Here is a 129,041-nt window from a genome sequence, read left to right as displayed (position 1 = left end):
TATAAATAAAGGGGTTGATTTTTTTTAAAATTTGGAAAATTCCTTATGGATATTTTAAGGTTCTTTTATACTTCATGCAAGTGTGGGTGGGAAAGGAAAATAAGTACAAAGCAAAAGGGGAGGCAACTTTTGGTACTTGCAAAATATGAGGCACACATATCTGCAACTTTTCCTCTGACCTAATCACAAAAATTCTGCCACATCTGCCCACTGATAAATGATAACTAAGGTGATAAATGATAACTTTATTCTTGTGGCTCTTTCCCACTAATCTTGCACCACACCAAGTGTCCCACCAGGCCACCAGCTGCCCCTGAAAGGGTCCAGGTTTTCCATAGCCCTTGAATCACATAAACCCACTTGGATCAGGGCAAAACTCACTTTACCACTTTCCCTTCTTATTTCAGGCCAGTAAAAATAATTTTCTCCACAAGACTGCAATTCTAGATAAAGACACAAGAGGGTGAGCCATACCCAGACATGAACCTGCATTCCTTTTTCATTTTTCTATCTGTATAAATAATATCCCCTTTTATTAGATATAAATGTTCTGTGCCTAGTCTGGCCTGGATATCTCCTTTTATTAAAGTTCTGGGCTTAGTCTTTCTTGCACAAAGTTTCTTAGTTTATATTGGCTCAATAAATAATTAAAACATATAGAAACTGTCTGGCAGTGGTTTCCTCCCCTCTATCATCTTTTTTCTGCTGGTCAAATTACCATCATATTCAATTGAGAGTGTCAAATTAGGGAAATTTATGGTTTCCAGGACATAAATTAATTATTGTAACCTTGATTTTGTACCTTCCTGAAGTTCAGTTTCACCTTCATGACCACTGCCACTGTGCAAGGCTCCAAAGAAGCTGGAGAGAGACATTTTCCAATGACATGGGACAGTAGGACAAAGGCAAATGGCTTCAAACTGAGAGGGCAGGGTTAGGTTGGATATTAGGAAGAAATTCTCTGCTTTGAGGGTGCTGAGGCCCTGGCACAGGTTGCCCAGAGAATCTGTGGTTGCCCCATCCCTGGCAGTGTCCAAGGCCACGTTGGATGGAGCTTAGAGCACCCTGGGATAGTGGAAGTTGTCCCTGCCCATGGCAGGGCGTGGAACAAGATGATCTTTTGTCTCCCTTCCAACCTCAACCTTGACTAAAAATATGATTTTAGGGAGTGTAATGCTGGCGAAAATTTCCTAAAACACTAAACTGTAAAGCCCCAGTACTCTTATGGGTGGATGCATAATTTTGGCAAAACTCTCAGGTGTTTTCTGGGTTATTTTCCAAGTTTTTTCTCTTTCCTCCCCCTTTATCTGGTTCAATGAATATTTAAAAATGAATTTGTTTATTATCAGAAATTTATAATGGAGCTCCCTCCCCAGAGAGCCAAGTTTCATGCTCTGGATATCCGGCTATGATGTTTGAGCACAGCAGCAGCAGGAGCTGGAAAGGATCTCCTACAACTTGAAGTGCCACCTGGAGCACCGGACACTCTTCTGGGTTACTGCAGGGTACTCAGACACAACCTTTGTGCTTTTGTAGGAGATTTCAAAAGATTCTGCTTCCCTAGTTATGTGGAATAGAACAAATAGGACATGAGATGAAACGCTGGAAATGCTGCCTGGGTGTTCCTGTTTCTCAGAGCTGACATCAAGGAGTGCTTGGGATACTTCACTTTGTTGTACATGTCCCTGTGCAAGCTGAGAGGCTGCTGAATATGTGTTTATCACACACAGATGGGGTAAAAGCAATATGACTTTTGCTGAGATCCAGCATGTCAAATGATTTTTCCCTCCGTTACTTGCCTGTATTTTCACAAAGTTATTTTTCATACTAATATATTGACAGTGGCTTCATTTTTGACACTTCTAAGATGTGCTTTTTGGTTTGTGCTGAATTGTGCTACCTTTTAGGTGTTAGTCCAGGCAAGAAGCATGTAACACCAGGAATTTCTTATTATTTCTATTCTGGTTCACAAGAAGCACACATGTGCTGAGAGATGATAAGAGCCACTACTACAGAACAAGTCTAAGCCTTATCTGTGGAGAGGGGTGTAAGAGCTCTTCAGCTGTTAACTCACATAACAGGCCTTAAACACAGTTTTGAACAAAGGTTATGAAGTAACTCAACAGTGTGACAGTTTCTGAAGAAATAATATTTTTTATATTTAAAATGCCCCTACGGTAGCAGTTCCATTACCAAATTTGGCCTCTGGGCTAAACCAAAGGGAAGGTCATCACTTTCAATATCCCAATGTCTTGCTGTGTGTCATGGGCCAGTATCTCCCCTCTTTTTATCCATCTATTGCTGTGTTAGAACAAATCTTCCACAAAACTACCCTCACTCTTGTTCTTGACAAATATCACCAGCAGGCTAACATGAAATTACAGAATCATTAAGGTTGGAAAAGACCTTCACCATTAAACCATGACCTCAAGTGCCACTTCCACATGCCATTTAAACACCTCCTGGGCTGGTGACTTCACCATTTCCCAGAACAACTCCTTCCATGGAGAAATTTTCCCTAATACCCTATATAAATCTTCCCTGGCACAACTTGAGGCTACTCCCTCAACACCTCATACTAAATAGAAAGCAAGGGTTGGAAACCTTCACATGACATTTGAAATTTTTATTGTCAGAACATCCAATTTATTCCCATAAAATAAATTCATGGCAAGATGTTTGAGCAAGCCCAAGCAGAAAAGGTCCACTAGAGCAGGGACAGGAAAGGATGTTCCCCACCCCTGGGCTGCTCCCATCATTCCAGGAGAAGATGCCAAAAATGGGATTCCTCTAATGTAAAGGCCATGGTTAAACTGTGAAAAACAGGAGATGCGCTGTCTAATTAAAAATTTTCTTGACAGATCCTGTCTCCACTCTAGGCTGTGTGCAAGACTTTTAACCCCCAAGCAAGACATTTGACCTGCGAGCTTCAGCCTCACTGACTGCAAGGCAGAGATAAACTAACAGTCAGGGCAAGGAAGATTAATTAGTGAACGCTGAGAAAGAGCCCACACTGGGAGATAGAAGCAAGGATATGACACTCCCTCCCAACCCACCAGTGACATCTGAGGTTCATGGGCTGGTCACTGGGCTCAACCCTCTGCCCTGGGGTCCCCAGACTCTCCCCAGGACTGACAGATACTCTGACACCAGCATCAATAACAAAGCTGGAAGAAAGGCAAATGTTACGAAAAGATGAGGTAGTAAACTGGCATGGAAAAGAGCCATGTTAAATATTAATTCGGTCACTGATGGAAAGGCTCAACACATGTAACTGGAAATTATTATTTTAAAATAATTATTGTCATATTCTTGGGATTTTCTCCACAGAAATGACCACCTGAAATCAAATTATGCTTTTCACTTGATGTTTTGCATCATTAACACTCCTCTGGTTTCTTCTCTTTTCCCACTGCTCCATGAAGTGCTGAAAGAAAAAGAGGAAAGCCCTGGATGCCACATGAAAATTAAATTATGGCTTTTATTTATTTTGTTGAATGAACCAGAAGATTTTTTATTTCAAGCACTGACTTTAAACCACCCGGGGCTTTTAGGGCACTCAAAACCATTTATCTATCTTCTTTAGAAAGTCTTTTCCCAATGCAAACAAATTCCAGAAAACTACATTAAAGATAACAAAGGAAGTGTTATATTCTCTTAAACATGTTATTTTTATTTAGTGATATACAGTATTCTTTCTGCAGGCACATATGATAAGTTTCCCACCAAGTGATTGCTGAAGGGTCAAAAGAGGCTTATTTTGGCAAAAATAGAACTGTAGTCCTTGTGATTTTTGCACAGGACTGACACATTGAGGGGCATTTTCTGAGCACTACTGCTTCTGAAGCACAGAAATTACAAAATTTCAGTAAATTGAAAGCAAAAATGGATTCACCTCTTATGTAAATGTGGCTGTGCAACTCCAGTCAGATGATGGAAGTGATTTTCCACACTCACCCAAAAACGTACCAGAAAATGTTTCCTAAAAGAGACTTAATTTGATGCTTTTTTCTAGGAGTGACTCTTGTGCAGATGCTACTATTTCTTATGGCAGGAGATACCTCTCAATATCTTGCATTTTATTATTTATTTTCAGCAAAAAACCAAGATATATATATATACACACATATACATACTTCATTAAGAAATTCAGTGAAGAAAATAAATTTCTAAGGATTAAAACTGGAAAGGTCAGAAGCAGTCTTCCATCTGAATGAAGGACATAAAAATTTTACAGAGAGCAAAATATTTCTTGAAGGAATTATAGGGTAACCTACCTACAATTGCAGGAAAAGTCCTCAATGACCTAAAAATTCCATGCTCCTGAAGAGACAAATGCTGGATGATTGAAGAGGTAAAAAATGTCAGTCAATAAATTAGGTGTTGGAAGCAGTGCTTATGCTTCTTCCATGAATAGCAGTGGTTCAGTGTTAATGAGGAAATCAACTTATAAATGAGAAAGGAGAAAAATGGCAAAGGGAAAGAAATGTGTAAAGAATCTGGAGGGGAAAGGCAAAATGAAAACAAGTTGTAGAGTGTGAATGCAGGGAGAGAAACCTTGTGATAAGGGAGAAGCCAGTCAAAGATGTGGAAATTTGCTGGGCAGGTAAAAATAGCCAGAAATATCAACAATCACCAAGCCTAGTATTTAATAGTGAGCATTAAGGATGTTTTAGCCTCCTTGAAGCCTCTCCCACCACCTGCCCATGGCATCATTTTGGCTCAGTCTGTTTCTGGTCTTGCTTTTTGTCCTACCTCCTAGAGGAGCTTTGGACCATCCTTTCTGTAATCAATAAACATAAGGATGGGTGCATTGGAAACAGAAAACCACTCCAGACCATTTTGACAATATATTAATCATAACATGTCATAAACCAAGCTTAAATCTTTGGATCCTAGGTTATTCCAGTAGCCTTGCACTAAGAGTTTTTGCAGGCCTAGACAGATCAGTATAAAGATTTTTATCCAGCTTTGTATGAGTTATTTAACACTCTGTGCATGCTTTAGAGGTAAATGAGACATATCTAAGGAGAATGTAGCATCTAATGAGATATAGCACAAAAACTTGTACCTTTCACAGCTTGGTATGAACATTTCAGAGACTGGATTTTTCCACCAAGGCAATTTTTCCTTCCATACTCATATTTATTTGCTCCCAATTCATTGTAGTACCTCCTGTGTTGGCTTGCCCCAGAAGGGGCATTGTATTTTAGATAGTAATTTGAGCTGTAGTTGTTCATTGAATTTGTCCTTGGCCCATTGTGAGGAAATAATAAATTCATCTTGTCAGTTCAATAGCACAGGACTACTTTGGGATATTCAGTGATTTAGCACCTACTTCCTGAGAATTAAAAAACAGTCATGTAAATTAATTATGAAGGTGACCAATCATGTCTTCCATCAGGTCAGCATTCAAGCTGCAAAGAAGTCCCCACTTGCCTAACATCCTCAGCCAGCTGGAGGAGATGTTAGTTGCATATAGAAAATACAAACAATATGGGAGTTTTTTACAGGAATTTGTTATGTACTAATTGTACTACCCACATTTGCAATTTGCCAAGGTCAAAATTATTAGAATTTGCTGGTCAGTGTGAAAATATGTACAAAATGCATGGTTTATACTGGGGTTTAAATTGTGCTGTGGCTCAGAGTTTACAGCACTCACTGAGTCATAGAAATTTTATATTTACTGTCTCCTTCTGGCTTGACAAATCCTTGTGTGATCAGACCAGCTGTTTCATGGTATCACTAAACCACACCCAGACGCTGTACCACTGAGAACATCCCAGCTCAGCCTCCAGAGGCTAATGGTTGTATAAATGGTGGAAGAGGCACACTTAGCAGGAGGTTTTCTGGGATTGCTCAGATTGACCTGTGCTGATTTAAGTAAGGAATGTATCATGAAAGGTCACTGAGGAAGAAAACACTTATGGAAGCCCAGAATCACAGAATGGTGTCGATTGGGAGTGACCTAAAATAACATCCTTTTCCAACCCCTTCCCATGGACAGGGACACCTTCCACAATCCCAGGTTGCTCCAAGCCCCATCCAACCTGGCCTTGGACACTTCCAGGAATGTGGCAGCCACAGCTTCTCTGGGTAACCTGTGCCAGGGCCTCGCCACCCCCATAGGGAAGAATTTCTTCCTAATATCCAAGACTCAATGCAATTGTCTTCACCTTCCTTTACAAGTATCCTTTTCTAGTGCTCTTCTGACATGATGCAAAGAGTGAACACAAATCCTGGTGTACTCACAGCTACGGAGTGGATTTTGAAGCCTAGAGGCAGATAGTCCTCTGTAAGGAAAGTCAAATGAGGTGATTCACTGTCATGTCTGAAGCCATCTCCTTGTTCTTTTTCAGAAGATTAAGACCTTCTTGTCTCTAGAACCAGACTCTGTACAGGATTTCACATAGGCAGGAACAGCCACATCAAGTGCCCTGTAACAAGTAAGCACAGGGGACTGACGGGGAGCAAGAAAAACACATTAACATAAGAAAAGTCAATAAAAATACATGATTAGCCACTGACACCATCTGAGACTGAAACATAGACATCTAATTGCTATTATTTCTTACTGCTTTCATAAAATAATAGGTAGAGCTCCTAGGTGTTATGCAAAGCATCCATCTTAGCTGAGGTTCCTTTTTATCACAAGAGAAGTTAAGACAGGCCCACTGGCCCTTGCAGAAGGGAGCAGAACCCTGTTATCTCAGTAAACAGTAGTAAACAGCTTTCCTGCAACTTTGGGATACACCTCCACCAAAAGTTTCTGTTTCAGCATTTAACTCCTGCTTTGCAACATGCATGCAATGAAAGAGTGAAGTTTTTAAGTGAAACATGCTCCTTTCAGCAAGTCATGTTTTAGCTGAACATCACCTAACAGGATGTAATAATTTGGCCTATTCTATTAAGAGGTAGGAAAAAAAGCTCATTCCTTCTACGGTTACTGATATTGTTACTGTTATTGATGTTCTTTGCATACTAGAAAGATTAAAAATACTGTCTTGTAATCAAGTAAGATCTTAGAGAACAAAGTCTTTGATATTTCAAATGGAAAAATAAAGCACATTCATTTTAGAAAGAGACACTGCAATATCAACCTACATTTACAATAAATCAGCTAAGAGGCTGGTAGGGGTGATTTGGATCCTGTCAAGACAAAGGGGCAACGGGCAGGAACTGATGCACAGAATGTTCCACCTGAACAGGAAACAGAACTTCTTTCTTGTGCAGTGATCGAGACTGGAATGGATTGTCCAGAGAGGCCATGGAGTCTCCATCACTGGGGATATTCCAGAACTGTCTGGACACAATCCTGTGCCCTGTGCTCTGGGATGACCCTGCTTGAGCAGGGAGGAAGGACCAGCCTGAACCATTCTGTGATTTTATTGTTGCTATCTAAGGATCAGAAAATCCACTGAAGTTACTTCTCTCTTTAATGTGAAGTAGTATATTTAAGGACTGCATGGATAAACTGCATTTTCTTGGCTGAGCTTTCAACTTGAGGGGTCTGCAGACTCGAAGAATTGAGGTTAATGTTTAATGAAAAAAATGTTTCTTCTCCAACACTGCAGAAATGGGATAAATGTCAATGTTCTCAAAAAAACATAGCTCAAAGTTCAGGAGATCTAAGAAATATTTTTGTTCCAATGTGGAGGCAAGATGAACCTTATTCCACCTCCCTGGTCTCCACAGTTGTGTCCACGAGAAGAGCACACACCAAGGAAGAAAATTGAAGATTAATGTGCACCCAAATCATGCTTTGTAAATCCACATTGACTGAGGAATCCTTGTAGCTCAGACTTCAGTGAACTGAGCTCAGAGTCTTAAATAACATCAGCCTCTTCTAGGAGACATCCTGGATCTGATTTGAATCTGTGTCAGCCATCAAACATGACCAAAAAGGGTGCTTCCATTCACCTGGCCTATTTAGCCAGGTATTTTAGGTAACTTCCTTTACCATGACAACAATTGCTCTTTGAAGTTTTTATTTCTTCTGGAAAATAAATAGAAAACACTTGCAGATGTGGTGCTGAGGGAGTATAGTTGGTGGTGCTGGTCTAGTGGCGAACCTGGCAGTGCTGGGTTAATGGTAGGACTTCGTAATCTTAGAGGTCTTTTCAAACCTTAATCATTCCATGGGTCTATGATTTAAAAGGAAAACATTGCAGGTTAGACCAGGTACAGAAATGCACAGAGTGTGTCTGGTCAGTTGGATGCCACTCCTAATGATGCTTGAGGGCATTCTCTAAGAAGATTATTAAATGCACATTCTTTCTCATTCTTTAGGTGAGACACTGCCCAAGCAACCCCTTTATTTCTTATTTTTATAATTCCAGAAGCTCAAAACTCTGCCATAACTGTTCATATTTATTTACATGAAGTTTGTGATATATTACCAATGTCCTATTTAGATTTTCTCCTCCATTTGTGAGAAAGTTTACAAAGTTTACAAAGTAAGCTTTTTAAACCATGTAGTAGATTTGGTCTCTGGCCTATTTCCATTGTCTGAGCTATGGAGTATGTTAAAAAAAATGCAATCATTAAAAATGAAAAATGGAGTTGCTCTTTTCAAATTCCTCTTTTTAGTAATTGCAGCTTTCCTTTTTAACAACTATGAATATCCTTTTTGCATTTAAAGGAGTACAATAATTTTCTTTTTAAATCAAAGTTTACAATGAGAACTTGTGCTCTGAGAATGAGTACTTCACTGTAAAATAATAAAAATACATCTTCAGGTTGTTGAAAGAGATTCTCTTTGCTCATCACAGCCTATATGAAGAGAGGTGATTTTCCATGTTTTATTTGCAATGCAAACTTATTTACTTTATGGAAGAAGAGCTACAGCTTGAAAATATTATTGACTACAGGGAACACAATTGAGGGTCACTGCTCCTTACTATGTTCAGCAAACCAGGCTCTGTGAGATTATCTTGAAAACTATTTCCTTTTTAAAATACATATAGGCAGTGAGAAGTACAACTGTGGCTGAATGAGATGGTTTTTATTACAAACTGGAAAAAAAAAAAAACCATACAAGCCAACATTTCACAGACAGAAGTACCCTGGGAAATCGAAATCACTATAGTGACCTGTACTTTTTCCCTCCCATAGTAGGTGGGGCAGTGTGGTTTTTTTTTTTTTTACTATACCACCCAGATCCACAGAATTAGCCCGCTCCTCTAAAGGCAAACACCCATTATCAAGCTCTCACAGCCACCTGCTCTCCAGCAATGCCTCCAGACTTTGACACCAACATGAAGTTCAAGTTCTCGATCCTGGCACTTTTTCTGGAAGTGATTGTCATTGTTTTGTATGGGATATTTGTGGATTATGACCCAGATCCTTCTTCAATGTTATATCCACGTAAGTACTTCTGTCTAAGATTTATAGAAGCTGAAATTTCTTTAAACTGATCCTAAGCAAGATTTCTGAATAACTTGTGAGACCTACTGATAAAGCTGGAAAAGAAAGTTGTGTTTTGGGGCAAACACATTTTTCTGACATGTGAAAGTAACAGGCTTCAAAGACAAATCCAAATTGAGCAGACACAAAATTCTGCAAGCACCTCACTGCTGAGAAGTTTACTTTTCTGGGAAAGAAGAGCCTGAGAAATAGTTCTAGTGTTTGCACAACAGGTTAAGACTTGGAGAACTGTGTATTGCTTTGAAAGAGTCCAGCATTTTCCAGAGACAGATGGGGGTGTTTCTTACCAGATCTTTTATCCTGATTAATGTATTAAATAATTAAAATTAATAGAACATTTCATTACTACCATCTAGGTTTGAAAGAGGTGTCTTATGAGAACAGGCAAATTGAGCTGTATATGCATCATTGCTATAAAATGTTGGTGAAATCTGGACTCCAAAAAGGGCCATAGTTTTGGTGAAAAAGTGGTCACTTTCTATCCTTCCCCTGCTATCTTCCAAAGAAGTGGCTCCATTAGGCAGTAATGGCTTAGCCTGAAAATATTTCTTTTGATTTGTTGCTCTGAAAATACTTGGTGAAGATCACAAAAAGCTCTTGGCCTGAGAAGTAGTTACTCACTTCCCTCATGCAAAAACAAGACTACTGTGAATTAATAGAAAACAGAGTTTGCAGCACTGCAAACTGTTTTCTTGGCTGCATTGAAGGTTTGTTGTTCAGTTTTTTGGCTCTGAGGCCTCAATGATTTGAAGTCCTGATTGAAATGTGCTTGATGAAGATCCCAGAGTACAGAACTCCCTGCCTGCAGGTAGCACCTGTGTAATTTTGAATGTAATTTTGAACCCTCTTTTTCTCTCATCCTAACTGTCCTTTCAGTGGCTGTTACAGGGGCATGTGATCTCAGGTTGGAGTAATCTTATATTGTGTATTCTCCCAGAGAGCATTGTCTGGGTCAGAGAACAGCTAATGAAGGCATATTCAGCTCCAGATGCAAGTCTGCTGATGGACATCAGGGGCTAATTACTCACAGTTAGGTGAGCTCCACTGAGATGTGGCCGTGTCCCTGAGCTTTGCTGCCTTGGGCTGTGCCAGAGCCCACTCTCCATGGCACAGTTTGGCCATGTCAATGATGTTCATAGAGCCAAAGGAAAGTTTGAGTTAGAATGGACCTTAAAAATCATCTCATTCCCACCCCCTGCCATGGGCAGGGGCACCTTCCACTATCCCAGGCTGCTCCAAGCCCTGTCCCACTTGGCCTTGGACACTTCCAGGGATGGTGCAGCCACAGCTTCTCTGGACAACCTGTGCCAGGGCCTCAGCACCCTCACGGGAAGAATTTCTTCCTAATACCCAATATAAATTTCTCCTCTTTTAATTTAAAACTGTTCCCTCTTCTCTATCTTTATCTGCCCATTTAAGAAGTCACTCCCCCACTTTTTTATAAGCCCCATTTAAGTACTAGAAGATGCTTTAAGGTCTCCCCAGAGCCTTCTGTTCTCCAGGCTGAGTAAATGCTGCTCTCTTAGCTGGTGTCATATTAAACTATCCCAATTGTATTGAACTCTCCAAGTTCCTAAATGAGGTGGCCTTGTCAAGACAATGTATTGGGAATTACTCTTGGTCCAGTCTCACTCAGGAGGTGATTGTTGGCCTAAGCAAAAGTGATGCCAAAACCCACATGAGTAATTTGACAGCACAGGTAGTTGTACTAACACTATAGTATAGATCTTCAGATGTAACCTACCCAGTCAGAGATCACCCATGCTTATTTCTTCATTAATATCAGTGTCTAAAAAGTGTGGGATGAATTTCCTGCTGTGTCCCACGTCTCCCTGCACAGGCAGTGTATGAGTGTGTTATTCCTGCACACTTGTCCCTCAGCTGCCCACACTGTTGACCTGTGAGCAGCCTTCTGGAATGCTTTGGGCTCCTGCAAACTGTCCCCTTGACCTCCTGCCAGGCATGGCTTTAGGCACAGCATGGATAAGGGACTACTCTTAAGGTGGGAACAGTGTTTTAGGAGAGAAGAACATATATTTCTTTTTGCCAGGCTGTTCAGATTACCAGTAGAGACATAAACCAAGCAAACAACACTGATACCATGTTGAATTTTTAGATGCTGGCCTCACAGACATCATTCACAATAAGGAATGGGAATAAAAGTAGATTTTAACAATACCTGTATTTTCACTTTTAGGACCTCTTGTTCTCAAATTTACCTGCATAAAGTGGAGACAAAAGTGCAGTTTGCCTGAGGACTTGGCAGAAATATAATGCTATGGTTATATAGGTCTGTTAGGAAGTATCTTGAGCCAGGACTTCCCTTGAGTCCCTAAAATGATGGGATCAAACTGCTTCCCATGCTATGCCTTAGGATGTTAACCCATCTGTACCTCAGAGATTTAGTTCCTTCATCCAGGAGGTAATTTGTATTCTCAGGACTGCAGTGCAAGGCCTGTTCTGTATGCCTTATACACCTCAGCACCATGAATTCAAGATATTTCAGTGGTTTTGGACAGAAGAAAAATGAAAAACATAGTGAAGGATCAGCATAGCTTTTTACTCAGGTAAGGAGGGCTATGCTGAGATCATTCCCAAAGCCTAGCTTTGCAATTTATGTGCTTCTAGTGGATACAAGTACAGGCATGGCAAATTGGATGGACAGTTTCAGGTGTGTTGTATCACTGGAATGGGAGAACAAGAGGGTGTGATGGTTCTTAGAGCACTGAAAGAGGATTTTTTTTTTTATTGGCAGTATTGGCATCGTTTGCATTGTCCTGTGAGCATCCATGACTCGTGGCTTAGGAAAACTTATGCATCCCTCTTGTTCAGAATTCTATGGTTTACAACTTTAGGTCAAGCAAGATCAGCTCCAGAATATGTCAGAAGCATCCCTGTGTTGAGATTGACCGCCTTGCAGTGGAGTTAATATGCTGGTCTTGGACAGCCTTGCAGAATTCTGTGTAGTGGCTTTGTTAGGATCTGCTGGAGTGTTTTTCTCAATCTTTATTTTCCTCTCTCCCAGAAGTGCTGTGCTTTGTAAACTCAACTAGTTACTGAAGCAGTTCGGTTCAAATCATGCTGTCTTCATCATTTAAAGTCACTTGAGACCTACTCTTTAAAATCATGCATAAAAGATAGTTAAAGTTCAAGGTACAGGCTAAACTAGAAGGAATTTGTCCTCAACACACATAAATTAACCTAGTTTTAACCAGGTCTTTAACTATTCACCATTTGTGTGAATAAGATTAGACAGCCTGAAGAGGAAGCAAAAGGGTTGGAGGTGTTTGTGAACCACCTGCATTTCTACAGAATCACATAATGGCCTGGGTTGGAAGGGACCTTAAAGTTTATCAGCTAATCCCAAGCCAACCAACGATGCTTTTTCTTAAATGCAAAGCAAAGACTCTTACTGCTTATTTCAGCACAAGGGCAGGGCTGGAGTATGACACTGCAAATATAAAAGAGTTTATTCAGAACCCAGTAACTTCTTATACTTCTGGGCCCTCTTTTGGCTAGGTTTGGTAATGCAAAACTGTGGAATGCAAGTAGTGGGAATTGCAACTTCAAGCCAAATTTACACTAACCAGCTCAAGTTTTTAATGTTTTTTGGCATGCAAGAGCAATAAAATATTTTTTTTTAAAATGGTCTCTCTATGCTGGAGGTTCTTACTAACAGTAAAATCAGAAAAAAATTGCAATTACAGGACTCAAACCTATCTGGTTTAGAGTCAAATCATATAAAGCTTAAAAGTAAAAAAAAATATTTTAAAATATAAAGTATCCATGTTGTGGTAATAGACTCAGTTTGTATTAAAACCATAAAAAGAAAATTAAAGTAATATCTCTAAAAAGTAGAAAAATAACTAACCATATTTAAACAAAATTCATATTTCAAAAAATCCCCAAATATTTGAAGGAAGACTAATGGTATGCTGATTAACTATACTAATTTTTAAGTTTAAACTTTGCCTTAAAATTAAGTTTTCTTTTATTCATGTAAAAAGATCAATGTCTTGGACAGTAATTTTTAGGGATCTCAAGCATTCCTTTGCACTGGGACACGTAGCACTCACCCAAACAAATCCCATGTATCATTTTGGACTCAGTTAGAGCGCACTGGCTCTGACCACCTTGATTGGAAGGGGAACATAACTTTTCCATAAGGACATGAAGCTGTTATGATGTTCCAGGTAGCTTCACAAAGAGAGAACAGTGCCAGACACAAGTAAATTTGCAAGTATAAAGATCCAGTGGCTTTCCATAATGATTTAGGAATAGATATAATGAATAATTAGGTGTGGCATTTTCCAGACATTCAATTTTCAGCTGGTAGACTGGTCATGAAGTGGGAAAAATGGATCACATGCATGACCATTTGTCTCCAGATTTTTACCCTTCTTAGTCACTCTTCACAGTCTCTACATAGATGTGTTTTCCCTTCAGACTTTCAGGATGTCCATGTGATGATATTTGTTGGATTTGGTTTCCTGATGACCTTTCTGAAGAAATATGGATTCAGCAGTGTTGGTTTCAACATGCTCATTGCCGCCTTCGGTCTCCAGTGGGGAATTCTGGTACAAGGATTTTGGCATATGGAAAGAGGGAAAATTTCTGTTAACATCAAAAGGTATATGTGAATTCACAAAAATTGATATTTCTATCCCTAAAGCTAACAGGAGAAGCCATAAACCACAATATCTATGGGGTCAGACTTAACCTAAATTTCAGTAAGCCTTACTGTCCACCTCTCCACATCATTCTGTCCTTCATTTATTAGGAGGGGCACTCCTGGTTCACTGGGAAAGGTGACCAAAGTTTGTGAACAAATTTGGGGTGGTACATTATATGTGGGAGGTGTGGGTCCTGTAGAGAGATTTTATTTGAATCTCTGAAACTGTGGAAGCTGGAAGATTTCCAGCAGTAGCACAGCACATCCTGCACCCAACAGGCATGCAAGGATCTGTCTTTCCATGACACATGGGGTCACAGAAGAAAGCCTGGAGCTGCATGTCTGTGCACTCATTAAGTTTTCTCTTACTTCTCAAGGAATGATTTCTATGAGCATCATACTCCAGCAGGGTCTGAACACCAATCACAGAATAAGAGACCCCATGGGCAACGTCTCTAAGCACATTTAACACCCCTCCTCTTCATCTGTCCTGCCTCTGCCAAGGTCTCAGAGTGTTTTCCACATCTGCAGTTCTTTTTCCTGAGACAACTTGTAAACAATTATCAGCATCAGAACATTACTGAGAGGAAAGCAGGAATGATAAAAGTAGCTCCTGAATGCTTACAGTCAGGCATCTTTAGAGGGACCCATAGGTTAGTGCCTCTCTGTGCTCTAAGATTCTGATCAATTTCTGGCTTTATTTACCTTTGCCAATCCCCAGAACATATTAACACTGGTCCTGCCTGACAGCTCATGCAAAGATGGTGCACAGAGACAGACAGGTGTGCCAGGCTTCCAGGATTATATAAATCATATGACCAAAAACCCCACTGTCATCTTTGAAGTCTAGGTGGCAGTCAGGGCTGCAAATTGAGACCCTGGAGCCTGTCCAGAGAAGGACAAAGGAGCTGAGAAAGGATCTGGAGTGTGAGTCTGAGGAGGAGCAGCTGAGAGAGCTGGAGGGGCCAGACTGGAGAAAAGGAGGCTCAGGGGGAATATTCTGGCTCTGCACAACTCCTGACAGGAGGGGACAGCCAGGGGAGGCTTGGGCTCTGCTCCCAGGGAATGAGTGACAGGACAAGAAGAAATGGCCTGAAGTGACAAGAAGAAACACAAGGGAAGTTTAGTTGGATATTAGGAAAAATCTCTTCACAGGAAGGGTGATCAGGCATTGGAACAAGCTTCCCAGGGAAGCTGTGGAGTCAACATCCCTGGAAGTGTTTTAAAAACCTCCAGATGCAGCACTGAGGGACATGGTTTAGTGGTGGACTTGGCAGTACTAAAAATGGTCTAAGAGACCTTTTCCAATCTAAATTATTCTGCAATTTCATGACATCCCTGCACATCCCCATACACTTTTCATCTGCCTTTTCATCATAAATCCAACCAGCAAAGCACATGTATGGTGTAAGCAGGAGGAAAGCTTCTACACTTACTCTTCACTAGCTGGTAAGATCCTTACAAATACATCTGGAAAATTTTTATTTCATTTTCATCCATTAAGATGAACTTGTTAATTTTGTATCTGAAGAGTTAAGGCTCTATAATTTTAATTATGTCATTTAATGGCATGCTGGATATTACAGCTTTTAAACTAGTTTTCTCTTTTTTTTAATGTGTTTTGGGGTTTTTTTTTTTTTTGGTTTTTTTTTTCTTCTTAACTTCAGCATGATAAATGCAGACTTCAGTACAGCAACTGCTTTGATTTCATTTGGGGCACTCCTGGGAAAAACAAGTCCCATTCAGATGCTGATCCTGACTCTCCTGGAGATCACCATGTTTGCATGCAATGAACACCTAGTTACCCAAGTATTCAAGGTACAACTGTTTAGCAATCATTATTTTCTCTTTATAACAAACACTTTCACTTTGTAATACTTCCAGTTTGCTTATGTTAGGCTTTTGTTTCCACCACAGAATTAAACCATTAAGTCCTCCAGACTTCTTGTTCATCAGACCCTTGTCTTTATGCTGTATAAAATATGTGGCATTATTCTGGGTCCCTGTTACAGGCTACAGATGTTGGAGCTTCGATGACTATCCATGCTTTTGGAGCTTATTTTGGTTTGGCTGCAGCTTTCGTCTTGTACCGTCCTGGTCTGACAAACAAACATGAAAATGATGAATCCACCTATCACTCAGACATGTTTGCCATGATTGGTAAGTGAAGTAATATCGAGAGCTGATAAGCTGTTCATCCCTCTCCCATCCCTTTTTTTTCCTCATTACCTATTATTATGATACATTCATTTTCCCAAATACACTTCTGGAGGCAAATTCCTTTTAGTCTCATGCATGCACTGCATTCTGTAGTACACATATTTTTACAGCTTTTCCTTGCTTCCAAGGATGGAAAAATCAAATAGAATGTGTTTTCACTGTGCATTAGTGGTGATTTCCTTTCTGTTAAATCTTGTGCTTTTCAGCAGTATTGCCAAGCAATTGTCCATAATTAAAAGGATTGAGTTGTGCCTGTCATGGTAATGAATGTCAGAAACCATATATCTAAACCATATACCTATCTGTCCATGAGAACTGTTCATAGACCAATGTACCAGCTAAAACTTTCAGTTTTATTGATAGAAGATAAAGGATTTGTATGTGAATTGTGTTGCTTGTGACTCCTGTTCTAGCTGGGGTTTCACAGTGGTGGTGAGCTCTGACAATGAGTGGGACATGACAAGGGGTCATTAAAGCCTTCCAGTAATATTTGACAAGAGACTATGTGTCAAAATCCCAGCTGCCAATGTCAAAAGCTTCTGCATATTCTATTACTTCTTCCAGAATTTTGGCCATCCCACGTTTCTCACTAATTATTGTCCTAATTTCCTGTTGCTCACTCTGTTGTATTGACCCTTGTGACTAAACATCTTTTGCTTTGTTTTGACTTCTATTCATGCAGGTACCCTGTTTCTTTGGCTTTTTTGGCCCAGTTTTAACTCTGCCATTGCAGATGCCCAGGTAACAGCCATTATCAACACTTACTACTCCTTGGCTGCCTGTACCGTCGTAACATTTGCCCTCTCCAGCTTGGTGGACAAAAGAGGCAAATTCAGTATGGTAAGAATCACATCATAACCCTTGCTAAATCGAGTCAACCCTATCCAGCAAGGATGAGAGAGCAGATTCCCAGTGTCCATCTATCTGTCCAGGCTATCTGGAGCCTTTCCCCACATTATGGTCAGAATTAGAGCTATTACACTTGTAAAACCTATAAAGTCTGATGAGAAGTGGCTGAGGGAGCTGGTGCGGGTGGCTCAGTCTGGAGAAAAGGAGGCTCAGGGAGGATCTTCTCACTCTCTACAACTCTCTGAGGAAGAAAGGTTCAGCCAGGTGGGGCTTGGTCTCTTCTTCAAACACCAAGTGACCGGAAGAAAGAAAACAGCCTCAAGTGCATCAGGGCAGGTTTAGACTGGATATTAGGAGAAATTTCTTCACAGAAAAGGGTGGAAAGCAGTGTAGTAGACCGGGGGTATGGTTGTTGTACTGGTTTGATGGTTGGATTTATTAATCTCAAAGGTCTCTTCCAGCCTTAATGATTCTGTGATGATTCTGTCTCGTTCACAGAACCTGCTGGACCATAGAGACATTAGTCCAGTGCTCAGGTGGACTTTTGAATCTTATTCCAGAGAAGTTCCTACTTGAATTTTCTTATTACAACAGCCAAAAGGTCTCTCAAGGAAATGACCCATTTCCTGGAAACCCCATTGCATCTGCACAACAGACAAAATCAAACCAGCTTCTATGTCCTTGCCCTGAAATCCAGCTCAGTTTTCACCCACTCCTTTCCAACAGCTGCAGTTACTTGTCTGAGCCCAGCATGTGCAAGGGAGCCTTCAGAGGCACTCAGCCCTAAAACAAGCCACTGCTCCTCATGTGTCACCTCTGCCTCGCTCTGTGTCCCCTCTGCAGGTTCTCATTCAAAATGCCACCCTGGCAGGAGGAGTAGCAGTGGGTACCTGTGCTGACCTGGAAATCCATCCTTTTTCTGCCATGTTCATTGGGGTCATTGCTGGAATGGTCTCTGTCCTTGGGTTCCAGTTCCTGACTGTAAGTATTGAGGACCCAGCTCTGCTCCCATTTTTTAATTATCTTTGGCTTTCCTGGAGCTCCCTGGGTTTGCTACAAAGGGAGGATAGATACAGTAAATCCAGGTAATGATGACTTTTAATAATGATTTGATTATTGTACTTCTGCTCTTCCTTTTGCATCTAGAGATCGTGGAAAACTATAAACTCACTCTAAGCTTCCTATTTCCCCTCATTTCAGCCTGTGATGGCATCCAAGCTGAAAATTCAAGACACTTGTGGAGTTCATAACTTACATGGTTTACCTGGAATTCTGGGGGGTATTGCTGGCATCATAGTGACTGCAGTAAAAACAGAAATTAGGTGAGTTACAGAGAGAAGAGAGAAAGAAGTTTTTTGATTTTTGAAGGTCTATTCTAATATGCTACCTTCTTTGGATTTAATTATGATTTTTTTCAGAAACGCATCATTGATTTGATGTCAGGCATTGTATTCTCATTTAATTTGGGTTCTTCTTGATCTCCTGCCTTTAACACACTGTTTAAATGCCAGGCTTGTTACAGATTAAAAGTTCAAATAAAAATAAATAAATTAAAACATCATAAACAAACAGCGCATTGAAGTATAACATAGAATTTTTTTTATTATGACTCTCCAATTACACTTCCAGTATTTGTAAGTTTTCAAAAAAAAAAAAAAAAAAGGCAAAATGGCTTTTTTCCACTATCTCATAAGACTCCAAAAAGATTAAATGCTGGTCGTTTTGACAGTAGGGAGTATTCTCTAATGACTTACAGGACATTAATAATATTCTCAAAGAACTTGTTTTCATCTGTAGCCTAAAACAAGTTAAATTAAAGTCATGAATTCTGTCTTGTGTACAGCAATGGCAGGATTTGTTGGACTCAATGTTCTTGAGTCTTCTCAAGAATCTTTATGGTCTTCAACCATAAAGATTCTGGGATATTTTTCTATCAGTTACCTTGTCCAGCATGCAGTAAGTTGCAAGACTTATCATCAGTCTCAAAGTGTAACAATTTTTTGATGGGCAATGATTTGGCTTTCTACCCTTCTCAGGAATGGTCACATGCTTACTCCTGCCCTGCAGGCTGCTGCCCTGGGAAGTACACTTGGAATTGCAATTGTGGGAGGAGCACTCACAGGTTAGTGTGATGCTTATACTGACTAAAAATACATGTGAATTTAGAGGTTTTTCCATAGAAAACTTAAATGTATCAATAATTTTGTGTGAATAATACAAAATTTAAATAATGGGTCCTGATGCCAGAAACTCAAATACGGAAAAGCAGTTTTCCAGTGTTTTTTTTCTTCAAATGAAGTTCAGGTTTGTCAGGAAGAATTTCTTCACTGAAAGGGTGGTCAGGCATTGGAAGGGGCTTGCCTGGGAGGTGATGCAGTCCCCATCCCTGGAGGTGTCCAAGGAGTGACTGGATGTGGCACTCAGAGCTCTGGTCTGGCTGACAAGATGGTGTTTGGTCTAAGATTGGACCTGATGATCTTGGAAGTTTTCCCAACCTTAATGTTTCTTGATATTGTGAGTCTATATATCTTGCTGAATACATGCTCCAAAGATACTGAGTTTTATATCTATAGGATTAATAAAGTGTTGTTCTGGAAGGAATTCTTCTCCAGATTCAGACACTTTAAATTCTGAACAGAAATTAGTTTGCGATCAAGACCTACTCAATGAGGTGTCATGCACTTCCATGTGTTTGTGAATACTTCCAAACAAACAAACAGAATTAGAAAATTTTGGTTTGATATCTGGTCAATTAAAAGCAAGCTGTTATTTATGCTCTTATTTATGTTTGTATAATGAAATCTGCATCACCCCTCAGAATAATTGACCTGATGTCCCAGGATGGTTAGGCACTCCTGTAGATGAGGAAATCAGTCAGAAAATGTAGCTGGCTGCCTAGAGCAGAGCTGAGGAACATTTATTTGGTCATTTTCTTCATTTTTTAAACCTCTGATGCTGGTTTTCCTGCAGGTGCTATTCTAAAACTCCCCTTCTTGGGACAAGTATCTGACCAGAACTGCTTTGATGACTCTGCTTATTGGGAGGTAAGACACAACCTCCTTTAATTTTTATTATGTTGGAGGATGTATAATCACTGCAACCCCACTTTCCTGGGCTTTGTGGTTTGCACACATGAATCAGAAAGGCTGCCCCTTCAAAATTAAAAAATCCTGCACTGCCTCAGGCTATGAATTTATCAAGGCCAGGCCACCTTCAGGATAATTTTTGGCCATCTTAGGTAATCATGCCTTTTTCATTGGACTCACCTTGAACAAAAAGCAGAAAGAGAGACAACAAATGGATATCACAGTGGAGGCCTTTATCTCTCTCTTGCATGCTCACTGTATCAGGTATCCTCTTCCTTAACAGAGGTTGATGACATATTCTTAATTTAGGCAATCTGAACTTTATCGTTTTATGCCAGGACAAACCCAAAAAGGCAAGGCAAGAATATATAAATATACATTCCTTGTAAATAAAATGTGTAGTTAAAGGAAATTTTATTAGTTTTTCAATAAATGAAACTCCTTCTATGAAGAAAACCCTGAGTTTATCCCTCAGTATCCAGAACTGATGGCTCATGTCAGGCTGTATCAATGTTAATAAACACATATATATAATATATATACTAACAGAATTACGTTCTCAGCACATTTTAGTCTTCTTTTATGACAAAAGCAAATCTATATATCCTAAACTGAGCTCTTTTTTTTTTTCATGGCAGGTTCCAGAGGAGGAGACAATACCTGAAATTTACTCCAGGCACCATGAGGAGCACAGCAGATTTGAAGCTGCCATGTAGAAAAATAATTAATCTGCAGTATTTGTCCTAATGGTGCTCTTTTCTGTTTCAAATGCTAAGAAATAATGAAACAACATCCAAGTATTGTCCCAACCACACCAGGTTTTTAAGAAAATGCTGAAGATAGCTCTATTTTTGTAAAAGAAAACAAGCTTGATTTTAGATTACTTAGTCATTTTGCCAAGCTCAGGTGAATAAATTAGGTCCTTCTAATATATTTGTTCATCAGAAAAAGACACCACAAATTGCTCTTTAAAATTATCTATATTTTACCTTTTGTTGTCACTGATAACAATATAGCTCTTGTAATAAACTCTGGGTTTCAAGATTATTACAGGACAATATATTTAATTGTGAAACTTCTGAGTTACATCCTTCAACTCTATAGGGGTAATCAAGAAGAAATTAATTTCTATTTTTTATATGGATTCAAACAAACTTTTCACCAGAGTATCCCAGCTTAAATTTTTAAGAAAGTGTGTTGTCCTGTTTTCCAATGGAGGAGAAAACATGCTGTATTTTGAAGTTTGATTATGACAGGAAGCAAAATGTTGAAATAATTCTTACGGCAAAACACAGAATACAGTAATTGATAAGGCAATATGACTATCAAGATTCCTTATTAATATGCTTATTGTAAGGGAAAAGAAAGTGAAATTGTAAAAAATTAATTATTGTCATAGATCTATTTATTTATTGTCATAGATTTAGTTAGTTTCAAGGACATAATAAGGGAACTAAGAAGGAGCTATGAAAACCAAGTGATTGCATAATAGGTCTTATTCTATTCAACAGTAATAAGTGGATTGTAGCAGTGTTAATGGTAATAAATATAAGCTGAAAACAGCTCCAGAAAAACATTAATTGTTTGAAACTGATTGGAAAGAAATTATGTTCAACCTATAGAAGATTCCACAGAGAACTTCCATGGGACAAGTTACTGACTCTGAAGTCACTGCATCCTAAAAAAGCAAAAGTAAAAAGAAGAAAACTGAAGCTAAATTAAGGAAAATTAACTTCATCAGAGCAGTGATGACAGTGGCTGCTCAGTTCAGAGACAAAAATTGAGGTAGATGAAGGAACTCCATGAGGTGCCTTCATGCATGGGATAATCCATTGAGAGACAATGGATGAGAAGTGGAAATCAAGCAGAAGGAACACAGTGCCTCAACTCATCAGTCATGGAAATCTACTGCTGATGTCTGAATAACCAGCTGTCACGGTTTGATGCTGACGCAATGCCAGCACCCCCCATGAAAATGCACCTTCCCAAATAAATGTTGTGAGATGGCATCTAGAACAGACCAAAGTGGGCCCAAGCTTAATAACAAAGGGGAAAAAAAACTTTATTAAACTACAACTATGATAAAAGGAAAAAGAAAAAACAAAAACCACACACTAAATCCAAAATGAAAACCTTCTAAAACATTCCTCTTACCCCCACCCAACTCCAACAAATCACAGTGAGACACAACTTGGACCCTTAATCAAGTTATCACCCTTCAATATAATCAATACTTAGTCCATCAAGGGAGAGAGGAGCCCCAGGAAACACAATTGCCACTTCGTGTGTTGCCATGTCACACATGGCAGTGCCCAGAGAAAAGCTGCCAGTGTGACACTCTTCTTCCCATGCACGGTGCTCTCACCACCGTGCATGGACAGACTGCTCACAGGGCTCCTTTAAGGATACTTTGACAAGGACCAACAGGAACAACAGTCCAGTGTCTCATTTTGGGACCACAGTCACCCCCATTTTCCTCCTCCCCTGGGGCCGAGGGTGAAAACAGAGATCTTCATCTTCCTGAAGACAGAGGGCATCATCACACCCTCCTTAGCTTTTCTCTGTTCACTCCATTCCTGCACTGGTAGTTGCTGAAGGAGTCTCTTGGCTCACCGTGCATTCCCCTAAAATGCAGTCTCTCTCAGAGGAGAAATTGATTCAGTCTATGGCTAACAAGAAAAGTCCAGAAGTCCAGCCTAAAGCCACTCCATCATCTCCCCACAGCCTTCTTTCCCTAACATCTCAGGTCCCAGGCTGTCTCTCTTTCCTTCAAATCGAGGAGGAGTAATATTTCACAAAGCCTTCATTCCCCAGGAAAGGGTTAAAAGTCCCAGCTGAAATCTTGGCCCAGGACTCCACATCCTATGATGGGCACCTCCCCTCCCACTTCTCCTTCTCCTCTGCCAGCAAATTTCCAGGTGTGTTCAGGCTGGGGTGTGGGGAGGATGGGGGGAACGAAGAAATCTCAGACTTCCTCCTCCACCCTTCCATCCGCAGGAGCTGGCTCTGTTCCAGACCCTTGTCTCCCAGGCACATGGCTTCCTCTCCCCAGCCCCGCCTGAGGCTGGGCAGGCGAGGTCTGCACCCTCTGATGACCAGAACCAAAGAGTTCTCCTGGCAGTTCTTGCTTTTAACCCCCTGTGTTCTCAGAGGCGTGCCCAGCCTTCAGTGGTCACTCCAGGTGCCAATATCCAAACGTGACACTGAGTGGTTTGACTACCAGCTTCCTGAGAAAATGCTCTTCTGTGTCAAACCATGTAAACAATGTAAATATTGCATTTGTAAAAAATTTAGAAGTATTTTCTGCATAACTTATGAAGTGTTGAAGTATTTGAAAAAGATTCCATCTCTGGACAGCCTGTAAAAATCTTATCTTCAGTACATGAATTTCACCCCTCAAATTCCTGCTTGGGAGTTCAGAGGGTCTTTCACTCACCTTAAAGAGAGTGAGGAAATTTCACTAGTTTTGAGTCCTGACCACAGAGGAATACCTGGGTGAGGAAGCACCACCCACTGGCAGTAAATTAATAATTTGAATTATAGTAATTAATAATTTGAATTATAGAATCCTTAAGGTTGGAAAATACTTCCAAGATCATCTAGTCCAACCTTGGATGGATTATCATCATGGCCAGTAAACCACATTGAGAATGCCATGTCTACTCAGTTCTTGAACACTTCTAGGGATGGTGACTCCCCTGCTTCCCTGGGGAGGCTGTTCCAGTGTTTAACCACTCTTCCAGCAAATATTTTTTTCTAATATCCAACCTAAAACTTCCCTGGTGATTGATGCCCTCAATAACAATATTTAGGTTTTTTTTTTTTTTAACCCAAAAGGGGAAAAATGAACGATACATTTTTGTTCTCCAGTTCTCCTTATAATCTTTCCATAGTAATCCATACCCTCATCCTCTCAGTACTCATTGTCCCCAAACTTCTTTTTCAGAAGATTCCTTCCTTAGAGAAATCAGTCCCTTAGGGTCTCTCAAAAAATAGAGTAGGGACATGAATCCCTTTGTCTTACCAGAGCTTTAAATGTTATTTTCTTTTCCATGTGACTGCGCTCTTGAAGTATATAACTTGTTTCTCCAAAGATTTTTTACTCTAATTGCTCACATCCACATTGCAGATGCCAGTGGCATTTGGTTGTGTGGCTTAGGGTATTTTCTTTGGTTAGTTATTTCCCAATTAATCAGAGCTTTGAATAATTTGAATCAGCAGAGCTTCATTAATAATCAATTACAATTTCTGTGTAATACATGACTGGGGCTTCAAAGACAGAAGCTGAAAATATTTTACTAAAAACCCTTTTGTTCTTCCTTGAGGGAGCTTTACATTGGCAGGAAAAGAAAGTAAGGAGTTAAATAAGACATGGAGTGGAGGATGAGCTTAAAGGATGGGACTGAAAATTAAACAAAAGTTTAAGTACAACTACACTAAATTTGAGGTTTCTTTTCTTTCTCAAAAAGACTGGCAATGTTTTATCCCTTCCAACAGCCTCTCAATACTCTTCCTGTCCTACCTTTGTTCTCAGTTTGACATTTTTTTATATTAAGAGAGCTTAAGGCATTGTGGGGTGGGTTTTTTTTTGTTTGTTTTTTTTTTGTTTGTTTGATTGTTTTTGGGGTTTTTTAAATGAGTAAAACTTCATTGATATCCTCTTTAAACTATATAAAGGTCATACTAAAGATCATTAAACATACTAAAGGCCATTTAAACATACAGAGGTTATTAAAGCTTACTTTAAACTAACTAAAGGTCAAGCTTACATGACAGCTTTTTTCAGAATACCAGTGGGTGACTATAGCTTTGAAGGCAGTTGTATAGTTCTCCGTTCCTACCTCTGTCAGAGCAGTATCTTTGTATTTCACTACTGAAAAGAAAATTTATTTGAAAGCCATTGGCTGAATATTTGCTTACAAAATTTATTTTAACATTTGTGCTCAAATCTGCTGCTGGGTAAATGCACTAATGGAATGTTCATATGACCAGCTGTATTTGTTTGACATTTCCTGGTGATGTTTTCTTTCTCTCTTACTGGGATTAACTTTTTCTCAAAATACATTAAAAAAATATGTCTCCTCTTGCCAAAGGAGAGCTCTTCCTGTTCTTCTCAAGCCTCCTGCAAAATGTTCATGTTTCAGCCTCCTCTCAGTTCCTTGATCTTTTTTAAATTCCAGATATATGTGGAAAACTGAACATTTTCAGTGCCCTTTTACCCACTCTGGAGAGGTGAAATAGAATCAGGCAAACTGGAGCACAGCTGGACTCTGGGCCTGGACTTTTCTCAAGACATCGTCCAGGTAGGTGAAATGTCCTGGTCTCTCCTCTGGAGCCCCTGGGGTCAGCAGCAGGCTCAGGGTGAGCCAGGCCAAGAGTAGGCTTGCTGAAGCCCCTCTCCCAGGCTCCCAGCCATGTGCCTGGGCTCTTTTCCTCTAGGTCTCTGCACCCCCATTCCTCGGGGAATTCCCCCATTCCCTCCTCTCCTCTGCCTCTGGCCATGTCTCTGAAGGGACCCTGACACTTTTGGGAGAGAAGAACAAGGGGCTTAGCCTTGAGGCACTTCACACAACCTTCAGGCTCCGGTCTCAAGGCCACATGCAATTTAGTGTTCAAGATTTCTGCTAGAAAACTCTTCCAAACACTGTTCTGTGGGCTGTGACTCAAGTTTCCTGTCCAGGTTTCCCCTTGGCTTGTTCTTTCAACACCTCCTTCTCTGCTGTTCACTCTCTTAGACTCTGAGACACCTGAGTTAGACTGTACCTCAGCCAACAGAGGACATCCTTTCCCAGTGCTGTGTCCAGTTCTGGGATCCCCAGTACCAAAGAGATTTGGACAGACTGGAGAGAGGCCGCAAAGATGCTGTAGTGGTTGCAACATCTCTTATATGAGGAAACACAGAGAGGTGGAGTTCAGCCTAGGGGAGAGAAGGCTCAGCCAGATCTTACCAGCATAAACACCTGGGGGAAGGATCAAATAAGTCAAGAGCCAGATTCTCCAAAGTGTGTGCCCCGTGCCAGGACCAGAGGCCATGGGCACACACTGAAACACATGAGATTCCCTCTGAACATCTGGAAACACCTTTATATTGTGAGAGTGACTAAGCACTGGCACAGGTTGCCCAGGAGATGCAGAGTCTCCCTCCTTAGGATCATATAATTTTTTAGGTCCTTGGAGATGTTAAAAACCTGTCTGGACATAGGTTGGGGCAAGTGACTTGTGGTGGCCCAGCTTGAAAGGGGCATTGAACCAGACAAATTCCAGAATGCCCTCCAACCTCAATAATTCTGTGATTCTGTGATTTCAAAATCCCAATTAATTAAATGGAATCAAAGTTATGCTACCCTGTCGTGGTTTAACATGGAAGTAAATTTTCTTAGGAAGTTAAAGTCAAACCAATCAGTAATCAAGTTTAGATACTAACACTTAGAGTGACTACTAAAAGCATGGGACACACTTCTGAGAACACAAAGAGTTAAAAGCAGAGAGCTCTCAGGAGAACCTTTTTTTCCACTTTTGGTAGTGAAGAGTGCAGACCTCTCTTGCCCAGCGACAGGCAGGGTGGGAGAGGGGAAGCCATGCAGCCTGTAGCTAAAGTAGGCTGGGGCCCCAAAGACAAAAAAGAGAGTAAAGAGAAGAGAACCAGGCCAGCCCTGTCACAGGATGAAGGGTGGAGAAACACTGAGGTGTCCCAGGCAGCCCCCTCAAGAGAGAGAGAGAAGAGAGAGTCCGTTCCACCTGGAAATTTGATGTCATGTGTGGCAGGACGCTGCAGAGAAGACAGAGGTGGTGGGGGGAGCAGGTACCCAGCCGTGGCAGTTTAGCAACCCACTGTGAAATCTCAGCTGTCCTAAGAGCCCAAGACTTTTAACCCTTTCCTAAGAAAAAAAAAAACTTTGCAAAACACTACTCCTCATTAATCTAAAAGAGAAGAGAGACAGCCTAAGACCTGAGATGTCAGAAGATGATAGAAAAAAAAAAAAAATCCTAAGTAAAAAGAGATAATAGAGTAGCTTTAGCTAAACTTTTCTTACATAACCAGACAGCAAACCCCCATGGCCACTCCCTGCCAACCTGGTTCGGGAAGAATTTCCTTGGAGGAAGAAACCTATTTATTTAACAGACAAAAGCACTCCCTGGCACAAAAACACCACCAGAAGACAAAAACTCTTTCACCACTCTGAAGAGATAACAAATTTAGAAAGTCTCTCCTGGAGTGCTTACCCAGTCATCGGTCTCTGGCGCTGGGGATGGCTGCTCCAGGTCACAAGATGCAGGCTCTCGGTGTTTCTCGGTGTTTCCCAGGTCCCAGTACGGAGCAGGTTCAAATGGAAAGGGAAAGAAAAACAGTGCAGGAAAAAAAATTTGGTCTGCCTAGCTAAACTAAGTAATAAGCAAAAGCAAGAAGCAGGAGCAAGAGCAAAGGGAAAGGAAGGAATTGGTGTGTAGAGACTGCGTCCCGTCAAACACCGCAGCCATGGCTTCGATGGTGTTGTGGATGACATTGTCGAAGGATGTTTTTCCTTTGTTTTTAAGGTCAAGCCTGGTCTACTTTGTTCCTAACCACATCTCACACCACTCATTTAGAAAAAGGGCATTTTCATTAAGAGTCACTGGCATTGAGCCAGCATCAAACCATGATGACACACCCATAAACAGTTTTGTGAGAAAACAGCAGTGAAAAGGCTTGGGAAGCATGGGAGAAAGAAATTATACACAGTCTGGAAACAGCAAAGGAAGCCTGTTTCCTCAAAGTCCGGAAACTTTGAGACTTTGAGAAAAATAACAGACTGATAGGCTGATGGATTTATTAGAGGCCTGAATTTATTAGAGGGTTGTGTGAAAAGTGAACAGTGTACATCTATTACCAAGAGCATGTCTACTGTCACGTGTAGGAATGAGTTAGATTGTGAGTTTGCGGGCCTCAAATTGAGCAACTCCCAGGGGCCTCTCCTGGCAGGAGAGACCTTCCTGGAACAGTTCTGTGTCCGGAACGAGAGACGCATCAGATTTTTTTGGTCTTCAGCTTCTGTTTATTGTTATCTTATCAAAACTTCAACACACTGTCTGCACCAGACTCTGCATGAAGGAAAAAGAGCACAAAAATGGCCAACAACCTCGTGCTGCAAGGTCTTTTTACGTCTAATGAAAAACTACACTACCCAATTAAGAAGTGACACCTAAATTATTTTCCTTTCTAACCCAATAACTGACCCCTAAAGATATGCAATGCAGATTTTTCTACTCAATTACAAGATACCACCTAAACCCAAGAAGAAAGAGGAAGAAAAAGAGAGAAGAAAGGAATTCGAGATCACACGCTATATCCTCCATCTTGAACCCATCTATAACATACTAAAAATCCTAAAACCTAAATTTCTCACCCATGTAACATACTACACTACTATGTACAATCTCTACAATCTATTTCACACTTTTGTGGTTTCTGGTTTACCTTGAGGCTTTGGAAGTTTTCTCCATGAATGAGGGTCCAAGTCAGTGTTTTCCTGGGAGTCAGAGCACCCCAGGGCAGACAGGGGGATATTCCCCTTGCCCTGGATTCCCACATTAGCCTGTGAGCATTTACACACTAAAATACACTTAATGTGTCTTACATACACTTAGTGAATGCAGATGGTGTCTTAACCGCAAAACAAAAACAGAAACATCTCAGCTTGTAAGCATTCTTGCATTCACGCACCACATACTAAAAATAATACCTCTTTCCGCCACACCCCTGGGCCATGGAATTTTGACTTTAAAAGCAAAAAGATAATGAGTAACCTGGACAGTGTGCAGAATTTATGCCTTCTAGAGCAAATGTCAGGTTGATGACCTGCAGTTATCCGTGTTTTTGGACTTTCACACTTAGCCAGTGACCCATACTCTCAACCAGTCACATGGGTTAGAAAAAAAAAATATATATATGCCCCCATACCCTTCCAAGGATTCATTAGGAAGCACATGGGAAGAGAACAAGTCATCAGCCATGATTAAAACATACTCTTCAGTGGAAAATAAGTTTATGGACTAACACAAGAGCCTCTCAAGCTAAATTATTCCAGGAAGACAGAGATCCAGAGTCCACATTTTCTCTTTTCTGTGGCAAATACTTGGCTGAATAGAGATGGACTGGAACAGCAACACGTCCATTGGTTTTGTGTTCATCCTGGCTTTTCTATCCATTTTGAAAATATCAGGATTCTGGAACAGCAGCACTTCTATTGTTTTAGTGTTGATCCTGGTTTTTCTGTCCATTTTGAAAACAGCAGGTTCCTGGAACAACAGACAAAGACAGAACTTTCCTCCAGGTCCAAGACCATTACCTATAATTGGAAACCTTCTTTTGTTTGACTTGAAGAGACCCTACAGAACTTACCTACAGGTACTCATTTTCATTTTTGTTGGTCCTATCAATCAAACCCCATAGACCAGATGTCAGAGAGTCTCTCCTATTGCACCCAATGTACTGCACCCATGCATGAGCCTTTAGCAAGGGACCCAGAGTGGGTTATTTGAGCAGAAAATATTGAATGAAGCATGGTTTCTTTACTGTAATATTTTATCCAGGTTTCAGCCTTCAACAACTTTCAATTTAATAGCAAGCATCCACCCTATTTTTGCGGTAATTTTGAGAAAAAGACAACAGAATAAGGAATGATTTTGAATGTGGTGTAAGCCTGTCTGCCTTAAGTGAGATCAGCTCTTGAGATCAGCTCTTTGGTGAATTCAGCTCTTTAGTGATTTCAGCTCTTTGCTTGCTAAGTGCCTCAGCAGACACATGGGGATAGAGACATGAGAAGGCTGTATGAGGTTCCATGGCGGTGTCTTTATTGGCAACTCCTGTGAAGGATTTCAGTGGCAGGCAGCTCTTCCGCCGAACTGGACAGAAATGGGGTTTTATATAGGGTACAGGGGTGTTGGAAATTGTCCAGTAGAAAGGGTCGAGGTGAATATGACCTATGGTCTTACAGCGAGATAATGAGGGTCCGAAGTGGGAAGTGGGGTTATTTTGGTAAAGTCATCGTGACTCGGCATTCCTTATCTCGGGCACGTGACCGCCTGCAAGGCCTTGCAGGGCCTCGGGCTGCTACAAAATCTACTACAAAATGAGCGCAGTCAGGAAACCACCCTCCAGCTGTCAGAAGAATCAAGAGTCACACAAAAAAAAATCTGCCTGTTCCGGATAAAAAGCTGTACATTGTCTCTGAGACAGATTCATGGTGCATGCAATCATGTGTAATAAGTTTGAATGTATCTAATGCTAAATCCTGGCCCAGAAACAAACTGACTTATTTTAATAATAATTAAATTTATTTTTAATAAATGTTACCAAATATTTGAACAGGTTGTTTAGGTGTAGCCTGTGCACAAAAGAAATACAAATAAGAAATAAGTCTGAAAACATGAGTCAAAAATTCAATTTACAAGGGTTTCTGAGGGACGACAGAACTCTCAGTGCAATCCTTTTCTGACTTGGGGTTTCAGCTCTTGACACTTCTGCTCAGTTTAGCACAACAGAACTCTTCTCCTAACTGTTCCATTTTGTCATTATCCACCACAATGGCACATTCCCATCATTTAAATCAAGTGTCTTTCCCTGTAGTCAGGAAAATACCTACCATGTGAGTAACCTCGAGGCAGGACTAGAAAATAAGCAGCACTGGAAGAGTGATAAATCTCTTTGTAGGCTGTAGAAGTTGTAAATCACTGTTCTTTTCTCCTGACAGTTGTCCAAAATATATGGTCCAGTCTTCAGTGTTCAGATGGGGCACAGGAAAGTTGTAGTGATTTCTGGCTATGAGACAGTGAAGGAAGCTCTCGTAAACCAGGCAGATGCATTTGCAGAGAGACCGAAAATTCCAGTCTTTGAAGATTTGACCAAAGGAAATGGTAAGCTGGTCTTATTCTTCCTTATCAGCTTGACCTACTCATTTTTTTTTCCCCTATGGACAAAGCAGGAGCTGGGACAACGCTTTGGATCAGAGATCACAAAAGGCATTGGAAATAGGAAGCAATTTCATTGACTTTAGCACACTTATTCAACTTTGAAACTACTGACAGTGGCAACAAAACAACCATAACTCTAAAAATAACGACAGCAATAGAAAATAGCTAGTGACACAATTTCAGGATCTAGAACTGGGCATCTTTGGCAGAGAAGAGTTTTTATCTCTCATGATATGGCTCTGAACTTTTGGAGTTTGGGGCTTACCATAAAATCACCTTTTCTAAAATTAGTATTCTACTGTTTTTTGTCATTTCAGTGGTAGATATGTTTTTAAATTCAGAATGTGACAATAGATAGCATGTAGCACATAGAGAACTGTAGATTTATTTTAAAAAGGGGAATACTGTATGCTGAGCTGGGTTTCAAAATACACCCAAACTTCATAAGAATTTCATATTTATATCTCTAAAGATCCTTGCAGAAATTCAGGAATAATTCTGTGAACATTTTAACAGCTGCATCTTTTGTTCATATTATTGCATAGAAGCTTACTTTTCACTCTATTTTTTAATTTGAAAAATAAAACCATAGTTGAGGTCATCAGTTAAATTTTGTAACAACTTCAGTGAATAAAAATGATGGTGGAGGTTTTAAGACATTACCTAATTTTTAAAGACATTTGTTCCTACATAATTTTTTTCCTGCAGTCATCAGAGATCTTCCAAATCACTGCTCAATTCCACTTCCAAACTATGATGACCAGCAGTTTGAACTTGAATTTCCAATGTCCACTTTCTTTCAGTGACAAGTGTCTTTGAGGATATATATTTTTCTTAAGATTTGATGAAATAAACCTTAAGTATTTATCTTTTGCTTGTATAATGAACCTATTGCTGAGGATTGAAAATACTTAAGGCACAGTTGTGTGTTTCCTCATCTGGATGCAATTTAACTTGTTTTAAAAGTGACTGCTACTAAACAGCTCTATTTTATGCCTACAAAATGATTTAAAATCTTCTGCCACCTTGAAATGTTCTCTTGGTCTCAGGGGTTGTTTTTGCCCATGGTGAAAACTGGAAGGTGATGCGAAGGTTTACCCTCACAGCCTTACGAGACTTTGGGATGGGTAAAAAAGCCATTGAGGATCGAATTGTGGAGGAGTACGGGCACCTGGCTGACTCCATCGCCTCACACGATGGTGAGTGGATTGTTCGTTCTGCAAACACATAGAATCACAGAGTCACAGAATGGTTTGGGTTCAAAGGGACCTTAAAGCTCATCCAGCTCCACCCCCTGCCATGGGCAGGGACACCTTCCGCTATCCCAGACTGCTCCAAGCTTGTCCAACCTGGCCTGGAACATTTCCAGGAGTGGGCAGCCACAGCTTCTCTGGGCAGTCTGTACCTGGGCCTCACTACCTCTAAGGTTTTGTCCAAGTATGAAGATGCTTTTTGAGCCTTCTCAAGTTCAGACCTTTTTATTAAATGTACACTGATTTGATGAATTTGGCTCCTCTGGCATTTTTGTGTCTTGATATGGTATTCTGACATTGGATAACAATCAATGATAGCAATCAATCGTAACAAATAAATAGCAAGATTAAATCATAAATTTACATTTACAAATTACATATCATTACAATGTAGTAAATTCTCTTGTTCCTTGTCTAGGAACTCCGTTTGATGCCAGCAAAATAATTAATGCAGCAGTTGCAAATATAATTGTGTCAATATTGCTTGGAAAACGATTTGACTACAAAGACTCCAGATTTGTGAGACTTATAAATCTGACCAATGAAAACATGAGGCTTGCTGGGAAACCTTTGGTCACGGTAACAATTCACATGTTTAAGTTGTTGTTCCACTGCATGCCAATAAAAATACTGGTGATCAGTTTCTTCTATTAAATAGGAAAATCTGAGACTTTGAGAAACAATTAGTTTACAAAGCACTTTCTTGAACAAAAATACCTTGAGAGACAGTTTGGGAATCATGAAGTCAACAATCAAGCCCCCAGTCCCTCAAAAACATTTTTAAAATATAGTTTGAAGAGTGATAGTGAGTGAAAAGTACCTTCAGATACTTGCATGCAATGCTGCCACACCCTGGATTGATTTATGTTTATCTAGGTTTTGAAAAAGAAAAAAAAAATGCTAGTGGAAAGGCTGACCAAAACAATAAAAAAAGTTGCTCGCCAACTTTTCCGTCTGTCTGGTGGCAGCTGGAAGCTGTTTCAGCCTGACACCTACACTACTCCTGAAAAATAGTAATTTGGGGCAAGATTTTTACATCTATTTGGTGGTTCTTGATGTATTTTCTCCCACAAATTCATCCAGTCACTTTTTCATGTTCTAAAAAAAATTTATATATATTAATCTTGAGTTTTTGACTTTGTATCTGCAAGGAAGGCCATATGTTGCTAATTTGTTTTTATAGTGTTTTCAGAGCTCTGGCTGATAAACTCTAACAACTTCCACTCTCCTAGATGTACAATATCTTCCCATATCTTGGATTCCTCATAAGGGCTAACAAGGCTCTCCTTCGAAACAGAGATGAATTCCATGATTTTGTACGAGTTACTTTTGTAGAGCACCTCAAAGACCTGGACAAAAATGATCAAAGAAGTTTTATTGATGCCTTCCTTGTTAAACAGCAAGAGGTAACAGAATTTTCTTGCTGATTCCATCTTTTACAGCTCTATGGAGACATTTATAATTTTCTTTCAGTCCTTACAATTTCAGCTGAATTTCTTTAGGGAAGCTGTCTTTGAGAAAATACATATGAAAAAGTGGTAGAGTTGAACAGATACTTCAAGCTGTTGAAATTCCAACCTCTTTTAATCAGTGAACATTCATCCTTATTTATTTTCTTCAGACTGTATGAATATATTTACTACAGTTTCATCTTTTTATCTGCCCTTTTTGTTGTCCCAGATCTTCTTGTTCTTTTGAAAACATAACACATTATAGAATGGAATAACTACCTGGCCTTTAGTGGGACTTATCTGGGGTCTCTGATGTGGCTGGGTCACCTTCCCCATGGGGAAGGCAGCTCCCTTTGGAGATGGTCCCAGTAAATACAAAGATATGTCAGCACTCTCTTCCAGGCACAAGCCCAAAGCTCTTCCTTGTCTTTCACACTTCTTTAAAATACAGGATTTATATCTTAGCAAATGTTTATCTACATAAACTGCATTTTCACATGGAAAGCTTTGAGTTTTCATCCTTTTATCTCAACTACTTTTTTCAGGAGAAATCCACTACCAATGGGTATTTCCATAGTGGCAACTTGCTAAGCTTGGTGAGCAATTTATTCACTGCTGGTGTTGAGACCATTTCCACCACACTAAACTGGGGCTTTCTGCTGATGCTAAAGTACCCTGAAATCCAGAGTAAGTGGTTTAATTATAGAAACTGTTAGACTCAGGGTATTAGTGACCAAACAGGAACCTGGAGGATCAACACATCTGTTAATTGGCCAAGCTACAAAAAGCTGAGTTTTTCAGCCAATTATTGTCTCTGTGCCCTGTGGTTCAGACCCAGTGAGGGTCACACTGGTCAGCAGAACAGAGTTCATACAGGCCAGGCCCTCTGCTTAGGAAAATCTCATTCATTATTAAGTAAAGGGCTGATCTCTGTTAGTCAATGATTCTGATCCAGGTTTCCCTCAGAAACTGTCAATAAACCAAAGGCCTGTGCAGATGTTAAATGGACTGTACTGAGGCTTTAGGGACCTGAGAATATTTGTGGAATTGCCCTTTCTGGCAGCTTCATTCCAGCTGATGGTACAGGGTTGTTTGGAGTCAAATGAGGGTTTCAAGACAACCTTTGGGCAGAACAGATCTTTAGACAGAAGAGATGGCATAAAAAAAGTCTTTTCTTGTTGGTGAAGAATCAATCAAACACTGTAGTCCTGTTCACCTTGCATTATTTCTCAAAGGAAGAAAAGATTTTTGGAGAATTTATGGTTTGTACTCCAGATCTATTATATTTTACATCAGTAAAGCACACTGTGTCTCAGGAGTGAATGAGCTGTTGTATCTTAGAGTTGACTCTTTCTTCAGAAAAGGTCCAAGAAGAGATAGAGCAAGTGATAGGGTCCAACCCACCACGGATCGAGCACCGAGCTCAGATGCCATACACAGATGCGGTCATCCATGAAATTCAGAGATTTGCCAATATCCTGCCACTGGATTTGCCTCATGAGACTGCTGCAGATGTCACCCTCCAAGGCTATTTCATCCCCAAGGTGAGATGCCTACAGGATTGCTTCTTCTAACATTTCTTCTTTCTAAATTTGTCCAGGAATTCATTCCTCTGTCCTATTTTGCAGGGAACCTACATCATCCCTTTACTGACCTCAGTTCTGAAAGACCAGTCACAGTGGGAGAAGCCAGACATGTTCTACCCTGAGCACTTCCTTGATGCCAATGGGAAATTTGTGAAGAAAGATGCTTTCATGCCTTTCTCAGCAGGTGCTTTCTCTTTTACATTTACAGAGAACACACAGTAAAGATGCTTCTGTGCATTTCCTGCTTCATTTTCCCATATCCCTTTTAAAAGTCACAAAAAATATTAGGTGGATCAAGATTTCATATAGTGTGACAAGAAGAAACTCCCAAATTCTGTGTAAAATGAAAGGACAGCCAGAGGGGACTGGCCCTTTGAGGCTTCCCCAGAGGGTGACATTCACCTGGATTTACACACCTGCGACATTTGCCAAATCGTGGGGGATTCCAACCCTGCTCCTCTGGCATTTCTCCTGCTTTGCAGGCTCTGTAATTTCTTTTTTTAAGTTCCCATACATCAGTTTCTTGCTAATTTATCTGTCATATACACAACAGTCTCTATATTTTAACCAATGCCATATTTTCAACTCTGTATGATCTTTGAATAAAATTTTTTCTTCTCATACTCATCACCCTGTACACTGTAATGTTTTTGTCTTTTTTTTTTTTTCCTTTCTTTTTAGAAGAACTTATGACACTTGCAGTTCCCAGATCTTCTTTTCCAGACTTAAGTCTAGATGTCCCAGCTGAAAGCACATCCAGGGAGTGTCAGGTCTGGGCAGTCCCTGGAGGCCTCATTTCGTATCACAGCCATGCAATAGCTCTCCATTTTTGGTCACACAGGGGTGTTAACACCAAATTTTAGTTCAGGTTTTTGTTAGTTCTGGGCTTAAATCATCATATTAATAAGGCAGTTTACTAGCTACTGGATTTGATAGAACTTACATTTACAGCACTTTTGAATATTCATAGAATATCCCCTCCACCCTGCTTCTCACTCTGGCCACTATTTGTGAATTTGTGAATCTTTAAGGAATTTGCTGACAAATTTTAGTATAAAAAAATAGATCTGAAGTCTAGACTAAACCAGTTGGTTTGGGATACAAAACTTGAGCCAAGCTGAGGAAAAATATGAAGCAAAAATTCAGATTTTATTGAAAACTGGAGTTGAGGAATTCAAAGTACATTTCCATACATTTTTCTCTGAATGCAAGCATTTAGACAATGGAAAATAAAAAACCATCACTAGCTGGCTTTGGTATGATACCTTTAAAGATCAAAACTCCTCTCTCTCTGTTAACTTGTACCCAAGAGTTTTAAAATCTACTGTGTTCTTTATTCATATCTAGGATATAACATTCAAATGTTCTGGATTCCCATTAACCATTTTCAGGTCAAGAGCTGATAAAAGGGGTTTTTTTTTCTTCCAATACTGAAGAAGCAGCTCTCACTGATTTTCTTGTCCTTTTGCCTTTTGTTCTAGGGCGGAGGATCTGTGCTGGGGAAACTCTTGCCAAAATGGAGCTCTTCCTCTTCTTCACCAGTCTCCTGCAGAGGTTCAACTTCCACCCTCCACCTGGAGCTTCCAGCTCAGACCTGGACCTCAGCCCTGCCATTTCATTTAATGTCATCCCCAAACCCTACAAAATGTGTGCTGTAGCACGTTCCTAGAGCTCTAATTGACATTCAATGTGTTTCTAAACTGCTGAAACCATTTTTCCATGACATCTGTCTTATTCTTTGACCAAAACAATCCATATTTCAATGAGGGTTTCCAGTACTTCTAAACTAGTGTTCTTTTATTTTTTGGGAGAGGGAAGAAATGGACCAGAAGTGTGAAGTAATGGATGGTTTATGGATTAATCTCAGATCACCTAATCTTGGCTACATAATACAGGTCCTTCAGCTTTCCTATTCTTGCTGCCATGTTCTCTGTTTGTTGAAAACATATCCCAAAAAAACACTCCCTAGTCCAGGTTTTTCCCAAAAGATATAGGGGCTATGAAGCTCTGCTTAGGTTGTACAAGGAGACAACAAATGTGGGATGTTCAGAGTTTCAGGCTGTCAGAACAGAAGGCCTGTTTGACCTTGGCTGTCAGCTGGGTTTGAAGCTGGGCTGGATATCCTGATGTTCCCCAGTGCAGCTTCTTCCCTTGACTCTTCTCCCTACTCCATTTCCACATGCAAAGAGATCAGTTCTGTACTTGCTGTAGATCACTTCTAAGGAAAAAACCTCAAGCCAAGTTGATCTGAATCCAGCAGTTCTTCAAGATTTTCCCTGAGTATTCCTTAAATAGATAAACTCAGTACATAAAGCATACACACAGAGGAAATTACCTTACCTACTTAAAGCCAAGGTTTGTGAAACTGAAATTTCAGGTGCTCCCTTGTCAAATCACAGAGCTGTGGTCACAGCTGCACACACATATCAATAGTGAACCTACTGAAAGAGGCCTCAAATCCCATCAAAACCAACAATCTGATCATTCTGCAACTCTGTCCAAGAGTATAGACCGTCGAGATAAGACCACCTCCTAAATGACTGGATTTATGTTCTGTGGTTCATGTTACCCTGTTTGTGTGTGCATGACAACCCCAAAGTAACAACATCCACAGCCAACCTATCATAAATCACCCACGGAAAAAAATTAAAGTAATTATGACTTGCCTCTGTATCTATCCAGCACTGTAATGCAGAAGCTCATTCTTCAGTTACTATTTCAATTTCCTTGTGTAGAAGCTGAATCTGACTCCTACTCACTGCCCTTCTCCACAAGTTCTTTTCAAAATAAAAAAACTTTCAAAAAGGCAAAGGTCTCTATGTGGTTCAGGAAGTTCAAAACCCACACAGTAAATCACCCTTAATGAAAGGAAAGGAGTATATTTTTACTTAACCTCTTTATGGTATGCAGTAAAATCTTTAACCCATGCTCTGGATTAAATTATTTTCTGGTATTGGTAATACCAGTAACTGCTTCCCTTGCCAAGTGATAACAAATTTGAGAAATACTTCTAAATAATTATATTCCTTTTCCTGTGATTCAGTATAAAGCAAGTATTTAGCCTGGTTTTCCTGATCCTACATGGGTTAGGTAATCCTATGAGGAGTAGAGAGCTGAAATCAGGTTACAGGTTTGTTCCAACTTGATATATTCCATTATTCTAACTCCAGAGAGACTTTCAAGCCGTCATAGAAGAGAGATAATTAGCTTTTGTCTCATTAAGGGTAGCAAAGAGTTTATGAAGCAAGTCAGTGTAAAGAGCACTGCTATCTTTCAGCAGGTAATTTAACTTGAGAAAGCACTTTATGTTGTTCGATTTTGGTTTTTGTATTAAGTAATGAAAATGTAAAAGCTATTTTCTACATGCTATAAAAACTATTCAATTTTCTTCAATCAAGGGTTTTTGGTAAAAAATAGTAAGAAAGTTGAACAGGGGATTTACAACTGAATATTAGATAAGCTTATTTTTATTACCTGTTTCAGGTTTAAACTCCCAAATAAAAACTACTTTTGTAGAAGACACGGTCTTCAGTGATTTAGAGATAAAGAAGTGCAAATAGAATGGAATAGTTCCCTTATTCTGTAAAAATACCCAAATAATCCAGGACCATTTCCCTCTCTTCTAAGACTGGATATATCATCATTGGAAGTCATCACAGGTCAAAAAAAAAATTATAAAACCTTGACAGATGACTTAAATCACTTGAGTTCCAAAATGTATCTACACATTTATATACCAATGTTAATAGAAAATGTTTTAACAGAAATTCAGCAGTCACAAGAGGAAGGCCATTAGGAACACAACATGGAGACTCCACACATTTTGGCTTCTCAAAGCAAATCCACCTTCTCATAGGTCTTTTCAATAAGGGTTAACAAGTTCTTCAAGTCAGCTGACTGCTGAATAGTATTCATATCCTTTAAAAGGCCCTTCTGATTCTTTACCTTCAAAATTTCCTCCTAAAGAAGGAAAGAATCATAGACAACAAATAAAAAAACACTTTTGTTGAGTGCAAGAGGAATTTCACTTTCATGCAGCCCAGCTACAGTTCAAACAAAAACAGATACAAAGTCACAGAATGAGTCTTCCCTCTATCAATTATCGATATATTTCAGAAATTACACAAAGTCACAGAATGAGTCTTCCCTCTAAGTTCCCTAGGGCCACAGGGTTTCTAGGAAAAGACAGACGATGTTTTAAATCATAAGAGCACAGAATTGTTCGGGTTGGAAGGGACATTAAAGATCAGCTTGCTTCAACCCCCTGCCACAAGGTTCCATTATCCCAGGCTGCTCAGAGCCCCATCCAACCTGGCTTTGAACACTTCCAGAGATGAGAAGGGTTTTTAGGGTTTTGTCCTTTTTCTAAAGCATAAGCATGTAGTTCTCAAGAAAAAGAACAAAAATATAACATGAAAATCTATTCAAATTTTCTGAATTTTCAGAATTGTCCCCTCTGGCAGAAGTTAAGGGATAAAAGCACATTCTCTTGCCTTCTTCCTCATAACCAAAGTCCCTCTGAAAAGATAAACAGAAATTCCACACTCACCTGCAAAGTAGGTGCCTGCAAACTGCACTTGGGGAGTTCTGGAAGTTGGAGTGCACCACTGCCATTTTCCTGAAATACCTAGAAAAAGAAGAGAATGAAAAAAAACAATCCAAACTGCCAAATATCAGGCAGACAAGTATGAAAATAACCTGTCATTATCCAACTTCTGAAAACAAGCTCAATTATGCAACTGAAATTGGAAAGATTAAGATCCATTCCCAAAAGCAAATGAGGCCTTTCTTAAATGACACTGCCTGAGAAACAGCTTGCTTGAGAAAGCTCTGGAAGTCAGCCCATTCCTCTAGGTTACAGGAGTACACACGTTTTTATGAGAAATACCTTCCTGGCATTTTCTTCATCTTTCTGTAACTGGCTCTTGAGCACCTGGATTTTGTACTGCAGTTGCTGTATATTTTCCTCAATGCGCTCTGCTGATCTCTCTGCTTCGGTTATTTCTTCCTAAAACAAACAATCACAAAACTGGAAGAAAATTTACTTTAGAAATGGTGAATGCTTCCCACAGAACACACTGAGTGACTGAAAAACATCCAAAAAGAGACAGTGCTTTGCAGCAAAGGTGACTGACAATGAACACTGGACACCCCTCCACAACAGCACAAGCATAGCAAGCAGTGTGATAAGGTATTTCTTTCCCTTCCTTGCTTTTCCTACCTGCAGTTGTACCAAAGACTCCTCATTTGTATTAAGCATTTGTTTCTCTGCCATTTGAAGGCCCAGGATATTCTTCAGGTTGCCCAGCTTCCCTGGAGGCACCTTTAAAGTCTTGAAACTTGCCAGCACCCTTCAATTACAGAAAAAGGAAAGCATGACTTGTTTGGAGTTCTTTGCAAAGCAAAAAGAAAATTCTGGGGGAAAACTAATCTCACTATAGTTTTAAACTTAATTGCTGTCAGTGAAGTAAATGACTGCAGAGGGAAAGAAAAACTGCCTTGAATTGTTTTCCAAAATCATGTGGGGCAGGTGTCCAAGGAAAGAACCAGGAACAAGAAATTCCAAAATTCTCATGTTTGCTATTGCACTGACCTTGTGTGGCTTATATTCCACTGGCCTCTACACTCCCTGACTATAAACCAACATTCATTAATATTTTCCTAATATTTTCCCAGTTCTGACCTTTCTGCTTCTCAAATTAAGTTCTAAAAGAAGACCACAACTGCTTCCAAATTTTAATAAAACCTGGAAATGCTTTTATGAAACATGATACATAGCTTTATATATATATCTAAATATATATATCTGTCAGAGAGAATATTTTAGCTCACCCTCAAAGTATGGTACAAAACAACTGGGTAGAAGGAACCTTTTCTCTCCCTCTTTTCTTTTACTTTATAATTTATTACCTGGTTTTCAGTACATTGAGGTGCTTCTGAACATCATCTTTTTCCTCTCTCTGTTGGGACAAAACAGATCTGGAAAGATAACACAGGCAGAATTTCCATCACAAAGGTCTCTTCCAACACAAAGTGTGCAAGCACAGAGAACGCATCAAAAAACACATTTACTTCCCAGAAGTAATACTATGATTTTTACTTTGTTGCTTGAGGAAATAAAGAAGAACCACTAGGATATTTGGCACTTACAGTACTACTGAATCCACTATATTTTCCAGGAATAGCCTACTGTTCTCTGAGAGGGGCTGCCAAGATCTTATTGTAGCACTGGACAGCTTCACCTTTTTTGAAGAACCATTTTCTCCTGTTATCACAAAGGAAAAAAGGGAAAGGGATGACTTGTCAAACGTGGACAGACAGCTTTGTGACTCAATTCAGTCAAACTGGAGTCAAAGGTGTAAAACAGTTCAGATTTAACAGGAAAAAACAGGACCCTACCTGCAGGGGAATAGTCCTTCAGATCCTTAACTTTCCTTTTGCCTGTCTGAGGTTCCTGCTGAAGGGAAAAAAATACCACAAATGTGGCAATTTTGAGACATCCTCTGCTGTGAAATCATTAATCTACTTCTATGAACTCACTATACCAGTGTCTGACAAGTCTTTGACCACAAAAAAAAAAAAAAAAGCTTTACTGATGACTGCTCAAAAGAGCTCTTCACACTGGTCTAATTTTAAAAGTCAAAAAAAAAAAAAATACCCCAGTAACTTTTCTACATGTTTGATCCAAATTAATGAATACCTGTCTTTTTTTACTTTGTTTTCTTCCTTGTTCATCTGCTCCCTTTTTTTTGCTGGAAGGCCCTTGCTGATTTTGTGATTTTAAAGGATTTTTTGCTGATCTGCCACCACTTGGTTTCCCCATTTTATTGGAAGATGTGTGGCGGGGTTTCATTAGCTGTAAACCTATGGGAACAGGAGGAAACAATGAAAAAATTAAAATCCAGCAATTATAACCCATAAAGTGCAAACCATACTTTAAAAAAGCCATGGAAATTAGGCTCAACCCAAATAAACCCCAAATGAACCTAAATGAGATGATATGTTTGAATATTTGCTAACCTAGAGCCCAAATCTTGTAAATTTACCTAAAAGTAGGACCACAAAAAAGCATCCCCATTTGAAAGATATCTCTGCCCGCAGCAGAGTGTTGGAAATAGATTATATTTAAGGTCTCTTCCAACCCAAACTATTCAGTAATTCATCTTTCTAACTTTCAGTGCAGCCATCCAATTACCAGAACTTTTTACCTTAGCACATAAGCACATCGGTGTCTGACACAGTTTAAACCAACAGATTTTTTTTTTCTTACTCTAGAGACAGAGGGAAAAGCCATCACACAGAAGGGAATAGCCACAAACCCCACCACCCTTCTCGCCTCTAAAGCACCACGATTCAGATTTATTCAGCTTTTCACTCACCCCCTCAGGCCACTCCCTCACTCAGGTCCTGTCACTTCTCACCAGGCAAGAGTTAAAATTGATAGCGATAAGTAAGCCCCGGCCGGGTTAATGAGGCCTAAAACAGGTAAAGAAACCATATGCCAGGCAAACAAACTCCACACCAGCTAAATAAGCCCTAAAACAAGTGAATAAATCCTGTATGTCCCCCTCTCCTTAACTATCCGTTGTGGGACAGCTTTCACAACGGACCGCAAATAAGCGATGGACTACAACTCCCGGCATGCATCGCTCCCCACCGCCACGCAAAATACACACTCCTCGACTGCAGCGCATGCTGGGAGTTGTAGTCATTCCCCACCCATACGATCGTACATCCCCAAATGCCCGCTCCCCGGCGCTTCTGAAGAGCAGCGCGGATAACAACTCCACAAAATTCTTCCTCTCCTCCCGTTTCATGTCTCCCCACTCCTCACCTTCCCGGCGCTGCCTCCCCCGCCTCAGCCCGCCGGGACGTTACAAAACAAACCCGCGCTTCCCGCGGCGCACGCGCATCGCCGCTCCCGCCCACCGCGCGTGCGCGGGGGCGGCGCGCTGACGGAGGGGCCGGTGAGAGGTAACGGGGGGATCCCATCCCTGACCCCAGCCCGATCCCTTTCCTTGTCCCCGTCCATGTCCGGAGCCCCGAGCCCTGCCCCTGTCCTTGTCCTTATCCCCTCTCCCAGCTCCCGGCTGGCCCCATTGGCTGCCCGAGGGGCGTGGTGGGGGCGGGCGCGGTCCCGGCTCGGAGGGCGGAGCGTCCCTGTCCGGCTGTGGGTGCTGAGGAGAGAGGGGTGCGGAGAGGGGGTGACAGGCGGGCATGGGCGATGGGCAGAGGGGAATTGTCTGAAAGTGAACAAGGGTAAGTGCAGCGTCCAGCTCCGCGGCAGGAATAAGCCCGGCGTGCAGTAGGAAGAGCATTGCCAGGAGGAAGGTGATCCTACCCTCTGCTCTGCCCTGCTGAGGCACATCTGGGCTGCTGTGTCCAGTTCTTGGCTCCTCAGGACAAGAGAGACATGGAGCTCCTGGAGTGGGTCCAGTGGAGGGTGGCGAAGATGATGAAGGGACTGGAGCATCTCCCTGACAAGGAAAGGCTGAGGGATTCAGTTACAGTTCAGCCCCGGGTGTCCCTGTGTGCAGCAATGGCACCAGAGAAACGGGCAGGAACTGATGCCGAGGAAGTTCCACATGGACACAAGGAAGAACTTCTGTAATCTGCAGTGACAGAGCACTGAAGAGGCAGCCTCCACCAACAGGCTGTGGAGTCTCCCTTTCTGGAGATATTCCAGAACTGTCTGGACACACTCCTGTGCCCTGTGCTCTGGGATGACCCTGCTTGAGCAGGGAGGTTGGATCAGATGAGCCACTGTGGTCCCTTCCAGCCTGACCCATCCTGTGACCCATGCAGGGGTGTGGGCACAGGTTGCCTCAGGAGCTCCTCTGTGTTCCTCAGGTTACAGGCATACCACACTTAGCATATATATTATTAAAGCACATGTTTGGAGGGTGTTGCTGCAGTGATACAGGTGCTCTCCAGTTTTATGAAGGATTTCTCATATAGGTGTCATGTTTCTTGGGAGTTGTGAAAAAGATGAGAGTGAGGAAGTGACTGACCCTTGAAGCCAAGCTGTAAAGGTTTTATTTTTGTAAGGAACTGCAAGGATATGGTATGGAGAGCAGAAACAGAGGAGCTTACAGCTTTTAAGAGTTACTGAACTCACAGACTGGTTTGAATTGGAAAGGACATGAAAGATCATCTCATTCCAACCCCTGCCATGGGCAGGGACGTCTTCCACTAGACCAGGTTGCTCCAAGTTTCATCCAGCCTAACCTTGGACACTTCCAGGGATTGGGCAGTCACAGCTTCTGTAGAAAATTTGTGCCAGGGCCTCACCACCCTCACAGGGGATTGTTCACATTGTTGCCCCTATCAGTTTCATGCATGGTGGGACGAGCTCTGCAGCTTGTATTGTCCCTGTGTTCTCACATACCACATTTTTTTTCTTCTTTTTTTTTTTCAATGTCTCACTAGTTTCCATCCAGCCCAAGCCATCTTTTCCAAAGTGTGTGATTATATCAGCAATTTTCTGACAGCTCACTTCTTGCAGAGTGCCTCCTTGATGCTGGAGACTGGGAAGAAATTCTGTGAGGGTGGTGAGGCACTGGCACAGGTTGCCAAGAGAAGTTGTAGCTGCCCCAGCCCTGGAAAAGCATCACTCTTTGACATGAAGGAATTCCTAGATGAGAGAGATGTGAAGCTAAGAGGGTAGCTGGCCATGCCATCTTCATGTCTCACACTGGCTTTTCAGTGACTAATTAATGTCAGTGATTCTGGGGGACTGAAATAAGTACACATCTCAGACGTGGATATTGATAAGTTGAGGGAATGTTTTCCTTGGTTAGAGGAAGATGCCGGATTTTTCCTGAACTCTGTTCCTGGTTGAAAGGCAAGAGGAAGGGCTGTCTGTCAAATCAGTGCGTGAACAACGCGTTTTGTTTTTCTCCTGAGGGATTGCTTTGGATTCAGCAAACTGCATGACCTCTCTATCCTCACAACTGCTATGTTAGGTGCATATGATAATGCAAAATGGATGTTTTTATTTTGTCCAGCTTGCCCCACCCTGTGAGGAGAGCCATGCTGAGGGCCGGGGATGCTGTCCTGCGGCTGCGCCGCTGTGCGCCCCTGGCCTGGCGCGCCCTGCACAGGCAGCCGCTGCACCCTGAGTGGGCTGTCCTGGCTCAGAAGCAGCTGAAAGGCAAGAACCCAAAGGATTTAATTTGGCACACCCCAGAGGGAATCGACATCAAGCCTTTATACTCCAAAAGGGACACGGAGGACTTCCCTGAGGAGCTGCCAGGGGTGAAGCCTTTCACTCGAGGGCCCTACCCCACCATGTACACATACAGGCCGTGGACCATCCGCCAGTATGCTGGATTCAGTACAGTGGAGGAGAGCAACAAGTTCTACAAAGACAACATCAAAGGTGGGGCAGCTGGTCTGGGGAAACAACACTGCTTTGTGAAGCAATGGGGGACAGGAATTCAGTCAGTTACATGGAAAATGTGATTATTCTATGCTGTGCGTTTGGATTTCTGATCCCAGTGGCACTGTCTTATTACTGGGAAATTGGATCATTTCTGGAGGTGCCTTTGTGTCATTTTGCTGTGGAGAATGAATGTGTTAAATGCTGCTTTTAGTTATTGCACCTTATATATTGCACCTATTATGGACATAATTTGCATCCATCCCAGGGTTCAAGCATCTGAGATCAAGGAGCTGAGGCAGAAGTTAGCTGGTAGCACAGCCCAGTCACTGGTCAGAGGGGGGAATGCCTGGGGACAGCTGAGTTTTGGGTTCTGCTTACAGGTTGCAGCAGCAAGAGCTCTGGCTGTCCTGTTCCCTGCTTTATATGAATAATTCTCTCTTACTGCAGATTAACAAATAACAGTGTGTGTCAGTAGAGCCAGGGAACAGTCTGTGGTGTTTAGTTTGTGATAAAGAGAAGGTAATGTGGCAGAGTTTGACACTTCTGTTCCCAGCAAAGCCAAGCTAAGTTATGTGTATAAGCACTTATACTGCCTGTCTAGGTGTATCTATAACTTGTGGGTTAGCTGTTATCCAGCAATTTTTAAAGCACAGTAAGGACTACCTTTTTGGCTTTTTTTTCCCAGATAAAATCTTCTTTATTTGAAGCTAAGACTACTAGACCTCAGACAGGTTTGGGGAGGGAACAGTGTGTAGCATCAAAATTTAGTTTGCCATCCAAGCCTGAGTCATGTAAGATAGAGTGAATATATTTAGATCCCATCCTAATGGAAGTCTGTTCAACACTTCTAACTATATCTCTTTTATGGTTTTTGTTTTTTTCCTTTCTTTTTCATATAGCTGGCCAGCAGGGATTATCAGTTGCTTTTGATTTAGCCACCCACCGTGGTTATGATTCGGATAATCCCCGAGTTCGAGGAGATGTTGGAATGGCTGGAGTTGCCATCGACACAGTGGAAGACACCAAAATCCTTTTTGATGGAATTCCTTTGGAGAAAATGTCAGTTTCCATGACAATGAACGGGGCAGTCATTCCTGTGCTGGCTACATTCATTGTGACTGGGGAAGAACAGGGAGTGCCTCAGGCCAAGCTGACAGGGACAATCCAAAATGACATCCTGAAGGAGTTCATGGTCAGAAATACCTACATTTTCCCCCCAGAACCATCCATGCGGATCATTGCTGACATCTTCCAGTACACCTCAAAGGTATTCATGGTTTAAATGTGTAACTTCTATTACTAGGTTAGGTGTTTATGAGACACTTCGGAGAACAACGAAAAGATGTCATAGAGAAGGTTGTGGAAAGGGCCAGTAGGAGAAGTTAAGATCCAACACCAATTATAATATAAATCTGAAGTTTGAGTCAGACCAGATCTGCAAACACATCTTTGTAGAGACGGGTTGTATTTGCAGTCAGCAAGGAGTTCAGAAAATGGACTGGAGACAGGCTGAGAGAGCTGGGGATGTTCAGCCTGGAGAAGGCTCCAGGAAAACCTCATTGCAGCCTTTCAGTACCTAAGGGGGGGTTTATAAAATAGATTGAGAGCAACCTTTTACACCAATAGAGACAACTTTTTACACAGATAGTAACAGGACAAGGAGGATTTAGATTAGATGTTAGAAGAAATTCTCCCCTGTGAGGGTGTTGAGGCTCTGGCAGAGGTTTCCCAGAGAAGCTGTGGCTGCCCCATCCCTGGAAGTGTCCAAGGCCAGGTTGGAGGGGCCTGGGGCAATCAGGGTTAGTGGAAGGTTTCCCTGCCCATGGCAAGGGGTGTTGAAACTAGATGACGTTTAACTTCCTTCCAACTCAAGCCATTCTGTGATTCCATGTTGAAGTTAATAGAACAAGTATTTGGTACTCTCTTCTGCTGTTGTATCCTGTTGTATCTTTTTTTTTTTTTTTCAGTATATGCCAAAATTTAATTCCATTTCCATCAGTGGGTACCACATGCAAGAGGCAGGAGCTGACACCATCCTGGAATTAGCTTATACCATAGCAGATGGCTTGGAGTACTGCAGAACTGGGCTTAAAGCTGGCCTCACTATTGATGAATTTGCACCTAGGTGAGCTCCAGAAATTTGCAAGTATAAAACTCACTTTTGGTAAAACCTCTATAGAGTTTAATATCAAATTCAGTATTTTTACACATACAAGCAAATAGAAACATTTCCATCATCTGTGAAAGTACATTAATCAGAGAACTTGCTGTAGGGCTTCTACATTACTGATCCAGAGTTCTCTGAAAGATTCAATGTTATCTTCTGTTCATGTTCTCCTATCACAGGCTCTCTTTCTTCTGGGGAATTGGCATGAACTTCTATATGGAAATAGCAAAGCTGAGAGCTGGGAGGCGGCTGTGGGCTCACTTGATTGAGAAAATGTTTAAGCCCAAGGATTCCAAATCTCTTCTGCTGAGAGCTCATTGTCAGACTTCGGGCTGGTCACTCACTGAGCAGGTTAGAAATTAGACTCTCATCAATCTCCTTGCTTAAAGGTGTTCCCATGGTGTGTGTCTTAAAGGGTGGTGCTACTGCTGGTGCTATTCACAAAGGTGCAGCAGCTGTCCTCTCACTCTGACAAATGCACACCACATTGGCATTGGATGCACCTTTATGTCAATTCAGGACTCAGGATGAAGCTCTCTCTTGGATTTGTCCTGTGAGTTATCCTTCCAAAATGCAGTGCAGTCAGCAGATAGAGGCACTTTTTTCTCAGGATCACTGGCTTGAGAATTATTTAAGCAGCCAAGGGAGTCTTTCACACACCTGATGCTCAGGGCTGAAGACAGAAGTAATGGTTACAGCTCATCTGCTCCTTTGAAACTGGGAGCACGCTCTGCTCTTCCTGCTGATTTACCTTACAGCAAGGAGATAAACCATTAGAGTGCATACTGTTTCCCAGGTGAGATCAGAGCCTGCTGCTCAATCAAAGTCATGTAATAGGAGTTATTTTTAGGTTGTGACTGTAAGCCTTATTGACTTCTGTGCATTGTTTTTTTTTCCTTTTTTTTTTTTCTTTTTTCAAATAAATATAATGTTTACTTACATTACAACAACACAAAACTAAAACAGTGGAATTTTCTGAACAGTGGCCTCTGTGGGTCCTCCAATTAAAAGTATGGTGGGAGTGCAAGAATGTTACTATTACCAAAATTATATTCAGTTGTCTTCCAGTGTAAATATATTTCTGGCTAGATCATAACTCTTTCTTTTTGTCTAAACATTGCGGTTTATCTTAGTATAGCTTCTCAGTGTGCAATATTTTCTCCTTATAGGTTTCAGAGGGCAAATATACTTAACATGCCTTTAGATAGGTATCTACTCATAAATTATGTTTTACATTCTTACCTATCCAAATCACAGTTTTCTATAATTACCTTATGTGATGCTGTCATAAATGAAAATATTTAAGCACATTTAGTTCCAAAACACATCTTGACTAGTAATTTGTCTGACACATGTACTGTTCACTGCTCCAAGAATTCTGGATTTGGAGGATAAAAGACATCAGGCATACTGTTCCATCCTCTCTAATTTGGATTCACTCAGTTCTTTGAAACATCACTAAGCATAAATTAGTCTTTTATTTGTTGCTGTGAGCAGCTTTCTTTATGGATTAATCTCTTTGTTAAGATATCGACAAGTGATAAATCAGTTAGATTTGGGCTTTTTTCAGCTTTTGTTTTGATTACACTGTTTCAGTGGGCAATTTTGCATTTGTTTCTTTGCAATAATGACTAACCTGCCTCAGCCCCGTGCCAGAACCACTGAGCTTCAGAGCTCCCCTTTTCCTTCCAGGATCCCTTCAACAACGTCATCCGCACCACCATCGAAGCCATGGCTGCGGTGTTCGGGGGGACGCAGTCTCTGCACACCAACTCCTTTGATGAAGCCTTGGGGCTGCCCACAGTGAAGAGTGCTCGCATTGCCCGCAACACACAGATCATAATCCAGGAGGAATCAGGGATTCCCAAGGTGGCAGATCCCTGGGGGGGATCTTACCTCATGGAGTGCCTCACCAACAATGTCTATGAAGCTGCTTTAAAGGTCAGTTTGCAAAACTTTCTCTGGGAAAATTTTAGGGATAGGAGTTTTGAGAAGCGTCTTCTAAGGACTGTATGATAAATTGGTAACTTCTAATCAAGGAATTATTTTACACTTCTGCTTCAGTGATGTCTTTGTAAATAAACTTTACAAAACACAGTTTAGCACACAAACCATATAAAAAAGGTTTAATCAAAATGTGGGTGGTAGGACAGGTACAAAGCTCAATTTTTAACCCTTGCTACTACTCACTATCTCGATCCTCTTAATTTCTCAGCTTATTGAGGAGATAGAAGAAATGGGTGGAATGGCCAAAGCTGTTGCTGAGGGGATCCCCAAACTTCGTATTGAAGAGTGTGCAGCCCGGAGACAAGCCAGGATTGACTCTGGTAAGAGCTGGGGGATGAAAGAAAGGAAAGTTGCCAATAGCATACTTCAGTATAAAGGTTTTTTACAGACATGTTCATTGTGATTTTTTTATTTCTCAGTTTAGGAGTAGCAGATTGTGAGTGCTAGAACAAATGGTGATGGTTTTATGTCAGTGAAAGCTCTGGAAAGAGACAGAGTGTACGAAATACAGCACCAGTGTGAAAAGTCTTGTTTGACATGTTCAAGATTAGATTAGACAAAGCAGCAGAAACATCATTTTAAAGGAGTGTTTGTAGCCTTCAGTAGGGAATGGCTTGATTTCTGATAGGAGCTCTAAGATGTGATTCCTGCGTTTAAAAGCAGAAATGCCACCAGATGGCGATACTCACCGTAGCTGGCAAAATTCCTGGGTTTTTCTGGAAAACTGCCCGTGTTTCCTGAATGGTCAGATCATAGCAGGGGATGATACAGCTCCCTATTTGCTATACATATGTGTATATACTCAAGGACTAAGTATTTGTGCAGATATTTATACATGTGTGCTTAAAACACTATTCCACTCTTTGTAATCTGCATTCCAGTAGTAATCCAGGAACAGAAACTAGAGATAACTCAAACATGAAAGAAGTTATATGGACTTCTTTGTATGGAGGATAAATTTGAAGCAGGTCTTAATTAAGGCCAATAAAGAATAATCAGTAAAGTTCTGTGTTTTCTCTTGTAGGGTAAATGATTTAACGTTGCTTCAAAGAGTGTATTAATGTTATCAGGCACTGCAAATAAAAATATCTGATAAGTCCATAATGACTGAAACCTAAAATATAGTTTTCCAACATGATAAATTAATTTTTATGCACATGGAGTAGTTTTAGGTAGGAACTTCACTTTCTTATCTATCTGTTAAATCAGAAAAGTAAATGCAAAGCAGGAGATCAGCACTTCTGCATAGTTCTGTCAGATACACTTACGTAAATTTAAAAAGAGAAAAATAGCCAATGTATTTTAGGGACTCATTACTAAATCAGTTTGCAAGATAAATATTGTTCTATTTCATATTTCATTTTCTGCTGGAGTATTCACTGAGTTGAATGTTCATGCATTTAATCTCTCATCATAAAATCTGGGAAATACAGACTTAAATCCGTTCTATAAGAGCAGATTTTACATATTTGAAATGTGTATGGTTATATAAGCAAAGCAATGTCTAATTATGCTCAAAATCTTCTTGTCCTGTTAACATGTCTTTTCACAGTAGTTTGCAAATGTGTTCTGAGTTTCTGGTGTTTCCACTGGAAATAGGGTCTGAAGTAATTGTTGGAGTGAACAAGTACCAGCTAGAGAAAGAGGAGACAGTGGAAGTTCTGGCCATTGATAACTCTGCAGTCCGTGCCAAGCAGATCGAGAAAATCAACAAGGTGAGAACAACTTTCTTAAAAATGAAACTTATTCTAATTGCAGACAGAGATTAAGTAAAGGCAGCTTGCCAGAAGTTTGACCTTCCAATTTATGAGAGTCCATTCTGGTCATTAGTGCAGAAACTGGAATATATGTTGAAACTGGAATATAGATGTTTAAAAATATGTTCAACCTTTAAAAATTGAGAGCTTTACATGTTCTGAAAATAAGATGGAAACCATCTATGCAATGTTTTGCTCTAAAAGCCTGTAACGTTGCTTAATCACTCACTGTTGGGTCCTTCTTGTCAAATGCTACTGAGGGTTACAGAACCAGAAATCAACATACACTTTCATAATCAGTGAAAACACAGATAAAATTGGTTTAGTGTTATCTTATGGATTTGTACACATTGTAAGGTCCAAGATGTCTTTTGACTTCTAATCTCATTGAAATAGGAAGTGGATATTGACAATTCCACATCCAGAATTAATATTTGAAATTAGTCTTCCACACTCAACTTCCCATTTCACTTTGTGGTTTCTTTGAACTGAGTGTCTCTCTCCTGCACTTTAGGTGAAAGCCAGCAGAGACCAAGCAGCAGCCCAGCGGTCCCTGGCTGCTCTCACACAATGTGCTGCCACTGGGGAAGGCAACTTGCTTGCTCTGGCAGTGGAAGCAGCACGTGCCAGGTACTGGGGTTGAGCAGCCAATTCTTACTTAAAAACTGATGGTTCATTTCACCTTTTAACTTTTCTTGGGTGTGGTGTCAGCAAGATTGGAATTTTGGGGTTTTTCATTAGAGGTGGAAGTAAATAATGCCTGCAGTTTCTCCTTGTAAGACAAACTATTATTATATTACAACTTCTTAAGGCAATGCTTTGATTTCTCACAAGGAACACTATGGATATAAAGAATCTGATATGAAATTAGGTTGTTTGTACACATTCTACTGTTTACAACTCATATTCTTAACAGTTCCAGGATGTAATTGAGTTTCTCTGTCACTCAGCTGTTTCATGGGTGAAGGAGTTTAAGAAGTGTCTGAGATGTGAAAATGGATATTCACAGTCTTATCATGCTCTGTTGCTTCATCCTTCCTTGCACCACAGATTGGTGTGAAAACATTTTTTGGCTGAAGGAGAAATCAGTTTGCTTAGTCAGGCAAAGTTGTAAGAAATGTTCTTGAGCAGTGTTAGGCATCCTTAAAGTCCAGGGAAACAGTTCTTTTTTTCACCCAAGGTGCTTTTGAGGCTGTTTTCTTTCCTGTTTCAAGGTCAGCATCAGTCTCTAGAATAGATTCTGTCTGTCTGTTCCTTAATTAACTAAATGGCCCAAATATGGGCAAACCAAATACACTCCTTATTGGAGTGCTGCCCTGTTTTTACTGTCAGGTCTCAAATTCCTTCATTCCCATTCCTAGAATACTTAATAACTGTATTTTAAATCCATTTAACCACAACCTGTCAGGAATCTCCAGCAATATGTCTACATTTGTCTTGGAAATGGGAAGGTCACAGGAGGGCAGTGTTGGATTTACAAGGAATTTGTATCCTCTATATCAAAATTGATCAGTTAACTCCTAATTTCTCTCCTTGGTGACTTTGTTTTTGTTAACTGTAAAAGCTTTAATAGACTGAAGATGCACTTCGTAAGTTCCAACCACAGAACTTAATTCTGCCCCAAAACTATATATGGGATGTGACCACAGAAAGAAACTGTCGTGGCATCTGATACAGAGTGTTTGAAGCAGGATTGTGAACTCTGGGAACATGTACAGGGAGCCTTCTTGTTGGGTGCAACATGGGAAAAGGTTTCAAACTTAACACATTCACCCTTCACAAGCAGTAAACAAGTGGGCCAGATGTTACCTGTATGAGAGGGACAGCTGCCTCTTTCCTGGCCAATGGAAAATGATGGATTGTGAGTATGGTGTATTATAACTCACTTGGAATAAAATGAGTAGCACAGAATTATCAGTGCTGAGCTATGGAAAAGATTCTGTAGACTAGTACAGAGATTTCATTGCTGACAAACACAAGTAGAAAAGTTGATGTTGATATTCTAACACGAGAAATAAGGCAGATCTGAAGTTACAGACAATGAGAGCAGTACCTCCCTTCTGTGCTTCATGTCTCTTGAGAAACCCCATTACAGGAAAGTGGGACAGGTTACACAAAGTTCTTTCTCCCACACCTGCTGTGTTGCTTTTGTGTTCCTTTTCAGACTTGCAGTTTAGTGATGGAAAGGGAAGGCAGAAATGCAGTGTAGCAGCTTGTGCTTCTCCTTTTTCTGCCCAGTCTGTGTCCTCATGGTACTTCCTCACCTGATTTCACACTGCTGCCTCTGCTTACTGAGGAAATGCAGAGAGGAGCAGCAGCAGCTGAGACTGAGCAGACCCTAATAGGCACATTGTGGTCATTGACTTTCTCCAAACTGGTGTTTAGGCTCTGCAGCTGGTTGTGAACCACTGGGAGAGAGTCACACGCAAATACAGACTGATAAAAATGGTTCTGTATTTGTGGCTCCAGAGACAGCTATTCCATTGTGGATGGATGTGTGGCAGAGATTTTAAAAAGAAAAAGTTTATTGGTTAACAGCAGGAAAGTACTCATGAGTAGTTTAAAAGCAAAACTCCTGTTATTACTTAAAAGCTTTAGATTTAAAGGGTTGCAGAGATTTGGGACACAGTTTTCAAAATACAGGGGTTTCAGAAGCAATGTCTATAAAAGAAAGAAGTGTGTTTAATTTTTGTACAGTACACAAAAACAATTTCATCCCAGGCACCAGGTTATACCTCATTTATTTTTCATTTGTAACATGAAAATTTCTTTCACACTTTTTCATAATAAGAGCACATCACAGCCATGCTGGGCTTTATTTAATACTGAGGTATACTCAGATACTGCTTCTGCAAAAGTTGAGGAGAAAGATTTATCTAAGCTTAATTTTCTCTAGAAAAAAGATGTGCTTTATGCCACTGTAGCCCTTCACCACACTGCCAGGAGTAAGCCCTCAGTGTTTGTGCATAGAGTGTATTTATTTTGGGCTGCAATCTGTGATGTCTGGCACTCTGAAAGGGAGTCAGTATTTATAGACACTGTTTTTAAGTCTGCTGCAAACTTGCTTTTTAACCTTGGGGAAGCCACCTTCCCTAACATACTTTTGCAGTTTACTTTTCATTCTTTGTTAGAAGGTATAGAAAGCAATAATATTAATAAGATTATTTTGATATCCTGAAAATGTAAACCTGATGGCACAGTGATTAACAGTGAGTCGAACAGAATTCCAGAAAGCCAGGGAAGGAGAAATGACAAAAATGGCCAAAACAGTATCAATGACATGAGTTAAAAATGTGTGTTCCAGAGTGATGCTGTCTTTAGGCAAAGCTGGCCAACTGTGAAAAGTGATGCCAGAGATAAGAGGCTATTTCAGATATCTGAGCTATATAGATCTTGATATGTGATCACAAATGGATTTCTGACATTTTACCTTTGCATAGTTTACATTTGTAACTAAGTTTGCTGAGTATGAGCCAGCAAAAGAACAAATTAGTTGGGGGGAGCAGAGGAAGTACAACATCTCTCTGAAATTTACTGAAAGATTCAGTGAATGCAGCAGAAATCCATGATTTGTTACTTTAGGGGCATGTGTGGCAGGTTGCACATGGTCAGTACCTGCTGAAACTGCAGTAGAGGTGTGTGGACAGCAAGGTGCATCTTCTCCAGTCTTTCCTGAGCATTTTATATAAAAGCTTTAGAGAATGCTTAAGTTAATTTTGCCCCAGAGTAGCTTGTAGTTGAATCATAGAATCACTTAGGTTGGAAAATTCCTTTAAGATCATTGAGTCTAACCACTCACCCAGCACTGCTAATCCACTACTAACCCATGTCCTCAAGGGCCACATCTACAAGTTTTTAAATCCCTCCAGGGATGGGAACTCCACCACTGCCCTGGCCAGCCTTTGCTACTGCCTGACACCCATTTCAGTGAAGGAATTTTTCTGAATTTCCAACCTAAACCTCCCCTGGTGCAACTTAGGGCCATTTCCTTTTGTCGTGTCATTTGTTACATGGGAGAAGAGACCAACCTCTGCCTGACTCCACCCTCCTTTCAGGGAGTTGTATAGAATAAATATAATGTGGCAGGAGAAAATATGAATTCCAGAGGTTTGAAATGTGGTAGCTTAATTAGTTAGATACTTATTACTGCTTTGGTGTCTGTATTTGTAAGCACAGTTTTGAAGTGGTTTAGAAGAGTAGTATTTTTATTTCCTTCCTTTGACAAAGTTTGCAGCAAGTTGTATTCACCACCAATTTTTCAATTGCTTTGGGATAGAGGCTGTTATTGCTGATGTTTGAAGACAGCACAGCCTAGTTTGCCTCTCTCACTTGTGCTACAGCAGAAGTATTATTTCAAACATGTACAGTGTGTCCAGTAGCAAACAAAACTTGTAACTTGCACGTAAATTTCCCAGATCCTTCTACATCTAGTGGGTAAAGGAGCTGTGTCAGGAGTAGAGAAGAATAAACACTAAAATAAAATTATCAATGGAAAGACAAATAAATTCCTGTTAAAATGTTAGGTTTCAGTCTCTTCTATATATTCCTATTTTTTTGTCCCCTCTTGATTTATATTTTATATTTTAGCATGAGTCCAAATGCAGGATCTTTCAGTCTGAGCCCCCCCAAAAAAAACATTCAGAAAATCTGATTTAATCTAATTTTCTGAAGCATTTTGCCATTTTCCATTGCCTTGCCAGTTGTAAATCAATTCTCACATGAGCAGTAAAATATTTTCTTAAAAATGCCTGTGCATGTTTTGACAGTGGGTGGCAGTGGGGTGAGCTGGATTTTCACAGTTGCAGCGCTGAAAGGGAAACCAATGTAAGTAAATTCGTTCAGCAGCAAGGCAAATGGTTGGGCCAGTGCCAGTGATGTCTGTGTTCTGTTTGCATTTCAGCCTGCTGATAATAGGAATGGTTTTTGTCTGTGCCTCAGGTGCACTGTGGGGGAGATAACAGATGCCATGAAGAAGGTGTTCGGGGAGCACAAAGCCAGCGACCGCATGGTGAGCGGGGCTTATCGCCAGGAGTTTGGGGAGAGTGATGAAATCCTCCATGCCATCAAGAGGTGAGAACTCTTCCCAGATAGCCAAACATGAAATAGCCTCATGTTTGATCCAGGAGGTACATGTGCTACTGACTATGCCCTAAAAAAACATTTCCCAAACCTGGGTGACATCCCTGAGGAAAAAAATGACCTGCAAAAGCACTTTCCTAAGCAGGAAAGTAGAATGGCAAGGATTAAGTACAATAAGACAAAGTCAAAACTTAATAAAACTTGTATTTGCTCTCAAATAAAATTCACTGAGGTGAAGTTAAGATTTGAGGGTTTTGTTCAAATAGCCTAAGCTGCTGCAGGATTAAGAAGCTGAGAAACATTGCCTGAAATCCCTGTCCATTGGGTTGCTTCTTTTAAAGGCTGTGTAATAGTCATCTTTAAAATATTTCCAGCAGTTCATGCTACAAAAGCTTGTTTTGATCTACCCATAAATTGTTCCTGCAATTTCACTCTTACTGATGCTAAAATCTGTCTGGATATTCACATACAGCCTCCAATCTTTGGTTATTACTCATACCCTGAAGGAGAAGGCATCCCAAGATGTTGGTATGTGTGAAAACAGTTGCCTTGTGGGTCTTTTCTCAGCTTCTGCCTTTACTGCTGCCCTCAGGGGTACAGAGCCTGAAATGCTGCTGTGGGAAATGATGCAGCACAAATCAATCCCTGCTGTGTTGGGGCTTACTCATTAAAGAGTTCAGGCTCTTCTGAAAGGGAATTGCTGATGGCTTTGCAGTGGTGATGATTAGATTGACTTGAAAGTAGTTGTGCTAGGAAATGTTACCATTGCTCTTTTATTTGAACTATTTAAATTTAACTATTTTTAATTATGCTTTTACGTGAAAGAGAACTGAACTAATCTTGATTTTCACCCTTGAAAATCAGGATGTAGCTCCCTTTCTTACATAGAATCACAGAACCATTTAGATTGGAAAGGAGTTCTAAGATCAGCAAGTCCAACCTGTAACCACAGAGAGATGCTGGTGGTACTTGAATAATGAGCAGTATGATGACAGGTTAATATCTGAGTCTGTGATTACACAGTAACATCAATACAACAGAAATATGAACTGCCACGATCCCAAAAAAAGAGGGGCAGTGGAACGAGTGCACAGAATAGAAGATACAATGATCCTTCCATGTACAGATTTTTACTCAGTGGAATGATAATGCACAATGTGACATCCAGGACCCATCTCTGTGCAAGTACTTTTGAAATAATAGGTCATAATTATTCTTAAAAACTAAAAAATGTGTTTTGGTGAGTTGTAATTTAGCTCATTAAACCCTCAGAGAATTCAGTATTTTACCTGTTAGAAAGCAAAAGAATAAGGGAAGATTTTTTTAAAATAAAGAATATTTTCTTGTTGAGGCTGCTAAGTACAAGAAGTGAGTTAGTAATAACATAACATGAATATTAACATTGTGTGCAGATTGCACAGCCGAACCATGACTTAGAAGATCTTTTTATTTGCTGAAATTTTGCTACACTTGCAGAAAGTGATGGGTTTTTTTGTGTGGGATTGCACTGTGACTTGCAGTGACAGAATGCATGTTTTCAACCAGAGTTAACAAGTTCATGGACCGTGAGGGCCGCAGGCCTCGTATCCTCGTTGCCAAGATGGGCCAGGATGGCCACGACAGAGGGGCCAAAGTCATCGCTACCGGCTTCGCAGACATCGGCTTTGACGTGGACATAGGCCCCCTGTTCCAGGTAGGACTGAGCAGCAGCCAGAGCATTCCCTTTGCATCCCCTGTCCCCGGGGCCGTGCCCAGCCCCGGGCTGGGCCCTGCCCTGTCCCCTGTCCCCTGTCCCCTGTCCCCTGTCCCCTGTCCCCTGTCTGCCCGCAGACCCCGCGGGAGGTGGCGCAGCAGGCCGTGGACGCAGACGTGCACTGTGTCGGGGTGAGCACGCTCGCCGCGGGACACAAAACCCTGGTGCCTGAACTCATCAAGGAGCTCAATGCCCTGGGCCGGCCCGACATCCTGGTCATGTGTGGAGGAGTCATCCCCCCTCAGGTACGGGCAGCATCATTTCCATCGAGCTAAGAGACTGATTTATCTCTGAGCTGTTGGGCTGTTTCCCCTGTTCCGGAATGTCAGAGCACTGAAGGTTTCTCTATACAGTCACCAGGGCCAGCACAGGTCTGTAAGGTGGGATCCCCCTGATCTGATTTTCTGTGCACCATGCCCTGGTTTAACTTTGAGTGTTTGTGGGATGGACTATACAGTTATGTTGTGAAAAGATGATCTTCAGGGAGATGTTCTTTATGCTCTTTTGTTTCACATCATCAGTCCTTGCATATCGTTGGTACAAGCTGGCTTCTTTCTTAAGAGGTCTTTTGACTTCCAGTGATGATTGGGAATAGCCACAGCCAGTGACTAAGGCCCCTGTCAGGTCCCATCACCCATAAGCTGCATGTCTCACTCACTTTTCAGCCTCTCCTCACCTTCCCCATCATCAGGCAGGTGTTGCCTCTCATTCCCTCTGCTTTCTCCTAAACTGTTGAGCAGTTTGTTGAATTCTCTTGCAATCAGATCTGTGCTTTCATCTTTAAATTTTCCTTAGCTAATGCACAATCTGCCTGTCTCCATCACCTTACAGCCATCCTCTGTCTATAGTGATCAAAAAACTGATTTTGCACATAAACCTCCTGTTATTCCCTTTTTCCACACCTCTCCCTTTTCTAGGCAGTTAAGTAAGTTCTCAGGAATGATAGAATTCTAAACTGAACAAACAAAACTCATAGTATTTTTCTAGGAGACAATTTGTGTTTTCTCCAGTATCTCTCAATGGGATGCTAATACCCTGTGGTTGGTGAAGTATAATATATCCTATATAGAAGAAAGAGAGAATACAGAACTGCTTCCCAAGTATTTTTGAAATTTCAGGACAGTCATAAAATTAGATTAATTCTAGCTTGCAAGAGACCACTGGCAGTCATCTGCTGCAAGCCCTTGTTTAAAGTAGTATTTTCAAATTGGAAGTTAGATCAAATTTAGGTTAGGTTATTCAGACTCGTATACAGTTAACTTTTGAATACTTTCCAAGGATTGTCATTAGTCTGACTCTAAAGAAATAAACCCTTTCCTATGGATATTTTTTTCTTTTTTTTTTTCTACTTTCTAACTTCCACCCTTTTCCCATTTCCTTGAAACTGTGCTGCCTCTCTCTGGGACTTGTTGCTTTCTCAGGCCCAGCATAGAGGACAGAGCACGAACCAGTTAAATCAATTACCAATTGTCTGTTTCACTATTAACTACAGACCTTAAATCTCTTTTCCAACAGGATTATGACTTTCTGTATGAAGCTGGCGTTGCCAATGTGTTTGGTCCAGGCACTCGTATTCCAAAAGCAGCTGTGCAGGTGTTGGATGACATTGAGAAGTGCCTGGAGAAGAGGCAGCAATCCATGTGACGCTGAAATGTCACAACTCAGCAGCCTTACACTGACCACATGATTGTCAGCAAGGGATGGCCAACCACAAACCTCTGCTCCCACTGCCCCTGGCCTCATGTTTTGTGCTTTCTAAGAAAGTTCTAAACTCTCTGCTTGTTCTATTTGAGGATTGTTTATATAGGTACCCACAAGAAAATTTTATCTTGAGAACTATGATTTCAGGAAGTGAAGGGAATTGAAATAAGTGTGTTTGGGTTTTTTTCTCCAGATATACTGATAAATAAAATAACTGCTGCAGCTCTTTGGTTGGTCTCTTTTGCATGCAGAGAACTTTTTTTGAATTTTTTTGATAGTTATAGTAGACCTAGAACTCTTCTGACAGTATCACTCATCAGCAGAGATGGGATTGAATCCAGCAGCACTTTGATTTGAGAAATGGTGGCTTCTCAGGGAAGGGCAGTGATGGGGACAGAGCACAGTGCACAGCTGCTCCTATACAGGCTACTGCCATATACAGCATTTGTATCTTATTAAGCCATGAAATTCAAAAATTATCTAACTATAGTTTTATAAAGAGAGTTATGTTGTGACTGCCCCATCCCTGGAAGTGTTCAAGGCCAGTTTGAATTGGGCTTGGAGCAACCTGGGATAGTGGAAGGGGTTTGGAACAAGATGATCTTTCAGGTCCCTTCCAACCCAAACCACTCTATGATGCTGTGTTTCTCTGATTCTGTGAAGTTGTTCATCAAACAGCTTGTGTTTTACATTAATGAGCACCAAAACTGTTATGTGGGTGAAAGAAGAACCCAAGACAAAGTTTAAGTTGCACAGTATTACTGGCAAAGTAATGGGGTGGAATCCAAGCCTTTGTAATGTTATCCTTGTGCTCTAACTTCTGGAATAATGACCTCTCTCAAATTTGATCTTTGTTCTTAAGTGAATCACATTTAATTTTGCAGATGGAGAATTGACCATTAACAGAAGTTTTCTATAAAAAAATCTGTAAATTATTCCTGTGCCTTAATAGCCAGAGACTGCCTAGAAGCTTTTTCAAAATAAGGCATTGAAATTAAACTTATTTCAATACATATCAGAGTTTTAGTTTGTTATCCAACTTTATACGTCATCATCTTTATATGATGGCATAAAAAGTGTCATATCTTATGATTCTTGATATGTCATAAATGGAGTAGGGAGCTCCATTGATCCTCAGTGGAAAGAAAGAAGCCGAAGGTGGCTGGCTCAGGTTGAGTGTCTGCAATGTAAACCTCCTAAGAGTGGTGAGAAAACTCCTAATATGTGAGAGGTCTGATCTGTTTGAGATTTTAGATTAAATATTTGTTTGTGTTGAGGTGGTTGCACTGGTGATTGCAAACGTGAGGTTCCCAGACTCACTCCTGAACTCAGTGCTTGCATCCTGAAAAGACAGCACAGTCCAGGGCTGGGTAGGAAATAGCCATGGAATTATAATTTGAACATAAATTACCTTCTCAAAGCTTAAAAAAACAACCAAACAAACCTGGTGTTATGGTTCTACTGAATCAGCAAACTCTGTTCTCAGTTGCAGTCATGTCAGTGCTCTAGCCAGGGGGGAATTTGGGATCTCAGGAGCTCCCATGGAAGCCATGAGAGCCAGGACTGCATCTGCAGGGTGACACTGCTAGGAAGGTCCCCTGGGGAATGCCTTGTGTCATCCTGTACAGAAAACAGCTGCAGAGAAAGGGTGGTAAAACACTGGAACAGGCTGCCCAGGGAAGTGATAGAGTCACAATCCCTGCAAGTGTCCCAAAAATATGTGGATGTGGCACTGAATGACGTGGTTTAGTGGTGAACACGGTGGTGATGGGTTGATGTTTGGACATGATTTTAAAGGTATTTTCCAACCTTAACTTTTCAAATCCCAAAGTGTTCCAACAGCTTCTGTGGCAGAAGAGTTGTACCTCAGCCAGCAACAGCTGAAGGACACAGTTCCTGCTGAGAGCTTCCTTCCCTTCCCACTGTGCCATTTGGGACACAGAAGGCATCCTTCACTGACTGCCACCTTCCCACCAAACCTCGTCCGACCAAGGCTGCTCAGCTCCGTGGACTTGTGCTTGGAGGAGTTGGAACTGCACCTCTGAGAGAGCAAGGAACCAGAGAGCTCTAATTTTGAGAGAAGCCACATTCTCACCTTTTCCTGGCAGTGAACATTTCTTGCTCCCCATATGGTTTTCAGTCTGAATTGCTGAAAAAATACACACTTAGCGGTGTTTATTTGGTAACAGTGTGTGCAACCTTTGGTTTTCTCTCGTGGCTGTTTTACTGGTAGGGCCAACAGTTGGCAGATAGATTGCATTAAATAAAATCAAAAGTATAGGAAAAAAAAATCAACAAAAATAATAAATCTCTTTTTACCTGAAAATAAGTTTAATTTACATGATTTTATATTTGGCACATAAATCTATTTCCCCTAAGGTGAAATTTCTTGGGGAAAAAGTAGATTCTTAATTTTTTTTTCTCTGTGAGGCCTAAAGACAATATTTGAGAGTTGCTTAAAAATATATACTTAAATCTCTGTATTGACCTAAGATAGGCAGTGACAACCTCATTTCCTGCATCCCTGCCCCTTTGGACCTGGGAGTGAGGCCAGGCTGACCCCATGGCTGCACTTCAGGGAGCTGCAGCTCCCGGGTCCTGCACCTGCGGCGCCGCAGACAGACGGACGTTGTCCCTCCCGCTCCACATGGTGGACACGGGATTCTCCACGGAGTTGTCGGAGCTGAAGTAGTGAACCCGCCAGGCACAGCAGCACTGCAGCCTCTTGACCTCGCAGCGGAAGGTCTTGCTGAAGACATAGTAAATGAAAGGGTTGTAGGCCGTGGAGGACTTGGCAAACAGGCAGGGCAGCAGCGTCACCACGGGCTGCAGGGAGTGGCTGGAGTTAAAGATGGACCAGAAGCTGGTGGCTGCATAGGGAGTCCAGGAGCTCAGGAATCCCACTGAGATGAGCACGGCCATCTGCAAGGGAACAGAGCTGTTTGCAGCTGGCACAGACAGGGTTGGATGCCCTGGCACACGAGGTGTGCGTGGGGCCACACCTGAACTGCAACAGCCGAAGCTGTGCTTGCTGGGCCCTTGTGACAAGAGAGACATTGAGGGGCTGGAGAAGGGAACTGAGCTGGGAAAGGGCCTGGATCACAGGTCTGATGAGGAGCAGCTGGAGGAGCTCAGCCTGGAGAAAAGGAGACTCTGGAGAACCTTATCACTCTCTACGACTCCCTGGAGCATAGAGCCAGATGGGCGTCAGGCTGTGCTCCCAGGTAAAAATGAAAGGACAAGAGGAAATGCCCTCAGGTTACACCAGCGGATGTTTAGATTGGATATTAGGAAGCATTTCTTCACAGGAAGGGTTGTCAGTCATTGGGACAGACTGCCCAGGGCAGTGGTAGTGTCACTGTCATTAGCAATATTTAAAAAAATGTGTTGCTGTGGTGCTTAGGGGCATGGTTAAGTGGTGGGCCTCTCAGTGCTCAATTAATGGTTGGACCTGATGATCTTAGAGACTTTCCCAGCCTGAATGATTCTGTGATTGTATGACTGGCCTCTAGAAAGCTTGGATCAATTCTGCTTTTCCACCATAGAAATGCACTACTGAAGTCCATATTTGGAAAAAAAAAAATACTATTTAATATTAATATATTAAAATACTGTTTCCACACAGAATTTCTGTGTAGGTGTCTGTAATTCCATGATTCTGTGAGCTGTGTAGGAGCAGAGCCAGCTCTCTGCCAGCTCCTGATTACTGCATGCTCTTCCCATCACAGGGATAACTCACCAGGGTCAGCTTCTTCTCCAGTTTGGCTGCGTTGGGGATCCTGTCAATATTCTGGATCTCCTGGTACGCTTTATGAACCTTCCAGGCAATCCCCAAGTAACAGGCAACGATGGTCAGCGCAGGCAGGACCGTGCACAGGAGGAACATGCTCAGGATGAAGGAGAAACCATTGGAGGAGTTGTGGAATTTGCTCCAGGCTATTGTACAAGAGATGCCAAAGGGCTCAGGGCCGTAGTAGCCCCAGCCCACCAAGGGCAGGATGGCCCAGAGCAAGGAGTAGAGCCAGATAAAAGCAATCAGGATGCAGACAGTGTTCTTGGTGATTTTGTTATCTGCAAGAAAGAGGAAGGGCAAGCATATATGGATCCCATCCCAGCCACGTGGGGGTTTGCCATAACTTCTCCTTAGACAGAAGGATGGTGGCTCCAGGCATGCCTGGGCTGTTGCTGCAGGTCCCTAACCTTTGGGCTTCTAGAGAAACAGAGTGTCAGAGGATTGGATGAGACCTGAACACAGCCTTCAGTGCTCACCTAGAGCTCAGTAAGGCAGGGAGATTTACAAGATCAATTTCACCTTGAATGTGCAGTGCCCCCAGCCCAGGAATGCCAGAAGAATATTCCTTCCTTTTAAATTCCAGTGCACCTGTTTGGATACAAATAGGAAGGGAAGGCAGTGTGGTCCAGGAAAACATTTGTGCTCTCCATTTTCAGGTAGTTTCACTTGGTAAAACTGAGAAGTGACAAGCCTCACTGTTTCATACAGATCCCTCTGGGAACACCGGGATTTGATACTGCACTAAAAGTTGAGGTTTATGCTGCTGTTACTGACCTGATAATCCACGCCACATTCCACAAAGCACCTCCCAGAGCAGCCCAGCCCAAGCACAGCAGCACCAGGTGAGCAGACGGGCGATTTACTCACTGTTGGATTTGGATGAGTTGGTGACGAGGAATCGAATCACGGCCATGGCACACAGGGTCATCATGCTGCAGACCCCCAAGAGGAAACCCATCAGGGCATAGTACACACAGGAGGCGTCTCCCCCCAGCCAGGCGTGGCTCCAGGCGGAGGCGATGGCCAGCGGGTACATGCTGAGGGCCATGCCAATGTCTGCCACCGCCAGGTTCACTGTCAGCAGCTCTGGGGGCTTCAGCAGGGACGAGCGTTTCAGAGCTGTGGCAAGGACGGCTGAATTGCCAAGGATTGTCAGGATGGCTGAAAGGGAAGGACGAAAACCAACAGGAATATCACATGGTTAACACACCTGGAAAATCCACTGGAAGCATGTGAAGTGCCTGAGAGGGGCTACAACAGAGCTGAGGAGGGACTTCTTACAAGAATACGTAGTGATAAGGGGAATGGCTTTAAACTGAAAGAGAGCAGGTCTAGGTTTGGTATTGGGTGTGAGGGTGAGGAGGACCTGGCACAGGTTACACAGAGAAGCTGTGGCTGCCCCATCCCTGGAAGTGTCCAAGGCCAGGTTGGATGGGGCTTGCAACAACTTGGGCTAGTGGAAGGTGTCCCTGCCCATGGCAGGGTTTGGATTGTCCTTCACTGCCTGCCAATGTGAAAGGTCACTTTCTGTCTTTTTTATAAGCCCCCTTTAAGTGCTGGAAGGCCACAATGAATTCTCCCTGTAGCTTTTTCCAGAGAGCACCCCCCAGCTCTCCCAGCTTTCTCCAGAGCAAAGGCGCTCCAGCCCTCAGAGCACCTTTGTGGCCTCCTCTGGACCCACTCCAGCAGGTCCATGTATTTCTTGCACTGAGAAAGAATATCCTCACTTCTCCTTCCTGCTGAAACACTCCAGCCCTCCCAGCCACCTGCCCCCTGCAATTCCCAAAGCCTTCCCTCTCTGTGACCTCCCTCATCTTCAACAGGAGCCCCAGCACTGGGCTCTGAGCTGCCTGGGTGGTGGGCATGGGCTGATCCTGAGAATTAGCATGACTGCTCTGGTGGTCTCTGAGAGCAGTGGGACCATGGGAGTTGTTTAGCCAGGGGTGTGCAACAGACCCAGAGCTTGCTTTGCAAAAGGAGCTGTCAGACATACATTATTCAGGTGTGCTACAGGGCTTCAAAGTCCTGGTGACAGCAGTGTCAGGAGTACATGCACTAAACAACTAATTTTCTCTCTTCTTTCAAGTGAACATGGTGCTGTAACAACATTTTGATAAAAGTTTTTTTCTGAGAAGATGTCCTCTAAAGTCAGATGTGAAAGGGGGAGACAGAAAAAGATTCTGTCATGTTCCCTCGAGGCTGTGAGTGCAGGAAGGCTGCATTTGCTCACAGGTACCACTTAAAGTTCCCACAGAGGACTTAATAGAGGCACACACAATAAAATGGAATAAATATATTGGCATAAGTACGTAATCCTCCAAGTTATCAAGAGAAAGGCTTAACTGAAATGGGGACACAAATCTGAGACCCCATGTCCCTCCTTAATTCACTTTCTGACCACACACATTCACTTGCCACCTCTGGCTGCCCCTGAAGGGTTCCCTAAGCTCTCAGGATCTCTGGGGCTGCACTCATGGGCTGATGCCCACGGGGGCTTGGCCACTTGCTGGCAGAGCAACCTGAGGCTCAGTGGGCAGAGCACTCTCCAGAGGCTGGGACATGGAACCATGGAATCATAGAATCCTTTGGATTGGAAAACACCTCTAAGACCATCAGCCCCAACCATTCCCCAGCACTGACCAGGACACCTCTAAAGCATGTCCCCAGATGCCACATCCACACAGCTTTTAAATCCTCCCAGGGATGGTGACTCCACCACTGCCCTGGGCAGCATATTCCTGTGCTTCACAGTCCTTTCCATGAAGAAATCTTTCCTAATATCTAATCTAAACCTGCCCTGGTGCAACTTGAGGCAATTCCTTCTTGTCCTGTTGTTATCCAGGAGCAGAGGCTGAGCCCCCTGGCTGTCCCCTCCTGTCAGGAGTTGTGCAGAGCCAGAAGGTCCCTCCTGAGCCTCCTTTTCTCCAGGCTGAGCCCCTTTCCAGCTCCCTCAGCCCCTCCTGGTGCCCCAGCCCCTTCCTTAGCTCCGTTCCCTTCCCTAGTCACTCCAGCACTCTGGAGTCATTCTGTTTCTCACAGTGAGGGTCCCAAAACAGAACATGCTCAGGCTTCAGGAGGAAAAATGAACCCAGTTCACCTTCTTCTGTAAGAGCCCAACCTTACACAAGATGCAGGAAGCAGCTCTGGCATCAGAGGTGACACCCAGGCCCAGCCTCTCCTTCCCCTTGACAGAAGCTCTTCCCCTCCATCCCACAGCTGTGGGCAGCTGCCTGGCACAGGACAGGACTGTAACTGTGGGACAGTAACCAAACAGCTGCTGGTGAATGCTGCTGCCCATGCCCTGGCCTTGTTCCTAATAAAAAATATAATTTCAGGGCACAAACGTGCAGCCCAGTGAGGTGGCAAAGCTATGGAGAAATAAATATGGATAAAAAAACCTGATTCCAGCTCAGCTCACTGCTTTGTTTCTGAGAGTCCCTGCAGGATGCAGAACCTGGCTGCCACACACAGCTCTGGATCTGATGCTGGGAGCTGTGCCTGGAGTTTCAGTGCCTCAGAGTTCTTCAGGAGAGGTGTGAGACTGCAGCATGGTGGGACACTAGCACGGGAGCTCCAGCCTCCAGCCCCTTTTTGCTGCCCCTTCCCATTATGCCTTAACTGCATCTATGTGGTTTCACTTCTGAGAGATGGGAGCTGACATCCTGACTTGAAAAACCCTTCATTTTTTATAAACAGGGATTTTCTTACCCTGAGTTGTGCTCTGCTGTGCAGAAAAAGAGGAAATACAAAATGCTAAAGTCCAGCACTTTTGCCCACAGCTTAAGTATTAAAGCACCTGAAAATATAGGCTTGCCTTTCTTATGTCAGCCAGACTTTTCAGGAGAGCTGAAGGAAATAATCTTAAGAAAAATTCAGGTGGAAAGTCTGCCTAAACAAGTTCCACTCCTCTCCAAATCTACGAGGGTAGAAAAATAATGCCTGTGTACATGCAAGAAGCAGACAAGGAAGAAAACACTTAACTGAAGCTATGGGCTGGTAGCTATCCCCACTTTTTTTTCATTTTCAATCTGCCTGCAGCAGGACAAACAGGCTGCTGCAAACCCCAGAACTGCTATTTGGAAACACTTTGCTGCTCTGTAGCAGTGCATCCTACCCAGCCACAGCAGAATGACACCACCAAGGGTCAGCCACAGCTGCTTTCCCCTGACCAGTCCCATGGACTGAGCTGCCCTGGCTCAGTTCTCAGGGCTGAGATGCCACAGAAAGTGACACACAACTTATTTCAAGTACCTGTGATGCCACAGAGGCAGACTTGTGCTAGCCATTCTTCAGCATCAAAACAAAATATCCCAAATCCAAGAGTGGAGATTAATCCTAGCTGCCAACCAATTCTAAGGCACTAAGCAGAGGAAATATTTGCTGCCATTTCCCTCCAGGTTCTTCTGCCTGACCATAGCACAGACAGGGAATCCCTGTATCCTCTTCCCTGGCTCCAAACTAAAGAGCAGGCTGTGAACTCACCTATGATTAGAAGAAAGACCCCAGCTCCATAATCCACTACTGGGTGGAGTTTGGAAATGTACTGCTCCTCCATGGTCCCTTGTGGAGATGGGTGAAGGTTTTCAGTCAAAGGTGAAGATGCTGCAGGAGCAAAGAGCTCGTCCTCATGGTTTGCCTGCTGCAGGTGGGAGCTGGTGTTGGGTGCTGGCAGCGCAGGGACCCTTCTGCTGCCTCCTTGTCCTGCCTGTGGTGTGGCAGGGCAGAAGCCTGGAGTGAGAGGAAGGATTTTCCCCTGGGAGGCAGAGTGAAAGCCAGGCAGAGCTGCTGCCAGAGCGATCCCGCCTGCCTGGCTGGCAGAGCATCTCTCCTCCCACCCCTCCTCTCCCACCCTTTTGCTCCTTGGCTTGTTGGGAAGATTCACAATGCAAACCCCCTCAGATGAGCAAAAAACAATTGTTCTTTAGCCATCAGCAACCCTGGGAAATAAAGCCAGGCTGAGGGGCAAGCAAGGGAAGGAAGGTTGGGAGTTTTGCTTTCCAGCTTTATGGCTGATATGGGAGACACGAGGTTGGGGCAGGAGTCTCTGAGTTGAAGTGTTAGAGGAAAGGTGTTTGCTGCAGGGGCTTAGCAGGGTCAAAGCCACACCAGTGGAGACAGGACTGTCTGAGCTGCTCCCGTGCAGAACTAGAGGATGCTCTGTCCCATGCAGTGTACCAGAAGAGAACAAACCTCTGAGGTCACTCTGTGACACTCCAAAGTTCTGACTTGGCAAGCAGCCACAGGAACATCTCACCTCTGTGTTTTCCTTCTCCTTATAACATCTGAGCCTAAAATCACCATAATGAGCAGCCTGGTTTAGTGGGTGGCATCCCTGCCCATGGCAGGGGGCTGGAACTAGATGGTCTTTAAGGTCCTTTCCAGCCCAAACCATTCTGTGATTCTGTGACAAGGAATGTTAAAATTCACAGGAGCATGGAGGCATCTCAGGTGTGATTTAGGTGGAATTTAGGTGCTCAGGTATAGCAGGAACAGCCTAAACTTAGGAATCTGGGAGACTTTAAAATCCTTTTGTTTCCTCAGGGTTTTGTATATCTCCAAGCATGGAGACTCCACAACAGTTGTTTTAGTGCCTTTTTGTTCTAAGTCTCACACAGTTCAGGAACAAAGACACCACCCAACTCATGAAATCAGCAGCTGCTCACCGGCTGCTCAGTGCAGGTGTCCTTCCCTGAACATTCCTCAGGAGAGGAGATTCAGCTGAAAGAATGTGGGTGGTGGTTGCAATGCTCTCGAGCCATGGGTGTATAAGCAAGACTCAATTTAGCATACAAAAGTAGGATATATACAGTGTTAATCATAACAGAAAGTTCTTCTATCAGAATTGAATAAGAAAGGGAAAAGGTGCTGTCTCAAAAACATGCCCAGTACAGAGAGTTTCAAGCAGCTTGGTCAATTCAGTGTAGTCTGTGCAAGGAAGAGAGGTTATTACCACTTGATAGGATTTTGAGGAAGTGTCCTGGTTCTGACCAGGACAGGGTTAATTTTACAGCAGCCAGGAGGGGCATGGCCAGGACCTGGAGGTGATTCTATAGCACCTGGGCAGAACCAGAACAGGGAGAAATCTCTGCTAGTGTAGCAAAAGACACAAATCCTATGGCAGAAAGCAGAAAATTGACACATTCTGTCACTTAATCCAGTTCATAAACCCATTGCATTGTAAATTAAACAATGCCAGATCACCATAAAGAGGCTGGAATCTGACTGCTCACCTTGCTAAACTCACAGAACAGTTCCTGGCACTGATTTGGGCTGGGTCAGCTGGCACTGATCTGGCATTCCCAGGCACAGGTTGGCTAAAACAAGCACAGGATTGCTCCCCACAAGCAGTAACATAATCAGCTTTGAAAGCAAAGTGTTTTGTTCCCTGGAACAGATGTTGCCTGTGGGTTTTGCTCTTATCCTGAGTGCAAACATTTAGATTCTCAAGGTGCAGCCATTGGATGAGGATTGACTGTTTTAAAGTTCTCAAATAGAGCTTTTAATTCTCATAAAAGCCTTTTTTGATAAAATTCCTGGCCTGTATTATGCAGTCATCTCACCTAATGTTTCTTTTTGGCCTTTCTCAGTGAAAGCATGGCAGAGGGCTCAGTTCAAGGAGCCTGATGTCACCCAGTCCCAGCCAGATCTCCTGCTTTCCCACTTGTGGCATGGTCCATCCTCTCTCTACTGAAAAAAACACTGCCTTTCATCAGGCAAGCAAGGAGACTAAGGGCAAGATTAAAATGTTTTGCTGATAATTTAATTGCTAATATTACTTAATTACTGGAGACTCCACTGGCTACATTAGGAGCCCAGTCCTCTGCCAGCTTTTGTGGGCACCTTAGATTACACTGTGTGGCTCTGTCACGCTGGTTTAGATGGCATTTCATTTATTGTGAAACCCTCAACATAGCATTCACATGGGGTAGCATTACATCAACAGCCCAGTTACGAAATGGAAGAAAAGAAAATGAATGATTAAAACCAGAAGAGCTGACGGGTCCCAAACCCAGTGCATTATTCATGTGGAGTTTAACAATAGCAAGTTGTGCTCATCACCATCTTCCTGCACATCAGATCAAGCCATATGATCTGTTCACAACAGCCCAAGTTTATACATCTTGACAGACCCAGATTTGGGACAGATCATATTTTAGAACTGTTTTGTGAAACTTATTTTTGGTTTAATAAAGTAATCATGAAATGAGGCAGATGGAAGGACGAAGTTGATACCTACTGATTTCTGAAAGGTTATGTGAAACTTCAAGCAAAAAATGAACTCACCATGAAACTATTATACATCCTTTATGTAAATATGGACATACAGGGTACAGGATGTAGTATTGAGATAAGCAATATCCCAAAGCAGAATTGGCCTCGGGACAAAGAAAGTTAAGATGACTCCCAAAGCAGGAAGAAAGCCTTGGGATTAATAAAGTTGGGATGATTCCAGAGACGGAATCTAAAGTAGTACTCTTATCTATGAAATAATGCAGCTTAATTGGAAAATAATGCTTACTTACATAAAACAAAGCTTAATGCACATGCACAACCTGCCAGGTTATTCAGAGGGCAGCAAGAAAGGTGGTGAGCCTTCCTCTAAAAGGCCACCAAAAAGCCAAAAGACCAGCAACAAGTGGAGCACACGCCATGCAGTATAGTGATGTAGATTTCAAGAAATGAAGATAGGAGATTTACAGAGAATTATTGATGAATATGTATTAGCATGCAGCATATAAGTTGTGTTTGGATTACTTTGTCTTTTGTATGTGAGGTAGGGTGAGAAGCCCTCCCTATATCCTGGTCGGTTTCTCTCATGCTTTATCTGAATTACTGCCATATTTCATTTTTATCTGTTTAATTGTATTTGATTGTATTATTTTATATAAAATTACTGCTCAATTAAAATTGCTGCTAAATTCAATTTTGTTGTTTATTAAATTAGACATGTAGAACTTCATAACACTACCAAGTGAGAATGTCCTACAACTTTATATTTACCTTCCACAAGAAGAACATAAAGAGTATTCTGAATCTGTAGGAACAAGGGAATTGCTCTGAAATATCAGTTTGCCACTAGGTAGTGGTTCATTTTGAGAGAAAATGTCTCAATGTGTGGAGTTGTTTGGGACATGAATACTGGGATGTATTTGGTACCATATATTAAAAGCACTGATATTTCCTGATATATGAGGAGGGCTATGAATCTGGGTCCTTATCAGAAATGTCAATGAAAAATAGTCATATATTATTTAGAGGAGGACATGACTTTGTTATTCCTGTTTATCTCTGGCTGCTGTGTCCAGATCTTCTCTTTGCAAAGACTGTGAGATCTCAAGTGAGCAGAGTGTGCAAACAGTCTGTGGGGACAGGCCCTTTTGAGTGCCCTCTCCTTGCTGCAAAACACATCAGCCATGATGCACAGCTCAAGCTTTTTGATTAAAAAATGCCACCTTTTCCAAACTCCTTGGAGGAGACAACTTTGTCGCATTCTCCAGGAATTCTTACAACTTCCTTCCTTTGAAACATTCATTTACTTCTGCAGTTTTACTTCTGAAGCTCATCTTTGAGCTGAGACCTCTAGCTGAGCTTCTCTAGCTTTCACCTCTATTTATGAAAATCAGAACCAGCATTCTCAGAGTCTCCTCATGGAGTTGTATGTTTCCAACAACTAAATCTTGTTAAAGCTGGTATTTGCAACCTCAAGCATAGTAATTTTTAAATTGTTTTCTTCTGGCTGCCTGCACTGACTTGCATGTTACTGCCTGAGGGGTTATGAACAAAGTCTAAATTCAGTCTAGGGACACTAAATTCCCTGACTTCCCTTGGCAGGAACTGAAGAATCCACTTTGATTGATACATTTTGCTCTTCCACTACAACCAGTTTAATGCATAATACTTGCGTGTTGGTAAACCCAGTCCAAGTGAGTAACTTGGGTCACAACAACTCCTGCAGTGCTGCAGGCAGGGAAAGAGTGTCTGGAAAGGACTGGGGAGTGCTGGGGACAGCAGCTGAACATGAGCCAGGTGTGCCCAGGTGGGCAGGAAGGACAAAGGCTCCTGGGCTGTGCCAGCCATGGTGTGGCAGCAGGACCAGGCAGGGACTGTCCCCTGTGCTGGGCACTGCTGGGGTCACCTCGAGGGCTGTGTCCAGTTCTGGGCCCCTCAGGGCAAAAAAGACATCAAGATGCTGGAGTGTGTCCAGGGAAGAGCAACAGAGCTGGGGAAAGGTGGTGGAACTTAAGCCAGAAGCTCACATTTATTAAACAAAGTCATTATTTGTTGTAACCATGATATTCATGCTGCACTGGTGAAAAAAATACCAGGTATGCAGAGAGGAAAGTCACACACAGGGTAAAGATGTCCCTGACATGAGAAACCGGCTTTTTCCAACTGGGCAATAGGCTGGCCTCTCAGGGAAAACTTTTTTTTTCCCCCAGCATTCTCAAATTTCCAATGAAAGGTTCTAATCTGAATAAACAAGGCAAAGGAGAAATAAAGCAGGAGGTGAGAAAGGGGAGATTGGAACTTAAATCAACATTTGAGTATGAAGCATACTACAGCTATTTCAGGGGTGTGAGAAGACACTAACACATTAAGAGTGGAAAGGAAAGGGCATCCAAGATGCTAAAATAAAATGAAAGCTACTATTGTGACAAAAAAAATAGAAGAATAAAATGTATTGTCCATGTTATGGAATTTGACTTTGCCAACCTGCTCATATTTAATATGATGACCATTTTCCCAGACCTAATTTTAACAGTGGCATGAACAGCAATAACTCTCTCATTTTCAAGGGCTCAAATACAAACCCATGCTCTGTTATGCTATATATTGCACAAATAATCACACAGGGACACTTTCTTACAGTTTTTTTTTCAACCATTTATTGACATGTAGATTTTGGTAACAAGCTCCACTGACTTTTACTTTGCATTTTGGTCCTGCACTCCCATTTATTCATGATTTCTTTGTGTCATTCAAACAATGGAAAAAAATAACCCAATTTGTAGAATGGAGCACTCTACCCTCTAAAAAGACACATTCAACAGATTGGATCATTTAAGACTCTCCAGTTTTGTTTTACTGTAGCATGATGGCAACAAGGACCTGATTGTCTCTGATCCTAAGATCAGAAGTGTTCTGGAAGCAACAAAACAGCAAATATGACTGGGAGACAAGGGATCACAGTGTGTAGGGCTGGGACCAAACCTGCCCAGATTCTTCCAGCAGCTCTGCAGGAGTCTGCTCTGCTTCAGGACTAGTCCCATCTCTACTCCTTTGTATTTTTTTCATTTGACCTAGTGCTGATTTGGGCTCACCTCTTCCTCTTTTGAATAACAGAACTCAATCCTCTCCTTTTTGCTAGGAAATCCAGAACCATGCTGAGAGGGATCATCCCTCCAGCAGCACAGGTGAAACTGGTCCTTCTCTTTGTTCCTTAACTTTGATAGCAGGACTAGGATCTGGCAGAACGTAGATGGGACAAAGCAGGCTGTGGTGGCAAGTTTGGGATGCAGGGTCATATGGGACAGCAAACACGGCAGGGCCCTCCTGGACACTGGCATGACAACAGTGAAATCCTCCCAGTGCTGCCTCCAAAGAGTTCACTAGTTGCAGCTGGTGCTGTTGTTCCTTGCATCACTGAAGAGGGGAAAGGGGATTTATTTTGAGGGAATGTTTTTACATTTATTTAAAGGTAGTCAGAGAAAAGGTTACCAGAGTGAAAGACAAGATCAGGTTGTATAAATATAACCTTTGGAGACAAAGCTGATTATATACTGATAATCTTTACCCAAATGGTGTAACCCAGTTGTGTTGACACCATGGGTTCTCTGAACAGTATTTGGGTGTACCCACCTCTGTTCCCTGTTCCAGTTTCTCCACCAAGACAGAGCAGCCCAGGGATGTGATCCCAGAGCAGGCATGGCTGTGTATCCCACACAGACAGAGGGGATGTTCAAGGGTGCAAACCTATGGCACTTAGATGAACTCGATGGCACTGCCCTGGCTCTGATGCTGCCTACTGTGTGCCACTCCTCAAGTCACTTCCTTCCTCTTGCTTCCTCTGATTGACCCGCTGAAATTGTACATTTTCCAAGGTCTGACTGATCTCCAGCTATTTCTGCCTAGTGCCTGGTAACAAAGCAGCGCCGATGCTGGTTTGTGCCTCTCAGCACCATTATGACACAACAATAGCTTAAAAAGGCCAATTTTGTTTCATATTGGAATTACTCTTACTAATTTCTAAATAGACCCATGCTGGGAATTCAAAAATGCAGGATTATAACTTATTATTTAGAGAAAAGAAAAATAGCTGAGACTGAATCCTGTAAAATATAGAGGCAGATAAGAATGGAAAATCATGAGATGCTTCTCTTGGATGGAAAAGAGCAGGTTTCCTTGTTCAGTCTGGAACACAAAATGTAATGGAGAAAGAAAATGATCGGGAAACAAGGGCACAACAGAGGCGAGATGATAACAAGCCTCTTATTAGGTAGAATGGGGAAGACAAAACTTCTGCTCTGCAATAAACTGTGGTGGCATCAGCAGCTCTTTGACAATGACCCTGTTGAGGACAGCATTGAGGAGAGCTGCCTGACTGACAACTATCACAGCAAACTACTGCTAAGGCAACTTCCCGGGATTTTAACTTCCAGTGAAAGACATTGCTTGGAATTTAAGGGTCCCCAGCAGCAGGGAGAGCACCAGAAGCCTCATGTCAAGACCCTCAGTAATTTTCTTAATCAAATCATGTTCAGGTCTCTTTTCCAGCGTTCAGGTTATAATCATATGAGTGAGATAAGTCACAGCTAGCCTGTCTTGACTTCCTTTCCGAGGTCTTTTGACCCTTTAAGCCAAGTAGAGGTTAATTCCTCCTGTACAAAACTGCCAGCTCAAGACGGCTGTAAATATGGCACAGTGCAGGACTGTGAGTGAAAGAAGAAAAACTAATTTCTCAAAATTATTATCTCTTAGTGACTACCATTTTAATTGCTTGAGTTTTCAAGGTTAACTGAACTGCAGTAACACATTGCTTTCAGAGAGCATTTTCTACACCTTGTAAAGTGCTTTAGGTTTTACTTCTTTGTACTTCGCTCTTTTGCAAGGATATAAGTGATCATCAAACTTGCAAAAAATTAATCCCACAGGTGTTATTGACTTGCAGCCAGAACTTCTGCTCATTGCTCTTAATACCTGACAGGAAAAAAAATTGGGAGTAAGTTACATATTTAGTGGATATTCCCTGTATTCACACAGAAAAACTTCCAGCTCTTTCCCCCATGTTTACACAGTGCTCAGTTTGTTTTGCTAATATTTAGTTATCCCTCTGCTTGCCTTCCCAGGGCCACTCTACAGTGAAAACCTCATAAGACAAGGAAGGGCCTCAGAAAAGTATGACTGCAGCCTACTTCATCTCAGGTAGACATGACATCAATTCCTTTGCTGTTCATGTTATCTTATGTACATCAGAAAAGTATTGTCTTGTTTCTAAGAGGCTGGTTCAGATTATTCTCTAATAGACCATGCTCAAAAACAGCAGCAACAACTGTTAATACTTCCTGCACTCAATTACACTGAAAAAATGGAGATGAACATACCCTCAGAAAAAAATAAAGGCTTGTGGTGAGGGCCCTGGGGCATTCTGGGTTTGGATCCTTGCCTTGCCACAGTCTTCCTGTCACTGCTTTTTGGCCAGAGATTCAATCTTTCTGTACTTTAATACCCCAGAAATTAACTAAGGATGCAAATAAAAGCTTTCTTCTTATATCCTCTAAACCACTGTCATACATTCATGGGAACAGAATGGTTTGAGTTGGATGGAACCTTGAAGCTCATCTCATTTCAGCCCCTGCCATGGATAGGAACACCTTCCACTAGCCCAGGTTGCTCCAAGCCCCGTCAAATGTGGCCTTGGACACTTCCAGGAATGGGGCAGCCACAGCTTCTCTGGGCAACCTGTGCTAGGGCCTCACCACCCTCACAGGGAAGAATTTCTTCCTCATATTTAACCCACATATATACCCTGTCAGTTTGAAGCCATTGTCCCCTGTCCTGTCACTAAATACCCTTGTAAAAAAAATCACATATTGGTTTTCTTGGAAGCCCCCTTTAGGCATTGGAAGGGGCTCTGAGCTCTCCCTGGATCCTTCTCTTCTGCAGGTGAACATCCCCAGCTCTCCCAGCCTGGCTCCAGAGCAGAGGGGCCCCAGCCTGTGGAGCACCTTTGTGTCCTATGGACCTGCTCCAACATGTCCCTGTCTTTTCTGTGTCGGTGCTCCCAGGGCTGGGTGCAGCACTCCAGGTGAAATATCACAAGAGCAAAGCAGAGAGAGAGAATCACCTCCCTTTACCCACTGCCCAGGCTGGTTCTGATGCAGCCCAGGACACAGCTGACTTTTTGGGCTGCAAGTGCAAGTCGTGGTTGAGTCGTGCCCAGCTTTTCATTGACCAGCACCCTCAAGTCCTCTTTGGCAGGGCTGTTCTCAATCCATTCTCTGGGTTGATACCAGGGGTTTTCCTGACCCAGGTACAGCATCTTGCACTTGGCCTCATTGAATTTCATGGGGTTTGGTGCTGGGGGCTTATTGAACCTGGATAAGGACATGGGGAAAAAGATCCCCTGGCTCACTTGTGCTTATCTGGAAGTAGAGCTGCATTTTCCATTCAGTCTGCATTGCACACATTTTTGTTTGTTTGTTTCTAGACTCCGTATCAACATCAGGAGAGAAACTCCATTCAGAAGGGGAAATTCTAGGCCATTTCTATCCACTATGGTTATTTAAAAACACTCTGACAGCATGAATACAACAGGCACAAAAACCATGAGGTAAATAAAAAACCATAATTATGACCCTTTTTTCACTCATCATTGCTGTCATATTGACTTGTGACATTTTAATGCGTGGAGTTGACAGAGTAATACCAATCTATTTTTGCCTATAACTGAATATATTAAAATATTTTCCTGTCATACATGTTGAAGTGGTTTTTATAACCCAAACATTTGAAGCAAACATTTATTGGCTTGTAACTGATTATATTAAAGTCTGTCACATGAAATTAAACAGATTTTATAGCTCTAACTTCACCAGAAAATGTATTTCAGCTAAATAAAACCATTTAAAAGTTTCAGATCTGGTTGAAACTGGTCATCCAGATTTCCCCTGGAGTCAATAGTGAAGTGAAAGATACTCTTGGTGGAGAAATACGCACCTTCTCTGAATGAGATCAGTTGTTATTTGGAAGTGCCTATTGACATTAAATTTAATAGCAATAATAGCAATAATAATGATGAGAATAATAATAATGCCATCATTATTCACTGTGAGGGTGGTGAGGCCCTGGAGCAGTTTCCCAGAAAAACTGTGGCTGCCCTGGAAGTGTCCAAGGCCAGTTTAGAGCAGCCTGGGATATTGGAAGATGTGTGCCCATGGTAGGGGGTGGCACAAGATGATCTTTATGGTCCCATTGAGCGCAAACCTTTCTGGGATTACAGAGATCCCAGAGAGGTGTCTTAAATAAGCCACCCAGTTTGAGGTGGCTAAATTTGGTTGATTTGAATCCTGCCCTGACAGACATTCTAAGAAACACAAGAAACCTGTAATAAAGGATGAACTGGAACATATGGTCTCAAATCTTGAGTTAAGGCTTTCAATTGTGTTATATTCCCCTTGTTCCATTACTGCCAAAACTGAAATTCCTCAGCGCATGCAGTGGTCAGGAAGCCTGCTTGCTATTTAAAACAAAACAAAGTATTTTAGCTGTCCAACTTTAATATTATTTTCCCAAAGGTTTTTAATTACTAGTTCCTTCCTGTAGAAACATGACCAGGACAATGATGTTATTAATTTTTGTGTGATCTGGATTTGAATGTGAAAGTCACATCACACTGACCTGACCAACACACTGAACATGAGTTTGCCCTTCTTTTGATGGAGAATATTGTAGGTACCTGTAAAGCTTTTCTGTGTTCTCTGAAGCACCCTGTGGACTCTAAAAGAATAATTTTTCCCAGATGCTGAAAAGGATGTCTGGGGCAGTGGGGTGAGTAAAAGTATAAGTATTGCAAAAGCACCCACAATGCCACAAAAATAAGACAAATACTTAAACTCTTCTGTTTTATGTCCAAATCTTCACTTGCCCCAAAAAGCTATAATATCTTTTCAAGTTACTTAATTATTAATTAATGAAGTTTCAATCTTCAGTTATACAACTCAAGAATGAATTTTCTCTTAATAGTTTTCCTTCAAATAAACAACATCTCTGTCTGCCTGGCAGAAAGGAAGAACATCCAGTTTTTACCCCAAATTTTTCTGTATACCTTGAATTCTTATCAAAGGTACTTTCAGCCCCTCTTTATCAGAGGTAATTTGGTTAATCCACCAGACATGCTACTGAGATGCAGCTTCACAGTGGTCAAAGGCTGAAAGGACAGAGATCACATGTCAGGGAATGGGGATTAGATGGGGAGGCTGTTCTTTGTAAACCACAGACCACTGACAGCCTTGGAGGAGATGGACAAAGGGATTAAATATGGATTTCGATGATGATGAAGACTATGGACTAGATAAACCAAAGCAGAGGAGACTCAGGTACCAAGGGAAGGAATATTCTGTTAGGAGTAGCACATGCAGAGCCTTCATGACCAAGTGAACTGCTGTATTAGTCTGTGGCTAACTTTGGTCTGCCAGCTCTGCTGTGAGAGTGCTGACCTTTGGCAAAACATTGATAATAAACCCCAGGAGGAATGATGTTATCTTAAATTGTGGCACCCAGCTGCTAAATTAATGAATGCTAAAACTGGGGTTTACAGAGCCCATTGAAGCCAGTGGAAAGATTCCTGTTAACTCAGTGAATCATTCTCAAATGGAGATGGAGCTTCAGTTCCAGTGGCTGGTATCATCTCCATGCAGACTTGTCCTGGGAGAGATTCCATATCAGTCATGGCATTTGCTGGGTGATAAAGCTATTGCTGATAAGGCCAAATGTTTACCCTGAAGTAAGGATGGGATGAGTTCCTCCAATCCCATCAGTCACCTGCATCTAAACTAATCCCCCTCTGGCCCTCTAGTACTCAACGGGGAGAAATCAGCATTTCTTCTGCAACTCATCACTCCAAAATGGACATCTAAAATAGGTCAGATGACTCACACTCTAAATTACTGCTTCTTCCCATCAATAAAGGGAATAATGCCTGAAGTAATTTTCCCAGATTCAAACATGTGGTTGAAGAATATCACTCTAAGTATCTTCATTAGACTGGCTTTGAAAATGTTGTCCTTTATAGCTGATTGCTAAATCTAACAGAAAAGCCAACACAAGATCCTAATGGAGACAGGTTCAGATGAACCCACTTGGCTTTGAGTTGTCTTGCATGAACTACAGAACTTTGCTTCAATAGAATTTTACATTATCAACTAAAAAATATTCCAGTGACAAGAGAGACTTTGACGTACCCTGCTCTGATTACATATTTTGGATCACAAGCCCCAAATTATAAAGATAAAAACAATAAATGGACAATTGGCTTCAAGTTATTGCCACTTATTAGTTCTCAGAAAGCTCTCATCCCACTGGTGAACAGAACAGAGGGAAATTCAGCACCAACTTCAAACCTAAGTGGACATGGTTACAACAGTCTAGACTCCCATTATGATTATTGAAGAATGACTCAATATAGGCAATGGAGACAGGAAATCACTTGTTTAAGTAGAGGTATCTAATTTAAGGCTGACTTGGACTGCACATTTTTGGCTGTAGAAAATCCCTCTCCAAATCAGAAATTTGGCCACCAAGCTCCAATGCAGTCATGACACAAAAATAAAGCCACCTAAAATTAGGTAATTGCTGATGAATCTCATCCACTAGAAACTGCCCACGTGGTTGCCCAGTAATAGCATCCCTACCTGTTTCTTATCCTGACAGGATGCAGTGTGATGAGCTGGGCCATGTCCTGTGCCATTAGAACTGTTGTGTCAGGAGAGAATCATTGAATCACAGAATTGTTTAGGGTAGAAAAAACCTCTAAGATCATTGAATGCAATCATTAAGTCACCACTGCCAAGCCTGTCACTAAACTACGTCCCCACGAGCCACAGTTACGTGTTTTTTAAATTCCTCCAGGGACTCTACCACCAGCCTAGGCAGCCTGTTCCAGTAATTGATAACCCATTTTATAAAGAATTTTTTTCTTATAACCAATCTAAACCTCCCCTAGTGCAACTTGAGGCTGTTTCCTTTCCTCTTGTCCTATCACTTGTTCCTTGGGAGCAGAGCCTGACCCCCACCTGGCTGCACCCTCCTGTCAGGGAGTTGTAGAGGGTGAAAAGGTCCCCCTGAGCCTTCTCTTCTCCAGTCTGAGCCCCCCCAGCTCCCTCAGCTGCTCCTCCTCAGACCTGAGCTCCAGACCCTTCCCCAGCTCTGTTGTTTTTCAGACACACACCAACACCTCATCCTAAGATTAGGAAAAAAACCAAAATAAGCTTTGAACTAGTAATTTAATTTTAATGTGAAGTTTCTCTATATATATTTAGTGTTTAAAACAACACTTTTCTAAATGGGTAGGAAAGGTTTTTTACTTGGGGTATGTTCACACTGAGAGTAAAAACATACTGGGAAACTTCGACGTTTGCCATGAAATGGAAATGCTGAGTTTCAGACAGCTCAAGAAAATTCAGTAATGCCTTGCAAAGTGTTCAAAATCTTTAGCACAACAAAACCCATAATGTGGCTCCACAAGAGGATGTGTGAGTACCACTGCCAGTCTTTGTTGTGCCAGTCTGATCCCCTTCCACCAGATGTTTCTGGGATGACAGTCCAGACAAATTACCTCAAACATAACAGACCCCTTGAGTATTTGAAAAACTCTATTCAGAAACACAGCTTCTAACTTGTCACTTACCTCAAAATATTTCTGACTATCAGCAGCTATTAAAACCAAGAATAATAATGGCCATTTCCATAATAGCTGGATTTTGAAATCTTAGAGCACTTGGTGAACTTAACAGACATATCTGAGATGTATGGATTCATAGCATCTCTCAGGGAATGCAGACCTGTTTGGGCACGATCTTGATTTCTGTTTCTTAAATATTCCATAAAGAAATACATATAAGGAATGAATACTGATAAGGAATGAGATTCCTGAAGGTAGGAACACCTTCCACTAGCCCAGGTTGCTCCATGCCCCATCCAACCTGGCCTTGGACACTTCCAGGGATGGCGCAGCCACAGCTTCTCTGGCAACCTGTGCCAGGGCCTCCACCACCCTCACCAGGAAAAATATAAATATAATGCCTTTAGACTGCTCAGTCACCCTAGTAATGATTCTACTTTAATGAGAAATCCATACTGCTTGGTGAATGTCTCAATCACTTCCAATGTGCTGCGTAACTGCCACTTATGCAAGGCAGAATTACAGGAAAAAACCCAATATTTTGCACTTGCTAAAAGTGCAAAAAATACCTAAAATATTTTAAAATGGAATAGCCTAAGCTGGAAGGAAAATACAAAAATAAGCTAGGAGGGACCTGACATGTTTAGTTGAGGAAAAGGTTGCAAACACAAAAAGCTTTGGCTTCTCCTTTCCCATAATTTTTCATCATTTTCAATCTTGTCAGCATGAATAATATTGTTGATTTTTGCTGTGATTTAGAAGGAGTTGCAGAATACAAAACAAAGTTAAAAATCAGTTGAAAGACCATGCATCTATTTTGCTTTTAGATTAAAGACTCCTTCCAGCTGCAGACAAGTAACCACACTGACTATAATTCCATAAACTACATCTGATCACCATATAGTTCAGGTCTGGGGGGACTTTATAAGAAATCTTTTGAAACACACAAACAAAAAATTACTTGCATGTTATAGCAAGCATCTTTCTAGATGGCATCATGAGTACCAGGGGTTCTCACCTGATTTTGTATAGCCATTCATCTTCTCTGCTCATTCCTTCTGTTTATTTCTGTTCTGGGAAATTATCCCAGGCCCACGCTAACTCCTAAACTGAACCTGGACATTTTTGTTTGCCTGGATCCAAGTCAGAGTCACCTGGCAAGTGGAAGGTTTCCCTAATCACCCACTTTAGGAGGCTAACAGGAATTCACAATAGGACATGACCAGATCACACCAAAAGACCTCCAACCTGCAGAAAAGCCCTGCCACACAAAATCATAGAGTCATAAATGGTTTGGGTGGAAGGGACTTGAAAGCTCATCTCATTTCAGCCCCCACCATGGGCAGGGACACCTTCCAGGTGTCTTCAAGCCCTGTCTAACCTGGCCTTGGACACTACCAGGGATGGGGCAGCCACAGCTTCTTTGGGCAATCTGTGCCAGGGCCTCACCACCCTCATAGAGAAGAATTTAATGCAAAAACCATATGAAAAAACAGCCAATTAACATCCAGTTAAAAGAAAATAGAATGTTCTCTCTTTGAAGTGAGGCACCTTTGCCTTGCTCTGTTAAAAAAAATGTTTATCATGTTTTCAGGTTGGTCTCAAACCTTGTGCCTAAGAAGCACCTTTTCCACAAACTAACTATGTTATTTTATCTTATCTAGTGTGGATGTGTAATTTTAAGTTAAGTCCATTAGGGATGCAGAAAAACTAGTAAGAGAACTTTTATAGTTATTCATATTCAGACAACTGAACTAAGCTTTCAGCCAGTATTATCAGTGGAGTCTAGAGGCAGATTAGCTGGTCAAATGGAGCAAGTAGCAATGCACTGTCTAAATAAAAATATTACACACTTCACTGAAGAAAACTTCATCCAGATGGTGAATCATTAAATTCCTGCCACTAAGCAAATGCCCTTCCCTTCACCTGTGGGTCACCTAGCAACTGGCAATTGGGCAGCAATAAACTTATTTTTATGATCAACCTTGTCAATCCAGAGGCACTTGCTTTCCCAAAGAGCTGACCTTTTCCTACATATTATTTTTCACAAGCAATGGCTCATTACCCTCTGTTCCTGTCAGTATTTTATTGTTCACTTTTCAAATTATTATAGAAGGCAGAGGCACTAACACCTACTATTAATATTTCCTCACACTTTCCACAATGAGTGGAAAGTCAGGAAATGAGGTCTTGCTATGCTGGAAATTCCAAGCTGAAATTTCCTTTGCCGCATTTGTGTCTCTCTCAAAAGGCAACAAACTCCATAACTCAGTTTTGGGCTAACTTTGTTCACATCAATGTGGCCTTCTAAAAAACAATAATTTTTGATTCAGAAGTTCTCTGTCTTTCAATCAGAAAGGCACAAGAGAACTGCCCCAGCCCTGGAAGTGTTCAAGGCCCAGGATGGAAAGCACTTGGAGCAACCTGGTCTAGTGGAAAGTGTCCCTGTCCATGGCAGTGGAGTTGGATTCAATGACCTTTAAAAGGTCCTTCCATCTTAAACTATTCCATGATTCTATGAAGAGAAAAAGAGCAAAATCAGTGGAATGGACTATGCTCAATTTCCCAGAGAAAACCCTGTATTTTCATGTTTGCCTTTCTACCTTAGATATATTTGTCTCCATATTAAGGGAAATTCTGTGTATGGCAATAAATCAAACCCAGCTTCCAACACTGAGAGCTGAAAACGTGTAAGAGCACTGCTCTGTTCTCTTATAGCAATGTGAAGAGTTTGAAACACTCTGCAAACAATAGGAATTTTCACAAACCTGCATAAAAAATGGAAATTGAAATAAACTTCCTGGCTTCTGTGTCCTAACCATAAGACTGAATTTTTTTCCTAGTCTTGCAGGTTCCACAAGTTCAAGGTGAATTTAGTGATAAGGAGATCTGCTTCGGTCAGAAGGTATTGGAAAGCAGAGTGTGGTGGGATTTTGTGTGACTCTCAATCCTCAGCTGAAGCTCTCTGTGGGCATTTGGTGTGAGAAGACTCTGTGTCTAAGTGCTGCTCAGCTCTTTGTCCTCACTGATGTGTTTTCTTCTCTTCCCTCTGGAACAGACTACAGTGGAGCTGTTTCCAAACAGAGACAAAAAAATCGTAAGAGTCAATGGCAATGTGAGAAAGAGAAAAACAAACCAGCAGGTTTTACAGTAAAAGAATCCATTTAGTTACTAAGCCTTGATTTGTTACTGCAACATCTGGGCTGTTAAAATCTCCCAGTCCCTGTAGTTCACAGTCCTAATACAGCTGACACTGGGCTGAGCAATCCTTCTGGAGATATTTCCCTCTTTATATTAGCTGATATTGAGCAATAACTTCATTTGCAACTTATCCAGACCATTTTCTATGCTTTTCCAGCTGGATTTGTATTCAGCTACCACTTCTCTTATTGCCAGATCACATGCACTTACAGTATGCAGCTACACAATATAAGTTTCCCAGGAACAATTCTCTGACTCTCCCTGGTCTAAAAGTGACACTACCTTTTATCCCTCAACTTTCAGGCTTTTTGTTCAATATTTCCAGCTTGACTTTTTGTTATGTGCCTTGGCACATAAAGTGAAGGATATTGATTCAAGATCTTACAAAATTAGTGGCACAGGCCCTTCCAACCTATAGGATTAAATGCAAGAGGATAAAAGCCACTTGCAGCCTAACATGACTACAGTCTCAAGTTACACTTTTTAGGTCAATAGCTTATGTTAGTTGAGGTAACTCTCTGACACCATTTTGGCCATAAAGATGCCAAAAATCCACACTTCAAATAATCCAAATTTATTGAAGTTGCTTCAATTTTTCATAGTATCTAATATTTCACATAATCACAGAATATTTTGGGTTGGAAGAAACCTTAAGTATCATCTCATTCCCATGGGCAGCGACTCCTTCTACTAGACCAGGTTGCTCCAAGCCATGTCCAGCCTGGTCTGGAACACTTCCAGAGATGGGGCTTTTCTGAGCAACCTCTGCCAGGGCCTCACCACCATTAGAGGGAATATTTTTTTTCCCTAATACCCATTCTAAATCCACCCTCTTTCATCTTAAAGCCATTTTCCCTCATCCTTTTCCTTACAAGATACTTTCCACAACTTTTTTTCATGTTGGAGTGTGGGCACAAGCACAGTTGCAAGCAGGTTCAGATCACTCCATTGCAAGCTGAATTTGCAAAACATAGTTTTGTGCAAAGGGCTTCTAATGAAGAAGATGAAGGCCAGACTGACCAGATTAATTCCTCAGCCATTTCATGGTCACTTTGTTCACTGCATGATGGCATCATGAAGCACTAGGCTGAGAGTATAGTCTCTTCCCTTAAGAAAAAGAGTAGAAAGAGCTACTTTTGAGAAAAAATACTTGGATTAACATCTTTGTAAAGTTTTCACAGAATTTTGCAGCTTTTCTAGTGAGGGAGATATCTTTCAAAAGAGATGAATTTAAAGTTAATGCTTTAATAAAAGAGAAATAACAGTATTTCCAGGTTCTTCCCTTGCAGAGCCTATGGCTGCAGAGCCATCTTGTGGGGGAGACTCAGACAGCTCCACCAGGAGGAGAATTTCTTAATTTTGTTTTTTCCACCTGCTGTGGCTTGCTCAGGCAGTCAAAAGTCCATGCAAGACATGCTGCTCACCCCAGCATCTGTTTCACTCACCTTGGAGTGTCAACAAGTCTTCTCACTCTGTAGAGATTCCCAAACTCCCTCAGTGCTGAAACACAGAAGCCAATATTCCTCTCACATATTCCTAATTTAATACTTCCAGTTAGGAGGATTTTGGAAATGCTCCTCCCTCAAGGTTTCATCAGTTCTACTTGAAAATAAAAAGATACCACCTGCATTTCACAAACTGAACAAATGTTCCTACATATGGGTGCAGCTCCATATACAAGAAGTGCAAGGCTCTGAAATTAAGGCAGATAATTGGTTCCATGATTTTTATTGGGGGAAGAAGACAGGGAATAGGGAAAATACCTCTCATTGGAGTGGCTAAACATTCCATCCTCTCCTGGAGACACCACTACAGAATGCTGAGCCTGGAAAATGAAAACTGGGAATCCTCTAGCAGTGCAGAATGTGGGATCACAGCTGGGGGTGGGGATAAAATAATGTCAGGGTGCTGGGAGCTGGGGAGAACCCTGGGATGGCAGGACAAGGAGCTACTGGAAATGTCACCGAAATTATGAGGTCTCTGGAGCATCTCTCATGAGGAGAGACTGCAGCAACTGGGGCTGGTTAATCTGAAGAAGATTGAGAGGGGATCTCAATGATCTGTGCATCTCCAAGACAGGTGCCAGGAGGATGGTGCCAGGCTCTTTACAGTGGTGCCCTGCAACAGGACAAACAGAAGTGGCCATAAAATTAAACACAAGTTCCACCTAGACATGAGGAAGAGCTTCTTGATGTTGAGGGTGACAGAGCAATGGAGCAGGCTGCCCAAGGATTTTGTGGATTGTCCTTCTCTGGAGACATTCCAGACCCACCTGGACACATTCCTGTGTCAGCTGCTCCAGGTGACTCTGCCTTGGACTTGGACTGGATGATCTCCAGATCTCCCTTCCAGCCCCAACTCACAGAATTACAGAATGGTTTTTATTGGAAGGGACCCCATAGACCATCTCATTCCAACCACCCTGTAACAGGCAGGGACACTCTGCATGTATATAACTTTACATACGTATATAAAGACCTACATCTTTATAATGTATGCACACAGATTCATGTATTTTCCACTTTCAGTCTGAACAGCCAAGGAGAACAGGATGAAACCAAAGGTGCTGTTTTATGTTTCCATGAATTTTGCGACTCCTGCCTGCAATTATTTTGTGGTTCTTTCTGTATCCAGCAAGGGAGCGCCTTGTATGTGTTGTATGTGTTGTTTTTCTTTTTTTTTAAAGAATGAGATACTCACTTCAATATAACAGTCCCAGAACACCTAAATCTTCCAGAGAAGAGGAATTTATGGTTCTCTTATCAGAAGAAGCTAATTTCTTCAGGCCTTGCTCAGACTCGAAGACCCCGTAGGGATTAAAGAAGGAATTGACATACTCCAGTGTCTTATTTTAAATAGAATGTATGCATAACCATGAAGTATGTATGAATATGCAACAGTGTATAGTTTATTAAGGGTTATTCCTTTGTTCACAAAACATGCTTTTCGTGACCTAGTGTCCACGAGCATCTGGACATCCGTAATTCTTTGCTTTTTATTGTCTTGTAATTGTCCTAACTCTAAATTTTATTCCTCTAATCGTATTACTATTTTATAATCATTTAATTATTATTAAACTTTTAAAATTTTAAAAACCAAGTGATTGACGTTTTTCACATCTGCGATATTAGCTGAGATCTAATTTCACAGGAAAAGAAGTAACAACCGATCAAAATTGCTTAAACCGGGAATAGGTTTCGCGGATCATTCGAATAATTCTGCCCAGGGCTGGGGGCTCCCTGGCCCAGGTGGGTGATCAAACGGAGTCTCTAAACCACTTATGAGCACATTAAAACTGAAATTTAAGGCATATTTGAAAGCTCGGATCCCACCCATTCCTCAGGCCGCGCCCCCGCCTCTCCCCCGAACCAGGAGGCGCCGGCGGCCCCGCCCCCGCCGCGCTGCGCAGGCGCGCCCGGCCGCGGGTTGGAGCCCCGGCCGCGGGTGGGAGCCCCGGCCGGAGATGGCGATGGAGCCGGCGGCGGCGCAGGCGGGCGCGGGGGGGATCCCGCAGCCGGGCGCAGACAGCGGTGAGTGCCCGCCGGGCCCGGCCGCAGCCAGCGCGGCTCTGGGAGCGGCGGGGCCCGAGAGGCCGCGGCAGGCGGGGACGAGGCGAATCGGCGAGCCCGCCGAGGCGCGCGCATGCGCGCCGGCGTGCGCCTGGGTTATGGCGGGCGCGGTGCCGTCAGGTGTTTGGGGTTTTTTGGGAATTGCGGTAATTGTGTCTCTTTCTCCTCGCAGAGCCCGAGGTGTTTGAGACTGTGCTGCCAATCACTGTCCTGGTGCTGAGCGATGAGGATTTTCTCCAGGACGATGATAAGGATCAGGAAGTGTCGGTTCCCGAGGTGGAGCAGGAGTTTAAATTAAACAACAGCCTTTGCCTAAAAAATGAAGTGGAGCCTTCAAACGACAGCAGCAGTGTAGGCAATTGGGATGCAGACAAGACTGTTTCAAATGAAGATAATTGTATTAAGTACTCTGAGGAGAAGAGGTTTGCTGAGAGTGTGTGTAACACATCAAAATTATCTGTAAGTGATGATTGTGATGCAGACACAGATAAATATGGTCAAAATTGCATGTTACCTACATCGTCTTGCAAAACAGAGCTTCCAGAGATAGTGAAATACAGTGATGGAGAAGATTGTGGTGATAATGATGGCTTTCAGAAGATTCCTCCTCTCCTCTCCTCTGCTGACAGTTGCAGAGCTGACATTTTGGAGACATTGGTGGTGGTACCCAAACATGAAGAAGAACCTGTCAGTATTTCAAGTGTTGTTTTTGATAGCAGTCCACAGGAACAACCAGAAATCTACAAGGAATTTGAGATAATTGTTAAAATGGAAGGTAATATGTTAATAAAATTATTGCAAGAGTTTAAGAAATACAGTAAACCTTAAGCTTTTGAAATAAAAAAATGTATAGAAATGCTATGAAACTAATTTATTTTAGAGTAAACATTTCAAATTTGATTTATAAATTCAACAGAAGGAAAATATTGCCTGGAGTATGTTCAGTTCTTTAACAGACTCCTGAGAAAGGCAGTGAAAGTACAAAATGTTGGTACTTTGTCATTCTCCTCCAATGAGCAAAAGGGTGGCCTTTTGTCAGGGAAATGTTCTCAAAATAAAAATGCGGAAAAAGCGTGATATTTGTGAGAATGGAGCATTAGAAAATCTTGATGTTAGTACTTTGATAGACATTCTGGCATAAAGGTGTTCTGTTAAAAACTGGATGTGGTGTTGTCCTGTGAAATTCAGAGTCCTGAGTGAAAATAGAAAGTAGGAGGGAAGGTGGCTTCTAATTAGGAACAACATTTCAGTGTTGGGGGCAGAAGGGAACATGAAGAGAGGCATTAATGAAAAAAATGAAGAGAGGGAAATAATAAGGGAGCAGAAGTAATGAAGAGCAAGCAAGTCATTAGGCAATTTGGGATTATTACTATTAATTAATCATTAATATTTGTGATTGTATGAAATGTGACTTTTTGTATCTCCTTGTAGATCCTGATTCTTCAAAGAATGGAGATAATGAGATTGATTACAGGAAAATAAGCAAATTTGAAGATGAAACTCTGAATTCTCTTTTGGAACATGGCTTGAAAGAAGAAGAGAAATTTACCAATAATTGTTCTGATCCATATCTTAATGGATGTTCTCCTACTTTTAACGAACATATAGAAGATGTAGGGAAACCAGACATGAATGCTTCTACTTCTGCTGAATCAAATACGACTGGAAAGCATATTTACAAGATGTTAACACCATTCTCTAAGAAAAGATACCAGCAACAAAAAGCTGTTTCTTCTCATGCAAGCCCAAAAGAGTTCCAGAGCCAGCAAGAAGGTTTAACATTGCTGAATGATAGCGTGACCATCACACCTCTTCCTAAAAGATCTTGTTTTATAAAGGAGAACGAAAGATCGAGTTTCAAGTGCAGATTTTGTAGTTCTGTGTTTAAATACAGCGCGCAACTAAAGAAACATATTTCTTCAGCTCATAAAGATAAGAAAATACATAAATGCTGCTTTTGTAAAAAAACATTTTTCTTTTCTTTCAATCTTAAAAATCACCTTAAATTTCATAAGAAGATTGCTAGGTTGCAAAAGGCAAGAAAAAATAGAATAAGTGCAAGAAAAGGGAGGCAGAAAGGATCTGAAGGAGAATCTGAGACCAAGAAAAAAGAAAGTAAATACAATAAATTTTTCATTAAAATTAAAAGGGACTTTACACCTCTGGATGTGCCAGTTTGCTTTTCCTGCAGAATTTGTTTCTTTGTTTCATCTAATCCTAGGAGTTTTATTTATCACATGAAGGGACACAAGGAGAGACCACCTTACCAGTGTCCTCAGTGTGATTACTCCTGCAGCAGCTTCTCCTACCTGTTGAATCACATGTACTGGCATGCTGGCTATAAGCTCTACCAGTGCAGGTTCTGCACCTTTTTTTCACTGTATTTTGCAAGCATGGTGAGGCACAGCCACGTCCACACAGAGGATAAACCATATTGCTGTGAGCTCTGCCAGGTGGCATTCACCAGCACTTCAGGGTTGGAGAGACACAGGAGGACACATGTAAGGACAGAAAAGTACCAAGCACAGCAACCTGACTGCCTGAGTAGGAGAAAGAGAACTGAAATTCCTCCAAAGACCTACCCATGTAATGAATGTAACCTGGTGTTCTACACTGAAGGACATCTCAGCTTTCACAAGAAATTTCATGAACGGTGTAAGGCTAATGGTTACACAAATCGGAGCAAGAAATACTGTAAAAACAAAACAGGCAAAGCTGATGGTGGTTCTCAGGGCCATGCTTCTCACTCTCTTTTTGATACAGAAAATGATTGTCTGGGTGGGGGAATCCTGGCTTCAGAAGTGGAGTTTGAGCAAGCAGATAATGTGTGGGACAATAAGAAAATATACCTTGGAAAGAAATTCCTTGAAAACAGCCAAGGAAGCAACAGCCTGGCTGTTACTGGAAGTAAATCAGAAGTTCCTCGGACCTCTTACCGAACGGACACTGTCACTTACAAAGAGGAGCCTTTCTTCAAATCAGAGACCTCTCATTCACAAGTGCAAGATGATGCTTCATTTCATAACTTTGTGGAAAACTTGGAGAATACATATCCTTCTAATTTAAATACATTCCAAACATACAGATGCCAGCACTGCAGTTACACTACTGCTGTTCCTAACAACTTCAGGCTGCACCTGAAGATACATACAGATGAAAGACCATTCGTGTGTAAAGAGTGCAATGAGACATTTAAAACATCAAACCATTTGCAGAAGCACAGCCTTCTTCATGTGAAAAATGGACAGGAGTTTGGAAGTTGCCTCTTTGTAGAGAGGTGTTTAGAGAATCTTGAATTGCATCGTGAAATCCAGAGAGGCACATATGCAGAAAGGGATTTTGATTCCTGCAAAGGCTCAAACAGCTCCTTGCTTGGTTCAAAGATTTGGGGAGTTCAGCAAGGTGTTCAGAGGGGCACAGCAAATGATGTGCGAGCACGAAGTCAGCCACTATTATATCAGTGTGCAGAGTGCAACTACGCTACTGGTATTTTAAGCAACCTGGAGCTCCACATCAGAACTCACACAGGTGAGAAGCCCTACAGCTGTCCTGTTTGTCAGAAGAAGTTCCGTACCTCCAGTCACCTCAAAAGGCACAGACTCACACATTTGAACTTGGGGCATTTCAAGTGCATGAGCTGTGACTACTCAACCAACAAATGGCTGTCCTTGAAGCAGCACCTGGCTTCGCACACCGGGGAGGGAACCTCCTCTCCTGGCTGCCTCTACGAGCACAAGGAGCTGCCTGTCAAGACATACAGGTGTGAGGAGTGTGGCTATTGCACAGCCCACAATGGGAACCTGAAGCTCCACCTGAGGATCCACACGGGGGAGAAGCCGTTCCAGTGTGGGCAGTGCTCCCTGGCTTTCCGCACCTCCAGCCACCTCAGGCGCCACTTCCTGACCCACCTCAGGCTGCACTGCAGGAGATGCAGGTATTCCACGGTGGATAAACACGCTTTCCAAAGGCACATAAAAACACACAAAAAGAAGTACAGGTGTGCAGAGTGTAATGTGGTGCTGCCCACCAAAAAACTGCTGGAGAAGCATAAGCAGCAGCACAAGGTTGGGATGTCAGGTTGAGAATTGGAAGTTGATGCTTGGTTTTGGCCAGGTTTGCATGGCCTGAATTTCTTCATGGTTTTATGTTCCTTTGCTGTGCCCAGAACAGTGGTTGGTAATGGATGCATCCAGCATTTTGGTCAAGAGAGTGAAACTTGGGGTACTGGTTTGCTGCAGGTGTTTGTGGGAACATCAATTCTAGCACAGGCTGTGCTGGAGATCTTGGAGACACTTTTTCATCCCTGAGTAACTGCTTCAGTAGAGGTCAGTTATTTTGGCCAGTGTTCATTTTTGTTTAAGGAGTTATTCTGCACCACTTATTTTCTTGTAAAAATTTAGTAAGAAAAACTCTTTACTAACTGAAAGAATGTGTAACGGGAGGGAAGGAAAAACATATTTTGTAGTAATAACTTTTCATGTGAAAACTATTGGTGTATCTGGAGGCTAAATGCTACCTCCCATCTGCTGAAAGTTGCCTCCTTTACTCCCAGGTGATTTTGCAATACTTGTAAGAGGAAAAAAATAGTATCTCTCCAAATTACAGAAACAAAATATGCATGTCCTCACTGGGTAATTGTGACATTAAAATGTTTTACATGTATCTGTATGTATAAGATGCTTATTAAGCTGTTGTCTGTAATTTTGATAATTTTTTGAGTAATCTGGCAGAAATGGTAATGTCCAGAAACATCTATTTTATGATACTGGGAATCTTTAAATCTTCAATTTTATTTGAATGTCCAATGTTAATCTAGTATGAAATGCCTTACCTTTTCTCAGGTTGGTAGTTACTGTGTTGGTTGTTATTGTTAAATTATATGCTTTTCAAATAACTTCAGTTAGCAGTTGCTGTTTAGTTTCATTAAAAACCTTAGCAGTATCTGAAACTAAAATTATTTTAAGAACTTTACTCTTAGTCTAAAATACCGTGTATAAGAGCTAGTACACTACACAGCAGGTGGTCCAGTGTATGGTGAACCCAGATGGATGCTGCTTCCAATTTATATTCAAATCTAGACAAATCTTTGTTTGTTTTGGAGTTACCCAGTGCTAGGAACTCTTGAGTGTGGTTAAGTGCTTTTATTAACAGTGTGTTATCCCCTTGTGTGAGGAAATAAAACAGCAAAGGCCTGGTGCAAACTGTCCCAATGCTACAGCTCAGTCCATGGAGCAGCAGAACAAACCTGTGGTTTAATTTAGAGAGAATGTAAGTATGGGATTCAGTGCCTTTTTTTTTTTTTTCTGCTTCTGGATGTGTGTCTTTCTGTAGAAATACAGATAATATCTTGTAGAGGCTTTCTGGTATCATAGGAGACAGGTTGGGAAGGGCTGTCCAGAGATGCAGTGGAGTTCCCTTCTTGTCAGATACTGAAAAGCCATCTGGATGTAATCCTGGACAGCCAGCTCTGGGTGTCCGGGATTACAGAATTCTGTAGTAGAATGTGTGTATATTTCCATGCATGTCTATACATACATTGATAAACTTAGGAATTGGCATAAAAACTCAAGCTTCACAACTTGTAAAGGTTGAAAATCTGGTGGTGTTATTGCATTATGGGGATCATTCCCCTTCAAAAGACACGTGTGCCCTTGAGAATTCTCAATCCCTTTTTATTCTTCTTTACTAGTATACATATGCATAGTTTCACCATAGGTTTATGTATATTCATTCTACTGATTTTGCATTACTCTTGCAGCTAGTTACCCTTGCAGCTTTTTTTTTAATCAGAAAGTACAGAAAGAACTCTTGGGTGAGTCTGCCTTGTCTGTTTCAAAGTTCGAGGAGCCTCTCTTATCTCTTCAGTTGGAAATTCGCATTCTTTCTCCTCAGCTGGGGCAGTTTTTACTAGTGCTGCAGAGCTACCAGACTAAACAGCATATTTTACTTATGCTAGCAAGCTACTAATAATTTCAAGTGGCACATTTTACCCGAATCCAAATGGATTTCTAGCATGTTAAATTTTTTCTCTATTTCACTTATATATTCTGAATTGCAAATATCTGTCAAGCATACTAAATATTGTAAATGAGAACAGCTACAGCATTCTTTCCAAATACATGAATAACCCTTGTAGCATAATATCTGTGAATCTTGCCTGTGTGTTAGGCTTCTCCTGTAGATTAATTTCCTGAATAGGGCATCTTCTAGGGTCTTGTCTTCCAGAACCCGTCCAGCCATTCTGCAATTTGGAAGGCAATTTTCCAATAATGAAACTCATGGACAGATTTATTTAAGGCCATATCAGCAAAGATGTTCAAGTGATCCAGTTCTTTGCAGCTTCAGTAAAGTCAGACAAGTATCTGTGCTTGAACCATGGTGGTTACAGATAAGTGATTTAGACCTTGGAGCCACCTAATCCAGTTGTGAGAAAGAATGTTATCCTGTATTAAGAAAGAAAAGCATTTCTAGGAAATCTTAATGATTACTCAAACTTGGAGATGTTTTTACATGTGTTACATTACAATTCTGATCATTTATTTGAAAAGAGCAGTACAAAGAGAAAACAAAAATACTGAAGGAATTGTAAGCCTCTATATCAGATGAGACTAGAAGGGCTAAATACGATTGAACACTGTTGAAAAGCATAGTGTACAATGATGATCAAAAGAGCCTGGTTTAGGTGGATAACTGCAGTAAATTTTTGAAAGAGTTTGTAAATCTGAGTTACTTCGTTTTAAGTAATAACAAGAAGGTATTTTTAGTTAAGAGATTGATCTTATAAAAGTTAATTATTCCCAGTCACTGCCTCTAATAAAAATAAGCACTTCAATGACTCCTGATGTTGCTTTCTGTTCCTTATGTGCTGCATTGGATTTTTGGGGTTTCAAAGGTATTCTCAGTCTGCTAAGTCAATGAAATTTACAGGTTGAGGCATATTCAGTTGCAAAGAAGACATGGGCTGTTGTTGGTAGTTTTTTTTGGTTTGGGTTTTTTTTTTTTTTTTTTTTGGTAGCTAGAAGTGTAGTATTTTTTATTCCTGCAGTTTAAACAAAAATCAAAGCCTTTCCTAAATCACAAGTTTTCTATTTAAACCAAAAAAGTTTCATAATTTGCTCCATTAATATATCCTGAATTTGGACAAAACAGGGAAATATAACAAGACAAATTGAGTAAAAGGCTGTCATTTTACCTGCTGTGCATCTGCTAATTAAATGAATACAAGTTAAACTGGAGGTGATGTAAATGAACAATAGTGAGTCAGATCTGTATGGTGTGGTGGTGCATCCTCCTGTTTGGGCCACACTGTGGTCTCAGAAATGCTCGTTAGGGCTTGACCTTGACAAGCTGAGCCGAGCTCCTCTTGAGCTTATCCAAAACACTGTCTGCTCCCAGGAACTTGTGTCAGCTGAAGTGCTCCGTGGGTTTTAAGAGCCTTTGGGAACTTATTTTTCTTATCCAAATAACCACCCAGGTGGAACAACGTTTTTGGTTTTGAACTTTCAGAGAAAGTTACCAATCTGAGTTGCAGCCAGGGTGGAAAATTGCTATGAGCAAAGTCAAGTCTGTTGTGACTCTCTAAGCAGTGGTATTTGAGAGCCTCTGAGCCCTCCAGACTGCAGCAGGCTGGGAGCAGCACCTCCCTCTGAGTGTGGCTTTCTCTGAGCCACACAGCTCCAGGCTGGAGATGCCTGGAGGGCCACAGCTGAGGGACAGTGACAGATCCTGAGCCGAGATCCCTACTCCTTGAGACTCAACCCTTCACCTGCTGAGAGTGACATGAGTACCTCACTATGAAAATTCCCCAAATTCAGGTATGTACCTTGTATACATTTCCTTTAGTGTGTATGTGAGTGTTAACATGCAAATGCACCATCAATGTTGCTCTCTTGTAGAATCATAGAATAGTTTTGCATCGCCACCTTAAAGATTATCTCATTCTACCCCTTGCCATGGGCATGGACAACTTCCACGATCCCAGGCTGCTCCAAGCCCTGTCCAACCTGGCCTTGAACACCACCAGGGATGGGGCAGCCACAGCTTCTCTGGGCAGCCTTTGCCAAGGCCTCACCACCCTCACAACCAAGAAGTTATTAATTTCAGGAAAAAGCATGGGTCTATTTCCTGAAATTAATAAAATACCTTGGGAACGCTGGGGAAATGTGATTTCCTTCCACTGTCCCTTTCCTCCCTCACCTGCGTCCCTTGACGAGGCAATTTGAAGAGTTTAATGACGGCCGGGCTCCTCCGCCGTGTGCTCCTCCGGCCGGCAGGGGGCGCTAGCGCGAAGGGCCGCCTCGGGCCACGCGGGGGCTGCGCATGCGCGGCGCGGCCGGACCCGCTTCCCTGGAGGAGTAGCGGCCTCACTTCCATTGCAAAATCCGCCAGTCCCGCTTCCCTGGGAAAGCCGCCCGACCCGCTCCCCGCTTTTCTGACAGAGCAGCTTTTTTGACAGCTGGCCTCGCTTCCCTCGCCCTCGGCACCCGCCGCCGCTGAGGGCGACCGTGCGCCGTCTCGGCCGGCCCCGCTGACGCCAGTGGCGCTTCCGCTCCCTCTCCATTCTCTCGCTCCAGGGGTCCGTCCCCGCCTCCATTCGCCGCCAAGATGCCGCGGATTATGATTAAAGGCGGCGTGTGGCGGAACACCGAGGTGAGACTCGGCGGGGTTCGAGCCCTCGTCCCCCTCAGGGCCGGGCAGGTGGGGGGGGGACCCTCGCTGGTGCGCAGGCGCGGGAGGGGCGGGTGTCGTGGTGCGCCTGCGCGGGGGCTCAGTGTTGGGGGTGCCGCGGTGGGGTCGGGGCTGTGCAGCGCTGTGCCCGGACATCAGCGGGTCTGGGCTCGGCAGGGGCCAGCGCAGGGAAGGGAACGGAGCACAGGGCTCACGAGGAACAGCTGAGGGAGCTGGACGGACTCAGCCTGCAGAAAAGGAGGCTCAGAGATGGATCTTCTGCCTCTCCACCACTCCCCGACAGGAGGGCGCAGCGGGATGGGGGTCAGGCTCTGCTCCCAGGCAACAGGACAAGAGGACATGGCCTCAAAGTGCACCAGGAGAGGTTTAGGTTGGACGTTAGGAAGAATTCTTCACAGGAAAGGGTGATTGAGTATTGGAATGAGCTGCCCAGGGAGCTGATGGAGTCACTGTCTCTGAAGGTTAAGTTCTTCCAGTTTAAGGAAAGACTGGATGTGGCACTGAGTGCTGTGGTCTCGTTGACATGGTGGTGATAAGATGTTGATTAAGCTCAGTGATCTGAGAGGCCTTTTCCAACCTAACCGATTCTGTGATCCCTGGCTCTCTGTTGGGCTGCATTCCCCAGTAACCTGTGCCTTGTTCCTGCTGCTTCAGTGGGCAAAGGTCACGAGTTCACATTGGTGCTGTTTTTCCCTCGGGCTGTTCACCAGATTGGGAAGCTCAGCAATGTGTGTGTTGTGTCCTTATGCCCCAGAGAACTGTTCCCACTGCTACTGGAGAGGAAGCAGGGGCTGTGCAGTGCTTGGAGATGTCCCGCTCGCAGGCTAGAGTGTGACTTGTGCTGCATAGGCACGTTCCTTGTGCTCTGTGGGAATGAAGCAGCAGGAATCTCTTGCCCTTAAAGATATTTAAAAATACGAAAATGGCAAAGGCAGAGTCATACAAGTTTTAGGATTGGAAAAAGCTTAAGAACACCAAGTGGCCACCATCAACCCAGCACCACCACCATGTACACCATTTAACCTGTCCTTAAATGCTACATCTACATGGGTTTTTAATCAGTTCCAGGAATGGTGACTCCAGTATTGCCCTGAGCAGCCTGTCACCATTTCCATGGGAAGAAAAAAAACATCCTAATAACTAATCTAAACCCCTGGTGCAGCTTCAGTCTGTTTCTTGTCAATGTGTGTGGGCTCTTCATCTGCAGCCCCAGGAATCCTGTGCACAGAAATTACTGTTCCAAAAAAGAACAATCCCCTCCAATTTTGCTGTCACAAGCTTTCAGAACCACAAGTGGTCATGAAAAAGAAATCAATAACATGGGAAATCAAGGATGTCAGTTTTATTAGATGCATGTTTAAAGCAAAAGGATGTACCTAGCACTGTAAAATACAGAATTCTCACTGCATAGTGTGAGCACCAGGCATGTACGTGGTTCCAGGAAGCAGTGAGGAAAAAGTAATAGAAGATAAAATGTGCTGTATGTGCTTTTAAACACCTGTGCTATATCAGTGATGTGCCAGGAAGCAGCTAAATTTGGGATCAGCAGAGGACAGGAAAATTCATATCTTCACCCCATTCTTCCATACTTGATACATTTTGGTGAGGAGTGGTGCATTAAATGGAATCACAGAATATCCTGGGTGGGAAGGGACCCACGAGGACCATCAAGTCTGGCTCCTGCACACAACATCCCCAGCAATCCCACCCTGTGCCTGAGAGCATTGTCCAAATGCTGCTTGAACTCTGCCAGGCTTAAGGCTGTGGCTACTGCCCTGAGGAGCTGTTTCAGTGGCCAAATAGATCCTCAGTTCACCAGGCTTTGTGTACCAGAGATAAAAGAGGTGTTGGATTTTTTTTTTAACATTTTGATTATACATACAGCATTAAAGACAGAGAAAGGGAAATCAGGTGATACCAAATCATTCATAAAATGACCCATTACATGCAAAAAAAGCCTGTTAATGTCACCAGTACAGCTCCTGTGTGCCATAGAGCACCAAGTAAGTTTAAAAAAAAAACACACAGGAGAGGATTTATTATTTATGTCAGAACAGTAGTCACATGAATTGTTGCCTGCAGCAGCTCAAGCCAGATCAAGAGCTGATCATAAGCGCACAGTTAAAGCTGTTGTTCTCTGGGTGGTGTCAGTGGAGATAGTGTGAGACTCACTGAACATTCACTGGGTACAGGAGAGGGACATCTGTGGTTGACAGGGCTGTAAGAACAGCTTTCATGTATTTAAAATACCACTTCCTCTGAATAAACCAGAAATAATGAACCCATCTATCAAGGAAGGGAGAGAAGGATTGATGGATGGATGGACCGAGAATTGGCACTTCTGGCTTGTGATCAAACTCAGTGCACATTTTGTTGTATATGAACAACCTGGCTCCCAAGCCGATCTATTCCATTTTTATTCCAATTGCATTAAAATATGAAAAATAGATAATTTTATGGTATTGTTTAAACAAGGCAGCCAGAGATGCCTGCCAATTCTACTTTTTTTTTCGTATTGTGATGTCTTACCAAACACTTCCTTACCTCTGTTGCTGTCCTTCAGTGAAGACATACAGAGCCTTTAAACACCAGTGCATTAGAGAGCATTGAAAATAATAATTTGGGAAATTCTGTTAGGTATATGAAGTTTGGAACAATAATTTATGTGTCTATTTTATTTAATTTTACAGATTTCATTGACCTTTGAAATACAAATCCTTATTTTTCTTGAGAATAAAATGGAACAGAAGTAGCAGTGTTACGCTGTGTTATGCTGCTTCCTCTGGGACAGCCCATGAAATTTACCATGTTCTCCTTTGCTTGAGCTCAGACTTTCTGTTTTGCAGTTCATAAGGGTATTTATTTATGGTTTTTTCAAGGATGAAATTCTGAAAGCAGCTGTTATGAAATATGGCAAAAACCAGTGGTCTCGAATTGCCTCATTATTGCACAGGAAATCAGCAAAGCAGTGCAAAGCCAGATGGTAAGTGAGAGGTGCTGTGCATGGGAATATGACCTTCATAATTAGTGGAAATTTAGGAAAAAATGTAACCACAGACTAGCTTATGTCCACAGACCAACAACAGTTTTAACACTGTTTGATTTTATCATGGAAACTTCAAATTCTTATTGCTTGAAAGTAGTTGAATAAAAGTAGCCAGATGTTCTGTTTGACAGTGACTGCAGTGTTGGCAAATGCAGGATTACTTTAAATTATAAACATTAGTTTTTCCCTTTATTTAAACATGTTTTAATCAGTGGATATTGCCAAGGAAGTAAAATTGTAAGAAACTAATCTCTCTTACATATAATTTTTTAATTTCATGTAATGGGAGTTTGGCTTGAGAGTAAATGTTAAGAAATTGCACTGTGAAATTTAATATTTTATAAAAAATAGGAGCTCTAAACTGATGCAAATACTGATGCAGCATAAATGTATTTGAGAATCAGACTTAGTTTCTCAAGTACTGAACTGCTCATATTTAATAGCATATTTCTTGTACAGATAACAGTACTAGCACAGTTGAGGATTAGTAAGATAATTGTTGAAGGCTCCAGACCAAACAATTCTACCATTTCTCTATCTCTGATAGTTGCAATTTTTACTTTTCTTTTCCAGGAGTAATTCTATGACTGCTAGAATAGAGATGGGAAAAGGAAGAAGAGGCAGTATCTGTATGAAAAGTGCTGGATAAATAATGCATTTTAAAGCTCAAATACATATGTAATGAAAACACTCTTGAGGACAAATCAGGGCATATCTTGGATCTGTCATCCTTAACTTTTGCCTCTTACTACAGGTACGAATGGCTGGACCCAAGCATCAAAAAGACAGAGTGGTCTCGGGAGGAGGAGGAGAAACTGTTGCACTTGGCCAAGCTGATGCCAACCCAGTGGAGGACCATTGCCCCCATCATTGGGAGAACTGCTGCACAGTGCTTGGAACACTATGAATTTCTTCTGTGAGTTTCTGCTTGCCTAGAGGAAAATTAGCCAGGAATACCCAAAAAAATCTGTGGAGCTGTAGCAGTGTGTCATTCCCTTCTTCCATGGTAAATTAGGGTGTTTTCAAGCTGACTGAGTCCTTTTGTAAGCAGATTTTAAAGATTGTTTTCAGTCGCTTCACTAGCTTGAAAGAAGCTCCTGGAACCTGGAGAGCAGCTTGGATAGAGATAGGTGTATCTCTTCTGCTCCTGGTTGTTCTGACTAAGGGATCGTCAAGATTTATGCTTTTATTAGGCTGTATGGGCATTTTTTGACTGACTGATCAGCAGGAATGGGTATGTGAGAAGGAAAAGAGACATAAAACATGTGTTGAAATGGCTGAATGTGCAGATACCATCTGTGCTACAAGGAGTTCATTTTGGCCATGAGAAGAGAAAGAACGTGCTGTTTTCCCTTGTGAGCATTCTTAATTCTGGTGCAACTGGTTGAGTAGAAAAAACATAATAGAAAACTTGATTTTTAAGTTTTGTTACACTGTTTGAATTCTTGTTTTTATTGTTAAAGATTACCTGAGGGGATTTCTTTACTACTAGCTGTATCATAATTGTATTTCATATAATGTTTTATTGTTGTGATGTAATACTGCGTTGGTTTCTTCCTCTTGTCTTGTTTAAGATTATGGAACTGTACCACACTTGTGAATTGTATAACGGATTTACTGTATTGTACAGAGCATAAGGTTACTGCTGATGATCAGTCTTTGGAGACATTTAAGGGGTGGTTGTTATGACTCTGGAGGAAAGCAAAGAGCTGGAAAACAAACACAATGTGTTTTTAGGGACAAAGCTGCTCAGAGAGACAATGAGGAAGAAACTGCTGATGATCCTCGGAAACTGAAACCTGGAGAAATCGACCCAAATCCAGAAACCAAACCTGCCAGGCCAGATCCCATTGACATGGATGAAGGTGAGTTAGGAGTGTGTTTACCTTTTTTGATAGAAATATGATCTGTTTGATTTTTCTGTTTAAACACCCATTGTACCTTCATTTCTTCCTTTTTTTTCCACCGTTGCCTGGTCATTAATTTACTGGCAAATTTTGTCTTACTTCTGTATCTGGCCAGTCAGTTATACTTTTCCAGTTTTTCTTTTCTTGGTGTGCTTTTTGCCTCCTTTATCTGTCACCTTCACCTGTTACCATGACTGGCTGTTACTTATTTTGACAACTGCTCTGCTCATTTGCATTCTGTATCTTCATCATTTTCTATCAGCTCACACCTCTCAGATTAATCCATGCTGAAGCACAGGACTGCCTGACTTCCTTTCTTTTTCCTTGCACAAAGCAATGTTATAAACTGAAAAATGAACATTGTTAAAATTCCATGAATGGACCATTGGTAGTTTAGAACAGTCACAGGTTCACAAAAACAGCACTCTCAGCTCTGGAAATAAATGCAATTAACAGGTTCGCAAGATAATACTCTCATATAAGGATGCAAATGAAGTTTTACTTTCATTAATGTGATCAGTTGACCTCTCTATGTAAATATTTTGATTTGGTGTTGATACTTATTGATACTATTTTCAACAATAGGCTTTTTTTCTAAAAGTCTTCATTTCGCCTGGCCAGTGATTCAGTAAATACTTTGGGACGACTTGGAGATTAGTGATGACACAGAATGCCTGTGATTGATTAATTCATCTTTTAAAGATAGTTTTCTGATCTTAATGTCACCTTTTTTCTGACTCTCATCTTTTAAGTGCAGATTCACTACTGTATTTATCTGTACTATTGTAGATGAGCTTGAAATGCTGTCTGAGGCTCGAGCACGTCTGGCAAATACACAGGGCAAGAAGGCCAAGAGGAAAGCCAGGGAGAAGCAGCTGGAGGAAGCTCGGTAAACTTGCATTTGGTTTCATATCCTGGGACTGCTTTTCTTTACTCTACATTTTAAATCATGTGGTGTTACTTTTCTTTAGACGTCTTGCTGCTCTCCAGAAAAGACGAGAACTTCGCGCTGCAGGAATTGAGATCCAGAAGAAAAGAAAAAAGAAGAGAGGTGTGGATTACAATGCAGAAATTCCATTTGAAAAGAAGCCTGCCCCTGGTTTTTATGATACATCAGAAGAAAATTATCAGTCCCTGGATGCAGATTTTAGGAGACTGCGTCAGCAAGACCTGGATGGAGAACTAAGATCGTAAGTGTGTGTTGTTATAAGGAGGGAACCGTGTATTTGAAAAAAAAGCAACCCATATGTATGTGTGGTAAGTCTTGGAAACATAATGTGAGTGGGAAATGTATTTTCAATGGGACAGATACAAGTGCAGGTGGCCTTTGCCTTTTCAGTTTTTTGTGTTTTATCTTTCCAAAAGGTCTAGTTCACCTATTGTCTATGATCACCTTTTTTCTTTCCTCTAGTTCACCTTTTATCTATCAGAATAATGTTCCTTACGTGAATTCTTGCTCTTTAAGTAGAACTGTTTTATTTTTTTGAGGTTTTTCTTTTGCAGTTTATTTACTTGTGTATTTAGTGTCCTTTAAATAACCTTACAATGATTGCTTATAGGAGTAGATTTGTAATATTACTTTTAATTGAGTTGTTCTTAAGTTGATGTCCTTAAATGCTTAATTTCTCCCCATCCTATCCCAAAAATCCCCAAAAGTGTAGTTGAGAAGTTAAATGCCACTCTTGGGTACATATTTAATTGTACAGTTGCATTTCCCACTACTTCTGCCAAAACTGCTTTTTACTGAGAGACTTCAGTGTCATGTACAATTTGGTTTATTAACTCATGTGGTGTTACTAACTGATTTTTATGCATGGCTCTTTGTTCAGAGGATCAGGCAAGAGCTTTAGACTGAAGGTTATGATTTCACTGACTACTTTCATTGCTGTTTGAAGGAAATGCCATTTTTATTAAAGACTGAAGAGAAATTGGTTCCCACTTTCCACAAAAGAAAATGTTAACCTTCCTTTAGCAGCTGCTGGAGAAAAAAGGACTTTTCACATTCCCTTATTTTTTACTATCCAAATTCTTGGTCTGACCTTTTTTTATTGATCCAGTGACCCTGTTGATTGTAGTTATTCAGCCTAAAAGCTAAATCTGTTGGCTAGGTCCATAATTTAAAAGCATTACATTGGCCTGTAGTAGGTTCTGCTGCAAGATCTGCAGATCACATCTAATCACCCACAAGGTGCTCCACTCTTCCTGCAGTGTTTTATTTCAGCATATCCAGTGTTTGAAAAGGGTACAGCCTTTTTGCTCTTGGCTTGTTTGTTACTTTGTAGCTGCTCTGTGTGTTCTGAAATGATCCTGTTTTCCATAATAACAGTGAGAGGGAGGGAAGAGAGCGCAAAAAGGACAAGCAACACATGAAACGGAAGAAAGAGTCAGACTTGCCCTCAGCTATTCTGCAGACCAGTGGAGTGTCAGAATTTACCAAGAAAAGGAGTAAACTGGTGCTTCCAGCTCCTCAGGTGAGGTGTTTACTGATTATAAACAACTTAAAAGGCCAATACCAAACAGTGCTTTTTGTTTTATTGAGTGGATCTCATAACTGCATTGTATCTTACTGTGGCTTGGGATTTTCTCTTTCAAAGATATCTGATACAGAACTTGAAGAAGTTGTAAAAGTTGGCCAAGCGAGTGAGATTGCACGGCAGACTGCTGAGGAATCTGGAATCACAAACTCAGCTTCCAGCACTCTTCTCTCTGAATATAATGTAACCAACAATAGCATAGCTCTGAGGACTCCCAAAACTCCAGCAGCCCAGGACAGGATCCTGCAGGTAGAGTATAAATGTACAGGATGGGTTTTAAGTTTTGGAGCAGGAGTCAACTGAATACAAGGTGTAAGTGCTGGAGAAACACTCCTTAGATTATGTGCAATTCTGGGATTTGAAGTGATCCAAATCTTCAGGACACACTGAAGGGCATAGAAGCAGATCTCCTTGCATTTGATCAATTGTCACTGTGTTTCAAAACATTCTGATTCTTTTTTCTTTTAGTCATATACTGTGTGAAGCTTTTAACCATTCTCCTGGAATCTTGCATAATTTTCCCTTCTCTTGTGTGTTTCTCAGTGCAGAAGATGTATGAGTTCATCTCCTTAAAGCAGTGTATTTTACATTGTCCAACTTCTCTTTCACATTACAAGTAGTAATTAACTTCAACAATGCAAGAGCATTTTCATAGCACTTTGTTGGCTTAAAATTTAGGTTGGCCAAAACCTGCCTTTGCAACCTCTGATTGCCTGGATTTTTCAAAAACTGGCTATGTTGAGTAACATTTTGTTGAATGTGTGGAAATGGATAAATTAAATCAGTGTAGCTAGTGTGTAAGACAAAACAAGATCCTAGAAACAAAACAAAACAAAAACCCCAAAAACCATCTGAGTTGACAATGAGCTGTATTTCAGCAATTCCATGATAGGAGAAAAGAGAAAGTTCCTGGCTCTGCAGATCATAATCAAAGTCTGTACAATATTTGCAGGAATGGTCAGTCTCACCTTCAAATGGAGTTTATTATAAATGTCACAGTATTATGCATATCCATAGGTAGATTAGTGGTCTTCTGGGAATATATTTGCTATTTGCAGTAGAAAAACTTAATTCTTCACTGTCATAAACAAAACTGAAATAAAGAAGGGGGTTATTCATAAAAGCCTCAGTTGAGTCACGGACAAAAATCTGAATAGTGACCATCTCTTTTGGAACATTGTCTTTGAAGTGCAGTTTGGACAAAGTTGATTGAATTCAGGTTTCAGAGTTCAAGTGTGCTCTTCCCTTTTAAAATCAGGATTCTTAGGATTACTTGAGTGTTCAGTCACTAACAAATTATGGAGATTTATGGAGTCTGGCAAACTGAAGGAAGCTGAAACAATAAGTAACACACTAATTTTTGCAGCTTTAGCTTATAACGTATTTTACTGGAAATGAAGTTCAAATGCCTTTCAGTGGAACAGTAGGGTTTATATATACCAGTGTATGGGTGTTAAAGCTAAGAAATTTTAAACATTTTCCACAAACTGATATTCAAATAACTCTTCAGCTGTTCTTGCTACTGAATCTGTTAAATGTGACTGTGAATATCTTGATGAAGCACTGCTTGTGTTGTCTGTTATACAGGAGGCCCAGAATCTGATGGCTCTCACAAATGTGGATACTCCCCTGAAAGGAGGTCTTAATACTCCCTTGCATGAAAGTGACTTTTCAGGGGTAACACCGCAGAAACAGGTTGTTCAGACTCCAAATACTGTGCTTTCCACACCTTTCAGGTAAACAGACTGCTTTTGGGATATGTGCCTGGGGTAGGCATGTGTCTGTTTGGAGGTGGGTGAACAGAGCAGATTTTGTTATGCAGAATACTACCATGATTAGAGCTTCAAAAGAAACTTACTTTATTTAAAAGCCCTTGTTGTACAAGTTTCTCCTTCTCTGCATCTTTAGAAAGCTCAGCCATGTCCTCCTCATCTGTGTTCATACAGCTAACTGGAGTTCTGATCCAAAATGTGGCCTTCTGTGGTCTGGAGCAGTGTAAACTATTCTGGGGTAGTGCAGGAGTATAAATAGTAAGCTGGAGTGTCATTCTGTATGTGGATCCTGGCCTTTCCAAAGTATTACCTTGGAGTCAAAGTTGTGGGAGGTCCCTTAGCCAAACCCACACTGAATTTTTGAAAAGCTGGAGTAAATATTTTATAAGCCATATATATCCAAAATAAAATATTTCTTATATTGCCAATCTAAATAGTACAGAATTGCTGGTTTAACTCTTACAGTGATCAAATATATATCCCACAAATGTCAAATACCATACAGCTAAAACATGTTACAATTGGTACATTTTGTGTCAGGTTTTTCCACTTAGGTTCTAATTTTACATGTATCATGTTAGTAGGAAAAGTGGAGAAGGAAATAAAAAGGACCTTTATGGCAGCTTTTCCAAAGCAGCTTTATTTTGTTCAGGAGCTGTGTGCAAAGGCCCTGATCTTTTAATTAAAAGAGCAGCTCCAGCAATGAGTGCTTTTTTTGAAGATATTTTGGTGTCAGTGTGGTGCAAAATGAATGTAGAATTTGACCTGGAGTGATCTGACTGTTGATTTGCGTTATTTTATATTTTAAAACGTAGAGATGCTCTAATTTTGTTGTTTGGGATTTTTTGTGGTGTTTTTTTAGGTTCTGAAGTTAAGATTTGCACATGTAAATATGATACCTGTGGGTCAACTTGGCTTGCTTGTAGAGATGCTCTGTCAGTGGGAAAATCAAATCCTAGAGCAGAGGGAAAAATTAATCAATCCATGAAGTAGCCCCTTATTCATGTAGTAGGTCATTGGGATATAGAACAATATTCCTTCCCAGTCTAGAGGAGAAGCAATTAGGGCCGACAAAATCTAAGACTTCATCCATGTTGCCTAACCATAGATGCTGTAATTATTATAATCTAATTACTTCTTCAATAGTCAGTGAAAGCAAAGAGGTACTTTAGGATGATCCATTCAATTGCAACATGGCACAGGTGTTGGGCCAGATGATTTTGGCACAAATGACTTGCTCAGGTGGTGGGGAAATCAGAGCTTACAATTCAATCCTGATTACTGTATCCCAGAATAATGCCTGGTGACTGGATAAGCTCTTCTCTCAAAAGCAGCAGTGGGAGTTTGTGTTGGTGGAGTTCCTGATGCTTCTCTTAAAATGATGATGTGCCTAAATTTCAGCTTGACAGGACCTTGGTTACCTTGACAGGCTTAAACAATTTATTTTTAGTATTCATGTAATTGCACTTTTCAGTTTCACTGCCTCCCAAGAAAAAACTCTAGATTGAATGTATAGACTGTGTTTATGTAACTTTTCCCAATATTCAGACTTCTGTAAGTAGAGATCTTTAGTAAAAAACTAATGACCAATTGCACTTCACTAGAACACCCTCTCAGGGGTCAGAGAGCTTAACTCCTCGAGGAGGACTGACTCCCAAACCTGCACTTGGCACAACTCCTGGGAGAACTCCCCTACGGGATAAACTGAACATCAACCCAGAAGAGGGAATGGCAGATTACAGTGACCCATCCTATGCTAAACAAATGGTAAGTAGTACTTAAGAAGTGGAAATCAGTGCTGTATTAATATTCAGGTTTTTAGTTCTCATCTGCTGAAAATAATTTTATTTTATAATAAATAACTGTTAACTTCTTCCACCTGTCTATGGGTCTGTCCTCATCCCATAATAAAATAAAGTCTTTATTTAAAAGAACAGAAGTGTTGCCGCTTAGAATGGCTTTCAGTGTGTTCAGTAAACACACTCTAAAACTGTTTGTTGGAGAAGACATAGTTAAGTTTCCACTCTATTTCTGTCTTTGAAACTGAGCAGGAAATGCATCTTGAGCAAAGATTCATTTTCCTTGCAATCCTACACAATCCTCAAATTCCTCATCATTTTGACTTCCTGATTTACCTACAGGACCTTTTCATCAGTCTGTCGTGTTGACAACACTGAGCTAAAGGAGTTTAATTTTTGCCATTAGGAGTTTGAGATGTTCAGAAATCTGAGTCCCATCCAGTCTCTTTCATTACCTTGGGCAACAGATGTTTCCATTCTTGGAGGTTCAGCCAGATGGGCCCTGCCAATTAGACATGCTATAAAAGGGCATATGCCTAATAGGTAGCACCTTGGGAACTCCTTTTATGTGGCTGATTCTGCAGCCTGGACTGTGGCTTTGAATATCTCCCACCTGAGCTATGGGCAGTTTTCTTTTTGGCCTAGCTAAGATACCCACTCCGAGTGTTTGGCATGTTCTTACAAAAATAACTCTTCAAGTTTAAAATTCCAGAGTTCCTCTTAGCTTGAGGAAAGTTTATTTGATGTACGTATACTTTGATTCTCTCTTAGCCTTTTTATAGTAAAATGAGTTTTTACTGCTAGAAGGGAAACTGAGGCTTCAAATCCCTGGTGGACTCCCCTAGTTTCCAGATCTGGTATTTTCTGGCTTTGCAGCAGACTGAGGTGGCCAGGGAATAATTGGTGTGTTGTTCCTGTCTGTTAATGCAGATGAATGGAGTCTGATGTTGCACTCAGTGTATTGCCCTGCATTCAGGGTATGAATCCAGAAACATCACGTCTCCTTGCTCTTCCCACAGGAGAGGGAGTCTCGGGAGCACCTGCGCATGGGGCTCATGGCCCTCCCTGCTCCAAAGAATGACTTTGAGATTGTTCTACCTGAAAATGCAGAAAAGGAACTTGAAGAACATGAAGTAGATGAAACCTTTGTAGAAGATGCTGCTGATATAGAAGCCCGCAAGCAGGTCAGTGTGTGAGATGTGGATGGTGCTTTTTGTGTAAAATAAAATGTGTTTCTTGTGTGGTTCCCATTGTTGCACTCCTGTTCAGTGGAAGAGGTACAGCTTCTTCTACAGGATAGCAAAGTAAAATTTACTTGTTTCTTTGCTGCTATCAGAGTATACACACACAGAGGCCAAATCAGTTTTCTCTCTGAATAATTTTTTAAATTTCTTAATGTTATGTATCACATAATTTTCTACCATGAAGTCCCTAAGAGTGCTTGTGTCCTACCTGCTTGTGTTTGTCCTGCAGAAGATGAAAATTTAATTAATTTTTTTTTTTCTACAGTGGCACTTGCTTCATTTTAGGCACATAAGAGCTGTGCTTTTTTTTTCAGTTTCAGGTTATTCTCTCAAGGTTAAAAGTTGCTGTTTGTGAAAGGTTAGACAAGTGTATACAAACTCAGGCAGGCTGGTAGCACACAGATAAAAATCTGTCACTCAGGGAATTGGCACCCTTGGCCACTACCAGAGGATTACCCAGACAGCCAAGTTGTGAATGGGTCCTTGTTGTTTTGTTTTGATTTAGAATCAAAGAAGGCTGATTAAAGTAAAAGCCTAAATTCTGCCAGTTAAATGCCTGTACTGGCTAGTAACCAGAGACACTTTAAATCTTTCTAAAAACAGTTCCTTTTCTATTTATTGCTAAGCCTAAATTTTGTGTTGCAAATCTCTTTCTATTATACACCTTATATAAATATATTTTTTTATAAAAATAAATGGGATTTTTGAGTCCAGAGAACTTTTTAACAATGGCTGTGCCTTGACAAAGGAACAAAATATTTTTAAAAATCCTATGCTTTGATCTTTAAATGGGATAACCATTTCCCAGAATTTGATACTGTGTCCTATTAGGGGAGGAACATGTTTTATGCATGTATTTGTATGTCTTGGGCATACATACCATAATAAAAAGTCTGAATAAATACAAGTAATGTATGTGTTTAGAATAGAGGAAAGAATCTGAGTTGTACCATCAGACAAGAGAAGAGCATCCCGCTTTCAAGTGAAGATGTGACATGCTGGCATTAGAACGTGGAACATGTTGGTCATTGTTCCTGAAGTTCCTGACAACATTGGCTTTATTATTGCTTGAAGGTGCATTGTAAAGAGAACTCTCATGTTTTTCCACTTTCACAAGTAATGTTTTAGTGAAATGTCTACTTTAAGTCATTGAAGATGACAGAGTCATAGCTGCTAATTTAAAAGTCTTTCTTTTCCTGGTGGATTTCATGTCTGAAGAATTAGAGCAGCTGTCACACATAGATAAATGTGTAAAGAACAAAATCTTGCTGGATTTGAGATTGAAGGAGAATTTGATGCCTGGAAATGCCTTCTGATGATCTCTTTTCTCTTGGAGTTATTCTGCTGTACTCTTCCCATTCACTTCAGAGGCAGGTGAATTATGTTATCATCACATTATTTAGCTCTGGCTTAGTAACATGAAGTCTGTATACTGGAAGGAATCTTTGCTGCAATGATCAATTAGTTTTTATATCACATACATTCCTAAGCAGCATCTGATTGAGTTCCAGTGGCTGGAGTAACACTTGGCTTGTTTGTTTAGGCTCTCCGGGAAGCAGAGCGTGCCAAGGAACTGAAGAGAATGCACAAAGCTGTGCAGAAGAATCTACCACGGCCCTCAGAAGTAAGTGGAAACAAAATTCACTGTTAAAGAACAAAAATTAAAAATAAGGATTTTTACCATTATAGGAGGAAATACAGTCTAAGGAAATAATGAGAGAGCGAAATCTTTTGACTGTGCTGATTTTCAGGAAACTAGCCCAGCAGAGTTTCATCCAGTATTTCTTCTGCACAATTGTTGAGATTGCTGCATGTGTTCCGCCACAAGGGATTTTGGCACCTGCTCTGTGGGGTTTAGCTGATACATAAAACTTGTACTTGAGTGGGGATACATTAATTTAATATTTTCTTTGGTGTATATTATATTTACAAACTTTTTTTGCTCCTGGGCAGGTTAATGAAACAATACTTAGGCCCTTAAATGTGGAACCACCTCTAACAGACTTGCAGAAAAGTGAAGAACTCATAAAGAAAGAGATGATTACCATGCTTCATTTTGATCTTTTGCATCATCCATTTGGAGAGCAGTTTACTGGTAAGAAAGGCAAAGGCCCAGGATTTGGAACCAACAATGCAGAGCACATGGCTTACTTAGAACAAAATCCTTATGAGAAGTTCTCCAAAGAGGATCTCAAGAAGGTGAGAATTGTGTGGCCTAAGAAGACCTAAAGTCTCCTTGGGACATAACTCTGTAATGGGGAAAAAAAGCCTGCACAGAATTCAGTTGGGAGATCTCCAGAGGGTTGTATGAAGGGCTGTAATCATAGAGTTGTTTGGGTTAGAAAAGACCTCTAAGATAATCAGGTTTGATCATTAACCCAGCACTGTCAAGTATTAAGTAAGAATAAGTTAATAAGTAAGGATGATTAAGTGCACATTCTGCTTTCTGTGAGCTGATGTTAATCTGTGATTTCAGCAGAATGGTGAGGATGCTGTATTTGCTCATAGACATTGTCACTGAGATACAAATTTGAATGTGTTGTGGTTGCTTATAATTTTAAATAAGAGTAAGAGCAATAATACCCTAACAGTTACCAAATTCTACTTTGCTGTTTCTGTAAATTGCTGTTAAATCATTGAGGCATTAACCAGGTGTGATACCCATCTTCTGCTGCCTCTGAATTTCATTAATGTACAATTACAAAGCATTTTATTCAAAACAGTGCAGACTGAATAGAACAATAGTAGTCAGCTTGTACCTTGGAGCAGCAAATCAAGTTGTTTAATTATGTTTGTCAAGCTGAATCCAGGCAAGCTGTGCTGGTGCAGAGCGTGCTGGGCTGTGGCAGCTGATCTGACAGCCATACCTGGTCCAGAAGTGCTGAACAGGCAGATTGGGATGTGGCTGGCTGCAGTGAGTGGGCGGCCTGGGCACTGTGTCCTGTTTTGCATTGTAATCCCAAGTTAAACAGCAGCTCTGGACCAGGGTTCCAGTTCAGGGTGTTCATTTATTTAAGCAGCTACAGATGTTGCCTTTTGCTGCCAAGTGACAGATAGGCAATTCTGTGGTTTAGCTCTTTCAAAGACCTTCACCTGTGAAGCTGTGCCAATAACCTTTGACCAAATGCCTACAGGAATAAAAATGAGTGAAAAGAACAAAATCACGTGCCACCAAGTTGTCTGTCTCTTTAGACTTGTCCTCTGACAATACCTGTTGTATCTGCACCTAAATCCCCTATTCCTTTAAGGTGACTCTAAAAATACACAAGCAGATTTTAAATCCATGTCCTTGACCATATCTGACCAATGAATGTAGAGCCTAAAAGGAGAAACACTGAACAGTATGTACTTCCAATTTGCTGTGAAATGAAAAATTATACTTCAGGATCTCTTACCAGAAGACGTTAAAGATGGAAAAATACAGTTAGATCATGAATTTCATTGCCCTGCCAATGTCAGATTGTTCCCTTAGGAATGTTTTCAGAGTGCTTTCTCTGGTTGTTTTGAAGTGCAGCGAGAATCAGGTTTGCTATCACTGCCCTTAGAGACTATTTCATGGTTCAGTAGTTTTTGTCTGAAAACTTTTCTTCAAAGTCCCTGAAGTTTTGTCTCCTAACTGATGGGCAGAAGTTTTTTTGCATCCCTGCTCGTGCTTGCACTCTGACATTCAGCACAATATTCCCTCTTGTCTAACATGCAGTTCAAACCAAAAAATTTTCCTATCTCTGTGATCTCATCTGGGGCTTGTTTATTTTGCTTTACTTAATTTGTTTTTAGAAAATCTTCGTCCTAAAACCCTTTCATAAAATACTCCTTTCTTTTCCTGATGTGCAGTTCTCTTTTGGGAAGGATTGGTAGTGGTGCTGGGCAGGGTGTGTTGAGCTCCTGGAGCTGGGAAACACTTCTGGTGCCACAAGTCAATACCTTCAAGTTGTTCCTCACAGTGTACTAATGTTAGCTAATTGAAATTTATAGCATTTAGCTTTGTCAGGTGTGGTTGTGTTACTACTATTTTATCTGTCTTGACCATCAAGAACAAGTAATTAATTTTCCCCAGTATCTGTGGAATTATCTAATCTGGTGATACCTGAATTTCTACCTGGTCAGTGTGCACTTAAAAAATGTAGCACCTGCTTGCAGTAAGATACCTACTGCTCATAGGGAAATATGGGCTGCACCTGTAAATGCTGTTAAAAGAGAGAACATGGACGTGCTCTTACAACCAATGAAGTCTAGATTGGCAAAGATACTTTATCTTTTAGTTATTAATAAAAACAGAAGGACCTGGGTTCCTGTGTATTTTGCAGGCCAGGCTCTTTGTCAGAAATATTAAGAGTTGTGAGACCAACAAGAATCTTTTCAGTTCATTGCAAACTTTGTAAACTAAACTGGAAGCAGCAGAGTGCTTGTATTGCACCAGTTCTTCAGCCACAGAATGTGTTAGTTACAGCCAGGGTTGTATTTCCTGCAGCAGAGCTTATGCAGCTCACCCGGGAATGTTTAGACTTGACTTTCCTGGTTGTGTGGAGAAAGGTAAGCAAAAGGAAATGAAAAGTGATTTTTGTTTCGTAGGACAGCTGCTTCTGTCTGTACAGTTCTCCCTCCCCTCAAGGTCCCTGCTTTTATCTCTGCTCTTGTGCAGCAAGATGAAGTATCTCACTGTGCCACAGCTTTCATTAGCCATGCCAGAATGATGTCAGGTTTGGCCAAATTATATAAAATGAGGGATAGTTGTGCTGTGAGGAGCCTTCTAGCCTGGGTTTCATTTGTAATCCACAGCATCTGTGTTCGATTTCATAGTTAGCTTAACCTGATGGTGAGCTTTGAGTATGAGCCCCCATGAATTGCACACTGAAGGTTTGAAAAGAGCAATTTACTTGTATCATGTGTATTGTAACTGCAATTTCTCTCATCATTTCCAACAGGCACAGGATCTACTGGCACAAGAAATGGAGGTGGTAAAGCAAGGAATGGGGCATGGAGAGCTATCAAGCGAAGCCTATAACCAGGTGTGGGAAGAATGTTACAGCCAAGTGTTGTACCTGCCTGGACAGAGCCGCTACACAAGAGCTAACTTGGCCAGCAAAAAAGACAGGATAGAGTCACTTGAAAAGAGACTCGAGGTCAGTGTCACTTTTTTCTGCCTTTTGCACCTCCTCTTTTTTTGAGTTTCCTTGTGGTTTTTTGGTTTTTTTTTCCTTTGTAGGCTTTCAGTCAGGTCTTTTGAAGGGATTCATTTGAAAAGGTTGGTTGTTGAGGAATTTTCCTAGGGAGTTTATAGATGCTCTTGAGGTGCTTAAATCACCTTCTCTCATCTTCCTCCTTACAGTATTCCCACACAAAGTTTCTCTCTGCACTATTAGGTATAACACAGCTCATCCACTCCATTCTCTACTGGAGAGAAGGTCAGGTTCTGCTGTCTCTTAATTACATGTGGATTTTTTAATGTTTTCTTAATCTCTGCTGTGAGTGGATCAGATTTTTCAGTTTGCACTTGACTCTGGTGAGTATGAAGAGAAACCTCAGAGAAGGATGCTTAAAAAAACCATCTCTGTCCCAAAGTTCCTCTCAAGTTCTCTTTCCAACTTAATGTTTGGTTTCTGACTGTTACATACACAAAGGTTAGATAGTCCTGAATTCTTGCCAGGCTGGCATTTTTTTTCCAGAGATTGCTCCAAAAAAGAGAACAATGGATGTTTGTGATCCCATTTCACTTTCTTTTGTCAGACCCTTTGACACTGATTTCCCTTGCCCAGTCCTTTCTAGATTTTCAGCCAAACGCTCCATACAAAAAAACAAAAATAGACAATATTCATGATACCAAGTAAGCTGGTCTGAAACAGTTTCTTCCCACAGAACATGTTTGTTCTGACTTGCAGTAAATCATTAAATGTTTTCTAAAATATCATTTTAGCTTAAAAGTGTCTCTAAATTTTGCAGGCATGAGATTATTTTTTTCCCATGGTAAAAAGAAAGTTTGCAAAAAAAGTTTTTCTGTATTTAACATAGCTACTGTTGCTAGAAGTAAACCTCCCCAAACAGCTCCTACCCCACAAATAACTATAGAGGCCAGAAAGGCTGAATTTTCACTTGATTCATGCATACGAAATACAACATGAGTGTGTTTTGTGAAGTCTGTCAGTCAAGAGTGTTGTCCAGGTGCAGATCCCGCAGTTGTTAGCCCAGCATCGGGCCAACAGCAGTTCACCTGCGCGTAGCCTGGTAGTAGGGGTGGAGTATGAGCTCCAGAGCCGTGTCGTGCTGCTGCTCACCCAGCAGAGAGCACCATTGCCCTGCCCAGCGCTGCCTGACAGACTCGCTGGCTCTGCTTTCCCAAACACATGTGGGAGCTCGGCAGCAGCCTGGCCGTGCATGGCAGCGGGGCCTGGAGGGCAGCGCGCCAGAAGTCAGAGGGCTGCACCTAATTTGTGTACAAATCCTTTTGAAATTTAAATATCTTAGGTCCAAAACGACATTAGAAGGGCATTATTAAAGTTGCAAAGTTAAACAGTCCTAGTTAGGGAATGCAGGAAGAGCCTTAATTTGCCTATGCATATGCTTTTTGAGACAGTCTTTAATTTCATGATTGCAGCCTCGTTTTTCCACAGGCTCATTTACTGCACAGCGTGGATGGTACTTGCTTAATGAGTAGCTCTTGAATATTTTGTTTTCTCTTAATTGTTTGGTGTGTGGCCCTGTGCCTTTATCCTGTGCACTGTTTCTGCAGTCTAAATTGGTTACTTCTGTGTGGGCTTTCTTGTGCTGTTGATTTCTGTCCTTCTCTTCCCAATATTTGAATGAGTAGTTGGTGGTGGAATGCATATTAAGGATATTGAAGCAAAGTAAGGTCACATTTATCATTTATCAAACTTGTGTATGTTTGTTCTAAATGGTCTTTGCTCTGCAGTCACAAGACAGTCACCCAGGAAGCAAAATACAAATCAGAACTCTTGCCAAAAAAAAAAAAAAGTTTTATTTTCTGCCAACATTGCATGGGACTCTGTGAAAGACACTTTACAAAATCCTGTTAGCTGTGTCCCATCAGACTAAGGAAGGTGATCCCGCCCCTCTGCTCTGCCCTGCTGAGGCACATCTGGGCTGCTGTGTCCAGTTCTTGGCTCCTCAGGACAAGAGAGACATGGAGCTCCTGGAGTGGGTCCAGTGGAGGGTGGCAAAGATGATGGAGGCACTGGAGCATCTCCCTGACAAGGAAAGGCTGAGGGAGCTGGGGCTGTTCAGCCTCCAGAGGAGGCACAGCTGAGAGGAGCCCTCAGCCCTGGGTGTCCCTGTGAGCAGGAGGGTCAGAGCAGGGCCCAGGCTCTGCTCTGGGACCAGCAATGGCACCAGAGGAACGGGCAGGGACTGATCCCAGTGAGTTCCACCTGGACAGGAGGCAGAACTTTTTTCCTGTGCAGTGACTGAGCACTGAGCAGGTTGTCCAGAGAGGCTGTGGAGTCTCCTCACTGGAGTTTTTCCAGAACTGTCTGGACACAATCCTGTGCCCTGTGCTCTGGGATGACCCTGCTTGAGCAGGGAGGAGGAACCAGATGAGCCACTGTGGTCCCTTCCAACCTGACCCATTCTGTGTCTGTTATCAGTCACTGCAGTCACAAGACTCTGGCTAATGTAGCTACATCCCCTAGGAGCTCAGAATGCTGCTGGATGAGCCTGATGGCTTGGTGCAATTCCACACACAATCCTGCTCTCCCATTTTGCTGTGTTCCAAAATACCACCCCAGTGGAGCCAGCAGAGCCCTGTGCCTGCAGGTGCAGTGAGCACTGTGCTGCCTCTCACAACTCACTGTTGTTGAGTGCAGGTGGACTGTGTGCAAAGTTAAATTTGACCTGAAAATGTTTCCCAAGTGTGTGCAAAATGCAGTTTAGTGCAGCTCTGTGGCTTGACCCTAAAAGGCCCTGCCTAAAAGGAAGATATACAGGTTTTTAAGCATAGCTCACCTGCTGAATCGTTTTTTAAACAATAAATAAAAAGCGTAGCAGTTTAATGAACAAATGAATATGCAATAAAAAAGCACAGATTTTTTTTCCTACCCCATTCTTAGCAATGACAAAACCTACCTTTATTTTAATGTTTTTCCAATTAAAATTGTCTGAAAGCTATATCAGTTGAAATAGATATTTTAATGGGAAGTATCAGACAAGCTTAAATGAAAAGCAGGGATATTAGCTCAGCTTTCAGTACCCCAAGACACTTGCTTGTACTCTTAGCTGTCTTTGTGAGAAGAGTAGAAACTGTAAAACAGTTTACCAGCAGCAGCAACTGATTTTGGTCAGTTTTGGGGGCTGCTTCTTCCCATTTATAGTGCACTAAGATTTTTAGGGGGAAAAAAACATGAGAGTGTAGTGATATTTGGCACAGCTGCACTTGGGGAAGTCACTGTCTAATACTTGCATATGGGGCTGCTGACACCCTGCAGATCCTGTGCAAAAACCCAATCTGTTTCTGAGTCTGTCTTTGTTGCTCAGAGATTCCTGGCTGGATTGATGGTGTGGACACACACTCATCTTCCTCTAATTGTCCTGTTCTCACTGCCTGAGTGGTTTAGTCGTGGCAGCCTATGTTGACATGACATTTATCTTTCTCAAATGGATGCTGGGATCACAAACAGATTTGTGCTGTTATTGATGAACTTGAGGAGGCAAAGTGGAGCTGTTGTGGAGAGCTTCTGTTTGGCTGGGTATCCTGTCCAGACATCATCAGTAATGCACAGCTCATCAGTACTTCTGATGTTGCAGTGTACTGCTGTGTTTTAGTAATACTTTTCATTGGTTTGTTTTGAGCATTTTGGGCTCCTTGAATATGTTACTCAGTATGGGTTAAGAGTGTTAGAGGGTTAGTATATGAACTTTCTTGTATTACAGATGGGGAGTTTCAGGTCTATGCAAGTGAATCTCTGTGACCTCAGTATGTGTCTCTGGTACACCTTAGATTTGTGGAATTTTCTGATCTTTCCATTAGCTTTAGAAATCCAGAGTATTTTTCCATGGCTAGGCTACACTGCAGAACAAGTGATTTCAGAAATTGAAGTTTTCTGATGCTTGCAGTTGTGTTGAGTAATAGCGTCAGTTCTCTGCAGTACCTTTTGCTCCCTTCTCTTCCAAGCAATACATTTATACAGAAAAGCATTCCTACTAACATGTTAAACTGGGAATGTTATACAATGAAATGAGATAGTAAAGGCATCTATTTAACAAGGTAGTTATTCCCTTTGTAGTTCACAACATAGAAACTTCCTGCCATCTTTACTTTTCCTTTGAAGTCAGTTAATAAAGTTGGTTTGCAGAATACAAATACTTTAATTAAAATTGTGGTTGTTGACATTATCATTTCAGTTGATTACTAAATTATAAATACTGTTAGAAGCCTACAGAGGAAAAGTTAGCGATAGACTGTATATGCAAAATCTAGTAAATTAACTATTCTTTGCAGTATCCAAGATACATCAAGGTGATGATTTATCAAAGTGTTGATGTTTGCTTTTAATTGCAGCCCAAGTCCGCTGAATTAATCCGGATTAAAAACAACTTGCTTAGGTGGAATTTCATAGGATACATGGTACACTCTGCTGCAGGATGTATTACGTTATTTTATTGGAGATTGTCTTTTAATTTCTCTCTAGTTTATGTACTAAAGTTTGCAGTTTCTTTTGCATTTTCAGGTGTGCTGATACTCAGAAAGCAAAGAAAAGAAGATATTTTATAGGACTAGGAACAGAGAAATTACTCACAAAACTAAAATATTGTGAAAATCCTGAGTAGCATTGCTTTTATGGTCACAGGTTTTATTTTGTCCTACTGTCTTGCATTTGTGGAATGCACTTCTTTTGATAAGGTCTGTTGGGAATGTAGTTGGCATATTCCCAACAGCAGAGAGGTATCAGGGGTCTTCACTGTCAGATTATTCAGAATCTGATAACTTAACATGTTTAAAAATAAAGTTCAGCAGTGACAAAGCTCTCATTGGAAAGGCCTTTGCACGCCCTCACACTGTCCAGAACTGAGTGCTGCAGTGACTCAACAGTCACACTGGCTCATGGTGTTTAAGACAAATCATTATAATTTCTGGAACATACTTCAGGGGGAGCATGCTCTTGGGTCATTAGATTTGGCTGTGAGTAGAGAGAAAAGTGTTCTGCAGGTATCAGTAAGTCATTGTGGTACATGATCTGCATGACAAAGGGCAATATAGGAGTTTATCTGGGGTTCCCCTATTAAACTGGGAAAAGGCAGCTTTATATTGCTATGCAAGCTCTGAACATCTGGTCTAGTTTCAACTGGGGAGCTGTAGTTGCTTACTAGCAATGCCTTAAATTGAGGATTTTTTAAAGTGAATCTTTCCATAAAAAAATTACTGTGATCCAAATCAATTAGAATGATTTTTTTTCTTTTTCATATCTTACCAGCCACAAGCCCAGTCCCTCTTTGACTTCTCTGATCCTGATCAGCACCTTTACTTAATGATCCTCATCCTCCTTCCTACATTAAGTAGAGCACCTTACTGGAGCTGAGGTGTTCAAGGCCAGGTTGGCCTTGGACTTGGCCTTGGAGCAGCCTGGTCTAGTGGAAGGTGTTCCTGCCTGTGGCTGGAAGGTTGGAATGAATTGATCTTTGAGGTCCCTTCCAGCCCAACCCATTCTGTGATCTTTAGTGTCACAGCAGAAATGTGAAATTGTTTCAAGGTCATGGTGTGGTTTCTGTCAACCAGCTGAGCTAATGTTGTTTAATAGGTGGAGGCCATATTGTTCTACACTGGATATGCAGTTTTGGTTTGATACTATCTCCAAGCCTCAGTTTCCAACAGAGTTTACTTGTCTTTCACTAACCTGGGCATAACTCAGGCAGGGCTCTTCAGATAGTTTTGCCTGGTCAAACTCTAGACAGATGTAACAGTGTTTCAAGCTAAAAATGGAAAATTCTGTCCAAGAGCTCGGAACTGAAAAAGCATTTTGAAGTAGAGAAATTAATGACTTTTTTTTTTAAACATGCTACTCTTGAGTGCACCATAAGCTTGTAAAGGCAGGTGACTCCAGCATGGCCAGAGGATTCTCTAGTGTGGGGGTCCTTGTTGTCCCTGGAGTGTTGGAAACGCCTGGCCTGGAGCACAAGCTGCTGTCGAGCTGAGCGCTCTCGCCCCAGACACTGCGGCTGAGCCAGCACGAGCCAAGCTCACAAACCTGCCATTCCAGTTAAGTCAATCCATCTCCTGCCAGCAGAACTGAATTTGGGAGAGCCACATGTGGGTCTGAGGTGAGGAAGGAAGTTACAGTAACGTTTAGAGTAGTCCTAGGTATGTTCCAGGAGTGCTCTGCTCAGCTGCCGTGGCTGAAGCTGGCAGAGGATTTCTGTGCACAAGCGAGGCAGCTTTGTGACGATATTGATTCTCCAAGGTCACGGAACAGGTTGGTTTACTTTGACTGTGGCTCTGCTCTGAACATGCAGCAGTTTTTCTTCCATGTTTGTTTAATCCATCCAGCATGATTAGGAAGATCAATTAAAAGACAAGAGAGCTTAATTCTGTTCAGGGATTACCAGAAGCTCCACATTAAAGGGAAGGAAAACAAACCAGTCAGTACAGCAAAAAAACTCTTGGAACTGAGGAGGGCTGTCCTCAGTAGACCTGGTGAGATGAGAATTCTGAAAATGCAGTTTTTAAGGCAATTGAGCTTTTCCTTCCTCAGGGTCAGTTTTTCTTAAATCTTTCCCAGTGGATGTTTGTTCTTATAAGGAGTCCTTCTCTGTCCTTTGTTGTCCTTAGTTAAACCTTACAACTAACATCTAAAATTTCCTTCCCAAATTTAAGTCTCTCTTCCTTTCTCAGTAGCAGTAAGAACAGATTAAATTTTTCACAATTAATTTCACAATTCGGGATATTTAAAGCAAGGTGTTGTGTCTTTCTTTTTTTTCCTCTTTTTTTTTTTTGGGGTTTTTTTTGTTTTTTTTTTTTGTTAGGCAGAGGAAAAACAAATCAAACAAACCCTGGTTTTCCAGTCAGTATCCCTTTTCTAGATCATGTTTTATAAACCTTTGGTTATGTCTGTTATTCTTTTGGCTCTTTTGTCTGCTGCTTGTTTTGGTTTCTCTTCCTTGGTTCTCTATTGCAGTACTGAAAACTGAACACCACTTTACGAGTCATGAGGGAAGCTTTTACATCGGAGATTTGGGATGGGATGAGGCTCTCACACTTGCCTTAACATCATATATCATCTTACCCCATGTCTGTACATGCTGTTCTCATTTTGCTGTTGCTGGTATAAAAGTCAGCAGAACCAAAGCTGGCCAAGGAACAGTACAAAATAAATAAGTGGAGAAATCTTTCAAATGTCTTTACTCTTTCTGTTAGGTTCAGGGGGAAATGGTTGTCAGATTTTACTCAAATCTATTTCTTTACTTTAAGCAAATAATGTAGACTACTGTTTAAACACACCTCTTCCACACCTCTTCATAACTGCTTGGAATTTTTAGCTTGGTATCTGAGCCTTAAAATTTTATGAAGCTTGAACTGAAATTATATGCAGTTGTTGGCACTAATGCAGCAGTCAGCAATTTTTAATAAATAGTATTTGTTACAAAAACTGAGACCTCCTTTTGACCTTTTCATAGTAGGTCCTAAAATTTTGTATTTGGGAGGGAAGGGAAAAGGTGGTGAGTGTTCACATTTCTTCCTAAGCAGAGAAGGAAGAAAGGGCTGTTATTTCTGGTTTTAGAAACCTGGGAGGGTTTTTTCTTTTCTTTTTCTTGTTTTTGTCTTTTCACAGCAGTGAGGCCTGTGATAATCTAAGATGGGAAAAGGAACTGAGTAGAAAAGCAATATAGGAACATATAACCTAAGGAGCTCTAGTAATTAAGAGCCCAGTATCCAGACCAACTCAGAAACATTAAGTCCAATTCTCTGAACATTTCAAGAGTGCATAAATAATCAGGGTCTGATACTGTAATAAGTATTAGACTTGAACTGACTATGAACTGGCTTTGATAGAAGCTTTACATTTAAAAATTCTTTATTATATCTAACACCTTAAGATAGTACACACTTGGGGTGGGATTGATCTACCTGGTCTTGGATCACAGTGTCTAAACAAACAGTTTGTGCTCCCATCACCATCAGTGAAGAGCCCTTCACTGAGGTGTTTAATTTTGTCCCGAGGCCCTGGGTCAGGTGAGCCATGCCCTGGAGTTGCCAGTTTCTCTCCTGATGACAGAAAGATCTCCTGTGACAAACTCAGATATTGATGTTCTAAAGCAAAGTGAATCCCAACTGAAGAGTATGAAAGTGTGAGACCAAGCCAGTGCTGCCACTGCTGCTGATGCTACTTGGAGCATGGGGATAATTCAAGGCTTGTGACCACAGTGCCCTGATCCAGTCTCTTTTCTGTATGGTGGGGATAGTGCTGATAACTGTATTTGTGCCCTTAGATACTCAGAGTTTAACATTTTATTAGAAAATGAGGTCGTTGAGAGATCATGGAATCACGGAATAGTTTGGCTTGAAGAGATTTTCAAGGTCAGCTCATTCCAACCCCTCTGCCATGGGCAGGGACACCTTCCACCAGACCAGGTTGCCCAGAGCTCCATCCAGCCTGGCATTGGACACTTCCAGGGATGGGACAGCCACAGCCATATCTCTGGGCAGCCTGTGCCAGGGCCTCACCACCCTCACAGTAAAGAATGAGATCTTCACTCAGGATGACAGAACAGTGGAACTTCTCTACATGGTGTTTTTTAGCCTGCTCTGAAGAGTGACATTGTGATGGGAGTTTGATTTCACAGCAGCCACGCTCTACATTGTCTGTAATGCTGGGAGCAACATGGACAGTTGATCTTTGTTATATTAGACGTCTGTTACAAACAAAATTCTGTTTGCCTGTGCATCCATCTATTCCATGATTTCTAAATGTCAGTGGTGCTCAGCACACATTTTTTGTCCAAGAAACAGTAATTGGAAAATAGTTCATTGACTGCACAGCTGTATTTGTTGTTGCAGTAATAGCATATTATTTACCAATGAAGACATTTAAAGCTTTCATACTTTTCCATCAGAGAGTATCCTCACAAATCCCTAATCTATTTATTTAATTTTCTCTAGATTTATACAAATATTGAAAAAGAGGCACCTTTCTGTATGCTTAAAGCACCTTGGGCATACCTTAAGTCTGCTTTGCCAGCAGAGTTTGAAAAGCATAGCAGTCTGCATTGCTCTCCCCAGGAGCAAACTAGACAGCTCAGAAAGTCAAATTTCTCTTTCACTCACTCATTAACAGTTTGCTCCCTTGACCATTCACTTTGTTTATCTCTGCACTACCAACTAAAACTGTTCTAAATGAGTGAACAAATTGTTAAGGAGTAGGAGGGCAGGTTACAGAAACCTGCAGCTGTGTAACAGAGGGTACTTCAGTACAGTTGCAGGGCTGGAAGGCTGATGAAATGCACTTTGCAGGAGCTTGGTGTGTAAGACTGTGATGGCTGACTGGTTATCATTGAGAAGGGCAGATCCCTCTTCATTTCTTCCTTCCCAAAGGAGTTCTGTTTCATTGGTAGTAAATTATATATTGGGTAAATGTAGCAATTAAAAGGTGCTGCATTTTGGTTGATTATTGGCAATTTCTTTGTATGTGAGATCATGCTTTGATTTTTAAAGAAACAAGGCAATGATTGGTGACTCAGACACTGTAGTTCTGAATTAGTCTTTTATATTTTAATACTTGAGAAACTTTCATAGCATATTTCATGTCTTGCACTAATATATCATTAAGTGTGGCAAAAATCAAAATATGAGAAATTTTATTTTTTTTCCTTGAGCTTGGCATTCTTCACACAGTCCTTTCTAAAAAAATGCTTTTGTTTGGCTATTTTTTTAAGGAAGTAGCATTAAGAAAGCCTCAACAAGGAACCTTATGTTCCTGTTCAGAGGTGTGAGCTGTTTTATCTCTCCACAGTTGTGCTCAGTGGTGGATGCCTGTATTCTTTTTTGATTTCATAGGATCATAGAATGGCCTGGGCTGGAAGGGACTCTACAAATCATCTCATTCCACTGCCTGCCATGGCTGGGACACTTTCCACTATCCAAGCTGCTCCAAGCCCTGTCCAACCTAAACTTGAACACTTTCAGGGATGGGGCAGCCACAGTTTCTCTGGGCAACCAGTGCCAGGGCCTCCCCATTGTCACAGGGAACAATTTCTTCCAAATACTTAATGTAATCTAATCTTCATCTTTAGGCCATTTGCAATTGGGATTCAGTGTTAAAGATTTCTTTGATTTCTTTAAAAATTCTGATGGCTACATCATTCTTTTAGTGCTCATTCAATTTTACCCCAGGTGGAGAAACACACAAAGACTTCTGTTACCTTTGCTATCTATAAATGTTTTATACAACATTTATAACATATTAACACAAATATGTTCAGTTATTGGTATTGTGTCCCAGTTGACAGAATTTTGTAATTTGTATCACTTGTTTGTTTATGGATTTTTTCTGGATTACAATTTTAGAGATTTATTATGTCTATTATAACAATTTTAATCCAGAAATCAAGGTTGTTGTAAAATGCGCAGTATGGTTATTTTAATAGAAATCAAACTCAACAGAATTCTACAGATATATTTTTACTTTTTTTTTTTTTCCTGTTGACTTTTGAGTTCTGGGTAACTAAAACAGCTCTTGGGTTCCTTCTGGCAGATCAACAGAGGCCACATGACCACTGAAGCCAAGAGGGCTGCCAAGATGGAGAAGAAGCTGAAGATCCTTCTGGGTGGTTACCAGTCTCGAGCAATGGGGCTCATCAAGCAGCTGAATGATCTGTGGGACCAGATCGAGCAGGCCCACCTGGAGCTGCGGACCTTTGAGGAGCTGAAGAAACACGAGGATGCTGCCATCCCTCGGAGACTGGAGGTGAGATTCCAAAATCCAATACCTGAGGTCAGACACAGGCACCTCATGGAAAAGATGTTTTTACAAGGCACGAGCTCTGACCTTTACAGCCTGAGTTGGTATCAAGGTTTTAATTCTCTCTTAAAAATCATACTTTTGGCTGTTACCAGATTCATCTGTCTTTTACTTCAGTATCAAAGATTCTGTGATACACATATTAGAGGCTGGGACTAATCTGGAAGTGTGTTCTTTAACTTTGGGGTTTTTTTATTTCCTTTTGTGGTTTATTTTAAACGTCTTCTGCAATGTGTATCAGCACAAGTTCCATCTCTCTCTTGATTTGGTTTGTTTCAGTTTTAACTACTGTTAGAGCTTCGGGTAAATGTAAAACTTCTCTAAAACCTCCTTCTTCTTTAAAAGCCAGCAAACTAAATGTTGGTACATACATGAAATCACTACCTTGGAGCCAGTTTTCTTAGTTTAAGGATCTCCAGGATATTCTGCTTTTATTCAACTAATGAGACAACCCTTAATCGAGACTAGGTTTGAACCAGTACCAGCCTTTCTTTCCAAAGAATAAGTGTTCACCTGAGCACAGTTTTGATTGTAATGTGGTTTTCTACCAGAACAGAGGCTTCCATTGATGCTTAGATATTCTCAACCACTTGCTATAAAAAAGATAAAATGCATCAGTTCTTAAAACTGATTTTGTGAAGATGATTTAGAAATGCTGATAGATATGTTTACAAACTCAGAAGTGATTAATTGAAATATTAACAGTTAAAACATATTAAATCACTTGATAGCTGCTAATAGCACCTGTTTTTAGTAAATGGCAAGGTTCCAATTTGAAATATCTCCTTTTGAAGCATTTGATCTTAGCTGCTGTCGAAAACGGTGAGCTACCTGACATTTGAAGTAAGATAACTGTGATTCTTGATATTTCCTATCCACTGCTCTGTTTTACATTTGTATTTAAAATAAGTAATTTCAGCAATCTTCTGTCTTAATTCTGAGCTCTTCCTCTGAAGGAACTAAAATATACAGCCTTTGGTAATGATCTTCATGGGTATGACTGGTGGAAAACTGACTGGTTGTTTAATGATGTTTTCCTTACAGTGTCTCAAGGAAGATGTGCAGCGACAGCAGGAGAGAGAAAAGGAGCTTCAGCAGAGATTTGCTGACTTCATGTTAGATAAAGAGACTTTTCAAGCAAAGTATTAAAGGACAAAATTCCATCTGTCACTGATGTAACATTTCAAAACTGTGCAGATACTTCTCAGCAGCTTTTGCCAGCAGTTGCAGAAATCAAGTGTAGTCTGCTGTTTCCATCTTGTCAAGTTTTGTTCCTTCAGTGGACTATTCCAAATGCTCTAGGTATGAATAGCTCTGGCCAGTGTCAAAAATGAGATTGAAATGTCCAAAATTGTATTGAAAGAAAAGAAAAATCACTCTGGTATTATTTTAGCCATGTCTTCATTTGCTAGGGTTATCACATTATTCCTAGTGTTCTACCAGTCTTAAGACTTGTAAGATATATGCAGAATAATGTCTTTTGAATAAATCTGGAATGTTAAAAAATAATGAAGTAATATTGTCTGTCTTTTAACTAAAATTGAATCTTCACATATCCCAGCCCTCTTCTGTGTTTCTGGTCTTCCCCCTGCTGCTGCCTTTATTTTCCATGACTAATTTGTAATAGGAATTACCTATGCAGGATTGTTGTTGTCCAGATAATAAATACCATGTTCCCAACTCTTCTCTGTGCCTGTGAATAAACACTCCTAACTTTATCTAGGTGCTCTAATGGTCATAGTGGCATAATCTCCCCATCCTGGAACCATGGCAGGGATAAATTTTATAAAGACACCCAGCATGGCCTAATGCCTAATGGAAGCATAGATTTTAGCAGAAAATGTACTGTTAAATTTTCTAAGTATTAATTTTTATAAATCATCTGCATGGTGTGGGCTAAGAAAGAAGCTCTGTGTTTTCTCCTCCTTTCACCAGATCCCAGCAGGATTTCATTGTCTCATTGCTTTGTCTTGAAGGGTAAGGATAGAATTAGGAAAAAGTGGGAATATGCCTGTACTTTGGGTTTTTTGAGCTGTGGCTTGTGGAAAGGCACAGGGAAAAAGGCAAAACTGTTGTTAACAGCACAAAATTCAGCAATTAAATATATCCAGTAACATACATCGTGCAATTTTGCTTGGATATATTTGAAATTTAAATGGGGGTTTTGCTGTCTGGAATTTTACCAGATTACAGTTTCACTTTGTTTAGGCCTTGGAAATGTTACTGGGGAACACTGTCAGGGTTGTGCCTGTGTAGCTCTGTGAATGCCATCTATGGAGGTTAATGATTATCAGATTTTTTTAAATGTAACCTGAGTGAGTCCTGCTGTCACTGACAGGAGTAGGGACACAACCAGCCTTGGAATATATTTCACTTTACTCACCAGGACATCATTCTTCTGAAGTATTAATGCAATTATAGACTACATTCTTCTAGAAATGTGTTAAATATTTAACTAAGCCAGAACACATCTGGAATGAAGTATTAAGCATCAATCTTGTAGCATATGGCGTATTTTAGCTTGGATGGTTATACCCAAAAGGAAAAATCATGGCATATCATGTCAGTTCTTGTGGTTGTGTGGTAGCTGGAGATATTAACAGAGAAACCCTTGTAGGTTTACCAATACCACAACTACAATTGTTTCTTTTCTTTTTAGGACTGCAGCAGAGCCTCTTTGATGTGTCCTGTATTTTTGGCAGCTTTGGAGCTAGACAGGTATTCAAACACTGCCTTACATTGTTTAAATGAAAAATCCAGAAGGACTGATCAGTCACAAAAGACTTTTCTTTCTTGAAATGTCTGCAATTAACCAGTCATTAATTGCAGCAGGCATGAGGTGGTTCTATTCGAGAAGTATCTGCAGGAGGTTTGCTCAGTGTTTCTGAAGTACAGTTTGTTCTCACAACACTTAAACAATTTCACAGTTTTCCCTGTCTTTAGTAAGAGGTTTTTGTCCTGAAGTTTCTATCTGAGTAATGAAAGAAAACTAATAAAGTCTCTTTCCTTACTTAGAGCTTGGCTGTGCCCTGCTTTAGTGCTTCACCTGCCCTCAGCTGCCTGCTCTAGGGCAGCCAGTCACAGATCTGCTGAAATTACCACAAAACCTTCACACAGGATGCTCTGTGCATTTGCTGGTTCCAGAATGGTGTGAATGGAGCAGCAGAGCCTGGATAAAACATCCTGAGATCATTCAGGTGTGGGATCTTAAACTGGAGTGCTCAGGAAGTCTGTCCAAGCAAATGTGGATGCTGGTAGATGTCAGTGCTTCCAGCTGCAGGTGATG

The 129,041-nt window shown here is 41.4% G+C and overlaps 7 protein-coding genes across 9 annotated transcripts; 5 read left to right on the top strand and 2 right to left on the bottom strand.

Annotated features, from left to right (window-relative positions):
* Window positions 1-9,168: 9,168 nt before the first annotated feature.
* RHAG (Rh associated glycoprotein) lies at window positions 9,169-21,898 on the top strand. The gene is made up of 10 exons (XM_021527248.3): window positions 9,169-9,369; window positions 13,876-14,059; window positions 15,769-15,919; window positions 16,114-16,261; window positions 17,004-17,161; window positions 18,014-18,151; window positions 18,371-18,492; window positions 19,207-19,292; window positions 20,141-20,214; window positions 20,895-21,898. Exons 1-10 carry the CDS (start codon window positions 9,237-9,239, stop codon window positions 20,970-20,972), a joined length of 1,272 nt encoding a protein of 423 aa, XP_021382923.2. The 5' UTR covers window positions 9,169-9,236; the 3' UTR covers window positions 20,973-21,898.
* A 7,228-nt stretch (window positions 21,899-29,126) lies between these two features.
* LOC110468938 (cytochrome P450 2K1) lies at window positions 29,127-38,307 on the top strand. Of its 2 annotated transcripts, XM_021527220.3 has the most exons (10): window positions 29,127-29,641; window positions 30,987-31,149; window positions 32,256-32,405; window positions 32,878-33,038; window positions 33,692-33,865; window positions 34,456-34,597; window positions 35,270-35,454; window positions 35,539-35,680; window positions 36,178-36,266; window positions 36,978-38,307. In XM_021527220.3, exons 1-10 carry the CDS (start codon window positions 29,384-29,386, stop codon window positions 37,152-37,154), a joined length of 1,641 nt encoding a protein of 546 aa, XP_021382895.2. In that variant the 5' UTR covers window positions 29,127-29,383; the 3' UTR covers window positions 37,155-38,307. The 2 variants fall into 2 exon arrangements, with proteins under 2 accessions (XP_021382895.2, XP_021382896.2); XM_021527221.3 differs by lacking the exon at window positions 36,178-36,266 and having other exon boundaries at window positions 29,129-29,641.
* Window positions 36,625-43,338, bottom strand: CENPQ (centromere protein Q). Its single transcript, XM_077782470.1, has 9 exons — window positions 43,331-43,338; window positions 42,197-42,360; window positions 41,896-41,953; window positions 41,647-41,761; window positions 41,407-41,475; window positions 40,718-40,847; window positions 40,385-40,504; window positions 40,046-40,123; window positions 36,625-39,456 (listed from the first exon to the last, which is right to left on the bottom strand). Exons 2-9 carry the CDS (start codon window positions 42,347-42,349, stop codon window positions 39,328-39,330), a joined length of 852 nt encoding a protein of 283 aa, XP_077638596.1. The 5' UTR covers window positions 42,350-42,360; window positions 43,331-43,338; the 3' UTR covers window positions 36,625-39,327.
* Window positions 43,339-43,399: 61 nt separating this feature from the next.
* On the top strand, window positions 43,400-60,566 carry MMUT (methylmalonyl-CoA mutase). 2 transcript variants are annotated; one of them, XM_021527227.2, is made up of 13 exons: window positions 43,400-43,470; window positions 45,504-45,877; window positions 46,780-47,147; window positions 47,848-48,005; window positions 48,227-48,398; window positions 49,740-49,988; window positions 50,263-50,374; window positions 51,654-51,769; window positions 52,326-52,441; window positions 56,750-56,881; window positions 58,436-58,583; window positions 58,721-58,888; window positions 60,159-60,566. In XM_021527227.2, exons 2-13 carry the CDS (start codon window positions 45,529-45,531, stop codon window positions 60,285-60,287), a joined length of 2,217 nt encoding a protein of 738 aa, XP_021382902.2. In that variant the 5' UTR covers window positions 43,400-43,470; window positions 45,504-45,528; the 3' UTR covers window positions 60,288-60,566. The 2 variants fall into 2 exon arrangements, with proteins under 2 accessions (XP_021382902.2, XP_021382904.2); XM_021527229.2 differs by having other exon boundaries at window positions 43,442-43,463.
* Window positions 60,567-62,918: 2,352 nt separating this feature from the next.
* Window positions 62,919-68,771, bottom strand: LOC110468950 (opsin-5). Its single transcript, XM_021527250.3, has 4 exons — window positions 68,620-68,771; window positions 65,005-65,298; window positions 64,084-64,415; window positions 62,919-63,266 (listed from the first exon to the last, which is right to left on the bottom strand). Exons 1-4 carry the CDS (start codon window positions 68,690-68,692, stop codon window positions 62,919-62,921), a joined length of 1,047 nt encoding a protein of 348 aa, XP_021382925.2. The 5' UTR covers window positions 68,693-68,771.
* Window positions 68,772-88,651: 19,880 nt separating this feature from the next.
* Window positions 88,652-95,642, top strand: LOC110468941 (uncharacterized). The gene is made up of 3 exons (XM_021527230.2): window positions 88,652-88,767; window positions 88,979-89,581; window positions 90,238-95,642. Exons 1-3 carry the CDS (start codon window positions 88,701-88,703, stop codon window positions 92,886-92,888), a joined length of 3,321 nt encoding a protein of 1,106 aa, XP_021382905.2. The 5' UTR covers window positions 88,652-88,700; the 3' UTR covers window positions 92,889-95,642.
* Window positions 95,643-97,117: 1,475 nt separating this feature from the next.
* CDC5L (cell division cycle 5 like) lies at window positions 97,118-127,435 on the top strand. Its single transcript, XM_021527231.3, has 16 exons — window positions 97,118-97,455; window positions 100,374-100,477; window positions 101,295-101,456; window positions 102,278-102,405; window positions 103,237-103,336; window positions 103,419-103,637; window positions 104,774-104,918; window positions 105,042-105,230; window positions 106,569-106,717; window positions 108,358-108,520; window positions 109,572-109,736; window positions 111,340-111,420; window positions 111,750-111,995; window positions 114,722-114,919; window positions 125,489-125,701; window positions 126,800-127,435. The coding sequence occupies exons 1-16, from the start codon at window positions 97,411-97,413 to the stop codon at window positions 126,902-126,904; spliced, it is 2,412 nt and encodes an 803-aa protein (XP_021382906.1). The 5' UTR covers window positions 97,118-97,410; the 3' UTR covers window positions 126,905-127,435.
* The last annotated feature ends 1,606 nt before the right edge of the window (window positions 127,436-129,041 follow it).

The sequence above is a fragment of the Lonchura striata genome, chromosome 3 (genome assembly GCF_046129695.1).
Source record: "Lonchura striata isolate bLonStr1 chromosome 3, bLonStr1.mat, whole genome shotgun sequence".
Classification (NCBI taxonomy): domain Eukaryota; kingdom Metazoa; phylum Chordata; class Aves; order Passeriformes; family Estrildidae; genus Lonchura; species Lonchura striata.
The sequence above is the reverse complement of the archived record's forward strand: the minus strand, read 5'-3'. Positions and strand labels throughout refer to the sequence as shown.

Excerpts from the sequence above, each read along its gene's own strand:
- RHAG (XM_021527248.3), top strand. The coding sequence starts at position 9,237 with ATGCCTCCAGACTTTGACACCAACATGAAGTTCAAGTTCTCGATCCTG. Across the intron at positions 17,162-18,013 it reads AAAGAGGCAAATTCAGTATG|GTTCTCATTCAAAATGCCAC; the intron begins GTAAGAATCACA and ends TCCCCTCTGCAG. Across the intron at positions 18,152-18,370 it reads TTGGGTTCCAGTTCCTGACT|CCTGTGATGGCATCCAAGCT; the intron begins GTAAGTATTGAG and ends CCCTCATTTCAG.
- LOC110468938 (XM_021527220.3), top strand. The coding sequence starts at position 29,384 with ATGGACTGGAACAGCAACACGTCCATTGGTTTTGTGTTCATCCTGGCT. Across the intron at positions 29,642-30,986 it reads CCTACAGAACTTACCTACAG|TTGTCCAAAATATATGGTCC; the intron begins GTACTCATTTTC and ends TTCTCCTGACAG. Across the intron at positions 35,681-36,177 it reads TTTCATGCCTTTCTCAGCAG|AAGAACTTATGACACTTGCA; the intron begins GTGCTTTCTCTT and ends CTTTCTTTTTAG.
- CENPQ (XM_077782470.1), bottom strand. The coding sequence starts at position 42,349 with ATGAAACCCCGCCACACATCTTCCAATAAAATGGGGAAACCAAGTGGT. Across the intron at positions 41,762-41,895 it reads GAAGGACTATTCCCCTGCAG|GAGAAAATGGTTCTTCAAAA; the intron begins GTAGGGTCCTGT and ends TTGTGATAACAG. Across the intron at positions 40,124-40,384 it reads ATGAAGAAAATGCCAGGAAG|GTATTTCAGGAAAATGGCAG; the intron begins GTATTTCTCATA and ends TTCTTTTTCTAG.
- MMUT (XM_021527227.2), top strand. The coding sequence starts at position 45,529 with ATGCTGAGGGCCGGGGATGCTGTCCTGCGGCTGCGCCGCTGTGCGCCC. Across the intron at positions 48,399-49,739 it reads GCTGGTCACTCACTGAGCAG|GATCCCTTCAACAACGTCAT; the intron begins GTTAGAAATTAG and ends TTTTCCTTCCAG. Across the intron at positions 58,584-58,720 it reads ACATAGGCCCCCTGTTCCAG|ACCCCGCGGGAGGTGGCGCA; the intron begins GTAGGACTGAGC and ends GTCTGCCCGCAG.
- LOC110468950 (XM_021527250.3), bottom strand. The coding sequence starts at position 68,692 with ATGGAGGAGCAGTACATTTCCAAACTCCACCCAGTAGTGGATTATGGA. Across the intron at positions 65,299-68,619 it reads GGTCTTTCTTCTAATCATAG|CCATCCTGACAATCCTTGGC; the intron begins GTGAGTTCACAG and ends CTTCCCTTTCAG. Across the intron at positions 64,416-65,004 it reads CAACTCATCCAAATCCAACA|ATAACAAAATCACCAAGAAC; the intron begins GTGAGTAAATCG and ends TCTTTCTTGCAG.
- LOC110468941 (XM_021527230.2), top strand. The coding sequence starts at position 88,701 with ATGGCGATGGAGCCGGCGGCGGCGCAGGCGGGCGCGGGGGGGATCCCG. Across the intron at positions 88,768-88,978 it reads GCAGCCGGGCGCAGACAGCG|AGCCCGAGGTGTTTGAGACT; the intron begins GTGAGTGCCCGC and ends TTCTCCTCGCAG. Across the intron at positions 89,582-90,237 it reads GATAATTGTTAAAATGGAAG|ATCCTGATTCTTCAAAGAAT; the intron begins GTAATATGTTAA and ends ATCTCCTTGTAG.
- CDC5L (XM_021527231.3), top strand. The coding sequence starts at position 97,411 with ATGCCGCGGATTATGATTAAAGGCGGCGTGTGGCGGAACACCGAG. Across the intron at positions 102,406-103,236 it reads TCCCATTGACATGGATGAAG|ATGAGCTTGAAATGCTGTCT; the intron begins GTGAGTTAGGAG and ends GTACTATTGTAG. Across the intron at positions 109,737-111,339 it reads ATATAGAAGCCCGCAAGCAG|GCTCTCCGGGAAGCAGAGCG; the intron begins GTCAGTGTGTGA and ends TTGTTTGTTTAG.